The sequence below is a fragment of the Mobula birostris genome, chromosome 32 (assembly GCF_030028105.1).
Source record: "Mobula birostris isolate sMobBir1 chromosome 32, sMobBir1.hap1, whole genome shotgun sequence".
Lineage (NCBI taxonomy): Eukaryota > Metazoa > Chordata > Chondrichthyes > Myliobatiformes > Myliobatidae > Mobula > Mobula birostris.
In genome coordinates this window covers 7,864,321-8,008,499 of record NC_092401.1, presented here as the reverse complement: position 1 = coordinate 8,008,499, position 144,179 = coordinate 7,864,321, and the positions used below count along the sequence as shown (strand labels likewise).

Below are 144,179 nucleotides of genomic sequence, written 5' to 3'. Positions count from 1 at the left end.
TCAAGTGTTAAAGCCGTTCTCTGCCGCTCGGCTGACGGCCCAAGACATGACATCGGACGCTTAGGAGGCATAAATAAATATTTCACGGACAAAATCACTGCACCGTGGGTAAAACCAACAGAAGTTTAAGATCGCGCATCCACACCTTGCCAAAACCAATGCGAGAGTGGCGGGAGAGAGACTGTGAGGCACACACGTGACTCGTATTGGCGGGAAGGCAGCGCTTCTCATCCCAACGGTGAGACTGAGGTGTGCGCACGTGACTTGTATTGGCGGGAAAGCGGCGCTTCTCATCCCAACGGTGAGACTGAGGTGTGCGCACGTGACTTGTATTGGCGGGAAAGCGGCGCTTCTCATCCCAACTGTGAGACTGAGGTGTGCGCACGTGACTTGTATTGGCGGGAAAGCGGCGCTTCTCATCCCAACGGTGAGACTGAGGTGTGCGCACGTGACTTGTATTGGCGGGAAGGCAGTGCTTCTCGCATAACTGTGAGTTTTGGACGCATATAACGAGACCTTGGTAGAAATAGGTTCCTCGCGTAACTGTGAATCCGTATAGTCTGAAGACGCATAGAACGAGGATAGGGTGTACCATTTTTCTTCAAGATTGTGCTTGGTTTCCAACATAACAGCACTTTCCTATGTTTATCCTCATACTTCATTTATTCATGAATCTCTTCATCTATCTCCAATACATTAATGACTGAGCCTCCTCAGAGGGTAGTGAATTCCCCACCCTCTACAATGCAGGTAGGGCCTATGGGACTGAGCTGAGAAGAAATTTGTTCATGAAGAGTCTTCTCCACACTCAAAATCTTTTCTAGAAAAACAAAAAAAAAATCAGAATCAGAAAATTGCAGAACTGTGTTTGGGGTTTTCAGTACACACTAAGTTTAAATGGTGAAGTTACAATGACTTGCATTTCTTGTGAAAACTGCCTCAGGCTCAATTATTGTGGTCAGGCCACAGTCAGCGCAGCAAAGGAAAGACTAACCTTTTTTTGGATTTCTGCCCAGTCAGAATTTGGAGGACTTCATAAATCTATACCAAGAATGAACTTAGTGCCTGGCAATAACAGCCAAGAATTTGAGTTATTTGTGCCAAGTGGTCCAGCCACCCTCCATTCCAGCTATTTCTGCTGGGTGGGGGAGAAATCATCCCACTGTTGTTCTGTGTTTGTCCAGATGAAGGGTCACAACTCAAACATAATAGACACTGCCAGAGCCACTGAGTTCCTCCAGCATTTTGTGTGTTGCCCAGGCAATATCTCTGCAGGAGAGGCGTTGAGGCTGCAGATCCACAAGCTGCCTTTTTGTGATTCATGATGAAGTTACAGTCTGCAGGAGCTGTTGCAGCCAAATTAGGTCAGTCCTGAGTCTGTGGACAAAATGGTAGAGGCATGTTCTGAGGTGTAAAATGAAAGATGAACAGAAACTTTAATAGAATTAGCAGCAATGTCGTGTATAATGAATGGAGAGGAAGTAGCAAGGGCTGATCTGTCCTTCCTCATTTAAAGAATGGGAAACTGATTGGAAGAAGTTCTTCATATTTATCGTAATGCAACCAAAACTGAAAATTCTAGAAATCTGAGAATGCTGGAAACATACAGTGGGTCAGGCAGCATTTGTGCAGAGAGAAAAAATTATAATTTTTATTTTTTTAATTTATTGAGATACAGCAGAAAGTAGGACCTTCCAGCCCTTCAAGTTGCGGCAGCGAGCAAACCCCTGAGCCTAATCACAGGACAATTTACAATGACCAATTAACCTCCCAAATGGAATGTCTTTTGACTGTGGGAGGAAACCAGAGCACCCGAAGGAAACCAACAATTTCCTGCGGAGAAGGTACAAACTCCTGACAGGCAGTGGTGGGAATTGAACCTGGGTTGTCTGTATTATAAAGCGTTGTGCTCACCACTACAACACCATGCCACCCAATTTCAGGTTGATGACCTCTTGTTACAAGCAATGTTAACGTTTCCTTCTCCACAGATGCTGCCTGTCCTTCCAAATATTTCCAACATTTCCTACTTTCATATCTTTAGGTTATGAACAGCTTGTTCTAGCCATTGTGTTATGTACTAGAACCATTCAGAAATGATTTGAGGGAACAATCATTAAAGGTAGTTTGTTACTGCGTCATTTAAGGAGACAAATTGGACAGGTAAAGAAAAGGATATTTAAAAGAACTGTGGGATTTAGAAAGGTTTAAAAGTAAAAAAGAGATTGTTGAAGCTATAAGGGAGGGGGGTCCATAAGCTAGTGTCATAAAATTAGTTGTTTTGTGGCAGCAGTACAAGGCAATACATATAAACATTATTATAAGATACAACAAAAACTAAATTAGTAAATAGTGCAAATTAGGAACCATGAGGAAGTGTTCATGGACCATCCAAAAGTCTGTTGGCGAAAGAAGAAGCTGTTCCTAAAACAATGAGTGTGTGCCTTCAGGCTCCTGCAGCAGAGTGTGTTCTACTGACTTACCCTTCCTGAAGTCCACAATTAGTTCCTTGGTGCAAGATTGTTGTTTTGACACCATTCGACCAGCCAATCAAACACCCCTGTTGCCATCTGAGAAACTGCTAACACTGCTGTTATTGGTGTATTTATAGAATGTCTGTGTGCTGTGCCCACACAGTCATGAGTGTAGAGAGTAGAGCAGTGGGCTAAGCATGCATCTCTGAGGTGTTCCTGTATTTACTGTAAGTGAGGAGCAGATTTTATTACCAAACCACACTGATGGTGGTCTCCATAGGGGAAGTCAAGAATCCAGTTGCAGTGGGAAGTACAGAGGCCCGGGTTTTGAAACTTGTTGTTTAGTACTGAATACTTGATGGTGCTGAATGCCAAGCTGTATTCAGTAATTCCTCCGGCATTTTGTTTGTGTTGCTTTGGATTTGCAGCATCTTTCTCATGTTTGTCAATGAGCCACAGCCTGCTTATTCAAATCTATGATTCATATCCTGAATGTTCAAGTATCTAGATTTAGCCCACACAGAAATAGAGGACTATAGACCTGGAGGAGGTTACTAATACAGGGAGAGTGTGGTAATGGAGGGAATGGTATGAATGAGCATTTTTACATCAGTCATTGCCAGTCTGAAAACTTATCAAGTATGGGCAACTGAGCTGCTGTATTGAGTGAACTCAATGTGGGGCACGTTACAACAAGGAAACCAAATTTCTCGAGAAGGTCAGGTTTATGGAGAGTGAAAGGTATGAGATTGTCCAATGTGATGGAGGAGTTGAGTCTCCAGGTAAGAAGAGCAAGGGAAAGGATCTTGGCAACAAATCAAAGGGTTAAAATGGTTCAATGTAATTTCGGAGTACAGAGTGTACAACCTGAAATTCTTTCTCTTCACAGAGACATCCACAAAACCAGAAGCCCCAAAGGATGAATGATAGTAACCTCAGGACCCCAAAGCATCCCCCATCCCCTCTTCCTCCCACAAACAAGCAGCAGCAGAAACTTCAGCCCTCCCCTCCCCCTCCCTCCACTTGTATCAGCAGGAGCAGCCTGGAGAGGTGATGTTGCAAAGTTGGAAGTACATGTTCCTGGATGAGGACTTGAATCAGATCCTTTGGACTCCTGGGTAGAATGTGAACCACTGGTTCACAGACAATGCCTTATATTGATTCAGTAAGTGGTGGAAGCAAGGATGAGACAGTAGCCAGCCAGTAAAGTTTATGGATAAAAACCAGGATAATGGTTTTAGTCTCCAACATTTATTTGTAGGGAACTTCTGCTTGTTTAGCATTGGATGTTAATCTGACAAGTCCAAGGGAAGGAATGAAAATGAAAATAAATGAGAAATGAATGTAAGTTACTACAGCGGGAATGAAATATCTATAGGCCGTCAGGAATTATTTGGGGGGGGTAGGAAGTAAAGAACGAAGGGAATGTTGAGTGGAGCAGAGTAGGGATTAGATCAAAATGTTCCTCACAATGGAGGTACGGAATATGGAATTTTAGCTACAACGCAAATTGCGTGAAAACAAAATCCAAAATTTGTGCTTTTATTGCTATTTTCACAGACTTAAGGATGAAAATTTAAAATTAGTAAATAATCCTTACTATTATGTGTAATTACTCAGAGTTACATAAGTAACCAAAAGAAGAAATTATGCTGTATGAAAAGATACAGCATACGCTAACAGTATTCATATTGGGAAAGAATCTTGATGACAGAAGTGCAATGGACAAACAACTGTTCCAACAAATTCATCCCTAAATGAAATTGGAGTTATTCCAGATAGTTAAAATAACACTGTTATCATTGCCCTTACTGAGAAAAATAATAAAGTACGTAACTCCAAAGTAATTTTTCATTTCTTATCCTAACCATAAGGGCTTCACATTTATTTTCAAAGGCAGTGTCAAGTAATGAGGAAATTTAATGTATAATTTGTGCTTGACATTCATACATTGGATTCTGATTTTTTTAGATTTATTGTGGAAGAATAGTATTATCCCACGACCCCCCCATGGACAGCCCCGAGCCTGGTTGTGAAAGGAGAAGAGCTGGGCACGGGACTAGCAACCCCAGCAGAACTACAGAAACACCAACAGAAGCTCCAAAGACCTTATCCCTCGGAGAGGAAGGATTTTAACCTAGAAGACATATGTAGTCATATGGTGAAAGTGGAAGCCATAGAGCTGATCAATCTTCTATCAGCCTATAGGAGTCTGGCAAGCTGCTGTCAGTGGCCTATGTTCCATTTGGGGTGCTGGGCTTAAGACGAAGAATCAGCCCCTAGTCCATTTTAAGCATTTAGACCAGTTGCTAATGAACGGTATGTCAGCTTTTCTAATTTGTTCTTGAATGGCTGGGGAGGGGTTAAATGTGTGGGCAGACTGATGCTGCAGTTGGCAATGTTGACTCACGGTTCAGACCGCAGATGCTTTCTGTGTGGGGTTTGCATGTTCTGCCTGTGACTGTTCCCCAAAGTGCTCCGGTTTCCTCCCACATCTCAAAGGCGGTAGATGCGGTAAGTAACTGCAAATGTAGGTGGGTCGCAAGAGAATTGATGGGAGTTGAAAATCATGTTTGAGGAAATAAGCGGTGAAAAGGAAATGCTTCAAGAGTGGTGTATCTTCAATGGGCTGAATGGCCTTCTTCATGTCATAATGAAATATATAAAATAGGAAACATTTCAACTGACCTCCAGCATCCATGGATTCTTTGGGGCAAAGAGTCTGTGATTCTCACTCCCATTTATGTGGAAAACAAACACTTTGCTTCTAATTAAATGAAAAAGGGAGGAGTGATTTGATGCTCTTGGCAAACAGCCAGTCCCATCCTTTTGAGGCACAAATTGCAGATTATGGTGATTTAGAAAGTGGGAACATGCCACAATCTGAGATAATTCAAGATTCATTTTGATTAAGTTGCATTGTAAACAGTGATACACAATGCCCTCTGTAACATTTGCTTTTGAGTACACAGGAACAGAAATCGAATTGATCTTTAAAAATTCAATTACGCACTTCAATAGTAACGAACATCAGAAAAGTTGCAATAAAAGTACAGCAGCTTTGTAATATTTTAATTAAAAATACATTCTATGTTGCTTCAAATATAAATGTATGACTTTTAGTTAGTGTCATTTCTTCTTGTCTGTGTACATTACTATCCATCAAAGAGTGACTGAATATAAGTAAATCTCATTAATTTGACCATTTCCTGGAATGCATCCCTACCAATGTCCATTATAACAGACTGGAAATATCCAGTAAGGAAGAAGTTATCAGCTGTGGTTTATTAGTGTGTAAATTTGGGTTGAACAATTCTGATAAGTAGAATTTATCAAATTGCTTTAGTTACGTGTATTAAATGTAGCACTTTTTAACTTAAAATTTGTGATTTTAATTAACTACCCGATAACAAACCATTGTACATTATAGCAACTCTATAAATACAGGGTATTGGTCAATCAGCAAATCATTATACCATTAATGAAATGCTTCTGCCTTCAACACAGGCAAGTTTCTTTTATTTACAAGCGCACCATCCATTGTGGCTTGACGCAACAGAGAACGTGTCCAGGGTGAGGGAGGACATCTTCCTCTGGGATGGAGGAAGTGGATTCAGAGGAGGCAAACTGAAAGTGTAATTACACCTAGAATTGGGTCTTATTCAATTTTGAAAATGGTAATGATAATAGTAAAAAAATCACACCTTATATTCCATCTGGGTAGCCTCCAACCTGATGGCATGAATATCGATTTCTCCTTCTGATAAACAAATATCCCCCCACCCCATTCCTTACTCTAACCTTTCACCTCTTCTCACTTGCCTATTACTTCTCATGAGTCACTTTCTCCAATGGTCCACTCTCCTCTCCTACCAGATTCCCTCTTCTCCAGCCCTTGACCTTCCCCACCCACCTGGCTTCAACTATCACCTTCAAGTTCGCCTCCTTCCCCACCCCCCAATGTTTTATTCTGGTATGTTCACAGTCCTGAAGAAGGGTCTCAGCCAGAAGTGTCAACCATTTTCTACACAAAAGGGAGTGAGAATCAGAAATCAGTGGATACTGGAAGTCAGCTGAAATGTTTCCTGTTTTATTTATTTCATTATGACATAAATAAGGCCGTGTGACCTGCTGTGTTCCTCCAGCATTTTGTGTGTGTTGCTGAAAACCCCTATATTTGAAATTGTGCTTCTTCCCATTTTTTTTCTACCCAACATGTAATGCTTGGCAATTGTTAACATTAAATTTCTCCAGCTACCTAATACCGTCCATCTAAATGAGTCACCATGACCTCCGCTCACCGCCCCTGGAAATCGGGCATTTGCACTCAAGTCCAACTCATTAATTCATACTGATAAAAAAAAATGATGGTCCTTGTCCTGACCCCAAGAACATGTCTATATACTTACAGAAAAACAATCATTCCCTACTACTGTTTGTTTCCTGTAACAGGAAAGCAGCATCCATTTTCAAAGACCTCTCCATCCAGGCCATGCTCTCTTTTCACTGCTGCCACCAGGAAGGAAATACAGGAGCCTCAGGCCCCACACCACCAGGTTCAGGAACACTTATTACTCTGCAACCATCAGGCTCTTGAACCACAGTAGATAACTTCACTCACCCCAACACTGAACCAATTCCACAACATTGAGACTCACTTACAGGACTCAATATTTATTTATTTTTATTAATTTGAGAAAAAAAAAACTATTTTATCAGGCCTGGTTCGATGTGCATGTCATGCTACATATCCTGATCTACCAAGTCACCTCTGGCCCCTTTCTCACCATGTCTCCTCCCCTCATTATATCAGCTATCTCCACTCTCCACATTTAGTCCTAATGCAGGATTTCACCTTAAAAAGTTGACAATTCCTTTGCTTCACAGATGCTGCTTGATCTATTGAGTTCCTCCAGCAGATCTTTTATTCCTTCATATGCAGTCTCTTGTATGTCATCAGACATGATTTGCTTTTTTCATTTCCGTGCTGGCTGCCATTAATTAATCTATGCTTGTCCAAGGGACTACTTATTCTGTCTTTCATTAGGGGTTCTAAAATATTTTCCACCACTCTGGTTAAACTGACTTTCCAAGACTGTTGCAAGAAACATAAGGTTTTTATCGTAGGTGATTTTAAATTTCCACATATTGATTGGGGCTCCAACACTGTAAAAGGACTAGGTGGGTTACAGTTCGTCATATGTGTTCAGGAAGGTTTCCTTAATCAGTACGTAGAAGTCCCAATGAAAGAGTGTGTAATCCTTGATCTCTTATTAGGGAATGAGGCAGGGCAGGTAACAGAAGTTTGTGTACGGGAACACTTTGCATGTGGTGATAATAATGACAAAGGTATACAAGATTACGAGGGGTATAGATAGGGTAAATGAAAGGATGCTTTTTCCACTGAGGCTGGGTGGGACTACAACTAGAAGTAATGGGTTAAGGGTGAAATGTGAAAAGTTTAAGGGGAATATGAGAGGAAACTTCACTCAGAGGGTCATGAGAATGTGGAGCTAGCTTGCAGCACAAGTGGTATATGCATGTTCGATTTCAATGTTTAAGAGAAGTTTGGATAGGTATATGGATGGTAGGGGTATGGAGGGCTATGGTCCCATTGCAGGCTAATGGATGTAGGCAGCTTAAATGGTTCAGCACAGTCTAAATGGGTCCAACATCTGGTTCTGTACTCTACTTTTCTATGACTGTATAATTACAGTTTTTATCTCCATATCCCTTTTTAGAAGATTTATAATTTATAATTTTCAATCCCCTTGAATCTGGATTGTGTAGATGAGTATGGACAAAGCCCCTGCAACTTCCTCTCTTACTCCCCTCCGCAACCTATAATACACCTTCCTTTGACCAGGTGACTGAGCAACTTGAATTGCAGCTAGGCGTTCAAGTAAATCCTCTTTATTCATTTCTAGCCAATGCAGGACCTAAACAGCACACCTTTTGGTCAAGTCTGCATGAATTTTGTGTGTTCTCCATGTAACAGAGCTGAGTTTCACCCATCTTTCCCCGTTTCCTCCCACATCCCAAAACATGAGGATTCGTAGAGTAATTGGTCATTGCAAATTGCCCCTAGTGAGTAGGTGTTGGGGAGAAAGTATCTGGGGTTAGGAGATGGGTTTGTGGGGAGAAAAATGGAATTCGTATAGATGAACCCTTGATGATCAGTGTTGACTAGCTGGTCTGAAGGACCTGTAAACATACTGTATGACACTATAAACAGCCTAGGATAGGAATGAGGTTGGCTGCTAGGTGAACTATGATGGGAAGTGGCCCATGAGTTGTTATTGTAGAAATGGTAAATTCCACATTGAATCAAATTTCGGGTTCTCCAGGTGTATCAGCACATATACTAACTCTTCAGTAAGGACTAACAGCCATTACCTCATGAGCTTATGCCATTATCCATTATGTCATTATGCAAAACAGTAAAAACTTATTTACGTATTTATACACAATATACAGCTGCAAGGAGTGGAGTTGGTATTAGGGACTGAGATGATGTTTTAACTCTTCCCAGTATTTATTTAGAGAAAATTTCTGTTTATCTAGCACTAGATATAAATTAAACCTGTTGAATTCCTTAGCAGATTTTTTTTTTGTTCCCTCATCTGCAGCCGTTTGCAGTTCCATGCTGGCTTCCATGCTTGTCTAAACAACCATTTATTCTGTTTCTTATTAGAGTTTCTGAAGTATTTCTTGCTACCCTGGTTAAACTCACTTCCTGTAATTACAGTATCCTTTTTTTTGAACATTTTTAATTTATAATTTTCAATCCCCTTGAATCGCTGTACAGATGAGTACAGCTAAAGCCCCTGTAATTTCCTCTCTGTTTGATAATGCAGAAGTCAATTGTGGTGCTTAGAGGTAGAGCTCGATATCAACTATATTCATGTGGAAATGAACGCGATCTTGTTGGTTGCTATCGGACTGAATCATGTGACCACAGCCAATGGTTCCAAACATCAGCTACAAGCTGTTCTGGTGATATTTTACCGTAATTGGACAGATAAAAATGGTACCAAGAGAGCTCAACCACAACTAGCCAAAGATGCACCAGCTATACTGTAAAATATAGGCAGGGTGATATCAAGATGGCGCTACAAAGCGACTCCTTTGCTTGCATCTTTGGAAACAGCTCTATTTCTATCTTTGATATCTTTTTTTCCCCCTTTTCAGGATGTGGGGGGTTCTTTGGAAGGGCCTGACCAGGGGTTGCTCTCTGACTTTGGTTCTTTGCAGGAATGGGACCGGCTCTCAGGGTCTCACGACCAGCCGCTTCTTGACACTCCAAGGGTGCGGCCTGGAAGATAAGTGCGCCTTCAGGGTTCCAGGATTTCATGGCTCTGGGGATGTGTTGGTTCTAGGCCGGCGTCCCTGACGGAAGCGTCGTGGGAGAATGTGGAACATAGGGAGCAGCGGGTGAGCTGCCGGGGGTTGTACGTCCGGAGAGCTACATCTTTTTGCTGCCAACTCAGAGCTCAGAAAATTCAACGCAACAGACTTTTAACATCATAAATCAGCGAGTTGTTTGTTATGTCTCCCTCTCACTGTGAAACGTGGACACCCCTTTTCCCCTTATTAGGGAGAGAGAGAGCCTGTGGTATGTCGGATTACCAGGTGAACAAGTAGTTTTTGGGGTACAGCAAGTCTATGTCTTTATTGATGCTTTGCTGCACGCTTGAGTACTCGGTGGAAGGTGCAGATGCTTTTTTGCTGGTGGGGGTGGGGAGGGGCAGTCATTGCTTTGCTTCTGCTTGTGTGTGGGAGGGGGAGTTGGGGCTGCTCCCGATGCTTTAACTGTCATTCATTCTTTGGGGCACTCCTCTGTTTTTGTGGATGTCTGCGAAAAAAAAAGAACTTCAGGATGTATATTGTATACATTTCTCTGGCAATAAATGTACCTATTGAAATGATGCTGTGGTTAGCTGTGACAACTGTTTCAATTTTTGTCACAATCATTGGCAACTTTGATGAAAGTCTTTGTAATAATGATGGTTAGTTTGGAAAGTTGTAGTAAATACATGAAGAGAGAACTAATAACAAACCTGGTTAAGGTGGAGTTTTTGGTGAGGGGGGGAAGCTGGATGCTTTTCATTGTAATGTGGGGGGGGAGCTGGAAGGAACAGGAGGTGGGTATCAAGGACAACATGGAGACATGGTGGGAGGAAGGGGGGAAAGTGGAGAGAATGGGGCCAGTGCTGAGGTAGGAAAAGGGAGGAGAGTGGAACAGGCAGCCAATCAGAAGGTGTGATTCTTCAAGTTCAACTTACTGACTTACTACACGTTACGCCATTGGTGTTTAGGGCAACAATGAAAGTCTTCCGTATCTGGCGGTGTTCAGGGCTGCCTTCATCATATCGGTGGCTTCCTTTCAGTTCTTGTTACTGTCAGTCATGCAAGTCCTGGGTGGAAATTCAGGACTACTGTCACAGTCAGATGTAGAAGGATTCTTCTTTGCTGTTTCCATAACAATTTTGTTTTACCAGTCAGGGTTGTTAGCGCTGAGCTGAACCCCTAAACCAGGAGGACTGGTGGGCCACTCTTCGTCTGTCCTCTACCCTTTGACCTGTTTGGCATGGGTTACGCTACCAAGAGCCAAAGCATAAAGCCCTGACTCCAGCTGACAGAGCTCTCTAGGTTATTGAGGCACACAAGCCTACCCAACCATGACAAAGTTGCGGTTCCCTTGGAGGTTTCAAGTTCGATTTCAAATTTAATTGTCATTCAACCATACACAAAATGAATACAGCAAAATGAAACATGTTCTTCGAGGGCCAAGGTTAGAGTGAGTTTTTGGGTAGATGATTCATTTACATTTAAATGACTCTGGCCACCAGTCTTCTGTTTGACAAAGTACTGTGGATTGAGTTCACAACAATGCATTTCCTAAAAGCTGTGAATATCGGAATACTAGTCAGACGCTGTGGATGGAAACGTGAAGTTTACAGGTAGTTTCGAAGACAGCCTTATCTATACTTTATAAATATTAATTGTCCTCTATGTTAGCACGTAAAATACCAAATAAATATATCGTGGATTTGACTTGCACTCCTAAAGGCTGTGGGTTCCAACCCAGACATGTTGGCGTCGGGAGGAGAGGATGAAGTCGAAAGGTGTGATGTTTTGTATGTAGCTTCAAAAGGAAGTACTGTCTATGCATTGTCTATAACTTTGTGAACAGTGATCGCCCTTTGTGTTTAGCATTTAAATATCGAGCCCATATTGGGCTAGCAGACCTTTCTACCGAAAGCGTCTGTCTGTATGATGCCTGCTGTACCTTGTGTCGAATAAAGAAGCTGCTTTGTACCTACCAGTAACTCTGTCTCTCCAGTGATTTCATCCATGCCACAACACAAGCACAGTACCAACCGTAACGCACAGCTCAAGATGCATTTAGCGCATATGCTTACAATAGCAGTATAACATACAGTCAAAAATAATAAAATAATTTAAATAATAGCAATAATATAACCCAAGTTTCTGAGGGTCATGGCCTCTAGATCAATGGTGCATGGGATGTTGTCCCAGAGCCACCTTTACCGCGAGGACAATCAGCAGTACCTCATCTCGCACTAGACGAACGCAGTGCAGCTTGTCTTCCACTGAGTGAACACTGGAGAGCAGCGCCGACAGGAGGGGCAATCCCCAGCCCAGCATGGACACCTGCCGCACCATGCCGCCTCCAGCGCCTCATTCTCTGGGCGGCTGCAACAGGTGATCCTGGAGCAAGAGAGCTCAGTCCGCGCAAAAACCAAGGTCATGCAGCTCCCCTGTCGTTGGACCCATTTAATGAACCAGTGAACTGGACTTGCTGTATTCTACATTACCAGTGTCCAACAGAGTCTTATGATCATAGGAAAAATATTTATAAGAAAAAAGACAATCCTTTGCACTATTTATTGGACCGCGCACCACCTCTGACGTCTTCCTCCACGGGTTGCTTAGCCAGTAGGAGCAACATGGTACATAACAAATCCGGTTCCACCACTATCGAACAACTTGCTGATGAAGTAGACTTGCAGTACTTGATGTTCTTAATGTTCTGCAGTGTCTTTCAATCATAAGGAAGACATAAAGGACGAAAAATTACACATTTGCTTGGACACAGAGGGGCCTCTGCAACCAAGTGTGCTGCCATCTTACCGGAAAACTGAGAATGACTGAGAAGTCCATTTGCTCCTAAAACACAGATGTAGCCTAGGAACATGGTTTGCCTTGGAGGAAAAAAAATGACAAGGGGTACTATTATATTCTTGAACAATCCTAGTTTATACCAGATAATGGTGTTTTTGCCTGTTCAAGTCAGAAGTTAAACCAAAGGTTTGCCTTTCCAGTTGCTTTATTTATTAATGTATTTATCTATCTATGTGTTTGTCTGTTTTTATTGCTTATTGTGATGCAGCACGTAGTACACCCTTCAAATCCCACCCTACCACAATCCCCAATTTTTATGCTAGCCTAATCACACGACAATTTACAACGACACACCAACTGGTACATCCTTGGACTATGGGAGCACCCGGAGGAAACCCACGCGGTCACAGGGAGAACGTACAAAGCCCTTACAGGCAGCGGTGGGAATTGAACCCTGGATGCCAGTACCGTAAAGTGTGTGCTAACCACTATGTTACCGTGCCGCCCCTTAGGGAATATGGCGAAGAGATCTGTGCAAATTGCAGTAGCCAGGACAAGAGACAGTAAACTGTTTAAATTGAGGAGAAAAGGGAGGTTTTTTATACTCAATTGTCACAGAAATGTAGTGATGGGAGCTAGTGTGTAGTTGGCATATTGAAAATGCAGGTAAAAGTGAAGAAGGAAAGAAGTTTTCCCAAGGCAGAGGAAATTAGGTGGAATGTGGTGAGGGGAAGTGGTTAAGGCATTGGACTAGCGACCTGAAGGTCGTGAGTTCGAGTCCCAGCCGAGGCAACATGTTGTGTCCTTGAGCAAGGCACTTAATCACACATTGCTCTGCGACGACACTGGTGCCAAGCTGTATGGGTCCTAATGCCCTTCCCTTAGACAACATTGGTGTCGTTGAGAGGAGAGACTTGCAGCATGGGCAACTGCTGGTCTTCCATACAACCTTGTCCAGGCCGGCACCCTGGAGAGCGAAGACTTTCCAGGCGCAGATCCATGGTCTCGCAAGACTAACGGATGCCTTTAATATGAGTGGGATATCAAGGTGAATAGGGTGGCTGAGAATGAAGAGTTAGATCACTTACAGGGGGGAGTGTTTAAGGCTGAATGGGAGGGTGTTGAACTCTGAGAGCAGCGTGACCTGAGATAGAGATTTAAATTACAGAGGAAGTAATTGAGATATTACTTCGGCACAGTATTGTGGGCCAAAAGGCTTGTATTGTGCTGTAGGTTTTCTATGCTTCTATATGGAGGCTGAGAGGGAATAGTGGTGGCTTCATAGTGAAGGTCAGGAAGAACAGAACGTGATCTGAAATGCATTACCATTTTAAGAGGTGATGTAATCACCCTTTGTTCAGATTCCCTGATGTGCTCTGATATTTGTTAATGTCTCTAATGTGCAAACTTACTAGGTGCTTCTGTAAATGAATATAAATAACAGGTGGCAGAGAGATGTGGCTAGTAATGCTGCTGCTTCCGGCTGGAGTGTCCCCATTACAACCCTAGCATCAGTTTAACTGCGCGAGTTCTGCACGTTCTTCAATGGCATTTCCCTCAGTGCCTCAGTTTCCTCTCACATCGTAAAATCCAATGGGTTAGGAGATTAATTGCTCCATGTAAATTTACCCTTATGTGTAGCTAAATCTGGCAAAAGTTGATGGAATTGTGGCAGAATAAAATGGGATCAGTGTTAATGGATGTTTGAGAGTCTGCACGGATTCAGTGTGCTGAAGGATCTGCTTTTATACTGTATGACATCCAGGGACGTAGCCTCATCTATCATGCCTCAAGCCTCCTCAAAATATTTAGTTGTATTTAGCTTCAAAATCACTCATAGATCAGTACACATATTCCAATTACTCAGTCTCTCATCTCCTTAATGACATCCTCCAGTAATTCTTTCACAATAGAAGTTAGTCCAACAGACTACAGGTGCTTGTTATTTCTTCTGCCCTTAAGTAATGAGTTGGCATTACTCACATTCCACCAGGGAAAAATTGTTAGAAGGATTATGACTAAATCAATACAATTTCCTTGCCTTTTATTAATACCGTAGATTGAAATCAATCAGATCTGGGAGATTTATCTCAGAACCAGAATCAGGTTTAATATCACTGGCATATGTCATAAAATTTGTTAACTTTGTGACAGCAGTACAATGCAATACATGATAATAGAAAGAAAAAACCGAATTACATTATATATATATATATAAAAATAGATAAATAAGTAGTACAAAAAAAAGTAGTGATGTGGTGTTCATAGATTCAATGTCCATTCAGAAAATGGATGGCAGAGGGAAAGGAGCTATTCCTGAATTACTGAGTGTGTACTGTGAGGGGATCCAGGAGTGCCCCTATTAACTGTTTGAAGAGAGACAGAGAGAGACATTTATCATTGATGGTTTGTTTGGAAAGAGAGAGAGAGAGAGAGAGAGAGAGAGAGAGAGACAAAGATTAACGGTTGGACTGTCACTTTAAGGCATTGGAAGTAACTTTGGATTTCTGCTGAGTGGGGATTGGAGACAGCACCGAGCAGCTGGAAAGTTGCTATGGTGACCGAAAGCAGGTTGTTGATATTACTTCTTCAAGGACAGGTTGCCTGCTTGCATATCTTCACAGACAAAGGAAAGAGGGATTATTTGAATGACAGTTGATGCTCAGTACCGTGAGATAAATAGGAGGTCAGTTGATACAGACCTCGGACACATGATCTGGACACTGAATGAGCATTGTTGTGCCTGCAGAGAAAGTGGGTTTTGGAGGATCGATCCAAATTGCTCTTCCAGTGAAGGAGAAGAGGTTGACTGGTGAGGAGTTGTCTATGTGTCCACCCTCGCCTGGGTGATAGCTCCACCACAGGAAAACCGGTCCCCCCTGGTTAAAGTCACAGTCGGTGACTTGTGAAGGATTTCGGAGGACAACGAGAAGATCGACAGCAACAGCTCACCTGAAGACTCAACTCACTCTCTCTCTCTCCATCGCTATTCAACTACATACCATGAACTGAACTGAACTTTACTCAACATCGTAAGACTGTATCTTTTTACCCCTAGACTTAAAGAAGCTTGGTTTTTCATATATCTATTTCCACACTTACTGATTTACTTACTTATATATATAATCATTGCTAACCTGTTTGATTTATTTACATTGATATTTACTGTATTGCGTAGTAATTAATAAATATTATTACTTTATGGCAATACTAGACTCCAAAGTGTTTTCCATCTCTGCTGGTTTCTTTATCCCCGTCACGGGGTACGTGACATAAATTAGGGCCTACGTCCGCAATATGAACAAATTGGTTGGGAAGCTGGTTTGAATTGATTGGGGGAAAATCCCTTTTGATTTGGTTGTGTGGAAAAACAGCAGAAATGGATGTTAGAGACTTTCTGAAATCACCAGATGGTGACTTTGAAGTTAGCTAAAAAGTATGAGTTGTGGGACATTGCTAAAGAATTGAGAATTGAGGTAAAGAAGGGTGTGACTAAGGTAGAAATTCAAAGAAAAATAGTTGAATATTATATAGATAAGGGAACGTTTGATGAGGAGGCATTAGAGTTGTTCAGGGAAGGTGAACCTACTAAGGATGAGCTTCAGCTTCTGTTAGGGAGCATGAACTGAAATTAAAACAGCTCGAGAGAGAGGCTAGAGAGGCAGCAAAACAGAGAGAAGAGGCAGAAAGACAGAGACAGCTCAAACGGGAGAAATGGCAATGTGAAGATCACGTGGCAGAAAGGCAAAGACAGTTTAAAAGGGAGAGGTTGCAGCAAAGAGGTTTAGTCGGACCCTGATGATTTTTACATCTCGGAAGGGTTTGTTTTGTGTGATGAATTTAGAAGTTGTGTTCCTGATGAGGTAAGGGCATACCCAGTGGCAGAGGATGCCCCCACCCTGAAGGGGTTTGATATGAAAGCAGACGAAGAAGTTTTAACCCATGAGGTTGAGTTTACTCCAGAAAAGAGTTGGCCAGAGAATAGCTGGGAGGTTCGAGATGACCTTGAATTTGAAACTGGGACAAGTAACGACAGCCCAGAAGAGGCAGTTGTTCCGATTGAATGTGTTCAGGTTGTTGAAGTACCTGTGAGTTCACAGGATTCTGAACCTTATGTTGAGGCTCAGTTGAAGTCTGAGGTGCCTGACTTGGTTGGAAAGGAATGCAGTTTTTGTGTGTCAGATGGACTTGATTCAGTGAGTAAGGAGTTAACCTTGATATCAGTGGAATGTGAGGATTCTCAGTCATTTGTAGTAGACCGTGTTTTAAAAGCTGGTGAGGTCAATGTTGCTGGAAGTAATGGGAAAAGTGCTGTTCCTGGACTTTTGGGTAAAGTGCTGGAAAAGGTTGGCTTGGTTGCGCGACCTTTGACCCTGCTTGCAGAACAAAGACCTGCTGAGACAGGACGCGCTAGTTTGTTGAATTTTATTTGGACATGTGGAAGTGAGTACCTGCAAGGTCATAATGTTATGGAGAAGGAGGAAAATAATAATTATTATGGTTTTGGAGTGGAAGTTGCTACGGAAGCAAGGCGTAGTGAAGGTCGGAGAAACTGATAAAGAGATTGTTTAGCCTCTTTCATAATCTTTGCATAATTCTCATCAGCCTGATGATGGTACTGAATTTAATAAACAATGGAGGCATGTTGACAGCTCTCAAAGATAAGAGTGTTTTAGCAATGCAGCTGATGAGCAAAGATGCTGTTAAGGCCTGCAATAGCAAGACAAGAGGTTTAAATTATTAAGATGTGTCACAGACCTTTCTACCTTCCAAATTTCAGCAGGACTTAGAGGGTAGTACAATTGATAAGAGTAAGGTGTATAAGAAAGGTTTGTCTTATTGAGGAAGGAATTTACAGAGGAACAGAAGCGAGATTCTGGATTGGTGACTTTAAGAGAGATAGCCCTCACAGGAGAGGAAGTTCAGAGAGAGTCAGTGGGATGTTACCTTAAAGGTGGATGTTGATGAGGAGGTGGAAACCAGCCACAGTGCCTGCAAGTCACGTGGTGGTTCTGGAAGGTTACAGGGCTGAAGTTTTAAACATGGCTTACAGTATGCTTTTAGGTGGACATCACGGAGTGAGAGAGACAGGGAATAGGATTGTGAAAGAATTTTACTGCAACACACATCAAAGTTGCTGGTGAACGTAGCAGGCCGGGCAGCATCTCTAGGAAGAGGTACAGTTGACGTTTCGAGCTGAGACCCTTCGTCAGGACTAACTGAAGGAAGAGCTAGTAAGAGATTTGAAATTGGGAGGGGGAGGGGGAGATCCAAAATGACAGGAGAAGACAGGAGGGGGAGGGATGGAGCCAAGAGCTGGACAGGTGATTGGCAAAAGGGATATGAGAGGATCCTGGGACAGGAGGCCCAGGGAGAAGGAAAAGGGGGAGGGATCCTCCCGCCATCTCCCCCATTTCACGCACATCTGCTCTCACTCCATCCTCCCGCCACCCCACTAGGAATAGGGTTCCCCTGGTCCTCACGTACCACCCCACCAGCCTCCGGGTCCAACATATTATTCTCCGTAACTTCTGCCACCTCCAACGGGATCCCACCACTAAGCACATCTTTCCCTCCGCCCTCTCTCTGCTTTCTGCAGGGATCGCTCCCTACGCGACTCCCTTGTCCATTTGTCCCCCGCATCCCTCCCCACTGATCTCCACCCTGGCACTTATCCTTGTAAGCAGAGCAAGTGCTACACATGCCCTTACACTTCCTCCCTTACCACCATTCAGGGCCCCAGACAGTCCTTCCAGGCGAGGTGACACTTCACCTGTGAGTCGGCTGGGGTGATATACTGCATCCGGTGCTCCCGATGTGGCCTTCTGTATATTGGTGAGACCCGATGCAGACTGGGAGATCGTTTTGCTGAACATCTACGCTCTGTCTGCCAGAGAAAGCAAGCTCTCCCAGTGGCCACACATTTTAATTCCACATCCCATTCCCATTCTGATATGTCTATCCACGGCCTCCTCTACTGTAAAGATGAAGCCACACTCAGGTTGGAGGAACAACACCTTATATTCCGTCCGGGTAGCCTCCAGCCTGATGGCATGAACATTGACTTCTCAAATTTCTGCTAATGCCCCACCTCCCCATCGTACCCCATCCGTTATTTATTTATAACACAGATTCTTTCTCTCTCTCTCCTTTTTCTCCCTCTCTCCTTTTTCTCCCTCTGTCTTTCTGACTATACCCCTTGCCCATCCTCTGGGTTTCTCCCCCCCTCCCCCTTTTCCTTCTCCCTGGGCCTCCTGTCCCATGATCCTCTCATATCCCTTTTGCCAATCACCTGTCCAGCTCTTGGCTCCATCCCTCCCCCTCCTGTCTTCTCCTATCATTTTGGATCTCCCCTCCCCCTCCCACTTTCAAATCTCTTACTAGCTCTTCCTTCAGTTAGTCCTGACGAAGGGTCTCGGCCCAAAACGTCGACTGCACCTCTTTCTAGAGATACTGCCTGGCCTGCTGCATTCACCGGCAACTTTGATGTGTGTTGCTTGAATTTCCAGCATCTGCAGAATTCCTCATGTTTGGAATTTTACTGGCCTAGTTTAAGGAATGATGTAGTGAATTGTGTGGGCCCATGGCAAAAGACTGCAGCTGGTTATCAATATGTGTTAACAATTGTGTGTGCTGTGTCTAGGTCCCCTGAAGCAATGTCTTTTGAAAACACTGAGACCAAGACTGTGGTAACAGCGTACAGTAAGTTTTACACACTGGTAGGTCTGCCCAAAGAAATTCAATTTGACTAGGGCAATAACTTTACTTTGAGAACATTCCAGGGGATAGCTAGAGAATTAGAAGCTAAACACATGGTGTCATTTACATATCACACAGAGTCCAAGGGAGCCTTGGAATAGCTCAACTCAACTCTTAAGACCATGATTAAAGCTCATTGTGTGAGAAATGGGAAAAATTCAGATGAGGGCGTTCCCCTCCTTTTATTTATTGTTGGAGATTCGATTCAGAAGGCAGTGAAGGGTAATTTGTTGGAGCCTGTGTTCAGTTACAGGGCAAAAGGACCTTTGACCCTACTCAGAGAACTCTGGAAGGGATTTAGTAAGCTTTGTGTCCTTGCTAAGGAAAGTTTACAAAATGGTCGAGTCAAAGTAAGACACTTGTTTGCCAGAATTGCAGCTGGGAGAATTGTTATAGAACAAATGGAGCCGTGAAATCTGATAATGGAATGGAAAGACATGTTTACCCATTGAATCTAGACTCACCCAGATGTCAGAATTCCATTGTTTTGGAAAATATTACTGATAAGGTCCATCAGTTGGACCACAAAAACAAGTGAAAGGACTAATGCGGCTTTTGAAATGGTTCGCAGGTGCAGTGCATCACGTCATTGTGAATTCAGCCCACCCTATGAAACAGCATTGTCACAGTGTCAGCTTTGAGGAAAGTAAAATGGGTGAAGAAGAACTTAGAAACAAGAAAGAACAAAGAAAGATGATGGATGACTGTATTGATAGAGTGAGGAAGGCTAAATACCTTATTAAGATTGACTTGTTAAAAGGACACCGGTGTGTTCCTTTAACAGAGAGGGCTAAAGAGATATCAGCATTTGTGACACCGTCTAGACTGTATGAATACAATGTTTTGCCCTTCAGGATGAAAAATGCACCAGGGACATTTCAAACAATGATCAATTCGGTGATTAGAGGGTTAGAAAACACAGAGGCCTATATTGATGACCTAGTGGTCTGGAGTGACACATGGGAAAAACATATTGCAGAGGTAGAGAAACGGTTTGATAGACTTTCTAAGGCCAGTCTTACGGTGAACCTTGCTAAAAGTGAGTTTGGCCATGCCACAGTCACATACCTGGGTTGTGTGGTGGGCCAAGGCCAACTGGCTCCTGTGCAGGCCAAGGTTCAAGCGTTTGCTGAAGTGCCTGTTCCAACTAGCAAGAAAGTTTTAAGAAGGTTTTTAGGGATGGATGGGTATTATAGAAAATTCTGTAAGAACTTTGCTGACATTGCTCTCCCCCCAACAAAACTCCTAGGGAAGAGTGAAAGATTTGAATGGAGTGACCTTTGCCAGGAGGCATTTGAACGTCTGGAAACCATCCTGTGTTATCATCCTGTGCTCAAAGCACCTGATTTTTCAAAGCCATTTTCTATAACAACAGGTGTTAGTGACGAAGCTGCTGGGGCAGTACTGTTACAGAAGGGAGTGGATGACATTGAACATTCAGTAGCTTATTTTTCAAAGAACTTTAATAGTCATAGTAGTCATAGTCATGGTCATACTTTATTGATCCCGGGGGAAATTGGTTTTTGTTACAGTTGCACCATAAATAATAAATAGTAATAGAACCATAAATAATTAAATAGTAATATGTAAATTATGCCAGTAAATTATGAAATAAGTCCAGGACCAGCCTATTGGCTCAGGGTGTCTGACCCTCCAAGGGAGGAGTTGTAAAGTTTGATGGCCACAGGCAGGAATGACTTCCTATGACGCTCTGTGATGCATCTCGGTGGAATGAGTCTCTGGCTGAATGTACTCCTGTGCCCACCCAGTACATTATGTAGTGGATGGGAGACATTGACCAAGATGGCATGCAACTTAGACAGCATCCTCTTTTCAGACACCACCGTCAGAGAGTCCAGTTCCATCCCCACAACATCACTGGCCTTATGGATGAGTTTGTTGATTCTGTTGGTGTCTGCTACCCTCAGCCTGCTGCCCCGGCACACAACAGCAAACATGATAGCACTGGCCACCACAGACTCGTAGAACATCCTCAGCATCGTGACCAAAGGAATTATTCAACTGTTGAAAAAGAGTTATTGGCACTTATTCTGGCCTTACAACATTTTGAGGTTTATACTTGTCCTGCCCAAAGACCTTTTGTGATTTACACAGATCACAATCCGCTGGTGTTTTTAAATAAAATGAAGGATAAAAATAGGAGGTTGTTAAATTGGAGTCTGATATTGCAGGAATATGATCTGGTAATCAAACATGTAAAAGGTACTGATAACATCATAGCTGATTGCTTATCCGGATATTAAGTTGGAAATTGTACACATTTTTGCTTTGTCATCTGATGTTTTTTTCCCCTTGTATTGTTTAAAACTCTGTGATGGACTTTTTAAAAAAATCATCTTTGACAATTTTTTTTCCCTGAGGAAGGGGAGTGTGAGGGGATCCAGGAGTGCCCCTATTAACTGTATGAAGAGAGACAGAGAGAGACATTTATCATCGATGGTTTGTTTGGAAAGAGAGCGAGAGAGAGACAAAGATTAATAGTTGGACTGTCACTTTAAGGCATTGGAAGTAACTTTGGATTTCTACTGAGTAGGGTTTGGAGACAGCACCAAGCAGCTAAAAAGTTGCTATGGTGACCGAAGGCAGGTTGTTGATGTTACTTTCGAGGACAGGTTGCCTGCTTGCATTTCTTCACAGACAAAGGAAAGAGGGATTATTTGAATGGCAGTTGATGCTCAGTACCATGAGATAAGTAGGAGGTCAGATGACACAGACCTCGGACACATGATCTGGACACTGAATGAGCACTGTTGTGCCCGCAGAGAAAGTGGGTTTTGGAGGATCGATCCAAATTGCTCTTCCAGTGAAGGAGAAGGGGTTGACTGGTGGGGAGTTGTCTATGTGTCCATCCTTGCCGGGTGATAGCTCCACCACAGGAAAACCGGACCCCTAGTTAAAGTTACAATCAGTGACTTGTGAAGGATTTCGGAGGATGACGAGAAGATCGACGGCAACAGCTCACCTGAAGACTCATCTCTCTCTCTCTCTCTCTCTCTCCATTGCTATTCAATTACATACCACAAACTGAACTGAACTGAACTTTACTCAACATCGTAAGACTGTATCTTTTTACCCCTAGACTTAAAGAAGCTTGGTTTTTCATATATCTATTTCCACACTTACTGATTTACTTACTTATATATATATAATCATTGCTAACCTGTTTGATTTATTTACATTGATATTTACTGTATTGCGTAGTTATTAATAAATATTATTACTTCATAGCAATACTAGACTCCAAAGTGGTTTCTATTTCTGCTGGTTTCTTTATCCCCGTCATGGGGTACATGACAGTACCTTCAGGTTTCTGCATGTCCTTCCTGAGGGTAACAATAAGAGGGCATGTCTTGGGTGGTGGGGGTCATTAATAATGGATGCCGCCTTTTTAAGGCATCGCTCCTTGAAGATGTCATGGATACTATGGAGGCTAGTACCCATGATGGGGCTGTTGATAGACAGAGATGAGGTTGTGACAAATAGATATCGAGGAATGAGTGTGCAATGTATTAGAAACGTAACAGATAGAGGTAGGTCCTTCAGGCTTTTGAGTCTGTTCCACAACGCTATACAACAGAGAAGAAAAATGGAGAGCTATGCAGGAGAGAATGGTTTGGTTGATCTTGGAGTAGGTTCAAATGTTGGCACAACATTGTGGGCCAAAGGGTCTGTACTGTGCCATATTGATCTATGTTCTATGACCATCCACTTCAGAATCCTGTTCCTACCCTTTCTAATATTCATCTATCCCTTTAGCATTAGGAAATGCATCTACTTCCTTCATGAAAGTATTAATGACTTGGCCTCTACTACTTCTGTGGTAGAAACCAACACAGAGTCATCTCCCCCGAGGTGAAGTTTCTCTTGATCTCACTTCTAAATGACATACCCTGAAGCTATGGCACTGATTCTAGACTCACCAGCCAGATCTTCCCTGCCTAGGTCTGTTAACCTAGTAAATCACTCCCGGGAGGGGGGAGAAGATGGCGGTGTGACGGCAGCGCACGTGGCCACTTCGGTGATGATGTCTGTTTTCTGTCAAGTAGGGGACCGTGCACAATTCTGATTTGATGGAGACAGATGTGACAGCACGGAGGAACATCTGGAAAACTTCTGAAATGCCCGCTTCACTGCCGCTGCAACTGTGTGGTAACCGGAATCTCCGGAGCTGAAGGCCCCGAAATCCTCGGCTTTGCGTGTTTCAGCGGCTGGGGAGAGGTCGAGGGTGCTCGGCAGAGGATGGCCCTCGGGAGGCTGTATTGGAGAGGCTGGTCGGAAGCTTGAAGTTTTCTAACGGATGGACTCAGTGTCGGCTGTGGTCGGCTGCTTCCAAGGCGTCGGCAAGTTGACAGTGCCTGGAGGTTTATGGCAGGGAGTTTCTCCCTTTTGCCGCCTGCTATCGGGGACTTGGGAGTCGATCGACTCAGGACTTTGAGACTTTTTTTTTTACCGTGCCCATGGTCTGTTCTTTATCAAATTATGGTATTGCTTTGCACTGCTGTAACTATAATTATGTGGTTCTGTCAGTGTTAGTCTTTGGTTTGTCCTGTTTTCTGTGATATCACTCTGGAGAAACATTGTATCATTTCTTAATGCATGTATGCATTTCTAAACGACAATAAAAAGAGGACTGAGTGTTCTCATAATCTAAATCTAACACGTTATAGTTTTAACTTTATAGGTCTATGAGCTCCCCTCTCTTCTAAACTACAATGAATATCGGCCTAATGGGTCCAATCTTTCATCATACTTCAGCTCTGCCATCATTATACTCAGCTTAGTGAACATTCTTTGCACTTTCTCTGTGGCAAAAACAATCTTCCTCAGATAAGGAGACCAAAACTCCAGACAGAGTGTCACTGCAGCAAGACACTCCTGAATTCAAATTCTCTTGTGATGAAGCCTGGTATGCCATCCATTTCCTTCCTGTTTACTGCATTGTTCAGCAACAAGTTTTAAATGGGTTTCTTGGCTCTTGCTGTACTTCCTCTTTTCCTTAATAACGTAACATTCCATTTTTAGAACAAAAGTTGATAACGTCTTTTAAGACAAACTCAAAACTGGGATTCCCCTCAGTTTTGTGTCGTGGTAACTGCACATTGAAAGAAGAGAATTGCTAGTCCAATGATTAAACAGGTGTGGGAGTTTTATTACTGAAATGTGGAGTGAGTGGGGGTGGGGGGAGGAGAACAAAAAGCCCTCCCTACCATTCAGCGTATTTTACAAGGAGTGCTGCCACAAGAAATCAGATTCTGTCATCAAGGAGCTCCACCACCCAGACCACACACTCTTCTCACTGCAACCATCAAGTAGAAACTATAGGAGCCTTAGGCCCCACAGTACCAGGTTTAGGAACAGTTATTACTCTACAAGCACGTGGCTAAGTTTTGAACCAACATGGATAACTTCACACACTTCGACTCTGAACTGTTTTCACACCCTACATAATCTCACTTTCAAGGACTCTACAACTCATGTTCTTTTGTATATTGGCTGCTTGTTCAGTCTTTATGTATGTTTTTTCATAAATTTAATTGTATTATTTATTTCCCTGTGTTTGTTAAGGTTATTAGCACTGGTGTGGTGGGGTTGGGGGTGGTGGAACTGGGGATAAGCTCCCACTACCTATTAAATGCTCCCAATGGCGCGCATTTCAAATAGCCTCTGACAACCAAGTCCAGCTCCTGACTTTCATGTGTTGCTTAGCTACTAAGCCTGGTGGAACCGTTTCTCCTGGCAGGAGGAGAAGCAAAGATGGGTTTCTGGCACCTTAAAACCAGTCGAAGGGTACCCAGACATCCCTGAGGATGGCCTCATTTTGTCACAAGAGGAGGCCATGGATTAAAGTGTTAAAATGGGAATTAAAATGTTTAGCCACCGGGTCTCACTTGAGGTCAATGAAGCAGTCCCCCAATTTACAACCTGTCTCACCAATGTAGAGGATACTGCTTTGGGAACACCGGACACAATAGACGACCCCAGCAGGTTTCGCAGGTGAAGTGTTGCCTCACCTGGAAGGCCTTGAATGGAGGCGAGGGAGGAGGTGTATGGGCAGGTGTAGCATTTAAGCAGCTTGCATGGATAAGTGCCTGAAGGGAGATTAGTGGGGAGGGAATGAATGGATAAGGGAATCACAGAGGGAGCAATCCCTGTGGAAAGTGGAGGGGGATGTGCAGGAAATAGAAGAAAAGCGGGTGAGGACAGCATCCTTAAAGGAGGAAAGGAAAGGCCGCATCCTGGGAACAGATGCAGTGGAGACGAAGAAACTGAGAAAAGGGAATAGAATTTTTACAGGAGATAGTGTGGGAAGAGGTATAGTTGAGATAACCATCGGAATCAGTAGGTTTATAAAAGTTGTCAGTTTGTTTGTTTCCAGAGATGGAGACAGAGAGATCAAGAATAGGGAGGGAAATGTCAGCGATGGACCAAGTGAATCTAAGGGCAGGGTGGAAGTGGGAGGCAAAATAGATAAAATTGTTGAGCTCAGCATGAGTGCATGAAGCAGCACCAAAGCAGTCATCAATGTAGCAGAGGAAGGGTTGAGGAGTATAGCCAAGGAAGGCTTCGAACATGGAATGTTCTACATAGCCGATGAAGAGGCATGCATTGCTTTGCCTGTGTGAGTGCCCATGGCTACCCCTTGGGTTTAGAGAAAGTGGGAAGAGCTGAAGAAAAAATTGTTCAGGGTGAAGAACAGTTCTGCCAGATGGGGGAGGGTGATTGGTTGGTTCTTTTGTCAAGAAAGAAGTGGAGAGCTTTGTTGTCTTCCTGATGGGGGATATAAGTGTTTACGGTCTCAACATCCATGGTGAATATGAGGCGGTCAGGGCCAGGGGATTAAAAGTCTACTGAGAAGATCGGGAGCATGGGAAGAGTCGCGGATGTAGGTGTGAAGGGGGATGCAATGGAATTGAGATATGAAGACATGAGTTCGGTAGGGCGGGAGCAGGCAGAGACAATAGGCCTACCCAGTCAGTCAGGTTCATGGATCTTGGGTAGGAGGTAGAAACAAGTAGTGTGGAGTAAGGAGTGGTCAGTGGTTGGGAGTTCTCCGGAGTGGATGAGGTCAATGATAGTGTTGGAGACACAGGTTTCTGATGGTGTGGAGTGGGGTCCTCCTCGAGGGGTAGGTATGAGGAGGTGTCTGAGAGTTGTCGCCTGGTCTCAGCTTCGGTCTCTACCGTTCCTTTGAATTTATCAGCTGCGTGGAGGGGAAACCAGCTGCAGAGGCACCAGCTTGCTCTCCATGTCCTACTGCCCTGACCTGAGTAACTTGTCAACAGCTGGGTTGCAATATCCATAGCTGACCCCGACCATTGGAGGGGCTTCTACTTTCCTGTATAGGCCTGCAATAAAATGAATCTCAAAGTAGTATATGGTGACATATTCATACTTTGATACTGTAATACATTTACTTTGAATTTGGTGCTGTGGGTGTAATGGTCAGTTAGGTATGAGGAAGACACTGCAATGGATGCTAATGGTGTAGGTATTGTAATGCTATTATGGTAAGTAACTGGGATTTGAATGTAGTGATAAGTAAGGAATTAAGGGTTACCATAAGGAGAACCAACTGCAAGAGGATGGATTACTGTAACTGGAAATTGGGAGTGAGAAAGTTGTTGTCATGTTTACCTAGGGCTGAAAAGGTGACTCATACGAAATCTGGGTTGATGAGTTAGTTTAATGGATGTACAGAAATTTTAAAGTTCAAAGTAAATTTATTATCAAAATACATGTACTGTACGTCACCATATACTGCCCTGAGATTCATTTTCTTGTGGGCATGCTCAATAAATCATAATGGAGTAATAACCAAAACAGAATCAATATACGTGCAAAAACAACAAACTCTGCAAATACAAAAAGAAAGAAATAATCGTATAAATAAGCAATCAATATGGAGAACGTGCTGTGAATGGTCATTGAAAGTGAGTCCATAGGTTGAGGGCAAGTGGAAGTTGAGTGAAGTTCTCCTCTCTGATTCAAAAACCTGATGGGTGAGAGGTAATAACTGTCCCAGAGCCTGATGGTGTGAGTCCTGAGGCTCCTGCACTTTCTTCCTGATGGCAGCAGTGAGAAAACAACATGACCTGGGTGGTGGGAGTGGGGGTCCCTGATGATGGATGCTGCTTTCCTGCAAAAATGCTCTGTGTAGATGTGCTCAATGGTGGGGAAGGCTTTACCTGTGATGGACTGGGCCATATCCATTACTTTTTGTAAAATTTTCCATTCAAAGGCATAGGTGGTTCCATATTAAGCTGTGATGTAATCAGCCAATATACTCTGCACCACTCGTCTATAGAAGTCTGTCAAAGTTTTAGATGTCATGCCAAATCTTTGCAAACTCCTAAGGAAATAGAGGTGCTGCTGTGCTTTGTTCGTAATTGCACTTACTTGCTGGGTACAGGACGGGTTGTCCAAAATGATAACACAGAGGAATTTAAAGTTTCTTACCCTCTCCACCTCTGATCCTCCGATAAGGACTGGCTCATGGACCTCTGGTTTCCTTCTCCTGAAGTCTATAATCAGTTTCTTGGTCTTGTTGACATTGAGTGAGAGGTTGTTGTTGTGGCACCACTCAGCTAGATTTTCAATCTCGCTCCTATATGCTGATTCGTCACCACCTTTGATTTAGCCTTTGACAGTTGGGTCATTAGCAGACTTGAATATGGCATTGAAGCTGTACTTAGCTGCACAGTCATAAGTATAAAGTGAGTAGAGCAGGGGGCTAAGCACACAGACTTGTGGTCCACCTGTGCTAATGGAGATTGTGGAGGAGATGTTCTTGCCAATCCTATCTGACTGGTGTCCGCTAGTGAGGAAATTGAGGATCCAATTGCACAATGAGGTATCGGGACCAACATCTTGAAGCTTACTGATGATCTTTGAGGGGATGATGGTATTGAATGCTGAGCTGTAGTGGATAAAGAGTATCCTGATGTTTAGATCTTCGCTGGCCAGATGTTGCAGGCTTGAGTGAAGAGCAACGAGATGGCAATTGCTGTAGGCCTGTTGCACCGGTAGGCTAACTGAAGTGGATCCAAGTCGCTTTTAGCCAGCCAGTGGTGTAGTGGCATCAGCACCAAACTTTGAGGCAAATGGTCCCGGGTTTGAATCCAGCTGGCCCCTTACACGCTTTTTATCCATGCTGGATTGAATGTTGAGCTAGCAACTCGGCCTCGCAATGTTAAGGAAATGGAAAAAAATACTGCCCAAAGCACCACAAGGCACGAAAAGGAACAACAATAGCAAGGCACTTCTCAGGCAGAAGTTGATATGTTTCATTACCAACTTCTCAAAACACTTCATCACTGTGGTGCTACTGTATGATAGTCATTGATGCAGTTTACCATTCTTCCTAGGCACTGGTATAACTGAAACCTGTTTGAAGCAGGTGGGTACCTCAGACTACTAAAGTGAAAGGTTAAAGATATTAGTGAACACTCCAGCTAGTTAATCAGCACAGGTGTTCAGTATTTGGCCAGGTACCCTGTTTAGGCCAAATGCTATTCGTGGGTTCATCCTCTTGAAGGCTGATCGCACGTCAACCTCAGAGACTGAAATCAAAGGATCATGAGGGGCTGTGGGAGTTTGTGATGTTTTCTCTATGTTTTAATGGTCACAGCAAGCATAGAAGGCATTGAGCTCATCTAGAAGCGAAGGCCAGTTGTCACCTATGTCCCTTGATTTTACTTTATAAGAGGCGGCAGCATTCTAGCCCTGTCACAACTGTTGAGCATCCTTCGTTGATTCAAGTTTAGTCTAGAATTGAACACTTATTCCATGAGATGCTTTCTGGACATCTGCAATCTTATGAGGGCCAGATCAGAGGCCCTGGACACCTTGTAACTTTCTTGGTCACCAGACTTGAATGCCTCTGATCTGGCCCTCAGCAGATTGAGGAGTTCATGGTTCATCCGAGGCTTCTGGTTGGGGAAAACTCTGAAGGATTTTGTGAGGGCACACTTGCCTATAATTTTTTTATGAAGTCTATGACAACCATTGTGTATTTATTCAGATCCAGAGATGAGTCCTTGAACACAGTCCAGTCTGCTGACTCAAAGCAATCCTTTCCTAATCTCTGGAGCCTTGCTCTTTAGCCTCTGCCTGTACGCAGGTAGAAGGGCAGCCAAGTGATCAGATTTACCAACATGTGGTCTGGGCATGGAACGGTAGGCATTCCTTATTTTAGTATAACAGTGGTTTAGTGTGTTGGGACCTCTGGTGCTACATGTTATATGCTGATGGTAATTGGGCAGGGATTTCTTCAAATATGCCCGATTGAGTATGTTTGACTATGCCCGACTATGATTTGAAATGCGTTAGGAAAGACTGTTCCTTATTTGAAGATGGTATTATGCAGTATCTCAATTGCTTGATTATAGTTGGCCGCTGGTGGTATATAAACTTCAGTGAGGATCATGGATATGAACTCCTTAGGTAAATAGGACAGATGTTATTTGATTGTTAAAGTGTTTAAGTTTGGAGGAATATGAGTTTGACAACACTGCCACATTGGAGCACTACTAAGAGTTTAGCATGAAACCCACATCTCCACCTCTTGTCTTTTCTGAATAGCAGTTTGGTCCATCCTGTGCATTGAGAAGCCTTTAGGTCTGATTGTCATAGCTGGCATACTGGGAGTAGGCCACGTCTCAATAAAACACAGAAAACAACAATTTCTCATTTCAACCAACACACATCAAAGTTGCTGGTGAACGCAGCAGGCCAGGCAGCATCTCTAGGAAGAGGTACAGTCGACGTTTCAGGCCGAGACCCTTCGTCAGGACTAACTGAAGGAAGAGTTAGTAAGAGATTTGAAAGTGGGAGGGGGAGGGGGAGATCCAAAATGATAGGAGAAGACAGGAGGGGGAGGGATGGAGCCAAGAGCTGGACAGGTGATTGGCAAAGGGGATATGAGAGGATCATGGGACAGGAGGCCCAGGGAGAAAGACAAAGGGCGGGGGGAAACCCAGAGGATGGGCAAGGGGTATAGTCAGAGAGACACTTCACCTGTGAGTCGGCTGGGGTGATATACTGCGTTCGGTGCTCTTGATGTGGCCTTCTATAGATTGGTGAGACCCGACGCAGACTGGGAGACCGCTTTGCTGAACACCTACGCTCTGTCCGCCAGAGAAAGCAGGATCTCCCAGTGGCCACACATTTTAATTCCACATCCCATTCCCATTCTGACATGTCTATCCACGGCCTCCTCTACTGTAAAGATGAAGCCACACTCAGGTTGGAGGAACAACACCTTATATTCCGTCTGGGTAGCCTCCAACCTGATGGCATGAACATCAACTTCTCTATCTTCCGCTAATGCCCCACCTCCCCCTCGTATCCCATCCATTATTTATTTTTATACACACATTCTTTCTCTCACTCTCCTTTTTCTCCCTCTGTCCCTCTGACTATACCCCTTGCCCATCCTCTGGGATCCCCCCTCCCTTTGTCTTTCCCCCTAGGCCCCCTGTCCCATGATCCTCTCATATCCCCTTTGCCAATCACCTGTCCAGCTCTTGCCTCCATCCCTCCCCCTCCTGTCTTCTCCTATCATTTTGGATCTCCCCCTCCCCCTCCCACTTTCAAATCTCTTACTAACTCTTCCTTCAGTTAGTCCTGACGAAGGGTCTCGGCCTGAAACGTCGACTGTACCTCTTCATAGAGATGCTGCCTGGCCTGCTGCGTTCACCAGCAACTTTGATGTGTGTTGCTTGAATTTCCTGCATCTGCAGAATTCCTGTTGTTTGAATTTCTCATTTCCCTTTGATACAGCAGTCTTCCCCTTGGCTCCTCAATTTTGTTCTCCAGTGACTGCATTTTTGCTAACAAGATGGTAGGTAGAGTCATAGAAAAGCACAGCACAGAAACGGCCCTTCGACCCATCTCGTTCATGCCAAACCACTTAAACTGCCTAGTCCCATCAACCTGCACCCGGTAGAGAGGGTTTCATTCCTGGCCTGGAGTCCCACCTCCAGCCATGGCAATGGACCTTTGTCCACTGGTTTGCATGAGAGTTGAGTCCACCAAGTTCATTGTGGTATCTGTAGATCATTACATCGATTTAAAAGTACATTGCAGATTGCAGTGAGAGTAATTCAAAAGAGGTATATATAGGAGTATTGTGCATATCCCGCTGAATGTCGCCGTGGCTCACCGGTGCAATCTTCCAGTCATTAGTCAGTGAGTGTATTAGGTGAGTCACTGAGTTTACTATGGGGGGGGTTACTATAATAGGTACTATGATGAAAGGGTTACTATGATGGCAGCAGTTGGGCTGTATTCCCTGGAGTTCAGGAGAATGAGTGGGGGAGTCATAGAAATATTCCAAATGTTAAAAGGCCTGAACAGATTAGACATGGCAGAGTTATTTCTCATCGTAGGGAGTCCTAGGACGAGAGGGCACAACTTCAGGATTGAAGGACGTCCATTTAGAACTGAGATGCGGAGAAATTACTTTAGTCAGAGGGTGGTAAATCTGTGGAATTTGTTGCCACGAGCAGCTGTGGAGGCCAAGTCATTGGGTGTATTTAAAGCAGAGATAGATAGGTTCTTGATTAGCCAGGGCATCAAAGGGTATGGGGTGAAAGCAGGGGAGTGGGGATGACTGGAAGAATTGGATCAGACTATGATTGAATGGTGGAGCAGACTCGATGGGCCGAATGGCCTACTTCTCCTCCTATATCTTATGGTCTAAGTAACTTTAAGTAGGTGAGAGGTTAATGTAATTGGAATCTGGAGGTGCTGGGGTTAATATGATGGGATTATGTGGGCGAGGGGGTTAACCGTGGATGAGAAGTGGTTCATTTGGAGATTGCAGGGGAGGGGTTAATGTAAGGAGCAACAGGGATGGTGAGAATCGGGGGGGGGAGTGGTGGTGAGGAGGGATTAATATGATTGGAATGTGGGGAGAGGAGAGGGTTAATGTAATGGGAATGTAGTGCGGGGCGGGAGAGTTGTTAATGTGGTGCGAATCCAGATGAAATTATTGTACCCTGTGGTTTGAAACTCAGGACAAATCCCAGAGTGAATGCGAACATTTCGCTGACCAACAAAGCGGTTGGCAGCCTGCACATTCCTCTCAGCACTGGTCATCGCCACTTCGGAGCTGGACCCGAGTGGGCGTTTTTAATATATTGAATGTTACTGGAGTTCCCCCGTTTGAGCACCGCTGCCCATTGAAACGTTCTTCGCCGCAACGGGTCAAACCTTGAACCGTACGACGGAATTTTTACTCGGGGCTTTCTCCGCAATTGGTTTCTAAATAATTTCCGGAAGATTATAAAAGGCCACTTCTATTAACAGCGAGCTGCTTGGTTGGGTGAGCGCAGTTTCCAAGTTAGAAGAGCAGTGATCACGTCGACTCGGCGCCAGAGACATGGACTTTACATTCGCTGCATGCGGGAAATTCCTTCTTATTTTGATACTAAGATTAACAAGTTAGTATAAACTTATCGTGTTTTCCCACTCTTGCGTACTTAATCATGTAATTATGGCTTAAGGTTTATAATCGATTGTATACTTTAATTTTCTATTTAATATCAAAAACTACATTATTGCCTTCGAGTTTGATGTTAAGATCGGGTGGAAGAGGTTTCGTTTATCCTGAGGGTTCAGCTGGTCTGCTTTAGTTTAAGTGCTGTGCTATTTTGGGGGCTGATTGTGCCTCTAGACTGGCCTTGAGACGTCGGCTGGACGGGGCTGCGACGGGGGTCGGTGTACGCGGCCGCCCTGTGTCCCTGGGAACACTTGTGTCCCTGCTGCCGCTGAACCTCGCCGGGTCCCCACACCCGGGAGGAAAGTGGGAGTTGAATTAACTTGTAATAACAATCACAATCCAAACGAACTGTTGGCTTGAAATGCGTCCGCCTTGTTCTATGGACAAGTGGTGAGGAGGTTTCAACTCATTTCCAGAGTCCCAGACCGAGCTTGGACTCGCCACACGACGGCGGAACGGGCGGCAGGGAAGCCACTCGGCCCATCCAATTGCCTTCAAGCCTCGGACAAAACGGACAGCAACAGTCGCCTCTGCGATCGCCCGTGAGGTGGTAGAGATTTTGGCGGGAGATCAGCAGCCCACATGTGTTGAAGAACACGGCATAGGAGGGAGTTGTCAGTAGAATGCCAAATTCGGCCAAGATGTGAATTCTAGGTAGAGCCGGTTGTGATGCGATAGGGTCTTTTAAAAGACTCCTGGACAGGTATATGGAGCTCAGAAAAATAGAGGGCTATGGGTAACCCTAGGTAATTTCTCAGTTGAAGACATGTTCGGCACAGCTCTGTGGGCCGAAGGGCCTGTATTGCGTTGTAGGTTTTCTATGTTACAATGAATGGGGAACTACCGAGGGAATTTTTTTTCGTTTTAGAAGAACTTGCACAACACACGGGGAATTTCAATTTACATGTTGATCTAATGAACCAAGTTAGCAAAGTATTACAGATGGAGAATTTGTGGAATTCTGCCAGGGATTTGTTTCTTGGAACAGTATTTTACAGAACTCAAGTACCTATTTTAGATTTGATATGACTAATAAGAAAAGATCAGTAAGATCTCTTGTGATTGGAGATCCAAGGTGATGGGAATATGACAGAATTCCAGGTGCACTTTGAGGGTGTACATCTCCAGACCGAAGTCACTGATTTCAGGGTAAAATATGGGCAATTGAACACACTCAGTGACTGCATTATTATTTAAATTTATTGAGATAAGGAGCCGCCCCATGTACCTGTTGAAATGCCTATTAACCATTAGAATTGTACCCACATCTATTGTCCTACATACTCACCACTCTGCTTACCCCTCGGGTCTCTTTTAATCCTTCCCCCTCTCACTTTTAAATTTGTGTCTCCTAGTGATTGGACTATCTATGCTCCTTGTGATTTGATGAATATCTATAAGTTTACTTCCCAGCCTCCTACACTCCAGGTAAAACAAAAGACATGTGATCCAGCCTCTCCTTGTAACTCAAACTCTGCTAGTCCCGGTAACATTCTCTCTCCCCCCCCCCCTTTATTTTCTCATTTCCGGTGGGTTTCTCACGCCTTCACTTCCCTCACCACCACCCTCTGGTTCCCCTCTTCCCCATGGTCCACTCTCCATCCCACTCCACTCTCTCCTCTTCAGCCCCTTATTTCCTTCCTTCAAATCTGCTCCCAGCTTCTTACTTCAAAACCTCCCCCCCCCCCCAACCATCTGATCCTCACCCAGCACCTGCTAGCCAGTACTCCTCCCCTTCCCCTTCCTCCACTTTCCAACCCTGGCATCTCCCCCACCACCGCTGCACTAATGAAGGACCCCGGCCTGACATGTCGACTGTCCATTCCCATCCACAGAAGCTGCTCAACCTGCTGGCTTCCTCCAGAATTGCCTGTGCTGCTCTAGGACACCAGCATCTACAGAATCTCTTGAGTCAATCTTTTTTGCACGCTTCTTGTAGAGGGGTGACCAGAACTCCACGCAGCATTCCAAATGTAGTTGGTACACCTGCTAATTAATATAAATATCTTATCAGCCAATCATTTAGCAGCTAGTCAATGCATGAAAGCATGCAGGTGTGGTCAAGAGGTTCAGTTGTTCAGACCAAACATCAGAATAGGGAGGAAATGTGATCTAAGTGACTTTGACTGTGGAGTGATTGTTGGTGCCATACAGGGTGGCTTGTGAATCTCAGAAACTGCAGATCTCCTGAGATTTTAACACTTGACGGTCTCCAGAGTTTACAGAGAATGGTGCAAAAAAAAACAGTGAGTGGCAGTTCTGTTGGCAAAAACACCTTGATAGTGAGCGAGGTCAGAAGAGAATTGTTAGACTGGTTCAAGCTGACAGGAAAGTGACAGTAACTCAAATAACAACGCATGACAAAAGTGGTGAGCGTCTCTGAACACACAACATGTTGAACCTTGAAGTGGATGGGCTACAGCAGCACAAGACCATGAACATACACTCAGTGGCCACTTTATTTTGTACAGCAGGTACCTACTAATGTGGCCATTGAGTGTATAGTGAGGTGGACTGGGGGAAAGAAGGGATGAGACAGGTCAGTAGATGGAACAGTGGCAGGCAGTCACACAGCCGGTCTATAACGCTCAACAGAATTGTCTCAATTAGAAAGAGGGGTTCTTTGAGGAACCCACAGCTTGTGGTTTACAGAGGAGGTTGAGAATATTCTTAAATTGACAAGTAGGGCAAAGTTGGTGCCACAGGAATTAGTGTCAGGTTTAATATCACTGGTATATATTGTAAAGTTTGACCCTGAGACAGCAGTGCATAGTAATGGAGAAAAAACCCGATTTTTTTTTTTATTAGTTTAAAAAGCGGTGCATGAATAGAAAGAAAAATATAGTGACGTAGTGTTCATGGGTTCAAATTCCGTTCAGAAATCAGATGGGAAGTAACTGTTCCTGAATCATTGAGTGTGCGTCTTCAGGCTTCTGTACCTTCCTCCTGATGGTAGCAATGAGAACAAGTCATGACCTGGGTGATGGGGGTCCATATTGATGGACGCCACCTTTTTGAGACATCACCGCTTGAAGATGTCCTGGATACTACAGAAGCTAGTGCTTGTGATGGAGCTGACTAAATTTACAACTCTGCACCTCACTTCGATCCCGTGCAGTAGCCCCACCCTCCTCACTGCCCCCAATACCAGACAGTGATACTGCCCAGTTAGAATGCTGTCCATGGTACATCTGTTTTGAGTGTTTTCAGTGACATACAAAATCTTCTCAAAATCCTAGTGAAATATAGCCGCTGTCGTGCCTTCTTTGTAGCTGCATGGATCTGTTGGCTCCAGGTTAGAGCCTCAGCAATATTAACATGCAGGAGCTTGAAATTGCTCACTCTTTCCACTTCTGATCCCTCTGAGGACTGGTGTGTGTTCCCTTTGTCTTACCCTTTCTGAACCCCACAATAATTTCTTTGAGCTTACTGATGGTGGGTGCAAGGTTGTTGCTGTGACACCACTCAACTAGCTGATGTATCTTGCTCCTGTACAACCTCTTGTAACCATCTGAAAGTCTGCCGACAATGGCTGTATTGTCAGCAAGTTTATAGACGGCACTTGAACTGTGCCTAGCCACAGAGTCATAGGTGTGGAGAGAGTAGAGCAGTGGGCTAAGCACACAAAGACTGGGAAAGCCTTTAGGATCGGGCAGCAAAGGCCTCTGGGGAGTGTTGTAAAACGGGGAGTCAGGAGTACAGGTACATGTTTCCCTGAATGTGGTGTCACAGGTAGACAAGGTGATGAGGCTTTTGGCATGCTGTTCTTCATCAGTTAGGGCATGTAGAAGTTAGGGTGTTATGTTGTAGTTGTAGAAGATGTTGCTGAGGCAATATTTGGACTGTTGTGTTCAGTTCTGGTCACCCTGCAATAAGAAAGTGCAGAAAAAAAAAATTGAGGATGTTGCCAGGAAGGATTAGATTATAGAGAGAGATCAAAGACACTGAGACTTGAGTACAGGCCCAAGAACATTGAGTAGACTGGACAGAAGAATGAAGGGAGATCTTGTAGATGTGTAAAGAATTTATATCCATCTATCCATCCCTACCTACCTACTGTGGCATGCAAAAGTTTGGCCACCCCGGTCAAAATTTCTGTTACTGTGAATAGCTAAGCAAGTAAAAGATGAACTGATTTCCAAAAAGCATGAAGTTAAAGATGACACATTTCTTTAACATTTTAAGGCAAGAAAACTTTTTTATTTCCATCTTTTACAGTTTCAAAATAACAAAAAGGGAAAAAGGCCCGAAGCAAAAGTTTGGGCACCCTGCATGGCAGTACTTAGTAGCACCCACTTTGGCAAGTATCTTAGCTTGTAAACACTTTTTGTAGCCAGCTAAGGGTCTTTCAATATTTGTTTGGGGGATTTTTGCTCAGTCTTCCTTGCAAAAGGCTTCTAGTTCTGTGAGATTCTTGGGCGGTCTTGCATGCATTGCTGTTTTGAGGTCTATCCACAGATTCTTGATGATGTTTAGGTCAGAGGACTGTGAGGACCATGGCAAAACCTTCAGCTTGCACCTCTTGAGGTAGTCCATTGTGGATTTTGGAGTGTGTTTAGGTTCATTATCCTGTTGTAGAAGCCATCCTCTTCATCTTCATGAGAAAATCTGCAGATGCTGAAAATTCAAGCAACACACACAAAATGCTGGTGGAACGCAGCGGGCCAGGCAGCATCGGCCCAAAACGCCGATGGTACTTCTTCCTATAGATGCCGCCTAGCCTGCTGCGTTCCACCAGCATTTTGTGTTTGTGTTGCTCTTTTCATCTTCGGCTTTTTTACAAATGGTGTGATGTTTGCTTCTAGAATTTGCTGGTATTTAATTGAATTCATTCTTCCCTCTACCAGTAAATGTTCCCTGTGCCACTGGCTGCAACACAAGCCCAAAGCATGATCGATTCACCCCTGTACTTAACATTTGGAGAGGAGTTCTTTGCATGAAATTCTGTACCCTTTTTTTTTCTCCAAACATACCTTTGCTCATTGTGGCCAAAAAGTTCTACTCAGAAAGTTCAAAGGAACATCTAAACAAGCCTGATGCATTTTGGAAACAAGTCCTGTGGACTGATGAAGTTAAAATAGAACTTTTTGGCAGCAATGAGCAAAGGTATGTTTGGAGAAAAAAGGGTGCAGAATTTCATGAAAAGAACCCCTCTCTAACTGTTAAGCATGGGGTGGATCGATCATGTTTTGGGCTTGTATTGCAGCCAGTGGCACGGGGAACATTTACTGGTAGAGGGAAGAATGAATTCAATTAAATACCAGCAAATTCTGGAAGCAAACATCACATCTGTTTTTTTTTAAAAAAAAGCCAAAGATAAAAAGAGGATGGCTTCTACAACAGGATAATGAACCTAAACACACCTCAAAATCCACAATGGACTACCTCAAGATGCGCAAGCTGAAGGTTTTGCCATGGCCCTCACAGTGCCCTGACCTAAACATCATCAAGAATCTGTGGATAGACCTCAAAAGAGCAGTGCATGCAAGACGGCCCAAGAATCTCACAGAACTAGGATCCTTTTGCAAGGAAGACTGGGTGAAAATCCCCCAAACAAGAGTTGAAAGACTCTTAGCTGGCTACAAAAAGCTAAGATACTTGCCAAAGGGGATGTTACTAAGTTTGGCCATTCAGGGTGCCCAATCTTTTGCTTCGAGCCCTTTTCCTTTTTTGTTATTTTGAAACTGTAAAAGATGGAAATAAAAAAGTTTTTGTGCTTAAAATATTAAAGAAATGTTTCATCTTTAACTTTATGCCTTTTAGAAATCAGTTCACCTTTTACTTGCTTAGCTATTCACTAGCAACAGAAATTTTGACCAGGGGTGCCCAAATTTTTGTATGCCACTGTGTATGTATATAGATATGCACACACGCACGCGCATACACAAAACACCCCCCCCCCCGACTGAACTAGAAACAGAACCGTTATCACAGATGAATAATTTCAGTGGAAAATGCTATGTCTAATGCAGAGAGAGCAAGGTAACTGAAGTTGGAGAACTCAATATTTGGTGCAGCAAACTGCAGATGGTATGAATATCAATTTCTCCTTCCAGTGAACAAAATTCCTCCCCCCTCCCTTCCTCTATTCTTCATTCTGACCTCTTATCTCTTCTCACCTGCCTATTACTTCCCCCTGGGTCCCCTCGTCCTTCCCTTTCTCCTATTGTCCAGTCCCCACTTTTAATTCAGGCATCTCCTATCTTCCTTCTTGGCCCTAAAGAAGGGTCTCAGCCCAAAACGTCAATTGTTTACTCTTTTCTATAGATGCTGCCTGACCTGCATCTGCAGATTTTTTGTGTTTTTGATTAGCTACGAAAGTGCCCAGGTGGAAGATGTATTCAAGTTTGTGTTGGCTCCATTGTAATGGGGCAGGTGTCCTCCCTAGTAATGCATTCTCCTCAGGCATGGAACCATTGGTTCTTGTCCCAGAAATAGTGCAAGTGCCTCTTCTTTTCCACACCAGTCTTTTATCCATGAATTAATTCCCATTTTATATGTTCATTGTATCGGACACTGTGCATTGTCTTTCAGTCTCATTCGCACAAGGATTGTATATATTGGTGGTATTCTTTTGAGTTGGTAGTGAGGAAAGTCTCAATGGAGAGGATGTTTCCTAAGATGGGGGGAGGGGGCTAAGACCCAAGGGTACAGGCTTAGAATAGGGATGTCTATTTAGAACATGGATGAGTAGGAATTTCCTTAGCCGGAGACTGGTGAATCTGTGGAATTTGTTGCCAAAGGCAACTGTGGAGACCAAGTCATTGGGTATATTTAAAGCGGAGGTTGATAGATTCTTGATTGGTCAGGGTGTGAAGGTTTATGAGGAAAAGGCAGGAGATTGTGGCTGAGAGGGAAAATGGGTCAGCTATGGTAAAATGGTGGAGCAGACTCGATGGGCCAAATGGCCAAATTCTGCTCCTAAATCTTATGGTCCTCTGGAGTCCTGAAGAAGAGTCTCGGACTGAAACATCGACTGTTCATTCATTTCCAAAGATGCTGTCTGACCTAAAGATTTTGTGTGTGTCTCTCTCTCGCTCTGTGTCTGTCTGTCTTTGGGTTTCCAGCATCAGCAGACTTTATTGTACTTCAGTATTTGGACTGTTTAGTCTGAACCTTGTGAATGATCTCCTTATTTTTCTCATCTACTTGTGTTGCACCTCTTCTGTCATTTAGTTACTAATTCTGTATGTTTACTAATGTTCTCCTGAATTAGAAACATAGAAAATAGGTGCAGGAGTAGGCCAATCGGCCCTTCGAGCCTGCTCCACCATTCAGTATGATCATGGCTGATCATCCAACTCAGAACCCTGTACCAGCCTTCTCTCCATACCCTCTGATCCCTTTAGCCACAAGGGCCATATCTAACTCCCTCTTAAATATAGCCAATGAACTGGCCTCAACTGTTTCCTATGGCAGAGAATTCCACAGATTCACCACTCTCTGTGTGAAGAAGTTTTTCCTAATCTCGGTCCTAAAAGGCTTCCCCTTTATCCTTAAACTGTGACCCCTCGTTCTGGACTTCCCCAACATCGGGAACAATCTTCCTGCATCTAGCCTGTCCAATCCCTTTAGAATTTTATACGTTTCAATAAGATTTCCCCCTCAATCTTCTAAATCCCAGAGAGTATAAGCCTAGTTGACCCAGTCTTTCATCATATAAAAGTCCTGCCATCCCAGGAGTCAATCTGGTGAACCTTCTTTGTACTCCCTCTATGGCAAGAATGTCTTTCCTCAGATTAGGGGACCAAAACTGCACACAATATTCCAGGTGTAGTCTCACCAGGGCCTTGTACAACTGTAGTAGTACCTCCCTGCTCCTGTACTCAAATCCTCTTGCTAAGAATGCCAGTATAGCATTCACCTTTTTCACTGCCTGCTGTACCTGCATACCCTCTTTCAATGTCTGGTGTACAATGACACCCAGGTTTCGTTGCACCTCCCCTTTTCCTAATCGGCCAACATTCAGATAATCTGTTTTCCTGTTCTTGCCACCAAAGTGGATAACCTCACATTTATCCACATTAAATTGCATCTGCCATGAATTTGCCCACTCGCCTAACCTATCCAAGTCACCCTGCATCCTCTTAGCATCCTCCTCACAGCTAACACTGCCGCCCAGCTTCGTGTCGTCCGCAAACTTAGAAATGCTGCATTAAATTCCCTCATCTAAGTCATTAATATATATTGTAAACAGCTGGGGTGCCAGCACTGAGCCTTGCGGTACCCCACTAGTCACTGCCTGCCATTCTGAAAAAGTCCCATTTATTCCCACTCTTTGCTTCCTGTCTGCCAACAAATTCTCTATCCACATCAATACCATACCCCCAAAACCGTGTGTTTTAAGTTTGCACACTAATCTCCTGTGTGGGACCTGTCAAAAGCATTTTGAAAATCCAAATATACCACATCCACTGGTTCTCCCCTATCCACTCTACCAGTTACATCCTCAAAAAAAATTCTGAGATTCGTCGGCCATGATTTTCCTTTCACAAATCCATGCTGACTTTGTCCGATGATTTCACCGCTTTCCAAATGTGCTTTTATCACATCTTTGATAACTGACTCTAGCATTTTCCCCACCACCGATGTCAGGCTTACCGGTCTATAATTCCCCGATTTTTCTCTCTCCCTCCTTTTTTAAAAAAGTGGGGTTACATTAGCCACCCTCCAATCCTCAGGAACTAATCCAGAATCTAAAGAGTTTTGAAAAATTATCACTAATGCATCCACTATTTCTTGAGCTACTTCCTTAAGCACTCTGGGATGCAGACTATCTGGTCCTGGGGACTTATCTGCCTTTAATCCCTTCAATTTACCTAACACCACTTCCCTACTTACATGTTTTTCCCTCAGTTCCTCCATCTCACTGGACCCTCTGTCCCCTACTATTTCTGGAAGTTAATTTATGTCCTTCTTAGTGAAGACAGAACCAAGGTAGTTATTCAATTGGTCTGCCATGTCCTTGTTCCCCATAATCAATTCACCTGTTTCTGACTGTAAGGGACCTATATTTGTCTTAATCAATCTTTTTCTTTTCACATATCTATAAAAGCTTTTATAGTCAGTTTTTATGTTCCCTACCAGCTTTCTCTCATAATCTTTTTTTTTCCCTTTCCTAATTAAGCCCTTTGTCCTCCTCTGCTGGACTCTGAGTTTCTACCAGTCCTCAGGTGTGCTGCTCTTTCTGGCTAATTTGCATGTCTCTTCTTTGGAATTGATACTATCCCTAACTTCCCTTGTCAGCTACAGGTGCACTACCTTGCCTGGTTTATTCTTTTGCCAAACTGGGATGAACAATCGTTGTAGTTCATCCATGCGATCTTTAAATGCTTGCCATTGCATATCCACCGTCAATCCTTTAAGTATCATTTGCTAGTCTATCTTAGCTAATTCATGTCTCATACCTTCAAAGTTACCCTTCTTTAAGTTCAGAACCTTTGTTTCTGAATTAACTATATCACTCCTCATCTTAATGAAGAATTCCACCATATTATGGTCACTCTTACCCAAGGGGCCTCACACGACAAGATTGCTAACTAACCTTTCCTCATTGCTCAATATGCAGTCCAGAATGGCCTGTTCTCTAGTTGGTTCCTCGACAAGTTGGTTCAGAAAACTATCCCGCATACATTCCAAGAAATCCTCTTCCTCAGCACCCTTACCAATTTGGTTCACCCAATCTATATGTAGATTGAAGTCACCCATTATAACTGCTGTTCTTTTATTGCACACATTTCTAATTTCCTGTTTAATGCCATCCCCAACCTCACTACTACTGTTAGGTGGCCTGTACACAACTCCCACCAGCGTTTTCTGCCCCTTAGTGTTATGCAGCTCTACCCATATCGACTCCACATCCTCCCGGCTAACATCCTTCCTTTCTATTGCGTTAATCTCCTCTCTAACCAGCAATACCACCCCACCTCCTTTTCATATCTGTCCTGTCCTCAAGTTCTTAATTCCATAGAAGCTGTACTGAGTGAAGAGCAATAGTTCCAGGTCTCCAACTACTTCTCTGAAAATCGACTTTTCATTTGCAGACAATGTGTCCTTTCGTGAAGCCATCAAGTAATGTGGTTCACTATTTGCCTTCCAGGTGCACTCGCTCTGACCTTGTTCCATAGTCTGTTATGGGGGAAATCTTATAGCAGATGTTTAGACATTACATGTACTACTTTACACTGTGGACTCTCTTTCGTGAACTTTAGTTCTGAATGTTATTTACTTATATTGTTTGCACAGTTTGTGTTTTTCCTTTTGTGCATGTTGGGTGTTTGATGGCCTTTTTTTTTATGGTTTCTTTGTTTTGTGGCTGCCTATTAGGAGATGAACCTCCAGGTTCTAAATAGTATACACACTTTGGTAACACATGGACTTTGAACACTTGCCTCTGAAGTCTACACTCAGCAAAAATTATTTTAAAATATTGAAATGTATTTATTTATTGAGATACAGTGCAGAATAGGCCCTTCAAACTGCGCCACCAGCAGTCCCCTGATTTAATCCGAGCTTAGTCATGGACAATTTTTAATGATGAATCAACCTACCAACCAGTACGTCTGTGGGAGGAAACTGGAGTATGTGGAGGAGCGAGGAAGCAGAGGAATGTACAGACTCCTTACAGGAAGTGGTGGGAATTGCACCCGTGTCACCGGCACTGTAAATTATTGTGCTAACACTATGCTACTGTGTTGCCCCTGTATTTCACTTAATTTCACGGCGGGAGGAGGAGATAGCAGCGCGTTGATCACGCAGCCCTCCGGTGAAAATTATATTGTATCCGTTAAATAGGGGCCGTGGACAATTCTGATTTGATGGAGACAGACGTGAAAGCACAGAGGAACAGCTGGAGAAATTTCTGAAACGCAGGTTCGCTGCTGTTGTTACTGCGTGATTGAGACTCTTCCGGAGGGAAGGCCTCAAAATCCCCGGCTTTGCCTGCTGTTGGCAACCGAGATTGAGGTGGAATCGTTCGGACAGAGATGGCGCTCGGTACTCGGTGTCGGAGGCTGATTCGGAGGCTCGAAGTTTTCGGATGACTCAGAGTCGGACTGTGGTCGGGCATGGCAGGGAGAGTTTTTTTTCCTTCTCCCATCTATGTGAGATGTGGGACATTTGAGAGACTTTGAACTTACTGTGCCCTGGACTGTTCTTCATCAAGTTATGGTATTGTTGCACTGTTGTAACTATATGTTATAATTATGTGGTTTTGTTAGTTTTTTCAGTCTTGGTTTGTCCTGTGTTTTTGTGATATCACACCGGAGGAAATATTGTATCACTTCTTAATGCATGCATTACTAAATGACAATAAAAGAGGACTGCGTGTCTTCATAATCTAATCTAATTAGATATAAATGTAAGGCAGTAAATTCCTGCTCCTGGTTTAGGCGTATCACTTGCCGCTTATTCTAAAATCCTTCACCCTTGAAACCACTCCTGTTTCCAACCTGTCTTGGGTATTCATGAAATGTATTGGGCCATTGAATTTCATAATTACCTCTCCCACCCCTTGTTCTTGTAGCTATATTCAGGATATTTCTGCTGGTTACCGTAGCTGGCAGAGGGAAGAAGCAACACACATCAAAGTTGCTGGTGAACGCAGCAGGGCAGGCAGCATCTCTAGGAAGAGGTACAGTCGACGTTTCGGGCCGAGACCCTTCGTCAGGACTCACTGAAAGAACAGCTAGTAGGAAGGAAGAAGCTGCAGGCTGCGGAGAGTGGAGTTATAGGCCGAACCCCATGGGTGGACACGTGGCTCTTAGGTTTAAACTATTGCTTAAATAATGCGTTTGGTGAGTTTGTGGTGAAGTACGTGTCCAAAGTTCACAGCCTCCATGTCTTTGAATGCAGAATCTATCACTGAACTGCTGCAATAATGCAGATTCTAGATCGGGGGCCCACAGACCCCTTGGTTAATGGTACAGGGTCCACAGCATCAAAATGCTTGGGAACACCTGTGCTAGATGAACATGGGACTCTCATTAGAGTATGTGTGCTCTGTCTGGTAACAGATGGACATTGATGGCGTCTACCTTTCAAGAACTGATGGCCTTACTGAGGTGATAATTTAAAACTGTGCCATGAGTTTTATCATAACTTTTGTTTAAATGGGTTCAATGTTCCCATACTGATTGTGATTGTTTCTCTGGCAGATGAAGTGTATGGATTTGAGGTTTTGATCGAAACCAGCCGTCCAGTGGTGGAATTCGGGGAGTCCCTGGAGGTGACCTGCAGTACAATGTGTAACAACCCAAGGATCATTCTGGAATATAAACCAGGGCTAAATCCCAACAGAACTCATGCTGATAAGTTGATTACAGACCGATTTTCGAGTATCCAGAAATGGGATCTGACAGTGCCATGTACTGTAATCTGTCAATCTGCAGGAACGGCAGTGCGGGAGAGGAAACTGGTGGTTCCAGTGTACAGTAAGTAACATCTCTTATTCTGAGTATATAGCAAAATGTTATAGGATAAATGGCAGCAAATAAATAATTTATCATTTGAAAAAATTCACACAAAGATGCTACTGTGTGCCTGGCATGCAACTGAGCCTAATACTGCGATAAGTCCAAGCAGAAGTTCCTGAGTGTCAGTATCTCTCAGGATCTATCCTGGACCTAACATATTGATGCAGCTACAAAGGAGCCATACCAGTGGCTATATTTAATTGGAGTTTGAGGAGATTTGGTTTGACTCCAAAAATCCTCAAATTTCTACTGATGTACCGTGGAGGGCATTCTAACTGGCTGCATCACTGTCTGGTATGGCGGGGGGAGTGACTGCACAGAATCGAAATAAGCTGCAGAAAATTGTAAATATATTTCCATCATGGGTACTAGACTCCACAGTATCTGGGACCTCTTCAAGGAGCGATGCCTCAAAAAAGCATTGTCCATCAATAAGGACCCCCATCACCCAGCTCATTGCCTTGTTCTCATTGCTACCATCAGGAGGAGGTACAGAAGCCTGAAGGCACACACTCAGTAATTCAGGAATAGCTTCTTCCCCTCTGCCATCAGATTTCTGAATGGACAGTAAACCCACGGACAGTACCCCATACTTTATTTCTATTTTTGCACTAATTTAATTTGTTTAATTTAACTATTTAGTGTGTTTGTGTACATAGCACGTATAAGATAGAAAGATACAACCACTCAATAAGAGTTCAAACTCAAGCCATCCAATGCCACCAAAATCTGCAGACGACCACAATATAGTTTGCCTTCTGCTGATTGAACACTTGGGTTGGGGGCGGAGGGGGGCAGCACAGATTCCAGCCTGGATGCCACACTGCACTGGCTCTGACAACTATCTCCTGGCAGCTGTAAACAGGCAACACCATGGCTTGAGGCCGAGTTATTGGCATATTCAATACAACAAGCATATAAAGGACGTATTAAGTGTCTGGAGCTGCAGCTGGATGACCTTCCACTCATACAGGAGAATGAGATGATAGACAAGTGCTACAGGGAGGTAGTCGTCCCTAAGTTGCAGGAGATGGGAGAATAAGGTAGATCAACTTCTAGCATGGTTACAGACTGACAGGTATGATGTTGGTAGGCACCACTGAATCATGGCTGAAAGAAGACTGTAGCTGGGAGCTTAATGTCCAAGGATACACATTGTATTGAAAGGACAGGCAGGAAGGCAGAGGGGGTGGTGTTGCTCTGTTGGTAAAAGATGAAATCAAATCATTAGAGGTGACATAGGGTTGGAAGGCGTTGAATTATGTGAGTAGAGCTAAGGAACTGCCAGAGTAAAGAGACCCTGATGGGAGTTGTATACAGATCCCCAAATAGTAGTAAGGATGTGGTCTACAAATGACAATGGGAGATGGAAAATGCATGCCAGAAGGGCAATGTTAGAATAGTCATGGGGGATTTCAATATGCAGGTAGATTGAAAAAATCGGGTTGGTGCTGGATTCCAAGCGGGAGAATTTCTAGAATGCCTATGAGATGGCTTTTTAGAGCAGCTTTTGGTTGAGCGCACTAGGGGATCAGCTATTCTGGATTGATTGTTGTGCAATGAAGCAGAATTGATTAGAGAGCATAAGGAAAAGAACTCTTGGGAGCAAGTGGTCATAAGGTGCCACACTTGAGGCTGCTTAACAAGCTATGAGCGCATGGCATTACAGGAAAGTTTCTAGCATGGATAAAGCAGTGGCTGATTGGCCAAAGGCAAAGAGTGGGAATAAAGGGAACCTTTTCTGGCTGGGTACCATTGACTGGTGGTGTTCCACAGGGATCTGTGCTGGGACTGATTCTTTTTATGTTGTATATCAGTGATCTGGATGATGAAAATGTGGCTTTGCAACAAAGTTTGCAGATGATATGAAGATAGGTGGAGGCACAGGTAGTTTTGAGGGAGTATTGAGGCTATAGAAAGACTCGGACAGATTAGGAGAATGGGTCAAAAAATGGCAGATGGAATATAGTGTAGGGAAGTGTATGGTCATGCACTTTGGTAGAAGAAATGAAAGGGTTGGCTAGTTTCTAAATGGAGAGAAAATACAAAAACTTGAGACACAGAAGGTCTTGGGAGTCCTTGAGCAGGATTCCCTAAAGGTTAATTTGCAGGTTGAGTCTGTGGTGAGGAAGACAAATGCAATGTTACTATTCATTTCAAGAGGACTGGAATATAAAAGCAAGGATGTAGTGTTGAGACTTTATAAAGCACTGATGAGGCCTCACTTGGAGCTTTGTGAGCAGTTTAGGGCCCTTTATCTTAGAAAGGATGTACTGAAACTGGAGAGAGTTCAAAGGATGTTCACAAAAATGATTCCAGGATTGAATGCCTTGTCATATGAAGAATGTTTGATGGTTCTGGTCCTGTATTCACTAGAATTCAGAAGAATGAAGGGTGACCTAATTGAAACTTATAAAATGGTGAAAGCGCTTGATAAAGTGGATGTGGAGAGTATGTTTCCTATGGTGGGTGAGTCTCAGAATAGAGGGGCATCCTTTTAGAATGGCGATAAAGAGCTATTTCTTTAGCCAGAGAGTGGTGAATCCGTGGAATTCTTTGCCACAGGAAGCAGCGGAGGCCAAGTCTTTATGTATATGTAAGGCAGAGGCTGATAAATGCTTGATTGGTCAGGGCATGAAGGGATATGGGGCAGAAGGCAGGAAATGTGCCAAAGGCCTAATTCTGTTTCTATATCTTATGGCAGTGGTCCCCAACCACCGGGCCGCGGACCGGTACCAGGCCGCAAAACATGTGCTACCAGGCCGTGAGGAAACTATATGAGTCAGCTGCACCTTTCCTCATTCCCTGTCACACACTGTTGAACTTTAACATAGGGTTGCCAACTGTCCCGTATTTGTCGGGACATCCCGTATATTGGGCTAATTTGGTTTGTCCCATACGGAACCACCCTTGTCCTGTATTTCCCCCTCTAAGGTAGAGCATTCCTATGAAACCTTTCATGCCGAAATGGCGTAAGGCGAAGAAGCAATTACCATTAATTTATATGGGAAAAATTTTTGAGCGTTCCCAGACCCAAAAAAATAACCTACCCAATCATACCAAATAACACACAAAACCTAAAATAACTCTAACATATAGTAAAAGCAGGAATGATATGATAAATACACAGCCTATATAAAGTAGAAATAATGTATGTTCAGTGTAGTCGGGGAGATTAAGCCAAAACCGATTTGTGAAAAAAAATCGGCACATACGCACACGCGCATGTCACATATGCGCACGGCACGCGTACGCACACAGGTGCCCACGCAAGGCTTCATGGTCATGGTAGTCTTTCTTGGGGTAAACACAAAGTGTCCTGTCAACACACACAAAAAATGCTGGTGAACGCAGCAGGCCAGGTAGCAGCTATAGGAAGAGGTATAGTCAATGTTTGGGGCAGGGACCCTTCGTCAGGATTTGACTGCTACTTTTGTCCCTTATTTGGGAGTGAGAAAGTTGGCAACCCTAACTGTAAAAGACATGTTGAGGTGAGTTTAACCCCACTTGAACACCGCTCTCCCCCTCTCTCCTCCCCCCCCCCCCCCCCGAATCGGCCGGTCTGCGGTGCAAGAAAGGTTGGGGACCCCTATTTATGGTCATAAAGGACATTAGTAAAATACGACTATGCAAAATGTATAAATCAAACCCTGAGTCTATTGAAATCTTCAGTCAACTACAATAGAGCTTGTCTTCTGCCGAACGAGGGGTGGGGGAGGGGTAGCAGCACCAATTCCAGCCCTGATGCTCTGCCACGATGCCCCTGGTAGAGTGCACTGGCTCTGACGTCCCTCTCCTGGTAGCTGTAAACAGGAAACACTGCAGCTTGAGGCCGAGTCCACTGAATGCTGTACAGATGACGACAACAGGGCTTGTCTTCTGCTACTTGAACACTCGGGGTTGGGGTGGGGGGGGGGGGTGGTCAGCACCGATTCCAGCCTGGACACCCACCCTGGTGGAGTGCACTGGCTCTGACGCCTCTCCTCTGGCAGCTGTAAACTGGCGGCACTGTAGTTTGAGGCCTAGTCCGAGCTACGACTGAGGCCATGCAGCTTCCTCGCCACCCGCCCCTGCTCCCCACCAATAAATCAGTGAATCAACCTTGCAGCATTCTCTATTAACACATTAACTATATCCAAAATGGACTTACGATCACAAGAAAAGCAACCAAGACAGTTGCTCGCTATTAGACTGTTCGTTGCCTTCGACTTGGGGAGCAGCACGATGCATAGCTCCTTCATTGTCTCTGCCAGCGAGCAACTCGCTGATGGGGTAGACCTGAAGGGGCTGTTCTTTAAATTTTTAATGTATAGCAGGATCTTTCAAGCATTAAAAATTTGTTTAAATATGACATTAACACCTTTTGTTGACCCCATAGATGCCACTGTGACCACACGCACCAGCTTACTGGAAGGTTCACAGTTATTTTTTTTCCCTCTATCATGTATCGCCTTGTACTGTTGCTGCAAAGTCAACAGATTTTTTGACGTAAGCCAGCGATATTAAATCTGATTCTGAAATATACAGGCGTAACTGTGTAATTGACTTTTTTTTCCTGGTTGGGATCCCATGATCTGTGTGGTGATGTTCTGTTGTATGTAAAGAAAAACCAATAAAAGCAATTTAACAATGCCATTGTGTAGTTTTGTTTTAATGATTAATTAGTTAAAGAGGCCACAGTGACTTTAGCTTGTAATGAAGTCTGCTGCAGGCAGACATTCTGTAATGAAAATATTGTACTGATTTTTGTGTGTTTAAACTTGTGTAAATTGTAGCTAAAATTTTGTATTGTTTAACATTTTTTAAAAAGAGGCTTAAAATCAAAGTAACATCAAATTAAATCTATTGCAGGGGTTGCCAACACTTTTTGTGCCATGGTCCAACACCATTAAGCAAGGGGTCCATTGACCCCAGGTTGGGAACCCCTGATCTATTACGTTGTATAATTTAAGTGTACTTTGGATTAAAGATTTCCCATTACATAGGAAGGCATCAATTAATTTATAAAAGTCACAGATTCAAAGTGCATTTATTATCAAAGAATATATAAATTATACAACCTTGAGATTTGTTTGCTAACAGGCAGTCACAAAGCAAAAGACCTGAAAGAACCCAGGTTAAACAAAATATTAAGACCAGTGCCCATAGAGAAAGAGGACAAACACAAATCATATCAGCAATAGAAGTGAGCAACAACAGCATTCCGAACCAAATTGAGTTCTTAAATCCAAATCCCCAGAGTAGGCCCAAAGCCTCGGTATTCAGTTCATCGTATTAGCAGGGCAAATTTCCACGAAGTTTGCAGACAAAAACCACAACAGCCTATGATAGCTTCCATTGCATTATCGCACCTGACTGAGTTAGAAGAGGTGGGAAATGATCAAAAATAGGGGACATCTGATTGACTCTGGGGCTGCGAACTCTGCTGAAGGGCACGGACAGAGACTTTTGGGAAAACTCAGTGGTGAAGAATCTAACATCTAAGTTCAGAATCCGCTTTGTATTCAGCAGGAGAGCAGCAGAGTGAATCATTTAATGCTATTTTTCAGTTAACACCCTTTTAAAATATTTAAACAATGTAGGATTTAAGTCTTTGCTTACAGTTTACTTGATTCTAGTTCCAAATTCTGAACAAATTGAACTTGTGTAGATTTCACCATGTTTTGCTCACATGGGGATTAGGTTCTTGAGTCTGCCAAATGATTTAGTAATTCAGTTTTGGGAAACATCTTGCCTCAGTAAATATATTCATGTAGTTAATGTTATCAAAGTTCAAAGTAAATTTATTACTAAAGTATATATACATTGTGTCACCGCATACAACCTTGAGCTTCACCTTCTTGTGGGCACAGTTAATCCAAGAAACACAATGGAATCAATGAAAGGCCACATCCAATGTGGCAGAGAAACAACAAATGTGTGAAAGACAACAAACTGTGCAAATACAAAAACAAAAAATATTTTAAAACCTAAGGGATTCCAGGCTTGATTTAAGAAATGAATTACTTATTATAGGGATATAATCCACAGTGCCTCATGTTTGATTACAATGATCACATCATCACCTTGTTTCTTTCTAACCCACCATTCTCTTAGAATTTGCTTGAAGAGAGTTATAGTTGCTGAAAAGCAATGTGATACTTCTCTATTTGGCATATCAGGAGAAATCTGGACTGAAGAAATAGTTATTCCAGGCCTGGCCCACACATTATTGCTGTTCACTATTGTAGTACAGTGTTAGCTAGTACAATTTCTGTAATCTAACCATGCAGTGATGCAGTTCCAGCGTTCGATATGGTAAAGTTCAGAATCTGCCCTTTCAAATGGTCTTGAGTGCATTTCTCCAGTCCACGGCCCAACAGAGATATCACTGCCCTGCTTTATGTACGTTCAGGCAGAGGGTCAGGTTTTGCCTGAGCTAAGATGACGTTATAACTTTCCCATTTATTGATCACTGTATTTGAGGTTGGATTTAAACAATAGGTGATTGACCATAGTTAATCCATATCAAAAATGGCAGATACAGATCAAATGAAAAAGAAGTGTGCACAGCATAATGTGGAGTATGCGAAATGTGGATTTGTACCAGCACCAAGCAACCAATAGCAGCCAATGTGTCTGTAGTGTGAAAAAAGCCTTTGTTTTCAAATGAAGAAATGGAACTGTCCAGGCTCCTTGGACATTTGATAAAGCAAACAAGCACTTGGCTTATTTTCAGTCATTTTGTGAAGACTTTCAGAAATGGAAAACACTTCAAAACATGTTTGCTAGCACTCCTCAACAAAACGGTGATGGTTTCTGATCTTCATACAATATTTCTTAGCTGATTGTTAAATCTGGAAAGCCCAATACAATTGGAGAAGAACTGATTCTGCCAGCAGTAAGGAAGGTTCTGAGTACAGTTTCGTACAAGTCTCCAGACCAAATAATTAAAGTGATTCTTCTCAGTGACAACTCTGTTCAAAGCTGAAGAGATGAAACGTCTGAGAATGTCGAAGACACATTAGTTAGAACAAAATAATTTGCTCTGCATTTGGATGAGTCAGTTCTCCCAGGCAATGGTACAAAAGTTGTTATTTGCAAGGGAACTAAAAATAGATAAAGTAGAAGTCAATACAACTTGATTACCCCTTATCCAAAATACCCAAATCTGAAAACCTCCGAAATCCAAATTTATCTTTTTTTGAATGCTGACATGACACCACAAATGGAAAATTCCACAAGTTGCTGTGAAAGTTCCCAAGCAATACACAGGTCTGTGTTTCACAGGGAGTTCTGAGGGTGACCTCATATGTAATGAACAGAGTTAACGAAGAATGGAAAAACACTGCATAAAGTGAAAAATTAAGCTCTCAATCATCTTGAAAGAGTGGATTCATTAGTGGCAGTGAACATGTGCCGCTTGACGGTATGCTGATCATGAAACAAGCAAAGATCTATCATGACAAACTGAAAATTGAAGGGATTTCTGAATATGCTGGGCAATTACAGAAATTTCTGAAAAGCAAAACATTAAATTTTTAAAGATTTAAAAATTTTAAAGGTAAACATCTGCTGATCATGAAGCAGCAGAGAAATTAGTTGTTAAGTTTGCCAAGATGGTCACTGATAAAAATCGAACATCAGAACAAGTTTGAAATGGTGATTTTCTTTAATATATATATCTTACATAAAACCTGAAACAGGTACAATACAAATACAGTTTACTGTAACTTTTTCATGAAACCACGGCACCATGGGTGGAGACCGAAAGCCTGTCGTTGTTTGATTTTATTCAACAGCTGATTCAGGTATTCTGCTGATGCTGCTGTGTTGCTCTAGTTACCCTGCACACATCATATTGTCATTATGTTAGTAGTATGTAATGATTTTTAGTGTTAAGTACATACAATGGCATGCAAAAGTTTGGCGACCCTTGGTCAAAATTTCTGTTACTGTGAATAGCTAAGTGAGTAAAAGATGAACTAATTTCCAAAAGGCATAATGTTAAAGATGACACATTTCTTTAATATTTTAAGCAAGAAAACTTTTTTATTTCCATCTTTTACAGTTTCAAAATAACAAAAAATGAAAAGGGCCCAAAGCAAAAGTTTGGGCACCCTGCATGGCAGTACTTAGTAACACCCCCCTTGGCAAGTATCACAGCTTGTAAACGCTTTTTGTAGCCAGCTAGGTTGTTTCAATTCTTGTTTGGGGGATTTTCGCCCATTCTTCCTTGCAAAGGGCTTCTAGTTCTGTGAGATTCTTGGGCCATCTTGCATGCACTGCTCTTTTGAGGTCTATCCACAGATTTTTGATGATGTTTAGTTCAGGGGACTGTGAGGGCCATGGCAAAACCTTCAGCTTGCGCCCCTTGAGGTAGTCCATTGTGGATTTTGGAGTGTGTTGAGGTTCATTATCCTGTTGTAGAAGCCATCCTCTTTTCATCTTCGGCTTTTTCACAGACGGTGTGATGTTTGCTTCCAGAATTTGCTGGTATTTAATTGAATTAATTCTTCCCTCTAATAGTGAATGTTCCCCATGCCACTGGCTGCAACACAAGCCCAAAGCATGATTGATCCACCCCCGTGCTTAACAGTTGGAGAGGTATTCTTTTCATGAAATTCTGCACCCTTTTTTCTCCAAACATACCTTTGTTCATTGCGGCCAAAAAGTTCTATTCAAAAGTTTAAACGAACATCTAAACAAGCCTGATGCATTTTGGAAACAAGTCCTGTGCACTGATGAAGTTATAATAGAACTTCCAGAAATAAGTGTGTTATGTGTACTATTGTGCTTATGCCCTGGTTTGAAGAAACATTGTCTCATTTAACTATATATATAGGAATATAGTTAATGACAATAGACTTGACTTGCCCCATGGAGCAGTTGAATTGTTGATTGGTTTGCTAATGTCTTTGGAGGAAAGCAGTTTGTTTGCTAAGCCTTTAAGTGACTAGGCACACCAGTGTCGTCACCGGCTTACCGAATTCAGAGATATGGATATGCCAGAGGTGAATGTTCTGTGACTGAATAAATTGCTGTCTATGTTGGCAGCAACAATTGTAGCTCGTCACGCTGAGCACTGGTTATCCCCCGGGGCTGCGCGCTCAGCCCGCTGCTATTCACGCTGCTGACGCATGACTACACTGCCAGGTTGAGTGCAAACCGAATCATCAAGTTTGCTGATGACACAACAGCGGCTGGCCTCATGAACAACGATGATGAGACGTCATACAGAGAGGATGTAGAGTGGCAGGTAGAATGGTGCGAGCACAACTTGAGTCCCAGTGTGAACGAGACTAGAGAGATGATTGCAGACACTAGGAAACTGAAGGCTGACTATTCCTCACTGCACATAAATGGCTCCTCAGTGGATAGAGTTAGGAGCTCCGAGTTTCTGGGAGTGAACATAATGGTCCCTCGACACCACTTCTTTGGACAAGAAAGTACAGCAGCATCTCCATTTCCTGAGGAGATTGGGGCAAACTAGGCTTTCCATTTCCCACACCCCCACCCTGTCCCACCACTCCATGCCAACAATTTTTACAGGAACACTATTGAGAGTGTCCTGACCAGCTGCATATCTATCTGGTACAGGAATTGCAAGGCACCTGACCATAAGTCTGTACAAAGGATTGTAAGGACTGCTGAAAGGATTATTGGGGTCTCTCTTCCACCCATTAGAGATATTTATCAGGAGTGCTGGGTATGCAGGGCCCTTACCATTGTCAATAATCTCTGCCATCCGTCCAACAGTCTCTTTGACCCCTACTATCAGACACGGGTTACTGTAGTATCAAAACAGGTATTGTTAGGATGGGAGAGAGCTTCTTCCCCCAGGCTGTAAGATTACTGAACTCCCTGGCACCACCCAGGCCTCATCAGGTTTGAAGCACCAGTAGCATTATACTGTTTATGTTTTAACTTGTGTTGTAATGCACCTCGTTATTTGTGGTAATATTACTTTGTGTTGTGTGTGAGTTTACTGTATGTGTACTGTGTTGTGCACCTTGCTCCAGAAGGATGTTGGTTTGTTTGGTGGTGTACATGTGTATGGTAAAATAACTTTATACTTGAGCACCACTTGTTAGTGACATTCATTAAAGTTTGAAGAATTTTTTTAATGAAGGTAGACTTAATATTAAAGAGTATTTCAAAGTTCTGAAGTCACCTGAAATGACAGTGAATGGAATGAAAGGTGGGACAAGTACAACATTGCTGGAGGAGTTCAGCAGGCCAGGCAGCACCTGTGGAAAGAGTAAACAGTCAACATTTTGGGCTGAGACCCTTCTTCAGGACTGAGAAGGAAGGGGAGAAGTTGGGGGAGGGAAGAAGAAAGTACAAGGTGGCAGGTGATGGGTGAAACTGGACAGGCAAGGAGATCAGGTGAGAGAAGGAAACAAATATTCTGTCTGTGTAACTTCCAACCTGATGGCATGAACATTGAATTGTACCCCTCCTCTCCTTCACCGTTCCCCATTCCTGCTCCCCGTCTCACCTCATCTCCCTACCTGCCCATCACCTCCCTGTGGTGCTACTCCCCCTTCCCTTTCTTCTGTGGTCTTTGATCCTCTACTATCAAATTCCATCTTCCCCAGCCCTTTACTGTATCTCTTTCACCAATCAATTTCCTTGCTCTTCACTTCACCCCCTCCCCCTCCCAGTTTCCCCTTTCACTTACCACCTTGTAATTCTTCCTCCCCTCCTCCCACCTTCTTGTTCTGACTTCTCCCCTTCTTTTACCAAACCTGATGAAGGGTCTCCACTCAAAGCATCGACTGTTTACTCTTTTCCTTAGATGCTGTCTGGCCAGCTGAGTTCCTCCAGCATTTTGTGTGTGTTACTGCAAATTTCCAGCCTCTACAGATTTTCTTGTGTTTGACACAAGCATAATCTAGATTTGTAATTTGCATGAATTTTGTTAACATGATTCTCCTTTAACAGATCGAAATTTAAGCATTGTTCCACCTCCTGACGTGCTGCAAGTTAACAAACCGTATCAGCTGGAGTGTACTGGCCCGAAGGTCTATCCAAAGAACAAACTCGTACTCACCTGGCTCAGAGGGAGTGAGGTTGTTCAGCGTAATTCCACAGAGGAACCAGGTTACCCAGATGATGGTCCACTGAAGAACGTCCTTAATTTCAATCCAAGTATTTCAGACGATGGACTGGTGTACACCTGCTTGGCAGAGTTGAACTTAGGCCCTAACACGACCAAATGGATTGCAAACGCATCTGTGACTCTGAAAACTTACTGTGAGTTCCATTTTGAAATTGAACTGCCACCCCCAACTCCCCCCCCCCCCACATTGGTTAAGAATTTGCAAAAATAAGCAATGAGTGGCCCTGCTTTAAAGGCTTTCACATTTCTTGTTTTATCTGTTCAGCAAAACTTCTTTGTCTTGAACTGAGACTCAAAGTTTACAACTTCAGAGAGCCATGGAAGTAGAAGAGATTATTTGGCTGAAGATCACTGAAACAATTCCAAACTCCTGCAAATTCTGCACTCTTACCTGATACTCCGGTGTCCTTCTTGGTGGTCAGTGCAGGTGGTGGTAATAGACAGAGTCATAGAAAAGTACAGCCCACCTAGTTTGTGCTGAACCATTTAATCGACCTACTCCCATCCATCTGCATCAACACCACAGCCCTCCATACCCCTACCAACCAGGTACCTATCCTAACTTGCCTTAAATGTTCAAATCGAGCTCACATGCACCACTTGCACTGGCAGCTCATTCCACATTCTCACAGCCATTTGAATGAAGAAGTTTCCCCTCATGTTCCCCTTAAACTTTTCACCTTTCACCCTTAACTCATGACCTCTAGTTGTATTCCCACCCAACCTCAGTGCGAAAAGCCTACTAGCCTTTACCCTAATACCCTACTAGCCTTATACCCCTCATAATTTTTTATGACTCTATGAAATCTCCTCTCAATCTTCTAGATTCCAAGGAATTAAGTCCAAACCTATTCGATCTTTCTTTATAACTCAGATCCTGCAGTCCAGGGCAAAATCCTTGTAAATTTTATCTGTACTTTTTCAACCTTATTTACATCTTTCCAATAGGTAGGTGACCAGAACTACACACAATACTCCAAATTAGGCCTCACCAATGCCTTATGAAACTTCAACATAACGTCCCATCTCCTCTACGCAATACTTTGATTTATGAAAGCAAATGTGCCAAAAGCTTTATGACCATTCTTTAGGGATCAGCCATTCTCTTGGGCCAGTACAGGCGGAACAAAGTAGATTCAAAGGCTACAACACAGAATAGGCCCTCCCGACCCTTCGTGTCACACTGCCTACCAATCCACCATTTTAACCCGATCCTAATCACACTGCGATTTACAATGACCAGTTCACCCACCAACCAGTACGTCTTTGGACTGTGGGAGGAAACCCACACGGTCACAGGAAAACGTACAAACTCCTTACAGGCAGCATCAGGAATTGAACATGGATCACCTGCACTGTAAAGCGTTGTGCTAACCACTACACTACCGTGCCACCCCAAACTAGCTGCTCATTGAGATCACACTCTTGATAAGTCAGTGAGAGTTTACTCTATTACTGCCCACGGGAGGAGCAAAGAGTTAGATTTTTGGGATGTCTGAAGAGCAGAAAGAGTTCAGAGAAAGAGCATAGTATGGAATCTGTTGACACTGATGTGGGTTTGATGAACTCCTGGTGGTGTATAGAGGCTTATAGAGGTTTGGTCAGTTTTGCATCATTCTATCAGTGTCTGAAACAGGCCAAGGCAAACCAATGTGCAGTGAATTTCTTATGTGTATTGCAGCTTTTGCAGAGCCTCCAAGGATTCTCAACAGAGACCCTGTAGAAGTAAATCAGGAGACCACATTGACGTGTGAGGTCTCAAACATCTACCCTGCCGAGAAGGTGAGATTAAAATGGTTTCAAGATGGTGAGGAATGGAATTCAGTTGCCAGTAGATCAAATCCCACCACAGTCCAGGCAACAGCTACATGGACACCACGAGAGACCGGTGTGACTGAACTCAACTGTATGGCAGATTTTGAGGACTATCCATCAGTTTCATCAAAGAATGATAGCATTACCATTGACGTGTACGGTAAGTATGCTGGATAATTGAGCACTTTGACTAGACAGTAATGTTTTAGAGTTTCCTTCCTGCTCCTAGACAGTCAATCAGACAGTATCACAGAGCAGGTTTTCAGTCAATCGTTATTTGAAACAGAAATCAATAGAATTACAGGGAAAAAGGAATATAGGTTTTAAGGGAGGGAGTCGGGGGAGTTTTGTTCCTTTTTTTTTGTGAGGGAGGGTGTTGGGGGTTTGGGGCTTGTTCTAGCTGCCGTTTTCCATGTGGGTGAACTGTTAGTTTTTGTGGAAGGGAAAGGTTGGGAGGTTTGGGGTTTGATATTTCAGCTGCTGTTTTCTATCTGGGCGATCTGTTCGTTTTTCGTGCAAGGGAGGGTTGGGGGTGTTTGCCAGTTTCCTATTCCTTTTTCATGCGGGGAGGGGATGGGTGGGTGTGAGGTGGTCAATGTCTTTTCAAACAACTCCCACAATTTTTCTGAGTGTTATGGCTATCTGGAGAAGACGAATATCAGAGTTGTGTTCTGAATACATACTTTGATAATAAAATGAATCTTTGAATCAGATGTAGTTATTTAGCCAGTGGGTTTATCAATGGAGCAGGTTCAATGGAGCATGAGACGAAGCTTGGCCATTAATCAGAATCTGGTTCAACACCATTGGCACATGTCATGAAATTTATTGTTTTGCAGCAGCAGTACAGTGCAATGCATGATAACAAGAACAAATTATAAATTACAGTAAGATATAGGTATCTATCTATCTATCTGTATGTGTGTGTGTGTGTGTGTGTGTCTATCAATATCTGATGTACCAGGATAAAATTGTGTTGCAGAAGCAGCGACTGGCAATTTGACAGAGATAGAAACTGAATGTGGAATCAAAGGCTGCCAACAAACGTATCATTAGATAGAAAGGAGACAGAAGTTTGCAGCAAAGTTAAATCAGAATCAGGTTTATCATTATTGACTTGTGTTGTGACATTTGTTGATTTGTGGCAGCAGTACAGCACAATACATAAAATAATCTATAGGTTGCAATTAGATATAGAGTGTATGTGTGTGTGTGTATATATATATATATATTCACAATTTATAGTTTTATGTATTGCACTGTACTGCTGCCACAAATTTCACAACGTACATGCACTGTCAGTAAAATATATTCCGCACAGGCTCTCACCCTCACAATATACCAAAGTACTTCATACCCAAGGTGCAATACATAAATTACAAGTTGCAATTAGATGCACAGTGTATATATAACACGTGTGCGCTCTCTACGCACGCACGCGCACACACACTCACACACTTCATACCCAATGAATTAATTCTGTGGGTTATTCATCATTGCATTGAAGCAAAGTGCTATCTGAAATGACCAAGAAACCACTGGCTGGTTACTAGCTAAACTAACCCTGTTGTGGTGAATGACAGCTTTACCAGGATTGCTCAAACTCAAAGATGCACTGAACCAATGTGTCATTTGCTTTGATGAGATTGGGTCAAGAGTGAATGATGCTGGGAACTGTTGGGGGTGGGGTGGATTTTGATAATTCCCACAGCAATTTCTTTAGCCACTAGACACACAGTGAGGTAGGTGGGTGCTGTATCACAGACAGACTTCAAAAGAGTTCCATTTGCTACCTCAGTCTAGTGGTACAGAAGGGCTGCAGAACTCACTTTGAGAAAGTTCCTAACAATGTTTTCTGTTGTTACAGTTTTCTCCAACCCTGAAATCCAAATCCCGATCACCACTGAGGGAATTCCGGTGAATATTACCTGCAGTGTGTTTAACGTCTCAGGGGAACTTCAACTCAGACTGAAGAAGGGAAGTGAGATATTAGCGAACAGGTCAGCCAGTACTGGGCTGACTATCTACCACACTGTGAATCCACCAGCAGAACTGAATGGACAGCAGTTCACCTGCGAGGCCGAGCTGACACTTCACCATCACGCCAACACCATTGTTAAACGGCAGTCCACCACTCTCGCTGTCCAGTGTAAGTGATCTGATTATCAACACTAAAGGCTGTTGAGTTCTTTATTTCAAATGCAGATGAACAACCAGCTCTCCTCCCACTCCATACAGAACTTCTCAAACTACGGGAGTGTCCTGTAGTCTTCCCCCTTCCTTCCCAGTGCTGAAGAAGGGTCTCGGCCTGAAATGTCATTTCCATAGATGCTGCCTGACCTGCTGAGTCCCTCCAGCGTTGTGTGTGTGTTGCTTTGGGAGTGTTTGACTGGATCAATCATCTCTCGTATTTTGATGCATCAGTACTGTGGGGACGCATGGGGCCATTGTCACATTAGCGTCTGCTTATAGAAACATAGAAAACCTACAGCACAATACAGGCCCTTCAGCCCACAAAGCAGTACCAAACATGTCCTTACCTTAGAACTACCTAAGCTTTCCCATAGCCCTCTATTTTTCTAAGCTCCATGTGTCCATCCAGGAGACTCTTAAAAGACCCTGACGTTTCCGCCTCCACCACCACTGCTAGCTGCCCATTCCACGCACTCACCACTCTGTGTTTTTTTTAAAAAAAAACTTACGCCTGACATCTCCTATGTACCTACTTCCAAGCACCTTAGAACTATGCCCCCTTGTGCTAGCCATTTCAGCCCTCGGGAAAAAGCCTCTAACTATCCACACGATCAATGCCTTTCATTATCTTGTACACCTCTATCAGGTCACCTCTCATCCTCCGTCGCTCCAAGGAGAAGAGGCTGAGTTCACTCAACCTATTCTCATAAGGCATGCTCCCCAATCCAGGCAATATCCTTGTAAATCTCCTCTGCACCCTTTCTGTGGTTTCCATGTCTTTCCTGTAGTGAGGCGACCAGAATTGAGCACCGTATTCCAGGTGGGGTCTGACCAGGGTCCTATATAGCTGCAATGTAACCTCTCAGCTCTTAAACACAATCCCACAATTGATGAAGGCCAATGCACCGTATGCCGCCTTAACCACAGAGTCAACCTGCGTAGCAGCTTTGAGTGTCTTATGGACTTGGACCCCAGGATCTTTCTGATCCTGCACACTGCCAAGAGTCTTACCATTAATGCTATATTCTGCCATCATATTTGGCCTACAAAATGAATCATCTCACACTTATCTGGGTTGAACTCCATCTGCCACTTCTCAGCCCAGTTTTCCATCCTATCAATGTCCTGCTGTAACCTCTGACAGCCCTCCACACTATCCACAACAGCCCCAACCTTTGTGTCATCAGCAAATTTATTAATCTATCCCTCCACTTCCTCATTCAGGTCATTTATAAAAATCACAAAGAGTAGGGGTCCCAGAACAGATCCCTGAGGTACACCACTGGTCACCGGCCTCCATGCAGAATATAACCCGTCTACAACCACTCTTTGCCTTCTGTGGGCAAGCCAGTTCTGGATCCACAAAGCAATGTCCCCTTGGATCCCATGTCTCCTTACTTTCTCAATAAGCCTTGCATGGGGTACCTTATCAAATGCCTTGCTGAAATCCATATACACTGCATCTATGGCTCTACCCTCATCAATGTCACATCCTCAAAAAATTCAATCAGGCTCCTAAGGCACGACCTGCCTTTGACAAAGCCATGCTGACTATCCCTAATCATATTATGCCTCTCCAAATATTCAGAAATCCTACCCCTCAGGATCTTCTCCATCAATTTACCAACCGCTGAAGTAAGACTCACTGGTCTATAATTTCCTGGGCTATCCCTACTCCCTTTCTCGAATAAGGGAACAACATTCGCAACCCTCCAATGCTCCGGAATCTCTCCCATCCTCCTCCCTCGTTTCCCACAGTAGCCTGGAGTACATCCCATCTGGTCCTGGTGACTTATCCAACTTGATGCTTTCCAAAAGTTCCAGCACATCCTCTTCCTTAATATCTACATGCTCAAGCTTTTCGGCCCGCTGCAAGTTATCCCTACAATCGCCAAGATCATTCTTTATAATGAATACTTTGCTTCAGTATTCACTAAATACCTGTGCCATCTCCTCCAGTTCTATTCACACTTTTCCACTGTCACACTTGATTGGTCCTATTCACTCACGTCTTATCCTCTTGCTCTTCACATACAGTTGAAGTCAGAAATTTACATACATCTTAGCCAAATACATTTAAATTCAGTTTTTCACAATTCCTGACACTTAATCCTAGAAAACATTCCCTGTCTTATGTCAGTTAGGATCACTACTTTACTTTAAGAATGTGAAATGTCAGAATAATAGTAGAGAGGATGATTTATTTCAGCTTTTATTTCTTTCATCAATTTCCCAGTGTGTTAGAAGTTAACATACACTTTGTTAGTATTTGGTAGCATTGCCTTTAAATTGTTTAACTTGGGTCAAACGTTTTGGGTAGCTTTCCACAAGCTTCTCACAGTAAGTTGCTGGAATTTTGTTCCATTTCTCCAGACAGAACTGGTGTAACTGAGTCAGGTTTGTAGGCCTCCTTGCTCGCACACGCTTTTTCAGTTCTGCCCACAAATTTTCTATCAGATTGAGGTCAGAAAATGATGTCAAGTCTGGTTTATCCTTGGGAGCAATTTCCAAACACCTGAAGGTACCACATTCATCTGTGCAAACAATAGTACGCAAGTATAAAACACCATGGGACCACGCAGCTATCATACAGTTCTTTGTAAGGACTCAAACCAACTTGCAAATATGCCCTAAACCAACGTACCCTTTCAAAATTAAAGTTGTACTTTTCTGCAATTATTGCTGTGAAAATCTCACGCAGTTGTTTCACGTTCAGTTCCTGGATGACTTCACTTTCAGTCCGTACACTACTGCATTCAGTTTCGTTTGTTATCCTTTCCTCTTCCAATTACTTCAGCTCTTCATCTATCAGTTCTTGGTCATGGGATGCCAAAACCTCTTCAACATCATCTTCGTCAACTTCCATAAGCCAAACTCACTTTGTCCTTGCTTCGTTCACCACGATCGACACGCTTAATTATGCCTAGTTTTACGCTAAGTGTAACACCCTTACAAGCTCTTTTAGACTTCTGTGATACCTTAGAACGCATCTTGCAAACGGATGCTCACAGGCATGTGTTTAAGCAATGCCAGCTAGAATGCCATTCCTAATCTGGGGGAGAGCGGCTGCTTTTTCGCGTGCTGCCTTTTTTTGTAATAGTGAAAACACCTTCTGTTAGCAAAAACAGGTAACTCATGTAGGTCTTTCGTAACAGCAAGGTATCGTAAAGCGAACATTCAAAAAGCGGGGGATTTCTGTATTAAATTAGTTCAGGTTAATTAGAAGGAAATATTAAAGCAATTCATACGATTTGGGTTAATATGACAAATAATAAGGGAACACATCCGACATCAGTGTCGGGATGGGAATCTGGGATTTGGATGGACAAGTTATGCTTTGGGAGAATCAGCATGGCTCTGTATGTGGTAAACCTTGACTGAAAGATTGGTTAGAGTTTTTCGAAGAGGAGACCATGAGGATGGTGGTCAGGAGGGACAGGGCAGAGATGGTTAACTGGATTCACAAGTGGTTTGCCAGTCGGAAGCAGAGGGGAATGGTGGAAATCTGTTTCTTGGGCTGAAGGCCTTTGGTTAATGGTATCCTACAACGACTGCTACTGACATCTTTGTTCGTTATTTATACAGTAAAAACAATTTTGCTGTGAAGGTGTGAGTTTGCAGATGGTACCAATGGTATTGTAGGCAGTAAAGAATTATCAGTAACTTACAGGGACATCCTGGTTATCTAAGAGAGTGGGCCGAGGGCTGGTCAATGGTGTTCAATCCTGATCCATTTGAGGGTGGGGCTCATACAATGAATGGAACCACCCTGGCGAGTGTAGTGGAACAAGTATTGAACAGGCAGGGACTGCCAAAGAGTCACCTTCATAGACATAGATACGTAGTCACATGTGAGTAGTTGGGTGGTGCAGGCTCGTAGACCCCGAATGGCCTGTAACCATACTATATTTCTAAATAAAATAAAATTATATCCTTGAATCATTACAACAGAGGCCATTCTGCCCATCAAGACCTTCCCTGCTCTTTTCAAATTAATCCATTTAGCCCCATTAGCCTTCCAGCCTACTTTCCCTTGAGCCCATCCTTCAGCCTGATTGATTCTGCTCCCTCAGCCTTCAGGAAGAGAGCTCCACCTCACAAACACACTCCACATGAACGGGTTTTGCTCAACTCCCCACGGTTGCCTGGGACTCTGACTCGAGGGACTTCCGACTATCCACTGACAGGGTCACCTGATCACTATTTGCTCTGTCTAAACCCGAACCAAGTCAAATCATCTTCAATTCAGTTCAAGTTTAATTGTCATTCAAACACAGATGAATACAGCCAAACGAGAGAGCGTTACTAATGGGGTCAAGGTGCTAAAACACATAACCAACAGTCACACACAAGAACACATTCACGGAATAAAAGAGTCTAGGTTTGCCTCCCACACATCCTCCCCAGCCGGAATCACCGCCGTTTGATGCCCAGTTCCTACATGTACAAATCAACAAACCCATACAGAATATCAGTAAATTGCAATGACACAGATTATGCACTTGTATAGTCCAGATCCCCAGTCACTGTGATCATCTCTCGACTGGCCCTGATGCCCACGGCCGCTCGGCGATACATGGCGTAGAGGCCCAGTCCTCACAAATAGAGGAATATATCGAAAAATAATAAAGACACAAGAAGACAAATCTATATGCATATAGTCCAGACCCCTCAGTTCAAATGGAATCTTCAGTCAACCACAACAGCGCTGTGCTGCTCGCGGTAGAGCATGACGGCTTGGACGCCTCACCCCCCCAGCAGCGGAAAAGCAAGTGACCCCGCGGCGTGAGGCCCGAGTTCATTCTGTGGCCCCTCTGACTCCCCATGCCTTCTCTGACCCCCTTCTCTTGACCCCTCTCTGAATTCCCTCCCGCAACCCCTCTCTGCCTCCCTGTGCCCTCTCTGCCTCCCAGCTCCCGTGCCCCCTCTATGACCCCCACCTCCAATGACTCCATTTCCTGACCTACCCCCCTCCCCTCTCACCCTTCCCAATCAAAATCTTGTATTTTTTGTTTTGCCGATTCGTTTCTTTGGAGCCAGGCAACACTGACATGGCCAACATCTGTTACCTGTTTCTGATTTCCCTTACGGCGCTGCTAAGTTTCCCTCATGAACTAATGGCGTCGGTCTGGTGAAGATAATTGTGCAAAGCTTTTGGTAACTCAGTAACCGGTGAACAACTGGAATATACAGTATTCCCACGTCAGGGAGCAAACACCAAATGATTGTGTTGGCTTTGTTCTGCTCTTTGTGGATGGAGCATACCTGGTCAGCTTTCCACATTGTGATACTGTAACCTGACTGAAGCATTTTGTCTCGAGGTTTCCTGTCACCTGGCCAGCCTGTTAACAAAGGTCAACATAACTCTGTCCTTTGTACGTTCCCTTCTGAACCCGAAGTTCCCCTATTCTGTGACAACTGGTTTTGTAACTTGTCACAAACTAGAGAAACTCATCTCATTTTCCCACTCATCTCAGACATGTGCCCCCGTGTTGAAAGTTCAGAGTAAATTTATTATCAGTTTATACATATCACCACATACAACACTGAGATTCAATTTCCTCTGGGCATCCTCAGCAAATCCACAGAACAGGATCAATCAGATAATACAGTCCGAGGCTGTCCATCATGTCCCTGTGACTCAGTTCAACAGGACTTTTCAAGGAGCAAATGAAGAGTTCGGGAGGCAGTGACACTTCAGAAACAAAACACACATAATGTTGGCAACACACAAGTCCGGCAAAGTTAACATTTCAGATCGATGACTCTTCGTCAGGCACTTCTGGGGACTTCAGGTTGGTTAATGCCAGGTGTTCCAGAGAGCATGGAGTGGGGAGAGGTTTGGGGGAATAAGAGATCCTGAATCAAGTGCAGGATGGGTTCTGATACCTGCCCAAAACTTCTAGAAGGTGGTATCTGATTTCTAAATGACATTGAACCCGTGAACACTACCTCACTACTTTTTGTTCTACACTACTTATTTTTATTTAACTATTTAATAGACATATATTTATTCTTGGTCTAATTCAGCTTTCTTTCTTTATATTTAACAAATCATCATTGCTGGTGATATTGATTCTGATCTGTAACTTCTCACCTTTCCTTTCTGTTGCTATATCTAAGGTCGGAGTATTGGAATTATACAATTTTCACCAATATTGAAATAACAATGCTCATTTTCTCTCCTTTGAGGATCTCAGGGAATGAATGGGCTCAGTGTAGGGAGGTTTAAAGGAGTTGAGGCTCAATATCAAAATGTATGATGCACTGCCACCTTGTGGGATTACTATGAACTGCAGACTTCCTCAGCTCTCCTCAAAAGCAGGATGTTACCAATGCTCAGCAGGCATTAATGCTGTAATGCACATCTTTCTCTGTTCTAAATGTGAATCAGTGCCAACTACAGGCATGAAGCTTTCTGCTGTTAACCCTTAGCAAATGACTCAGTAGATGACAAAGTAACTCCATTAGGGATAACGCAGCCACTGGTAAACTGTACTGGTATTGATTGTGATGCTTATCCCAGGTTGGGAACCTAGAACTTGCAGGCATTGGTTTAAGCTGAGGGGGTAGATGCAACAGGAACCTGAGGGGTGACTTTTTTATCGAGAGGGTATATGGAATGAGCTACCAGGTGAAAAAGTTTCAAAGGTTCATTTATTGTCACAGTATGTATGCACTATATAACTCTGAGATTGATCTTCTCCAGATAGCCAGGGAACAAAGAAAAATATGGAAGCCATTCATGACCCTACCCCACACAAAAAAACTTACAAATCACCTCAAATTTCACTGGTAATGGCAACAAGAGCATTAAATCCTCCCTTTCCCCATGCAGAAAAACAAATCACTGAACTGCGAGAACATCAACCCCCTCACATAGAAAAACTTAGAAATTGGGCCAAATTTAAATTGCACAGTGGCAACAAGGGTATCAAGCTTCAAAATTAAATCACTTATACAGCAAAAAGAAAGAATGTGCAAAAACACATTATAAAAGACATAAAGCTGAAAAAGAGTTGATATATCACAGAGCTTCGATAACTATGTTAGTAACATTTAAAAAACCATAAGATTTAGGAGCAGAATTAGGCCATTTGGCCCATTGATTTTGCTCTGTCATTTCATCAAGACTGATCCATTCTCCCTGTCCGTCCCAATCTCCTGCTTTCTCCCTGCATCCTTTCATGCCCCGAACAATCGAGAATCTATCAACCTCCACCTTAAGTATACCCAATGACTTGGCCTCCATAGTTTCCTATGGCAACAAGTTACACAGATTCACCACTCTCTGGCTGAAGAAATTCTACATCTGCATTGTAAAAGAACGCCCCTCTATTCCGTGGCACTGTCCTTTGGCCTTATACTCTGCCACTCTCCTCACCAGATCCACTCTATCGAGGCCTTTCAACACTTGATGGGTTTCAGTGAGATTCCCCTCATTCTTTTGAATTCCAGTGAGTACAGGCCCAGGGCCGTCAAACGCTCCTCATGTGACAAGCCTTTCAATGAAGGAATCATTTTCATGAACCTCCTCTGAGCCTTCTCCAGTTTCAATATACGAGGGGTGATTGATAAGTTCGTGGCCGAAGGTAGAAGGAGTCAATTTCAGAAATCCTAGCACATTTATTTTTCTTACATTTACACACTTAATCCAGCGGTCGTGGAGCATACAGATCCCTTCTCTGTAGAGGTCGGCATCTTGGACCTCCAGAAGTGGTCCACAGCAGGGGTGATTGATAAGTTTGTGGCCTAAAGTAGGAAGAGATGAGTTATTAACTTCAAACTTGCTGCATTTTCACTCAGAGTTGACCTGCACGTGCATGTAACGAGAGCTGAGTAACTCATCTCCTTCTACATTGGGCCACGAACTTATCAATCACCCCTGCTGTGGACTGCCTGGAGGTCCAAGTCGCTCTTGTTACATGCACATGCAGTTCAACTCTTTGAGTGATAATGCAGAAAGTTTGAAGTTAATATCTCCTTCTACATTAGGCCACAAACTTATCAATCACCCCTGCTGTGGACCACTTCTACAAAGAAGGGATCCGTATGCTCCACGACTGTTGGACTAAGTGTGTAAATGTAGGAGGGGACTATGTTGAAAAATAAATGTGCTAGGTTTTCTAAAATTGACTCTTTCTACCTTAGGCCACAAACTTATCAATCACCCCTTGTAGGAGGCAAGGCGTTTGATAAGGCACCCCATGCAAGGCTTATTGAGAAAGTAAGGAGGCATGGGATCCAAGGGGACATTGCTTTGTGGATCCAGAACTGTCTTGCCCACAGAAGGCAAAGAGTGGTTGTAGACGGGTTATATTCTGCATGGAGGCCGGTGACCAGTGGTGTACCTCAGGGATCTGTTCTGGGACCCCTACTCTTTGTGATTTTTATAAATGACCTGGATGAGGAAGTGGAGGGATAAGTTAGTAAATTTGCTGATGATGCAAAGGTTGGGGATATTGTAGATAATGCGGAGGGCTGTCAGAGGTTACAGCGGGACACTGATAGGATGCAAGGCTGGGCTGAGAAGTGGCAGATGGAGTTCAACCCAGATAAGTATCAGGTGGTTCATTTTGGTAGGTCAAATATGATGGTAGAATATAGTATTAGTGGTAAGACACTTGGCAGTGTGGGGGATCAGAGGGATCTTGGGGTTCGAGTCCATAGGACACTCAAAACTGCTACACAGGTTGACTCTGTGGTTAGGAAGGCATGTGGTGTATTGGCCTTCATCAATCGTGGGATTGAGTTTAAGAGCCGAGAGGTAATGTTGCAGCTATATCAGACCCTGGTCAGACCACACTTGGAGTGCTGCGCTCAGTTCTGGTCGCCTCACTATATGAAAGACATGGAAACCCTATAAAGGGTGCACAGAAGATTTACAAGAATGTTGCCTGGATTGAGGAACATCTGGTTGAATGAACTTGGCCTTTTCTCCTTGGAGCGACGGAGGATGAGAAGTGACCTGATAGCGGTGTACAATATAATGAGAGGCATTGATCGTGTGGATAGTCAGAGGCTTTTTCCTAGGGCTGAAATGGCCAGCATGAGAGGGCATAGTCTTAAGGTGCTTGGAAGTAGGTACAGAGGAGATGTCAGTGGTAAGTTTTTTTACACAGAGAGTGGTGAGGGCGTGGAATGGGCTGCCGCTGGTGGTGGTGGAGGCGGAAACGATAGGGTCTTTTAAGAGACTCCTGGATGGATACATGGAGCTTAGAAAAATAGAAGGCTATGGGTAAGCCTCGGTAGTTCTAAGGTAGGGACATATTTGGCACAGCTTTGTCAGTCGAAGGGCCTGTATTGTGCTGTACGTTTTCTATATTTCTATTCTATGTTTCAGCACATCCTTTCTCAGATGAGGGGCCTAAAACTGCTCACAATACTCCAAGTGAGGCCTCACCAGTGCTTTATAAACCCTTAACATTACCTCTTTGCTTTTATATGTTAATCCTCTCAAAATGGTCTTAAAAGCACTTGGACAGGTCCATGGATAGGAAAGTTTATTCACATTTCAATCAAACATTAGCATCTAAGTGACTTTGACTGTGGAATGCTTGTTGGTGCCAGACAGGGTGGTTTGAGTATCTCAAGCTGCCAACCTCCTGAGATTTTCATGCACAACAAGAGTTGCAGAGAATGGTGCAAAAAAACAAAAGCTATCCAGTGGGCGGTGATTCTGTGGACAAAAACACCTTGTTAACAGGAGAGTTCAGAGGAGAGTCCCAGACTGGTTCAAACTGACAGGAAAGTGACAGGAACTCAAATGACCATGTGTTACAACAGTGGTGTGCAGAAGAGCATCTCTGAATGCATAGCATGTTGAAATGTGAAGAGGACGGGCTACAGCAGCAGAAGACCAAACTGGGGTCTTCAGGTATACCTAATAAAGTGGCCACTGAGTGCATTTGACTTGCTGTGCTTGGTGGTAGCACAGGCTATTAAAGTAAAAGTCTCTCTACTCTGAGAAGTGGAACTTGGTCAGCACCAAAAATCACCAAGAAACGATCCTGTGCTCTTAACTTTCAGCTTTTAATTTCTATTTCCAACCAACTTTACAGATTCTCCAAGGAAAGCACAGATCTCTGAAAAGCAGGACTGGATTGAAGGGAAATCCCAGAATTTAACCTGTCGCGCAGATGCCAACCCAGTTCCGGAGGTGCGCTGGATCAAAGATGGAAAAACGATCAGTAGTGGTGAGACACTGCACATCCCCTCAGTCCAACTGGGAGACAGTGGTCAGTACATGTGCAGAGTCAGCAATGATATTGGTTCCACCAACTCCTCTCACCATGCAGAGATTTTGTGTAAGTATAGGAGGTTCCTTTGTGGAATAGACCATAAGACATGGGAGCAGAATAAGTTGCTTTATTCCCTGTCTGTACAATATCATCAAAAACAGAAACAAAATATGCCCAGGGCACAAGGGTGAATTCTGTTCCTCTTCAGAATGGCAACTCTACAAAATGGAACTTCAGCTTAATGTCTTAGTTAAAAAGGAAATGAAACAACATTCAACACTTAAAGTTTAAATCATGAATGTGGAATAAAATGTGCATAAATATTGAAATACAGCATGGATTTACAATGTGAACAACATTATCAAAAATGGTTTAAATGTTTACAGTTCAGTGACTTGATGGGATTAATAGATTTTGATTTCCAAATCAATTAAATTAGATATGAACTCTTTGAAGGAAAAGCCTTTATTCATAGTGTTTATAGTAAATACCTTTACTTATTACTAGGAGCTTATTCCTTAGAATGTAGAAGATTGAGAAGAGATAGTACAGAGGTATACAAAATTATGAGGGGTATCGGTAGGGTAAATAAAAGCAGGCTTTTTCAACTGAGGTTGGGTGGTCTACAACCAGAGGCCATGAGGTAGGGGTGAAAGGTATGAAGTTTAAGGAGAACATGAGAGGAGTCTTCTTCACTCAGAGGTGTGACAGTGTGGAATGAGCTGCCAATTGCAAGTGGCAGTTTCAACATTTATGCAAAGTTTGGATCAGTTCATGGATGGTAGGGATATGGAGGGCTATGGTCCCGGTGCAGGTCGATGGGAGAAGGCTGTTTACAAAGTTTTGGCATGGACTAGATGGACCGAAGGGCCTGTTCCTGAGCTGTACTTTTCTATGACTCTATTACAATGTGTAATTGTTACTTACACATAAGTAACAATTTGTGCATTCATTAAGTTACTATTAATAAAAGTATAACAGAGACATTGAAATAAATGAAAAAAATCAGAAGAATCAAGGGGCATTGCTGCATGCCAACAAAGTTTCTGCCTGTGCCATCCTGGGCACACATGCCATAGGTTCACCACCACTCCGGCCTCGATATTGTGCTCCAGTCTCTGGCGTACAACTTCAATCCAGAACGGTTTGAAACAAGACTGGTGGTGCTCCCATGAGCCACAGTGGACACAGTGAGTTAGTGCTGAGATACTTCACCTCGTGGCATGAATGAGGGTTGGTGTTTCCTGGAGAAAACTGTGGCCTGGTGGTGAATCACACCCCCACCCCCTACCAGAGAAGCAGACAGTGGGACTGCTCCCTGCACAAGGCTCTCTTAAAATGCTTCTGGTTAAAAGGAGCTCATGCGGCTCGAAAGAATCTGTTGTTTCTCAGCCTGACGACAACGAGAGTTCTGGGCTCATTGCAGAGAGAGATGGTTTGTTTACTGAGAGTGAACTCTGGATTGAAGCCTCTCGGGACTTTGACCACAGCTGCTCTGAAGTGAGCTCAGCATACAGTCAAATTCGATTTTCCAGCCTTTTGGAGTCACAGTGTAGTGATGTCCAGTCGCCTCATTATAGGAAAGATGAAGAAGCTTTAGAGATGGTGCAGAGGAGATTCACCAGGATGCTGCCTGGATTAGAGAGCCTGTCTTCTGTGGAAAGGTTGAGTGAGCTCTTTGGAGCCAAGGAGGATGATTGTGTAAGATTGTAAGAGGCGTAGGAAGAGTGGACAGCCAGCGCCTAATTCCCCGGCAGGTAATGGCTGTAGCAGAGGACATCCTTTTATGGTGAGCCACGGATTCAGAGGCAAGTTTTTACATAGTCAGTAGGAAGTGTCTGGACTGCACTGTCAGGGGAGGGTGTTGAGCCGGATACATAAGGGACATTTAAGAGACTTAGATAGGCACGTGAATGAAAGAAGAATGGAGGACGATGGGCTGTGTAGGAGGGAGGGGTTGGGTTGTCGATGGAATAGGTTTATAAAGGTCGGTACAACATCATGGGACAAAGAGCCCACCCTGTGCTGTACTGTTCTATGTCCTATGGGAGGGGCTGGTTAATTTCACTCCTTTCACTCTTTTCCAGATAAACCACGAAACACAACTATATCAGTAAATAACAAAACCGTGTCCAGGTTTTCAGTCTTCATCAGAGTAGATGATGAAGTTACAGTCACTTGTCACTCCAGTGGAAACCCCCAAGTAACACTGACGTGGGAAAGACCCGGTCAGGGAGTCGCAGGGGAAACCGACCTTCCTGGGGTTCTCCACATTTCCCAGGCAACATCAGAACATAAAGGAATTTACAAGTGTAGAGCCAGCAATAAATTTGGAACGGATGAGGAGCAAGTGGAAATCAAGATGGAAGGTCAGTAAGTTACCTTGGTCGGTGTGCATGGATAAGAAAATAAATAATAAACCATTTCAGAGCTGAGGTATCATCCCTGAGTGATCACCAGTAAATGCTGAGAGTTATGACATGCCCAGGATAAACAAAGGTGTACAATCTCTCTCTACATCAGACCGTGTGTTGCTCGTCGGATGGTACTCCTGCCTCGAGTCGGGAGATTGGCGGTTCAATCCCTCTCGAGTATCTTGGGCATTAAAACTAGGCTAGTGTCCTGTGCAGTACTGAGAAAGCAGTCTCAGACATACCAGCTGTCAGATGCGGTGTTAAACTGAGCTGTCTGACTCCTGAGATTGACGTCCTGTTATTCATTATTTTTCCCTATTCCTCTGCACACCAACAGCAAAGAAGCAAATGGGCAAACATGAGAAAGTCTGTAGATGTTGGAAATCCAAAGCAACACACACAAAATGCTGGAGGAACTCAGAAGGCCAGGCAACATTTGTGGAAAAGAATAAACAGTCGATGTTTCAGGCTGAGACTCTTCACCAGGTCCCTTCGTGAGTCCTGCTGAAGGGTGTCAGTCCGAAACATCGACTGTTTACTCTTTTCCACAGATTCTGCCTGGCCTGCTGAGTTCCTCCTGCATTTTGTGTGTGTTGAAATGGGCAAACTACCTTTTAAGAGTAATGAAGACAGAAAATGTTGGGATACTCAGCAGGTCCAACAGCATCTTGGAACAGAGAAACAGAGCTTCAAGTTGGATCAAATGAAAGGTCTGGAAGGTTAACCCTGTTTACTTCTAAGTATTCCCATTCTAGTGTACTTATTTCAGATTTTCAGCATCTGCAGTGTTTTGCTTTGAGATCTCTGCCTCAAACAGTGTTGCTTTGTAACTGGCCTCTTCACTGTTCATACCAGTCTACGTTTCGGGCTGACACCCTTCTTCAGGACTGGAGAGGAAGGGGAAGAAACCAGACTAAAAAGGTGGGTGGAGGGGAGGGATAATAGGGATGGTGAAAGGTGATTCTAAGTGGATGGGAAAGATGAAGGACTGGGGAGGAAGGAATCTGATAGAAGACAGTGGACCACAGTAGAAAGGGAACGAGGAGGAGACCCAGGGGGAGCTGATAGGCAAGTGAGAAGAGGTAACTGCTCTCAGGAGGGAATAGCAAAAGAGGAAAGTGGGAGGGAATTTTTTTGAACCGGAAGGAGAAATCAAGATTCATGCCATCAGGTTGGAGGCTACCCAGGAGGAATGGCTACCCAGCTGATGCTCCTTCACTTTGAGGGTGGCCTCATCTTGGAACAATGGAGACCATGGATGGACATGAATGGGAATCAGAATTAAAAGGTCTTGGCAGATGGAGCGGAGGCGCTCGACAAAGCTGTCCCCCAATGAACGATGGAGCTCATCAGTGTAGGAGAGGTCACATTGGGAGCCCTGGACAGAATAGACAACCCAGCAGATTCACAGGGGATGTGTTGCCTCACCTGGAAGGACTGTTTGTGGCCCTGAATGGAGGTGAGCAGGGATGTGAATGGGCAGGTGGAGCACTTTGGCCACTTGCTGGGATATGTGCCAGGAGGAAGTTTAATGGGGAGGGACAAATGGAGAAGGGAATCACTGAGGGAGTGATCTCTGCAGAGTGAGGAGGTAACGATATGTTTAGTGGTAAGATCGTTTTGGAGATGGTGGACGTTGAGGAGAATGATGTGTTGGATGCAGAGGCTCATGGGGTTGTAGATAAGGACAAGAGGATCTCGATCACTGTTAAGGTGGTGGGATGATGGAGTGAGCACGGATGTTCGGGAAATGCAGGAGATGTGGGTGAGGGTGACAACATCTTTCCAGTGAAAGGACAAGTGGAACGGAAAACTATTCCAAATGTGGCCCCACTGACATCCTGTACAGACGCTACCCTCAATACTCTGACTGATGAAGGTCAGTGTGCCAAAAGCCATTGTCACCATACTGTCTGCTTCTGACAGCACTTTAAGGGAACTGAGATCACTCGATCTCTCTGTTCTGCACACACCCCAGGGCTCTGCCGTTCACTGTGCAAAGTCCTACACTAACTTCACTTCCCAAAATGCAACACCTCAAATTTATATATTGATTGAGTTCCAGCATGGGACAGTCCTTTCCGGCTCTTTCTGTTCTATTGCCACCTAGCAACCCCTGATTGAACCCTAGCCTAATCACGGGACAATTTACAATGACCAGTTAACCTACCAGCTGGTAGGTCTTTGGACTGTGGGAGGAACTCAGAGGAAACCCATACAGTCACAGTGGGATCATGCAAACTCCTTACAGACAGTGGCAGGAACTGAACCTGGGTTGCTGGTCCTGTAAAGCGCTGTGCTAACCACAATGTTACCGTGCCTCCGTATCTGAATTAAACTCCATTTGCTATTCCTCTGTCTACTTACATAGCCGATCAAGATTTCCCTGTAATTCCCGATAACCACCTCCACTGTCCATAATGCCACCTATTCTTCTTGTCATCTGTAAACTTCCTAAACATGTCCCTGTATGTTCTTGACCAAACAGCAATGGGCCTAGCTCTGAACCCTGGGCACACAGCTCATCACGGGCTTCCAACCTGAGGGAGCACTCTCCGAGGTGCTGCCTTCCAGCTGAGGCATTAAACAGCCTGCTTTCTCAGGCTTGTAGCTAAAACAAAATGACACAAACTCAAAGAGCAGATGATTTCTAATGGAATCCTGGTCACTACTTGACCCTCAATCAGCATTATTAAAGCAGATGATGGCATTGCCACGTGTTTGTTTCTGGTCTTGCTGGGTGAAATTTGACCTTCAGTCATTACTCCTCAGAAATGATTTTCATTGGTTGTGAAGTGCCATGTCAAAATGTTTCATGTGTAGTATGTGTTTATATAGAAAATGAGAAAGCATGGGAGAGTAAACAGTAAGGTACATGAAATCTACAAAATTCTGGGATTTTCAGAAGGATCAGTGGTTTTACAATTGATGTATTTGCCTGAGATGGTTAATGATTCTGTAATGGCTTTTGTGCATGTTCCCCAGGTGATGATTGGAAGATGGTGCTGGCAATCTTGCTACCCATCCTAATACTGTTAGTCATGCTGGTCGTCGCCTGCATCCTAAGAAACAGAGCTCGGAAAACAGGGCATTACGAGGTCAAGAATGCAGCACCCCACAAAAATCAGGAAATCCCTTCTGGGATTGATCAGGAATCTTTTCCTTTAACAGAAGTGAATTCAGACGGAGTTCTAAACAATAACCACTCACAAACTAATATATATGGTGTTACATCTATCAATTCTGCACAGATAAAACAATAATTTAATGAATATTGTTACTGAGGGAGACTGCCGATTCCAATACTACAGTCTACCGGCAACATATACTGTGCTAAATGCAAGGACACTTCGTTCCCAGGAGTGTTGATTTCCGGGTTGTTTTGAATCAATTCATCAGAAAGTTGATTTGGATTTCTACGAACACGGAGTCACCACCTGAACATGGGCATCAAGACTATTTCAGCAGTAAGGGCATCTGAGCCTGGCAACTTTCCGTCCCACTCATGGAAATTACTGTTGGATAACAGATTTGTTCACATGTTGCAATCATCTTCTTCTGTGGTAACTATTTGCTTAAATGACACAAATATTGTCTTCATATTATGTTACAAGTGGATAAAATGTGAGGCAACTCGTTTCGCAACGTTCTCATCCTCTTGTTTAAATAGTTAATATATGATTGCTTTCTATCCCTGTTCCAGTTACACAACTCCCCGAGGACTTTCTGACTGCCCATTGCTGATTCATCCCTGCACTAGGGGGAGCTGTGCTTGCAGCTGCCTTCAGTATTAAACTCTGCAGTTCCCTTCCCAGACCACATGGTGTCTCTCTCTTGCTTTTTAATCATCCCCTGGTGTCGATTGATGTCCGGTTCTCAGAGCGTTATAAATAGAAGTCAGTGGCGTTCTGTCCGAGCGCACTCTGAAATAAATTCACAACCAGAGAGAAGGAACTCCTCCCTAATTCAGTTCCAAATGACCATTCACTCACCCCGAAACTTTGCCTCCAGCTCCACAGTCTTCCATTTTCAGAAAGAGCAGCCATCCTGGTTCCACTCACATTGAGAAGGGTTCTTCTAACCTCCAGTGTTTAGTGGTACACCACCTGTTTGTCGAGAGGTGCATTTACAGTCTACACAAATTATCTTCCGTTTGTTCAAATCATTCAGAAAAATATGGAAAAGAGCTGGTCTGTTTCTCCATAAAAGCTGGCTGTACACAATTCTCAGGGCTAACATTTCTCATTTCACACTGTCGACAAGCAGGGAGATACCGTAAGCAACACAGAAAAATTGTTGGAGGAACGCAGCAAATCTGGCAGCACCTCTGGAAATGAATAAACAGTCGACTTTTCAGGTCGAGACCCTTCATCAGGACTGGAAAGGAAGGGGAAAGTTAGGTTGAGGGGAAGGAGGATAGTTAGAAAATGAGAGGTGAAGCCAGGTGGGAAAGGTAACGGGCTGGAGAAGGCGGAATCTGATAGGAGAGGAGAGTGGTTCAGAGGAGAGAGGGAAAGAGGAGGAGCACCAGGAGGGAGGTGACAGGCAGGTGAGAAAAGCTGAAGGGTCAGAGTGGGGAACAGAAGAAGAGGGGAGTGTTGAGGAAAAATACTTTTTACCTGAAGGACAAATCATTATCCATTATAAAGAAATACCATAATAAAGAGAGAATCAATTTTATTTGCCATATACAATTAGGAATTTGCTGTGGTGCATTGGTGTGACAAAAAAGCAACACTATTAAAGACTAATATAAAAATAAATTTCAGAGTAGCGATATGGTGTCAAATATGCATAAATATTGGCATATATTTGTCCAGCCTTGTTAAACACTTGACTACCGTTCATGTTCTGCATTTAGAACAAGGTCGGATCTGGGACGGAGAGTAACTCAAATAATCTTGCAGCCAGAATAGTTCTGAGAATCCATTGAAATTGTGGTTACTGCCAGAGGAGCTTGTTCTCTGGGACTGGAATTGGAATGAGTGCATTATCGTCGTATGTACAGAGATACAGTGAAAAGCTTGTCTTGGTTACTGTACATACAGATCAATTCATCACACAGTGCACTGAGGCAGTACGAGGGAAAACAATATCAGAACACAGAGTAAGGTGTAACAGTGACAGAGGGCGTAGTGCAGGCAGAAAATAAGGTACAAGAGCATAATGAGGCAGGTTGTGAGGTCAAGAGTCTATTGTACTGAAACAGTGGGGTAGAAGCAGTCCCTGAGCCTGTGCTATGTGCTTTCAGACTCTTGTATCTCCTGCCCATACGGAGAGGGGTGAAGAGAGAATGTCCGAGGTGGGAGGGATCTTTGACGATGCCAGTTGCTTTACTCAGGCAGTGAGACGTGTAGACAGAGTCTCTGAAAGGGAGGCTGGTTTCCATGATGTGCTGAGCTGTGTCCACACCCTCTGCAATTTCTTGTGTTCATGGGCAGAGCAGTTGTCATACCAAGCCAGGAGAGGCTGTTTCCCATGCTGCACCATATTAAAAATCGGTCAGCGTCAATGGGGTCACATCTACTTTCTTTAGCCTCCTGGGGAGGTAGAGGCATTGGTGACATTTCCTGGCCATGGGATCTGTGAGGATGGGCAAGGACAGACTCATCCACACTGCTGGGAACTTCAAGTCCTTAACAGTCTCAACCACAGGTTATGCAGACAGGAGCGTGTGCACCCCACCACCCTCCACCGGCCAAATCCCACCCAGACCTCCTGAAATCATTGACCAGCTCTTGGTGTTGCCTGAACTGCGAAGGGTTGTTGCCTATCTGTCTCCTTCCTGTACACTGACTCAGTTATTTTTCTATCTGTCTCCTTCCTGTGATACGGCCCGCTACGCAACCTGTAAGTCAGATGTTCCCAACCTTTTTGATGCCATGGACCCCTACCATTAACTGAGGGGTCCGTGAACCCCCAGGTGGGAACCACTGGTAAAAATAGAGTTAGAGCAGAATCTGACAGTGTGTGGAATGCTCTACACCAGTGTTATACAGTGACAAACACATCCCCACCATTACTGTACCCCAGTGTTACACAATTACAGACCTGTCCCCACCAGCACTGCATCCCAGAGTTATAACTACAGACCTGTCTCCACCATTACTGTACCCCAGTGTGATATATTAACTGTCAGATGTCCATTTTATTCCTGTAACTCTTAATTATTTCTGAATTACTTTTTGTGTTAAATTCATCTCATTTCTGCCTCAGTTTTGGACTCACCCAGTTCTGTTTCTGAAATCAAAATAATCAGGCTCACTACTTTTCACTGCCTTGAGCTTACTGTTTTTACATAACTACATTGTGGACTCAATCGAACTGCAAATACTTTATACTGTATTATAAACAGTTTCTGTTACAGCATTACAAGTATATCAGTACGTGTTTCACTGTCATTATCTTTAAGCTTTTGTTGCAGCTGGTGACTGGATATTTATTGTGTGTTTCATTACATAGACATCCATAAACCATGTCTTGTGCAGACAATATTTTCAGCACTGCTGTTCATGTTCCTACCACTCAGCAACATTGTAGATATTGATATAAAAGGGCTATTTCTAGTCAACACATTTGTATAAGTAAATTTTAATGAAGTGAATGTATATTTTGAAGAAAATCTATTTTGTCAATGAAGCACGATTAAACATCAATGTTGGTAAGAAGAATCTTTTCACACCATGGTTGGTGTTGGAAGTAACTGAAGCCATGTCTTACTCCAGTGTGCTTGATCACACATCAGGTACAATGTCCAACACCCACAGGGTTCTGCAGACATTTCTCACCATCTATTTTTTATTGTTTTTATTTATTGAGATACAGTACAGAACAGGCTCTTCTAGCCCTTCGAGCCACACCACCAGTAACCCACTGATTTAATCCTAGACTCATCACGGAACAGTTTACAAAGAACAATTAACCTCATAACCAGTACGTGTTTGGACTGTGGGAGGAAACCAGAGCACCTGGGGAAAACCCACGCACTCCACGGGGAGGACGTACAGATGCTTTACAGAGGACATTAGGACTGAACTCCTGACGCTCTGATCTGTAATAGCGTTGTGCTAACCGCTAGGCCATTGTGGTGCCCTCAAGACTGTGCACCAGAACCAGCCACCCAGTGCTTCATAGAACATAGAAGCGACAGCACAGGAACTGGCCATTTGGCCTGAACCAGATAAAAAACAAATCAAAAACACCCAAACACCAATCCCTCTGATCTACACCATGTCCATATCCCTCCATCTTCCTTACATCCATGTGCCTATCCAAACGTCTCTTAAAAACCTCCAATGTATTGGCATCTACCACCATACCAGGCAGCGTATTCCAGGCATTCACCACACTGAGCAAAAAACTTACTCCTTACATCCACCTGGAACCTGTCCCCTCTCACATTCAATGCCACCCGTCTGGCACTAGATGTTTCAACCCCCCAGAAAACAGATACCCTTTATCCACCTTGTGTCTGCCTCTCTTGTAGTTCTCTGTCAGATCACCCCTCAGCCTTGGGCGATCCAGAGAAAGCAAACGAAGTTTATCCAGCCTGTCTTGATAGCACATGCCCTCTGAACCAGGCAACATCCTGGTAAACCTCTTCAAAGCCTCAACATCCTTCATATCGTGGGGCAACCAGAACAGTATGTAATACTCCAGATGTGGCCTAATCAGTTTTGTAAGGTTGCAACATATTCCCCTGACTTTAGAGCTCAGTGCCTCGACTAATAAAAACAAGCGTTCCATAAACCTTCTTAACCACTTCATCAACCTGTGTAGCCACTTTCAAGGGACGGTGAACTTCGATCCCAAGATCTCTCTACTCAGCATCACTGTTAAGGATCTTGCCCTTAACTGTGTACTGTCTCCTTGCATTTGCCCTACCAAGGTACAACACCTCACATTATCAGGGTTAAACTCCATCTGCCATTTATCTGCTCGTATCTCCAACTGATCTATGTTGTGCTGTATTCTTTGCCAGTCCTCTACACTCACCACAACTCCACCAATCTTGATATCATCTGCAAACTTACAACCCACTCATCCACATTTTCGTCCAGGTCATCACAAACAGTAGAGGTCCCAGCAGAGATCCCTGCAGAACTCCACTAGTTACAGACCTGCAGCTTGAATAAGTCTCTTCAACCACTACCCTCTGTCACCTATTGGCAAGCCAGTTCTGAATGCAAACACCCAATCCAGACCCCATGCATCTTAATCTTCTGGATTAGCCTCCCAGGAAGAACTTGGTCAGATTCCTTACTAAAATCCATGTAGACAACATCCACTGCACTACCACCATCAATCTCTCTAGACACCAGTCTTTGGTCTTCTTCAACTCAGCCACATTAAGTTCTTTGCTGAGTCACGTCCTCCAGTTAAAATCTGTTACTCCTGGATTGCCTTAAAAGTAGTCATGGCCCTTGTCCTGTTCAGTAGTAAATTGGTCACAGAGTGACACAACACAGAGATGTTCCCATTGGCCACTGTGTTCATGCCAACTGAGATTAAATTCCACCAGTCATGCCTCTGCCCACATTACCAGCTCATCAATATCACCCAGCAGCCGATAACACTCCTGTCAACAAAACAGTCAATCTTTGTATCATCTGCACACTAACCAATTGCATTCACCTCCAAGTTCAGACTTATAGCAGAAGGTAGGAATGTCAGCAGCGATTCCTATGGTAAGTTTGGTTGGAATTTCTACATCAGGGGAAATGAGGTAAGGCTCAAACAGCACAGCTCAGAACTCATTCACATAGTTAATTAAAACTGGATGAAATGCCAGATTTATACTGTCCTTTCTGTGTTTAAATGCACTTGCTGGCCTCTCTCTCCCTGCATGTAGTTAATCCTGTTTTCAGGTGCCTTGTAAGCTACCTTCCACCTCTAGATATTGTCTATTCTCTGACTCTCCTTGATTTCAAAGAGTACTCTCTATCCTGAGACCTTCTCATTCTGTTTCTGACTCTGTGCAATGTGCCCCTTAATCACTGTAACCCATAAATGCAAATCTTTCTCTAAGCACTCCCTACTTAAATCCAAAATCAATTCATTGGTAATTTAATAATAGTCTTGATTGAATCATCTGAATAACTAGTATAGAGGAAATAACACACTGAACCACTATTACACTAAGTGCAATCGTGTCCCACACCTGCACTTTGGGAAGTCTAATCATCTGGTTGTACCTCTACTCCCCGAGTATAGGCAGACACTAAAGACTGCAGCACCAGTAATGAGGACCAAGAAGGTATGGACCAGGAAGACACAGGAGCACCTACAGGGCTGCTTTGGACTGTGTACAGGGAGTTATCTTCAAGCCTGGATGAGTATGCCCCACTTGTCACTGACTTCATTAAAACCTGTGTGGACGAGTGTGTGCCTATGAAGGCTTACTGTACATTCTCAAACCAAAAGCTGTGGGTGAACCAGGAGATTTGTAGTCTGCTGAAGGCTAGATCAGTGGCATTTAAGTCTGGTGACTCAGGTCTGTACAAGAAAACCAGGTATGACTTACAAAGAACTATTTCAAGAGCCAAGAAACAATTCAGGGAGAGGTTGGAGGTAATATTAGATACATGTCAACTCTGGTAGGAGTTGCAGGATATTATTTCCTACAAAGCAAAACCCAACATTATGAATGGCAGCGATGCTTCAGTACCAGACGAGATCAACACCTTTTATGCTCGCTTTGAAAATGAAAATAAAACCACAGCTATGAGAAAACCTGCAGCATCCAATGCCACTGTGACGTCTGTCTCAGAGGCTGGCATCAGGCTGTCTTTAAAGACGGTGAACCCTCACAAGGAAGCAGGGCCCAATGGAGTCCCAGGCCAGGCTCTGAAAACCTGAGCCAACAACTGGCAGGAGTGCTCAAAGACATTTTCAATCCTTCATTGTTACGGTCAGAATTTCCCACATGCTGCAAAAGGGCAACAATTATACCAGTGTCCAAGAAGGGCAGTGTGAGATGCCTCAATGACTATCGTCCAGTAGAGCTCACATGTGCATGTACAGTGATGAAATACTTTGAGAGGTTGGTCACGGCTAGAATCAGCACCTGGCTCAGGAAAAACCTGGACCCACTGCAATTCGCCTACAGCCACAACAGGTCTACAACAGATGTGATCTGAATGGCTCTCCAGGCAGCCTTGGATGTCCTGGACAACGCAAATACTGATGTCAGAATGCTGTTCATTGACTGTAGCTCAGCATTCAACACCATCATTCCTACAGTCCTGATCGAAAAGCTACAAGACCTCGGCCTCTGTACCTCCCTCTGCGACTGGATTCTCGACTTCCTACGAAAGGCCACAATCTGTGCTGATTGGAAGTAACATCTCCACCTCACTGACAGTTTACACAGGAATATGTTTCTTGGCCCACTGCTCTACTCTCTCTACACCCATGACAGTGTGGTTAGCATAGCTCAAACAGCATTCTAAATTTACTGATGATACAACCATTGTTGGCAGAATTTCAGATGGAGATGAGGGTGTACAGGAGTGAGGTATACCGGTTAGCAACAACATTGCACTCAACATCACCGAGACCAGAGAGCTGATTGTGAAGGGTGAGGCGAAGGAGCACAAACCAATCCTCATAGAGGGATCAGAAGTGGAGAGAGTGAGCAATTTCAAGTTCATGGGTGTTAATATCTGTGAGGATCTAACCTGGACCCAACATATTGATACAGCTATAAAGAAGGCAAGACAGTGGCTTCATTATACTTCATTAGGAGTTTGAGGAGATTTGGTTTGTCAAATAAATTTCTACAAATGTACCATGGAGAGCATTCTGACTGGCTGCCCACCATCTGGGATGGTGGGGGGTGGGGTGGCTACAGCACAGGATTGAAATAAGTTGCAGGAACTTGTAAAATTAGTCAATTCCATCCTGGGCATCAACCATCGTGGTATCCAAGACATCTTCAAAGAGTGGTGCCTTCGGAAGGCGGAGTCCATCACTGAGGGTCCTCACCACCCAGGGCATGCCCTCTTCTCATTGCTACCATCAGGTAGGAGGTACAGGAGCCTGAAGGCACACACTCAATGATTCAGGAACAGCTTCTTCCCCTCTGTCATCTGATTTCTGAATGGATGTTGCACACATGAACACTACCTCACTACTTTTTTACTTGTTTTTTGCACTACTTGTTTTAACGTAACTATTTAATAGACATATATAAACTTACTGTAACTCAGTTTAATTCTCTCTGTTTATTTGTCATGCATTTCATTGTACTGCTGCTGTAAATTTAACAAATTTCACGACATATGCCGGCAATATTAAACCTGATTCTTATTCTGATCTAACCCTTAGCAGAGCGAAGATGTTTTGAAGCAGGACAAGTTTTGTATTGAGTTTTTCAGCATGTTAAAACTTGTTATCTAGTTTTCCACTAATTTTCACACCATTTGAGCTGCACTAGAGTCATCTTGCTGTTAATGTGCTGACGTGGTAACAGGTGTAACACATAACACTAATACAGACCAGAAGTCTCTTTGTCAAGTAAACAAACTTCTCAAGGCTTCCTTTCCAGCCTGTTGTCAGTTTGAAAGGTTCAGCTCTGACACTAAGAAACCACAGCACCTAAGGAATAAGAATTTCAGTCAAATTTTCATCTATTTTTGTTTCACTATGAGTTATACAGGCATCTAGCTGCAAGTTATGACTTGTACAATGGTGGCATGATGTAGATTTTAACCAAGTGTACAGACCAACAGGACTGCACTTACTGACAGGATCACAGATCAGATCCTGAATGTCCAGCAATGGGGCTTCACATTGTCTTGCTGTGTATTCAGAAAACAGAGGAGTACAGAACAAGTGGTCATGGCATCTTTTGTTCCAAACACACCTGATAACAGAACATTTAAAGGAGAAATAAAAAGTAACCTCAATAGAAAGATATTGCCATGTATGAGGTGGCAATTCAAAGTTCTGAGAAGCAACGGGACTTGGGAGTCCTCGTACAGGATACCCTTGAGGTTAACCTCCAGATTGAGTCAGTGGTAAAGAAGGCAAATGCAATGTTGGCATTCATTTCTAGAGGAATACAGTATAGGAGCAGGGATGTGATGTTGAGGCTCTATAAGGGGCTGGTGAGACCTCACTTGGAGTACTGTGGGCAGTACTGTGAGTACTTTGGTCTCCTTATTTAAGAAAGGATGTGCTGACGTTGGAGAGGGTACAGAGAAAATTCACTCGAATAATTCCGGGAATGAGAAGGTTAACATATGAGGAATGTTCGTCCGCTCTTGGACTGTATTCCTTGGAGTTTAGAAGAATGAGGGGAGACCTCATAGAAACATTTCGAATGTTGAAAGGCATGGACAGAGTGGATGTGGCAAAGTTGTTTCCCATGATGGGGGAGTCTAGTACGAGAGGGCATGACTTAAGGATTGAAAGGCACCCATTCAGAACAGAAATGCGAAGAAATTTTTTTAGCCAGGGGGTGGTGAATCTATGGAATTTGTTGCCATGGGCGGCAGTGGAGGCCAAGTCTTTGGGTGTATTTAAGGCAGAGATTGATAGGTATCTGAGCAGCCAGGGCATTAAAGGTTGTGGTGAGAAGGCGGGGCAGTGGGACTAAATGGGAGAATGGATCAGCTTATGATAAAATGGCAGAGCAGACTCGATGGGCCGAATGGCTGACTTCTGCTCCTTTGTCTTATGGTCTTATCATCTTATGGTGATTGCATGCTGGGAAATGGATTTTCACTTCACACCCAGACAGTGAGTTCACAGTCTGAGACGGGTTCAGTGGAATGACGTTGAACAGAGACAACTCTCCAGAAACAAAGTGAAGGAAAACTCAAACTCAGGTCAGGGATGGGTTGCTGCCATTTCACAGTCCAGGGTGCTGATGCATAAGGACACTGTACCAACAACAACTTCAGACAAACAACAAAGGGAGACGTGCATAAGGTGGAGCAGACTCTGTTTCCTGAGACTCAGCCTGGGCTCTCTGACAGCCCTGGGCTTGGCCAAGTTCCTTTAGGCCAAGCAGTTGTGGGCAGGCCTCCTGCAGTTTTCAGAGAGCGTGCTGAATTTCCTGAGACCTTGCTTGACCCTTACTAGTGTATTTGAATTTTATTGGCTGCTCCCCCTGCCACCTTGTTAGGGTGACATCCTCAAAATAAGGCTTTAAGCCTTTCAGGACAAAAACAAAAAGAAATCTTCACCCAGACAGCAGTAGAGATTAGTGCAGGAAAGTGGTGCTGAAGATGAAGGCCATTAGGTCATACTTGTTTAAATACTGGGGATCTGTTTGCTATCTTCCAGCCTGTAGGAAATGCTTTCAGATCAGTGTCAACCAGCATATCCATACTTGGTCACCTCTTCAAAACTGTCAGATGCAGTTCATCAGGAACTGCAGACTTTTAGTTAGCTCAGTCCCTCCCTCTCAGTGTTTTTCACTGACACCTCTGTCAATTCCTTCTCTCACAGGATTTCCCCCCACCCGCTTCAGCCTGCAAAAGACCGACATCAATTTTCTTTATATATTCATTCAAGGGAAGTGGGTTTTGCGGCTGAGCCAGCATTTGATTGCCCATCCCTCGCTGCCCTGAGATGGTGACGATGAGCTGCCTCCTTGAACCACAACAGGCCTTGAGGTTTGAGCTTTCTCACTGAAGAATCTCTTACTGCCTGCTTTCATATTCTGTGTCAGTTTGTTCCTGTATTCTGCCCCACTTTTCACTATAAAGCCTCGGTCCTCCTTTGCTGATTTCCCAAACCTCTGGTTCTGGCATTGTAATCAGCCTTGTCCTGTGATCTAATACAACCCTTGACTTCTCTCGCCAGCCACGATCAGAACTCTTCTCTTTTTTGTGCCTTAATGAGAGATAAATATATAGTTTACAACTTTACATAAATTCTTTGAAAAGCTATCCATTTCTGGTTTATTGTCAAATATTTTAAGTTAGTTTCCAAATCTATTTTAGTCATCTCACAGCTCATGACTTCTCCAATTTGCTTCCTTTAGATTTAAGATCCTGGTTTCAAATTGAGCTAAATGACCTTTAATAGACAATAGGTGTAGGAGTAGGCCATTCGGCCCCTCGAACCAGCACCGCCATTCACTGTGATCATGGCTGATCATCCGCAATCAGTATCCAGTTCCTGCCTTATCCCCATAACCTTTGATTCCACTATCTTTAAGAGCTCTATCCATCTCTTTTTTGAAAGCATCCAGAGACTTGGCCTCCACAGCCTTCTGGGGCAGAGCATTCCATATATCCACCACTCTCTGGGTGAAAAAGTTTTTCCTCAACTCCGTTCTAAATGGCCTACCCCTAATTCCTAAACTGTGGCCTTGATGTGAAATTCTGAAGGACCTTGTGAGATCTTCAAATTAACTATTTCTCATTAAACGAAAAACTGTTTAAAAATAATCCGTTTTTTCATTGGTTTCTCATCATGGAAGAGATCCCAATGATCTAGAAACATGGGGTGGCACGGTAGCATAGTGGTTAGCACAATGCTTTACAGTACAGGCGTCGCAGGTTCAATTCCTGCCCCTGCCTGTAAGGAGTTTGTATTTTTCCCGTGACCACATGGGTTTCTTCTGGGTGCTCTGGTTTCCTCCCAAAGTCCAAAGATGCATTGGTTCATCAACTTATTAGTTATTGTAAATTGTCCCGTGATTAGGCTGGGATTAAATCAGGGGATTGTTGGGCAGTGTGGCTCAAAGAGACTGATGGGCCTTGTCTGCACTGTATCTCATCAAAAAAAACAGGTTTAGAAATCTTATACACTCTGTAAACTGGTTCTATCATGTCTGAAATCCTGTCTGCCCTCTACCCTGGGCCCCCATTAATTTGCCTATCGCACCAGCAGGTCAACAGAGGATGCCATCTCCACAGCACTTCACTCTGCCCTGACCCATCTGGACAGCCCCAACTCTTACGTCAGAATACAGTTTATTGACTTTAGTTCGGCATTCAATACTGTGATCCCCTCCAAGCTGATCGCCAAACTTCGCCAGCTTGGTATCAGCGTATCCCTCTGCAATTGGACCTTGGACTTTCTGACTAACAGACCCCAATCAGTGAAGTTAGACAACCTCTCCTCCTCCACTCTCACCCTGAACACCGGCGTGGCTCAACGCCGTGTGCTGAGCCCTCTTCTGTACTCCCTTTTCACCTATGACTGCATTCCTGTACATGGTTCTAACTCCATAATCAAGTTCGCAGACGGCACCACAGTGGTTGGTCTGATCAGAGGGGATGACGAGACGACTTACAGGGATGAGGTCCAGCACCTGATCGACAACAACCTGGCCCTTAACACCCAGAAGACCAAGGAGATGATTGTGGACTTCAGGCATGCCAGGAGTCACACTCACGTCCCCATCTACATGAACGGAACTGTAGTGGAACGTGTATCAAGCTTCAAATTCCATGGTGTCCACATTTCTGAGGATCTCACTTGGTCCCTGAACTCCTCCATCCTGATCAAAAAGGTGTAACAGCGTCTTTATTTCCTGCGGAGCATCAAGAAAGCTCACCTCTATCCCAGGATACTGACGAACTTTTACCGCTGTACCATTGAGAGCATACTCACCAACTGCATCTCGGTATGGTATGGCAATTGTCCTGTATTGGACCGCAAAGCACCCTGCATTTGGTGAAAACTGCCCAGCAGGTTATCGGCACCTAATTGCCCACCATTGAGAACATCTACCATAAGCACTGCCTGGGCAGGGTGATAAGCATTATCAAGGATGCATCTCACCCTAACCATGGATTTTTTACTCTCCTCCCATCTGGTAGGCGCTACAGGAGCCTCCGCTCCCGCACCAGCAGGCACAAGAAGAGCTTCTTCCCTGAGGCTGTGACACTGCTGAACCTCTCATCACAGCACTAAGCAGTATAGCACCAATATTGTACTGTCTCAGTACTTTTATATTTGTGTGCTGTGGCACTTTTTTATTCACAGTTATTTTGTAAATAACACTATTCTTTGCATTTCTGGTCAAATGCTAAACGCATTTCCTTGGCTTTGTATCTGTACTCGGCACAATGACAATAAAGTTGAACCTAATCTAATCTAATCTAAATTTGTCCTGCACACTATTGCTGCTGATTGGTTTGCCCAGCCTGTATGCAGCTTCTTGTCTCGTACAGTTATTGTGTTTTTCTAGTTACACACACTTCTAATCTCATGAATTTTATACCCCACCCACATGATGAGAACTATTTAAAGCCCAATATGCTATTTGATTTTCTGAGCAACATTTTTTCCCTTTACTGTCTTTGTCCCATCCTTTGAAACCATTGCTGCCCAATTCCATTTCCATTTGTCTGTCACTTCTAAAAGTAAACACAAATACTTCATTCCCATCCTTGGCCATGTTACAACCCAACTATGAAATGGTTATTTGATTGTGCCCTTTTGCTTTTGGTTATTCTGCTATTTCTTCACGTAAAGAACCTTCAAGTTTATCTTTGCTTCATGAATTCTCACTGGAGTTACACCTCTCTGTCCCTTCCTGATGCATTCAGCTGGTCTTTACCCATTTTGTTCACCTACACTATTGCTTGGTCCTTTAACTTTTAAAGTTTCTCTTCACCCCACTCCTCCCCTGTCCATGCCTCCAATCCCAATCCCTGATGATCAGTTTTAAGCCACAGATATTTAATTTACTTAGTCTCTGGCCCTGGCCAATTTCAAGTGAAAGCACCAATGTGACACTTCCCTCTTTCCTAGTATTGGTGTCCCATGAACTGGAAGATATTTCTCCCACAGCAATCTTTGCACCATGCATTCTCTCCTCCAAAATCATTCTCCTTGTCGTCAAGTTCTGCTTTTCCAATTCATCATTAGCTGCTCATGTTTCTTAGCAGAATTTTCATCTTTGTTTTATCAATGTCTTTGGCTCCCAGATGGAGAAAGTCCAGAGTGTTTCTCAGCATAACCACTGACAAAGGGCTTTATCGCTATAACAGAGTGATATCTGCACCTGCACGCTGGCAGAAAGCTATGGGCCAGGTTCTGCAAGGCTGCCCAGGCGCTCAGTGTTACCTGGATGACATCATTGTTACAGGCAAGGATGACAAGGAACATCTCCAAAGCCTCAAAACAGTGTTAAAAGCTCAGAGCGTGTCGCGACAAGTGTGAGTTCTTTAAACCAAGCATCACTTACTGTGGCCACACAACTGATGCACAAGGATTACACAAGTGCACTGAGAAAATTTAAGCAGTGATGGATGGCCCAAGGCCAAAAGACGTGTCACAGCTGCAGTCCTTTTTAGGATTTGTAAGTGACTATAATAGGTTCCTGCCAAACCTGCTCCACCTCTTGAACTCATTACTATAGATCGAGTAGAAATGGCAGTGGACAAAGCAGTGTGAGGTGGCTTTCAAAAAGGTAAAGGAAATGGTGACATCAGATGCTATAATTACACACTATGATCCCATCCCCGTCACCATCGTTAAGTTTTGTAGCTTCAAAATATTAAACTAATTCAAAAAAGACGCAGGTGTCCAGGAATGCGCGTGTAACTTCACATTTACTTTAAGCAAGGGACTCACATATCACGTGGTAGTATAATGACATGTGTAATTAATATATTTATACTCATAACTTGTAATTAATTATTTAAATGAAGATGAATCCCTAATTAAACAACACATATTTACTCAAATATTATTGAAATATCACATACACACAGAAGTAAGTTCAAAACTTTGTTGATAGGAGCATAGCAGAGGTTTGAGGAAGCACCGAAGTCTCAAACTTGGCTGCAGTCTAGAACCTGCAGACCGGAGAAGAGGAGCAACTCACTGTTGGTGGGGAAGAGCATTGCTGAAACTGTGGAAGTACTGTGTGTAAATTGTGCACAAGGACTGCTGTGTAAATTGTGCAAGATGTTCAGAAGTGGGAGGGTGCATCTTGTGGTCTTTCAGTTTCTGTTTGCTGGTTGTGAGGATTGGGATTTTTAACCAATAACTAACGGTGAGACTGTGCTTTATTCCGAGACATGAGCACTGGGACTGAAATGCTATTCCTGACAAGGAATGTGATGCTCAGTTTGTTTTTATACAGGACACTTTTGCACTGGGGCTGATAGTAAATAGTTTTCTGATAGTAAACTCCAAGCGGTAATATATTTTGGACTTTATTGTGATTGTAGGGATCACCTCTGATCTGAACTGCATATATGCACAACTGGACAATGAATGAACCCATGAATAATATCTCACTTTTTTTTTGCTCTCTTTTTGCATTAAATTCATCTTTTTACGTATACGACTATTTCTTATTGTAATTTATAGTTTTTTATTTATTACCACAAAACACCAAACTTCATGACGCACTATATGGCAGTGATATTGAATTCAGATTCTGATTCTAAAGAGGAAGATCTGAATTCAGTCTGTGATTGAGTTTGGGCTTCTTTCATGGGAGACGCTGTTTAATCTCATCCTTTGCCAGATGCACCACAATACATAACTATGTAGTAAATACAGAAACTGGATCTGACTTTCCAGGAAGTCAATAAAAAAACATTTTGTGCATTAGAGTAAGATGATCTCAATCAAGACATTCATCCTTCGGGAATTCTCCCCATATCTCTTCGCTAAAAACTTGGATGAAAGCAAAAATGGAGGGTTATGTTCTGTGTAGGAGGGAAGGGTTAGATTGATTGGGGAGTAGTTTAAAAGTTGGCACAACATTGTGGTCCAAAGGGCCTGCATTAAATAGATTAGATTAGATTGGATTCAACTTTCTTGTTATTGTGTCGAGTACAGATACAAAGCCAATGAAATGCAGTTAGCATCTGACCAGAAATGCAAAGAATAGTGTTATTCACAACATAACTGCGAATAAAAAGTAAGTGCTACAGCACACAAGTACTGAGACAGTGCAATATGGATGCAATACTGCTTAGCGCTGTGATGCGAGGTTGAGCAATGTCACAGCCTCAAGGAAGAAGCTCTTCTTGTGTCTTCTGGTGCTGGAGCGGAGGCTCCTATAGCACCTACCAGATGGGAGGAGAGTAAAGAGTCCATGGTTAGGGTGAGATGCATCCTTGATAATGCTTATCGCCCTGCCCAGACAGCGTTTATGGTAGATGTTCTCAATGGTGGGCAATTGGGTGCGGATAATCCACTGGGCAGTTTTCACCACATGCTGGAGTGCTTTGCGGTCCGATACGGGACAATTGCCATACCACACTGAGATGCAGTTGGTGAGCATGCTCTCAATGGTACAGCGGTAAAAGTCCGTCAGTATCCTGGGAGAGAGGTGAGCTTTCTTGATGCTCCGCAGGAAATAAAGGCGCTGTTGTGTCTTTTTGATCAGGATGGAGGAGCTCAGGGACAAGGTGAGATCCTCGGAAATGTGGACACCAAGGAATTTGAAGCTTGATACGTGCTCTACTACAGTTCAGTTGATGTAGATGGGGGTCGTGAGTGTGGCTCCTAGCATGCCTGCAGTTCACAATGATCTCTTTGGGCCAGGTTGTTGTCGGTACACCACTCGGCCAGGTGCCGGACCTGTAGGCCGTCTCGTCATTCCTTCTGATCAGGCCAACAACCGTGGTGTCGTCTGCGAACTTGATTATGGAGCTCTGTAACCACTCTCCAGGCTATTTATATTACAGCTCAAGCAGCCTCCCATCTGGTCATTTCTCATCTGCTGAAGAAGCTGCTCACCGCCACTCTGTTTTCCCAGACTGTAGGGACAATAATTCTGGAAGAGGAGAGTGGACTCCATGAATCCACACGCTGCCAGACTGTGGGCAGTTCACTCATCTGTATCACACAACTGGCCTTCCAGTCCAGGGCAAGTTCAGTCCAAAACAAAAACAGAAACTGCTGCAAACACCGAGTAGCTTGACCTTGGAAATGTCGAGAGGAAGGAGAGACCTGACATGCACTGGAGTTGTGAGAAAAGAGATCAACAAGAACTTCCCAAGAATTAGAAGCAAAATACCCAGTGAATCAATAGAGGTGAAGCCTCCGATCATGTGATTTGTTCCTGCTGAAAAGAAAAAGGAGGAAGTAGTTGATGACAAATAGCCGTTGAGCACTACAGCACAAAAACAGGCCCTTTGGCCCTTCTAGTCCATGTTGGCCTCATCCCATCTACCCCCAGCCATATACCCCTCTATACCCCTCCAATACTTATCTAAACTTCTCCTGAATATTACAATTGAACCTGCATCTGCTATTTCCACTGGCAGCTTGTTGCACATTCCCAACACCCTCTGAGTGAAGAAGTTCTCCCTCAGGTGGATCTTTCACTCAGTGACAGGGGTTCCCAACTGTTTTCGTGCCACAGACCAATACCATTAGGCAAGGAGTCTGTAGACCCCAGGTTGCGAACCCCTGATGTATGACCTCCAGTCTTAGAACAAAGTCTGTATGCATTCACCCTATCTGTATCTCTTATTATTTTATTTACTTCTATAAGATCTCCCCTCTTTCTCCCTCATTCCAAAAAATAAAGTCTGAACCTATTCAACTCTCCCTATAAATCAGGTCCTCAAGTCCTGGCAATATCCTTGAAAATTTTCTCTGAACTCTATCAAGCTTATTGCTATCTTTCCATAGCTGGTGACCAGAACCCCATACACTGCTCCAAATTTGGTCTCACCAAAATCCTGATGAAGGCAGAGCAGTGGATATCATATATATGGATTTCAGTAAGGCATTTGATAAACTTCCCCATGTGAGGTTAATTCAGAAAGTAAGCAGGCATGGGATCCAAGGAGACCTTGCTTTGTGGATTGAGAATTGGCTTGCCCACAGAAGGCAAAGTGGTTGTAGATGGTTCGTATTCTGCATGAAGGTCGATGATCAGAGGAGTTTTGCAGGGATCTGTTCTGGGGCCCCTCCTCTTTGTGATTTCTATAAATGGCCTGGATGAGGAAGTAGAAGGGTGGGTTAGTAAGTTTGCTGATGCCACGAAAGCTGGGGGTGTTGTGGATAGTCTGAAGGATTGTCGGAGGTTACAGTGGGACACCAATAGGATGCAGAACTGGGCTGAGAAGTGGCAGGTGGAGTTCAAGCCAGATAAGTGTGAGGTGGTTCATTTTGGTAGGTCAACTTTGAAGACAGAATATAGTATATTAATGGTAAGACTCTTGGCAACGTGGAGGATCGGAGAAATCTTGGGATCGTGTCCATAGGACACTCAAAACTGTGCTGGTTGACAGTGTTGTTAAGAAGGCGTATGGTGTGTTGACCTTCATCAACCATGGGATTGAATTCAAAAGCTGTGAGGTAATGTTGCATTTATCTAAGACCTTAATTAGACCCCACTTGGAGTACTGGTCACCTCACTGCAGGAAGGATGTGGATGCTATGGACAGAGTGCAGAGGAGATTTATGTTACAAGGGGGGTGATGGGAGTGGACCCAAATGCAAGACACAGACACTGAAGGACTAGGAGCTGGACTAAGATTACCAAGAATGCAAGGGAAGTCGGGAAGAAACGACGCCTGCCATGGACACAGGCCCTGGATGAGACAAGGACACAGGGCCTAGGCTAGGACTAAGACTAGGGAAGTGGGATCTGGACGAGGAACTTGGAACTAGGAGCCTGGACTAGGATTCTGAGCCAGAGACTGGACAGGGACCTGGGGCATGGGTCTTGAATCAGGCTCGGAACCCGGATCCAGGTGAGGACTCAGGACTAGGAACAGACTAGACACTAGATAGTACTGGACTGGGACTGGACAAGGTACTAGGCCATGGCTTGGACTAGACGAGAGACTCCTGGGCTGGGCGAGGGAACTCCAGCACAGGACATGGCTCTTGAACTAGATTTGGCTCGGCTCTTGGACTTGGCTGGGTTAAGCTCTAGGGTACTGAGCTGGGACTCCTACTTGGGCTCGGAGCCACTGGGACCCTTCTAGGATGCAGGGCCAGGATGCTTTCCAGGATGCAGGGCCGGGATGACTGCCCAGGATATTTGCCAAGGTAACTGCTGAGGATATTTGATGAGGTCACTGCCAAGGATACTTGACAAAGGTAGCAGGCGAGGTAACCACCGGGGATTTGGAAGGGAGGGGAAGGGAACAGTCCGGGAGGGGATCCTTGGTTTGAGAGACATTTATGTGCCAGCCCAAAATGAGAATCAGGTGCCTCAATTAATGCACCCAATGGAACAAGGGAAAACAGGAAAACCCGGAATAAGGAGTCGACGGACCGGACCGTGAACTGGAATGCAGACCTCAGGGACCAGACCATGACAGTACTCCACCCCCCACTATGGGATCCTCCTGGCGACCTAACAAGCTTTCCCGGACTATGGACGACCTATGCGTGTGTGTGTGGGGGGGTGGGTGGGATTCAACAGGAGGGAACCCAGGATGGTGAGAATTAAATGACATTGTCTGCGTTGCTGGGTCCATGTATGACTGGACTGTTCTTTTACAAGGGGTGGTGATGGGAGTGGACCCAGATGCAAGACACAGACACTGAAGTACTAGGAACGAGACTTAAGATTATCAAGAATGCAAGGGAAGTTGGGAAGAAATGATGCCTGCCATGGCCACCGGCCCTGGACGAGATAAAGACACAGGGCCTGGGCTAGGACTAAAACTAGGAAAGTGGGACCTGGACAAGGAACTTGGAACTAGGAGCTTGGACTAGGACTCTGAGCCAGAGACTGGACAGGGACCCGGCACATGGGTCTTGAATCGCGCTCGGAACCCAGGTCCAGGCTAGGACTTGGGACTAGGAACAGACTAGACTGTCATAAGGGCGGTGGCTGGGAACGGACCCAAGTTCAAGACAAAAGAGCTAGGAGTCCGGGCTTGGACTCCAAGCCAGAGACTGGACAAGGACCCAGTACCTGGGTCTTGCTTCTAGCTCGGACCCCAGAAATAGGCAAGGATGAGGCTTGGCAGGCAGGCAGGATGAGGCAGAAATCTACAGGCTTGAAGCTTGAGGCTAGAGGCTAGAGACTTGGCTTGGCTTGGCAAGAGGCTAGAGGCTAGAGACTTGGCTTGGCTTGGCAGGAGGCTGGAGGCAGGAGACGAGGCAAGGCAAGGCTTGGCAGGAGGCTGGAGGCAGAAGACTTGAGGCGAGGCGAGGCTTGGCAGGAGGCTGGAGGCAGAAGACTTGAGGCGAGGCGAGGCTTGGCAGGAGGCTGGAGGCAGAAGACGTGAGGTGAGGCGAGGCTAGAGGCTGGAGGCAGGAGATGAGGTGAGGCGAGGCTGGAGGCTGGAGGCAGGAGACGAGGCGAGGTGAGGCTTGGCAGGAGGCTGGAGACTTGAGACTTGAGGCGAGGCTTGGCTCTTCCTGGGCAGGGCGCGGTTCTCCTGGGCAGGGCGCAGTACTCTTGGGCAGGGCGCGGTACTCCTGGGCAGGGCGCGGTACTCCTGGGCAGGGCGCGGTTCACCACCTGACAGGGGCAAGCGACAGGAAGGGACAGAACCAACCCCAGGTAACGGCAAGACGGCCTGGTCTACCTGGGCGGAGGCAAGGGACAGAAAGGGAGCTAGGTATAGGGTGGCTCCAGGACCAGACAGCAAGACAAGTCAAGGCTACAGGCAAAGCAAGGCAAGACAAGAACTTCAGGTGAGGCGAGAGTTACCGGCAAGACAAGGCAGGGCTTCAGGCGAGGAAACAGAAGGCAGAGGAAGGGATCCAAGGAGTAAAAACAAGAACAATCCAGCAGCCACGCCCTGGTCTCTGGAGGTATTTATGCAGCCAGTCCCAACGAGCATCAGCTGCCTCAATTAGCTCAACAAGGACAGAAACAGGGTAGATAGGAAAACCTAGAGCAAGGGTCGATGGACCGGACCTTGAACCGGAATACGGACTTCATGGACTGGACCATGACATAGACACTAGATAGTACTGGGAATACAAAGCCTGGACTGGGACCTGACGTGGTACTTGGACGTGGCTTGGACTAGATGAGAGACTCCTGGACTGGACGAGGGATCTCCAGCACAAGGCTGGGCAAGGGAACTCTTGGGCTGGGCCAGGGAACTTCAGCACAGGACGAGGAGACTCCAGCACAGGACGTGGTTCTTGAACTAGATTTGGCTCGGCCCTTGGACTTGGCTGAGTTAGGCTCTAGGGTACAGAGCCCGGACTCCTACTTGGGCTCAGAGACACCAGGACTCTTCTAGGATGCAGGGCTGGGATACTTTCCAGGATGCAGGGCCAGGACCCTTTTTAGGACGCAGGGCTGGGATGACTGCCGAGGATACTTGACAAGGATTCTGACAAAGTGGCAGGTGAGGTAACTGTTGGGGATGGGGAAGGGAACAGTCCAGCAGAAAATCCTTCGTTTGAGAGATATTTATGTGCCAGCCCATGATGAGAATCAGGTGCCTCAATTAAGGCACCCAATGGAACAAGGGAAAATAGGAAAACCCCGAAATAAGGTAACGACGGACCGGACTGTGAACCAGAATGTGGGCTTTATGGACTGGATCATGACAATTCACAAGGATGTTGCCTGGATTGGAGAGCATGCCATATGAGAATAGATTGAGTGAACTTGCCTTTTCTCCTTGGAGCGGTGGAGGATGAGAGGTGACTTGATAGAGGTGAATAAGATGGTGAGAGGCATTGATCATATGGACATCCAGAGGCTTTCTCCAGGGCTGAAATGGCTAACACAACAGGACGTAGTTTTAAGGTGCTTGGAAGTAGCTACAGGGGGGTTGTCAGGGGTAAGTTTTTCCACACAGAGTGATGGGTGTGTGGAATGCACTGCCAGCGGCCGTGGTGGAAGCTGATACAACAGGGTCTTTTAAGAGCCTCTTAGATATGTACACGGAGCTTAGAAAAGTAGAGGGTTATGTGGTAGGAAATTCTAGGCAGTTTCTAGACTAGGTTAAATGGTTGGCATAACATTGTGGGCCAAATGGCCTGTAACGTGCTGTAGATGTCTATGTCTATGTTCTAGGTTCTTCTACAATTTTAATATTACATCTAAACTATTATATTCAGTGCTCTGATTTATGAAGGCCATTGAGCCAAGAGGTCACTTTACGACCTCATGTACTTGTGATGCCACTTTCTAGGAATTATCAATCTGATAATTTGCTGATCCCTTTGTTGTACACTCCTCACTGTGTAAGTCCTATTCTGGTTTGTCCTCCCAACGTGCAACACCTCACACTTGTCTGCATTAAATTCCATCTCCCACTTCTCAGTCCATTTTTCCAACTGGTCCAGATCACACTGCATACTGTGATGTCCAGTATCTTGGTGTCAACCACAAATTTGCTGATCTACTTTACCACATTATCATCTAAATGTTTAATATGTATATATATTTATTGATTGAGATACAGTGTGGAGTAGTCCTTTAAGGCCTTCGAGCCACACCATACAGCAACCCCCAATTTAACTCCAGACTAATCATGGGACAATTTACAATGACCAATTACCCTAGCACCGGTGTGTGTTTGGACAATTTACAATGACTCTACCACCAGTATGCGTTTGGACAATTTACAATGACTGTACCACCGGTGTGTGTTTGGACAATTTACAATGACTGTACCACCAGTATGCGTTTGGACAACTTAGAATGACTCTACCACCAGTATGTGTTTGGACAATTTACAATGACTGTACCACCGGTGTGTGTTTGGACAATTTAGAATGACTCTACCATCGGTATTTGTTTGGACTGTGGAAGGAAACCAAAGCGCCTGGAAAAACAAGACTAGTACAGGAGCGACTAACTGGGCCAGCCAAGATGGAAAAGTTGAGCAAAGTTCAAAGTAAAATTTATTATCAAAGTACATATATGACAACATGTACAACCCAGAGATTCATTTCCTTGTGGGCATACTCAATACATCATTAGAATAATAACCAAAACAGAATCAGTGAAGACTACACCAACTTGGGCGTTCAAATGATGACCAAAAGACAGCAAATTGTGCAAATACAAAAAGAAGAAGAAAAGAAGTAATAATAGTAATAAATAAATAAGCAATAAATATCGAGAACATGAGATGAAGAGTCCTGGAAAGTGAGTCCATTGGTTGTGTTTACATTACAATGATGGGGCAAGTGAAGTTATTCCCTCTGGTTCAAAAGCCTGATGGTTGAGGGGTAATAACAGTTCCTGAACATGGTGGTGTGAGTCCTGAGGCTCCTGTACCTTTTCTTCCTGATGACAACAGTGAGAAGAGAGCATGTCCTGGTTACTAGAGGTCCAGGATGATGGATGCTGCTTTCCTGTGACAACATTTCATGTAGATGTGCTCAGTGGTGGGGACGGCTTTACCTGTGATGTACTGGGAAGTATCGACTACTTTCTGGAGGATTCTCGTCCAAGGGCATTGATGTTCTCATTCAAAGGCATTGATGCAGCCAGTCACCACTCTCCATTACACATCTACAGAAGTTTGTCAAATCTTGCAGATGTTCAGCCCAGTCTACCGGCCTCTTGCTCTTTGCCGCCCGAGGAAATTGTTTGCGTGTGACCGTCTCTCTCTTTCACCCTCGATGCTGTCGGAGAATGGTGCCGGAGTTCCGGTTTATGGACTGGACTCTGTAGTTGAAACATAGAAACATAGAAAACCTAGAGCACAATACAAGCCGTTCGGCCCACAAAGTTGTGCCGAACATGTCCCTACCATAGAAATTACTAGGCTTACGCATAGCCCTCTAGTTTTCTAAGCTAAACAAAAGTCTCTTAAAAGACCTTATCGTATCTGCCTCCATCACCGTTGCCGGCAGCCCATTCCACGCGCTCACCACTCTCTGAGTAAAAAAAAACTTACCCCTGACATCTCCTCTGTACCAACTCCCCAGAGCCATAAACCTGTGTCCTCTTGTGGCAACCATTTCAGCCCTGGGAAAAAGCCTCTGACTATCCACATGATCAATGCCTCTCATCGCCTTATAATGCCTTTCATCATCTTGACGTTGTGGTTTCTGGTAACCACTTTTTTTTTCTTGCTACTTTGGGCGTTTTTGAATTGGGGCAGCCTGCAGAAAGCGAACACAGCTGACCTGAATATGCCTGGACTCTTAATTGTGCGTTTCAGTTTCTGTATTTTTCGCTCTTTTATTTGTTACATTTGCGCAATTTGTTTTTTATTCTGCTCGTGGGGCGGTTGATACTTTTCTCTGAACGGGTTCCACGGTTTTCTTTATTTCGTGGCTGTCTGCGCGGACGATGAATCTCAGAGTTGTACACTGCATAAGTACTTTGATAATAAATGTACTTCGATTCTCTGAATCCACCCACAAAGTGAAGTCGCCCTGAGCTCCCTGGATACTTCGTACTGACCATGACAAATTAACTCTGTCCCACCATCACGGACGCTGATTGATGGCCGGAGCGGATATGTTTGGTCCCACCCACCGACATCGATAGCCGCGGATCACCAGTACAAGAGCCCGAACCTCGCCAGCTCCGGATCACGCCCTCCTTGACATGCACTCATTATGGGTTACACGCAGATTTCAGCGGGCGGTTATGTTTTATTTCTCACAGCACTTTCCGTCATAACAGGTAGGTCAAATACCTTTAAACGTAATAACTGTTCATTCATCTGTTTGAGCTCGCAGAATCAGAAGCTGAATGTTTATAACTGTATGTTTCTGCGAGGCGGTTAGAGTGCGTCTCGTGAACGGATCTTCAACCGGCCACATTTGATGAAAGTGTCCCTTTATTCTGCATAACTTGCCGGGAGCGTTTCACACCGTTTCACGGTTACTCGTTCCTTTTTTCACTGGGCGAAAGCTTAGCCGGTCGCAGACGCCACGCTTCGTTGGGCTCCTTCCTGTTCTCTGTGTTATCCAACTTCTATTAAGCTTCAGGTGACGGACTGCTACCCTGACATTCTCCTGTAAAATGTCCTGGCACAATTTTGAATTCATTGTTCTCTCAACGATTGCAAACTGTCCAGGCACTGAGGCAGCAAAGCAGCCCCAAACCATGACGATCCTTTCACCATGCTTCACATTTCGGATGAGAGTTTAGTGTTGGTGTGCCGTGCCATTTTTCCTCCAAACAGTTTCTGCCAAAAAGTTCAAACTTTTTGTCTCATCTGTCCACAGAACATTGCCCCAGAAGTGCTGTAAAACATGCAGGTGGACTTTTGCAAACTTGAGATGCAGCAATGTTTTTTTTTCTTTGGAGAACAGTAATTTCCTCCGTGGTGTTTTTCTAGGAACACCATTCTTGTTTTTCTTATAGTGGACACATGTACAGAGACTTAGTGAGTTCTAGAAATTTCTGCAGATCTTTTGCTGTTACTCTTGGGTTCTTTTTCATCTCCTTCAGCCCTGCACTTCAAGCTCTTGGTGTGATCTTTGCAGGACGCCCATTCCCAGGGACGGTAGCAACAGTTTCCTCCATTTGTAGACGATTTCTCTTACTGTCGACTGATGAACACGTAGGTCTTTAGAAATGCTTTTGCAGCCTTTTCGAGCTTCATGCATCTCTACAATTCTTCTTCTGAGGTCCTCTGAAAGTTGTTTCGACTGAGGCATGGTGCACATAACAGATCTTTCATGAGAAGAGCAGGCTCTGTCAGTAACCTGACTTTGTGTGTCTGTTTTATAGGGCAGCACATCTCTACAACCCACACCTCCAATCTCATCTCATTGATTGCAGCACCTGACTCTAAATAACTTTTGTGGAAGGCATTACTCCAGAGGTTCACATACTTTTCCCAGCAAATACATGTAATATTGGGTCATTTTTCCCAATAATATTTTTGATGTTACTTATTTAATTGGGTTCTAATTATCTAGTTTTATGATTTGCATGAAGATCTGAGCATATTTTAGGTCATATTCATGCAGAAATACAGAAAATTCTACAGGGTTCACAAACTTTCCAGCACAAGTGTGTGCTATAAGATGCGGCTTCCTATCTCAATTTTTGGCTTCACTTTATAAAAACTGACAGAAATTTATCATTACTTTATATTGTAAAGTTAGTCAGCTCCATCGGGGGCAGTAGGCTCCGTAGTATCCAAGACATCTTCAAGGACTGGTGCCGCAGAAAGGCAGCGTCCAGCATTAAGCACACACATCACACAGGACATGCCCTCTTCTCATTGTTACCATCAGAAAGGAAGTACAGGAGCCTGAAGGCACACACTCAGCGATTCAGGAATAGCTTCTTCCTCTCCGCCATCCAATTCCTAATGGACATTGACCCATGAACACTACCTCAGTATCTCTGATTTAGCACTTATTTTAATTTAACTATTTAATATCCACATATCTTTACTGTAATATAGTTGTTTTCTATAATTATCATGTATTTCATTGTACTGCTGCCGCAAAGTTAACAAATCTCACAACATATGATGTTGATATTAAACCTGAATCGGGTAATTTCTACTGAATAATGCTTGGAAAGATGGAGCTTAATTATTTCCAGGGAAAACTTTTGCAGAATTCAGGGGTCCGTAATACTGTTTGACATCAGATCCACCCTTTTTAGTAGTCTTTAAGGTCTTTGACTGAAAATATTCCATCAGATTGAATTGCAAGGGCTAAAATTATGCTGATGAAATTATCCTGCCTGATGAACTCTAGATCTTGGTCTCTGGGGGCTTTGCTTTTGCTTGCATGGGGGGGGCGGGTGGTAAGAGGGGGGGGCGCAGTTGATGTTTGCTGGATCAAGTGGGGTCAGAGGGATGGGAGACTGAAGTTTTTGTTGCTTGTTCATGGGAGGAGGGGGCGCTTTAGGGTTAAAACATTTTCTGTCATTCATTCTTTGAGTTTTTTTCCCTTCTGTTTCATGGACGTCTGCGAAGAGCAAGAATTTCAGGTTGTATACTATATACATTGTCTGATTTTAAATGGAACCATTGAACCAAACATTTATTTTGTGTGGAACAGACTGCAATGAAGTTCATTCAAACTGTTGCACACAAGAGATGCCTGTGTTCTCTACATAAATGCCACTGGTGTCTCAAAGTCTGTCTTCCTATTTAAATACATTTAGTGATTTGGTCTTCACTACATGTGTGTGAAGATTTTTCTCCACAGCTCGATCTCTCCATCCTGAGACTGCAATCCCTTGTTTACACTCATCAGCTGGGGAAAACGTACATCCTGCATCCAACCTCTTGAAATCTGTCAAAACGTCATAAGTTTGATTCAATTTTCTCTAATTTTCCAAACCTCAATGTACATGGGCATAGTTGACTCAATCTCTCTTCATGTGCCAGTCCTGCCATCCTGGGAATCAGTCTGGTGAACTGTCCCCTCACTGTCTGAACGGTAAGTCTATCCATTCTCAGCTGAGATTGAACTGCACACAACACTTCACTGAACAGATTCCATTTCCCTGTGTGTCTCTGGCAGATAAACTGAATGGATTTGAGGTTTCGGTCAAAACAAACTCCCTAGTGGTGGAATTTGGACACTCCCTGGAGGTGAACTGCAGTACAACGTGTAACAATCCATCGATAACTCTGGAATATAAACCAGGGATAAATCCCAACAGAATTAAGGGTGATAAGTGGATTACAGACCGATTTCTGAGTGTTCAGAAATGGGATTTCACAGTGCCCTGTACTGTAATATGTCAAACTTCAGTGAAGGAGGACAAACGGGTGGTCCCCGTGTACAGTAAGTGAAAACTTTTGTTCTAAATACATCCAATAGCGGAGTATAACAGGATGAAAGGCAGCAACATAAAATTATGTATAACTTGAAAGTGTTACACAGAATCTGGGAATGTCACAGGCTGGGATGATCCACAAGCACATTGGTCAGGGTAATTTTTGATTTGGAATTTTCCAATCTCCATTGTCAATCATGATTCTCCTTTGACAGATCGAAACTTAAGCGTTGTTACACCTCCTGACATGCTGGAAGTTAACAAACCATATCAGCTGGAGTGTACTGGCCCGAAGGTCTATCCAAGGAACAAACTCGTACTCACCTGGCTCAGAGGGAGTGAGACTGTAGCAAGTATTTCCACAGAGAAACCAGGTTACCCAGATGATGGTCCACTGAAGAACATCCTTCATTTCACTCCAAGTATTTCAGACGATGGACTGGTGTACACCTGCTTGTCAGAGTTGAACTTGGACCTGAACAGGACCAAACAAATTGCAAATGCATCTGTGACTCTGCAAACTTACTGTGAGTTCCATTTTGAAATCGAACTGCCCCTTAGCCTCTCCCCACATTGGTTAAAGATTGGCAAGAATAAGCAATGAGCGGTCCTGTTTTGAAAGTTTTCACATTTAGTTCTTGTTTTATTCACTCAGCAAAACTTGTTTATCTTCAACCAAGACTGAAAGTTTACAACTTCAGAGAATCATGGAAGTAGAAGAGATTATTTGGCTGAAGATCACTGAAACAATTCCAAACTCCTGCAAATTCTGCACTCTTACCTGATACTCCCGTGTCCCTCTTGGTGGTCAGTGCAGGTGGTGGGTAATAGACACCCACAGAAAAGTACAGCCCACCTAGTTTGTGCTGAACCATTTAATCTACCTGCTCCCGTCAATCTGCATCAGCACCACAGCCCTCCATACCCCTACCAACCAGGTACCTATCCTAACTTCTCTTAAATGTTCAAATCGAGCTCACATGCACCATTTGCACTGGCAGCTCGTTCCACAACCTCACAGCCATTTGAATGAAGAAGTTTCCTCTCATTTTCCCAATGAACTTTTCACCTTTCACCCTTAACCCATGACCTCCAGTTGCAGTACCACCCAACCTCTGTGGGAAAAGCTTGCCCCTCATAATTTTGTGTAATTCTATGAAATCTCCTCTTAGTCTACGGCTTTCCAAGGAATAAAGTCCTAACCTATTCAATCTTCCCACATAACTCAGGTCCTGCAATCCAGGGCAAAATCCTTGTAACACACATAAAAGTTGCTGGTGAACGCAGCAGGCCAGGCAGCATCTCTAGGAAGAGGTGCAGTCGACGTTTCAGGCCAAGACCCTTCATCAGGTCCTGCCTGGCCTGCTGCGTTCACCAGCAACTTTTGTGTGTGTTGCTTGAATTTCCAGCATCTGCAGAATTCCTGTTGTTTGCAAAATCCTTGTAAATTTTATCTGTACTTTTTCAACCTCATTTACATCTTTCCAATAGGTAGGTGACCAGAACTACACACAATACCTGCCTCTCGGATTTTTTTGCACTACCTTACTTTCCATTTTTCTATTTTCTATTTATGATTTATAATTTAAATGTTTAATATTTACTAATTTTTACTATTTTAAATATCTTAAATAGTTAATATTTGTAATCCAGGGAGCGGGAAGTGCAGAATCAAATATCGCTGTGATGATTGTACATTCTAGTATCAATTGTTTGGCGACAATAAACTATAAAGTATAAAGTACTCCAAATTAGGCTTCACCAATGCCTAATAAAACTTCAACATAATGTTCCATCTCCTGTACTCAGTACTTGGATTTATGAAGGCAAATGTGCCTAAAGTTTTCTTTATGACCATTCTTTAGGGATCAGCCCTTCTTTTGGGCCAGTACGGGCAGAACAAAATAGATTGAAAGACTGCAATGCAGAATACACCCTCGCAGCCCTTCGAGTCACGCTGCCCACCAATCCACCATTTTAACCCGAGCCTAATCGCACTACATTTTACAATGACCAGTTCACCCACCAACCAGTACGTCTTTGGACTGTGGGAGGAAACCCACACGGTCACAGGAAAACGTACAAACTCCTCACAGGCAGCATCGGGAATTGAACATGGATCACCTGCACCGTAAAGCATTGTGCTAACCACTACACTACCGTGCCACCCCAAACTAGCTGCTCACTGAGACCACACTCTTGATAGGTCAGTGAGCGTTTACTCTGTATTACTGCCCACGGGAGGAGCAAAGAGTTAGATTTTTGGGATGCCTGAAGAGCAGAAAGAGTTCAGAGAAAGAGCATAGTATGGAACCTGCTGATACCGACGTGGGTTTGATGAACTCCTGGTTGTGTACAGAGGCTTATAAAGATCTGGTCAGTTTTGCATCATTCCATCAGTATCTGAAACAGGCCAAGGCAAACCAATATGCAGTGAATTTCTTGTGTGTATTGCAGCTTTTCCAGAGCCCCCAAGGATTGTCAACAGAGACCCTGTAGAAGTAAATCAGGAGACCACATTGACGTGTGAGGTCTCAAACATCTACCCTGCCGAGAAGGTGAGATTAAGGTGGTTTCAGGATGGTGAGGAATGGAACTCAGTTGCCAGTAGATCAAATCTCACCACAGTCCAGGCAACAGCTACATGGACACCACGAGAGACCAGTGTGACTGAACTGAAATGCATGGCAGATTTTCAGGACTATCCATCAGTTTCATCAAAGAATGATAGCATTACCATTAATGTGTACGGTAAGCATTCTGGATAATTGAGCACTTTGACTAGACAGTAATCTTTCAGAGTGTCCCACCTGCTCCTAAACAGTCTACTGGCAGCAACACGGAGCAGATTTCCTTTTCATGTGGGGAGGGATGGATGGGAGGTGGTCAACATCCTTTCTTTCAACAACTCCCACAGTTTTTCTGAATGTCATGGCTATCTGGAGAAGACGAATATGAGAGATGTATTCTGCATACAAACATTGACAATAAAATGAACCTTTGAATCTTTGAATCAGATGTAGTTATTTAGCCATGGGTTTATCAATGGAGCAGGTTCCATGGAGCATGAGACTAAGCCTGGACATTAATCAGAATCTGGTTCAACACCATTGGCACATGTCATGACATTTATTGTTTTGCCACAGCAGTGCAGTGTCATGTAGAAGAACGAGAACAAATTATAAATTACAATAAGATATATATATCTGCATGGTATTGCAAAAAGAGAGCAAAAAATCAAATACTGAGGTAGTGTACATCCATTCAGAAATCTGTGCACCAGGATAAGATCGTGTTGCAGAAGCAGCGACCGGCAATTGAATTTGTCAGAGATAGAAACTGAATGTGGGATCAAAGGCTGCCAGCAAACGTATCATTAGATAGAAAGGAGACAGAAGTTTGCAGCAAAGTTAAATCAGAATCAGTTTATCATTATTGATATGCGCTGTGAATTTTGTTGATTTGTGGCAGCAGTACAGCGCAATACATAAAATAATCTATAAGTTGCAATTAGATATTGTGTGTGTGTGTGTGTGTGTGTGTGTGTGTGTGTGTGTGTTTCATACACAAGGAATTAATTCTGTGGATTATTTACCATTGCTTTGAAGGCAAAGTGCCATCTGAAATGACTGAGAAACCACTGGCTGGTTACTGGCCAAGTCAACCCTGTTGTGATGGTGAATGACAGCTTTTCCAGGATTGCTCAGACTCAAAGACATTGTAAATAAATCTGTGTGTATACGTGTGTGTTTACGAGCGTGTATATGTGTGTGTGTTTACGAGCGTGTATATGTGTGTGTGTTTACGTGTGTGTATGTGTATGTGTGCTGCAAAGTTCCACTCTGTCGGATGCACTGAACCAGTGTGTCATTTGCCTTGATGAGATTGGGTCAGGAGTGAATGATGCTGGGAACTGTGGGGGGGGGGGAATTTTGATAATTCCCACCGCACTTTCTTTAGCCACTAGACACACAGTGAGGTAGGTGGGTGCTGTATCACAGACAGACTTCAAAAGAGTTCCATTTGCTACCTCAGTCTAGTGGTACAGAAGGGCTGCAGAACTCACTTTGAGAAAGTTTCTAACAATGTTCTCTGTTGTTACAGTTTTCTCCAACCCAGAAATCCAAATCCCGATCACCACTGAGGGAATTCCGGTGAATATCACCTGCAGTGTGTTTAACGTCTCAGGGGAACTTCAACTCAGACTGAAGAAGGGAAGTGAGATATTAGTGAACAGGTCAGCCAGTACTGGGCTGACTATCTACCACACTGTGAATCCACGAGCAGAGCTGAATGGACAGCAGTTCACCTGCGAGGCCGAGCTGAAACTTCACCATCACTCCAACACCATTGTTAAACGACAGTCAGCCACTCTCGATGTCCAGTGTAAGTGATCTGATTATCAACACCAAAGGCTGTTGAGTTCTTTATTTCAAATGCAGATGAACGAACAACAAGCGCTCCTCCCACTCCATACAGAACTCTTCAAACTACGGGAGTGTCCTGCAGTCTTCCCCCTTCCTTTCCAGTGCTGAAGAAGGGTCTCGGCTTGAAGTGTCGTTTCCATAGATGCTGCCTAACCTGCTGAGTCCCTCCAGCATTGTGTGTGTGTTGTTTTGGGAGTGTTTGACTGGATCAATCATCTCTCCTATTTTGATGCATCAGTACTGTGGAGACACATGGGGCCATTGTACTTTAGTGTCCTGCTGTACAATGGTGAACAGTATTCTCAGTCCACACACAGCAAGGTCCCAATGCGGACCTGACTGTTTGTGGGACGGGGTAGAGGGTGAATGACAGAGTGAAGATTTTAAGATGTGCAAGGTCATTTTTTTGTCACATAAAGAGTGGTAGCTTCCTGGAACGTGCTCGCAGAAGCAGGTATGATTTAACTTTTAATAATATTTAGACAGGCAGGGAATAGAGGGACACAGGCTTTGTGCAGGCAGTTAGAATGGTATCATGGTCAATGTGCACAAGATGGGCTGAAGGGCTGTACTGAGTTATATTTTATTTTTATTTTGTACTGTGTTATATTTATTTTTATTTATTCAGATACAACACAGAATAGGCCATTCTGGCCCTTTGAGCCTCACTGCCCAGTGATCCCCTGATTTAACCCTAGCCTGATCATGGGACACTTTACAATGACCAATTAACATAGAAAATAGAATAGTACAGCACAGTACAGGCCCTTTGGCCCATAATGTTGTGCCGACCCTCAAACCCTGCCTCCCATATAACCCCCCACCTTAAATTCCTCCATATAATTGTCTAGTAGTCTCTTAAATTTCACTAGTGTATCTGCCTCCACCACTGACTCAGGCAGTGCATTCCACGCACCAACCACTCTCTGAGTAAAAATTCTTCCTCTAGTATCCCTCCTGAACTTCCTACCCCTTACCTTAAAGCCATGTCCTCTTGTATTGAGCAGTGGTGCCCTGGGGAAGAGGCACTGGCTATCCACTCTATCTATTCCTCTTATTATCTTGTACACCTCTATCATGTCTCCTCTCATCCTCCTTCTCTCCAAAGAGTAAAGCCCTAGCTCCCTTAATCTCTGATCATAATGCATACTCTCTAAACCAGGCAGCATCCTGGTAAATCTCTGTACCCTTTCCAATGCTTCCACATCCTTCCTATAGTGAGGCAACCAGAACTGGACACAGTACTCCAAGTGTGGCCTAACCAGAGTTTTATAGAGCTGCATCATTACAGTGTGACTCTTAAACTCTATCCCTTGACTTATGAAAGCTGACACCCCATAAGCTTTCTTAACTACCCTATCCACCTGTGAGGCAACTTTCAGGGATCTGTGGACATGTACCCCCAGATCCCTCTGCTCCTCCACACTACCAAGTATCCTGCCATTTACTTTGTACTCTGCCTTGGAGCTTGTCCTTAAAGTGTACCACCTCACACTTCTCCGGGTTGAACTCCATCTGCCACTTCTCAGCCCACTTCTGCATCCTATCAATGTCTCTCTGCAATCTTTGACAATCCTCTACACTATCTACAACACCACCAACCTTTGTGTCATCTGCAAACTTGCCAACCCAGCCTTCTACCCCAACATCCAGCTCGTTAATAAAAATCACGAAAAGTAGAGGTCCCAGAACAGATCCTTGTGGGACACCACTAGTTACAATCCTCCAATCTGAATGTACTCCCTCCACCACCACCCTCTGCCTTCTGCAGGCAAGCCAATTCTGAATCCACCTGGCCAAACTTCCCTGGATCCCATGCCTTCTGACTTTCTGAATAAGCCTACCGTGTGGAACCTTGTCAAATGCCTTACTAAAATCCATATAGATCACATCCACTGCACTACCCTCACCTATATGCCTGGTCACCTCCTCAAAGAACTCTATCAGGCTTGTTAGACACGATCTGCCCTTCACAAAGCCATGCTGACTGTCCCTGATCAGACCATGATTCTCTAAATGCTCATAGATCCTATCCCTAAGAATCTTTTCCAGCAGCTTTCCCACCACAGATGTAAGGCTCACTGGTCTATAATTACCCAGACTATCCCTACTACCTTTTTTGAACAAGGGGACAGCATTCGCCTCCCTCCAAACCTCCAGTACCATTCCCGTGGACAATGAGGACATAAAGATCCTAGCCAGAGGCTCAGCAATCTCCTCCCTTGCCTCATAGAGCAGCCTGGAGAATATCCGTCCAGCCCCGGGGACTTATTCATCCTAATGTATTTTAACAACTCCAACACCTCCTCTCCCTTAATATCAACATGCTCCAGAACATCAACCTCACTCATATTGTCCTCACCATCACCAAGTTCCCTCTCATTGGTGAGTACTGAAGAGAAGTATTCATTGAGGACCTCGCTCGCTTCCACAGCCTCCAGGCACATCTTCCCACCTTTATCTCTAATCGGTCCTACCTTCACTTCTGTCATCCTTTTTTTCTTCACATAATTGAAGAATGCCTTGGGGTTTTCCTTTACCCTACTCGCCAAGGCCTTCTCATGCCCCCTTCTTGCTCTTCTCAGCCCCTTCTTAAGCTCCTTTCTTGCTTCCCTATATTCCTCAATAGACCCATCTGATCCTTGCTTCCTAAACCTCATGTATGCTGCCTTCTTCCTCCTGACTAGATTTTCCACCTCACTTGTCACCCATGACTCCTTCACCCTACCATTCCTTATCTTCCTCACCGGGACAAATTTATCCCTAACATCTTGCAAGAGATCTCTAAACATCGACCACATGTCCATAGTACATTTCCCTGCAAAAACATCATCCCAATTCACACCCGCAAGTTCTAGCCTTATAGCATCATAATTTGCCCTTCCCCAATTAAAAATTTTCCTGTCCTCTCTGATTCTATCCTTTTCCATGATAATGCTAAAGGCCAGGGAGCGGTGGTCACTGTCCCCCAGATGCTCACCCACTGAGAGATCTGTGACCTGACCCGGTTCATTACCTAGTACTAGATCTAGTATGGCATTCCCCCTAGTTGGTCTGTCCACATACTGTGACAGGAATCCATCCTGGACACACTTAACAAACTCTGCCCCATCTAAACCCTTGGAACTAATTAGGTGCCAATCAATATTAGGGAAGTTAAAGTCACCCATGATAACAACCCTGTTATTTTTGCACCTTTCCAAAATCTGCCTCCCAATCTGCTCCTCTGTATCTCTGCTGCTATCAGGGGGCCTATAGAATACCCCCAATAGAGTAACTGCTCCCTTCCTGTTCCTGACTTCCACCCATACTGACTCAAAAGAGGATCCTGCCACATTACCCACCCTTTCTGTAGCTGTAATAGTATCCCTGACCAGTAATGCCACCCCTCCTCCCCTTTTTCCCCCTCTCTATCCCTTTTAAAGCACTGAAATCCAGAAATATTGAGAATCCATTCCTGCCCTGGTGCAAGCCAAGTCTCTGTAATGGCCACTACATCACAATTCCATGTATGTATCCAAGCTCTCAGTTCATCACCTTTGTTCCTGATACTTCTTGCATTGAGGTTGTATTAACCTCCCAACCGGTATGTCTTTGGACTGTGGGAAGAAACCAGGGCACCCGGAGGAAACCCACGTGATGACAGGGAGAATGTCATCCTCACCAGTCCCAAAACAAAGGTCAATGGACAACCTTGTCTCGTGTCCAAACATCAGATAATATGGCAAGTACCCGGTAGTTGCATTTCGTGTACAGTTGTAGCAGTGAAACAGATGTCCAATGTGTTGACTCCACTTGTTCTTCTTGCTGATTTCCAAGGTTCCGAGCATGTCTAGCAAGGTCCAATTAAACCTCTCGGGCAGGGATCACCCTGCGGGTGATACGGAGTAGTCCTTGACTTCTCGACTCTGAGCATGCTCAGTAACTCATGTATGAGCCTACTCTCGGAATCTCATCCCTGATCACTATGTATCCACCTGGGGATACCATACAAATGAAATACCTCTCCCATAAAACTTTGGCCACCATGGATGCCCTCTGATCTTAGTAGGGAAAGCTTGAGCATACCTGGTGTAGTGATCTGTGATGACTGAGACATTCGCCACGTTGCTTGCACCTGGCTCTATTGATAGGGAATCCATACACACCAGGTCAAGGAGTCCCACACTCTGCAAGTGGGACGACGGAGTGGCCCTCATAGGCAGCGTCTCCCTCTGTATGCATCGAATGTACGACCTGCAGTATTCTTCCACCTCCAGTTTCATTTGGGGCCAGTAAAACCAATCTCTGAGCAATCCACAGGTCTTGTCAACCCCCAGATGTCCAGAGTCATCATGAAGTGACTTCAACACATCCTCTGATACTTCTCAGGCAGAACCAGCTGGGAATGTTGAGGGTGGTCCATAGGCGACGTGACCCGGAATAGGATCTGGTTCCTCAATTCCAATCTGAGCCATTCTCTCAGTAATGGAGGTACCACAACGTGTTTCATCTTCTCCGCCTGGGCCATATCTCCTTTTCTGACCGCTGACCACAGACTATGAATTCATCCAGATACACCAATACACCAAGTTTATATCCTCCATCGTTTTCTCCATGACTCGCTGGAAGGTCGCAGAGGGTCCCGATATGCCCTGGGTCATCCTTTCGAATTGGAATATCCCAGTGGACTTATAAATGCCGCCTTATCTTTGTCAGCCTCACTCATGGGGATCTGGTAATATCCACTCCTCAAGTCCAGCACACTAAACCACTTTGCACCACTCAAGCAGGCCAGCGCGTCTTCAATACTCGGGACAGTATACTGGTTAGGGCTGTACTGTTCGGAGTCCTATAGACCACACACATCCGTACCTTCCCATTCTTCTTCCTGGCTATGACTATTGGGGACACATAGGGGATTCTGGGCTAATTGAAGATCCCAGCTTCCTTCAACTTGCACAAGTGCTGCCGAACGTCCTCCACCTGTGCAGGGGCCAGTCACCGTGACCTTTCTCTGAACGGGCTGTCCTCAGTCACACGGATAGTGTGATGAGTGCTCTTGGAACAACCCACATCAAACTCGTCAGTGGAAAAGACACCTTCCAGCTTCAACATCATGTCTTCCAGCCCGCAGGTACCAGGGATTACCCAAATTTGAATAACTCAGTGGTCAACTTTCCCCCTTTTGCAGATAGTTTCCCTCTGGCTTGTCTCATGACCGTCACCGCAAAGAGATGCGTCGGGGGCATCCCCTGCTTGAAGGTGACCTCTCTCTTCATAGTGTTCCTGAGAGCCACTGCCATCCTGTTTGCCTGTAGAACCAAGGGCTTCTGCAGTTTGGGCCTCACTAGAACCCCAGCAGATAATCCCGACTCCTCCTCGTGGTCTTCTGGAGCATTCACTAAGCGGGCCTCGCCGTCGGGCAATCTGGCAAATTTGGGGTTTCCCATCACTCTCGCTACTTACCCAGGCCGCAACACAATTGGTTTTGACTGGGTAAACCACACAGTCCCTTGTCTAAGCTCATTATCCTGCCCAGTGTGGCCACATACTTCCTCGAGAGCAGCTTGAAACACCAGGTGAACAGACAATGTCTTTAGAAAGCTCCCTCCAGTTCTCTCTTTGCAGGCTCCCATTAGCCTCATACCAATAGAAGTATTTGTCCCTAAAAGAAGTGAAATTCTGACCCTCTCAACAGGGTCCAGACAAATCAGCACTAATGTATCGAGGGCCTCAGCCACTTGCACATCCGCACAGAGTCCCCAGATCTCTTGTGCACTGAATGGTGGCAATGGTAATTGTGTCAAATACTGGTTGTAAAACGAGCAGTACAGCAAAGTGACCTGCGACCCTGTGCCCGGTATGGCTCTAGTATAAATACCCTCTATCTGCAGTGATACACTGGAGCTTGGCCCCACTAACTCTTCGGGAATAGGATTTTTTCTGTGGGGTGTTCGTTGATATATTGCTGGGAATGTGTTCCCCCGACACGCCAGGCAATTCCCTCACTAGGTCTCTTCTAAGTTTTCCCAATGTCTCTCTCTGCTTAGGTACCCGGGGACACACTCTCCGAAGGGTTTTCCATCGTTCACACTCCCGCCTGGTGTCTCTCTTCACACAGTTATAGCGGACAATACCGGACCCTGGCCACTTGCAGCCCCCTGCATTGTCCGTCTCCTCAGAGGGCCTCCCTATCAGCACCATTATGGGGGGGGGGGCACACCCTCTGATAACAACCGGGACATCTCAGTTCTCAACTCTGCCACAATCTCATCTACCATTCCCCGGGGCAAGTTACCTGTGGTCACTTCAACAAAAGGCCCACTACCGAGGACTGTACCCTGCTGATGGATGCATTCTCTCCTCTTGTACTTCTCTGATCAGCTCAACAAACGATGGAGGGGGGCACGTCTTACCAGACAGTCAGAGACCCCAGGCGATCAGGTTCTGGGAGTGGGCGCCTTTTGCTATTTGGTCCGTCCTTAACTGATTCACCTCAGCCGTCTGAATGGCCTCTCTACACCGCAAACAATTTAGCTGCCTCTCTAGCCGAAAGATGAAGGCGGAAAGCTTCTCCCCCTCTTCCTGACGCACGATCTGAAACCCCGTCATGAGCTCGATTGGGCTTCCCGTCACACCAAACACCTTTCCTAGCGCTTGCATGTCGGCTGCAGAAGTGGCAAGGGGGTTCTCACTACGTCATCAGCCCGCCCACTCAAACTTTCAACCAATCGCTGTTGTCTAACGTTATCAGAGCACTGTCACTCATCTCACAACTGGGAGGTCTGCTCCACCCAAATCTCATCCTCCTCTTCCCCTTTAGGGGTGGGCTTCCTTCCTGAGAACAGGCAGAGCCTACCATAGCTGGGACTTTGAACCTGGGCATTTTTCCATTTATTCGCCAGAGATGTAAGGACTGCTATCAACTCAGAATTCTCTGTCCTCGCTCGGGGACTCATTGGACATTCCAAATAAGACCACTGCTTCCCCTCGCTCCGCGGAAACGAGAACACCCTGTCTTTGAAGTCTCCATCCCCAGCTACGGGAGACTCAACTTGCGATTCGGCCCACTTCCCTACACTCTCCTCTTCCCGGAAAGTGTGGACAGCTCATGCCCCACCCCCCCGTAGCCCCAGTAGTAGCAGGGAGCACTGCGTTACGTCAGCGCTCGTCTGGACTTAAACAGCCGAAACCTGCCGTTTAATCAAACTTCCACTCCACAATCGTAACTTGTCCTGCAGCTTTAACAGTACTTAAAATTCCAATTAATAATTCATCAGGGATACATGGATTCGCACCACTGCTCAACCCCGACAGCATCCATAACCACGTACAGGATCAATGCTCAGGGCAATTACACAACATCCAACGAAATCGATCCCAGATGATACCCCCACAATTGAAACGCTCTGGTTCCGATGGCTGCGTAAATCTAGGCAATACAATCTCCGGCTCTACCAAACGTGTGAGATTGAGCCGCGAGCCCACCCCGAAGCCCCTGTTGGCGTGGATGCTGCGTGATTTGTTACCCTGTTACAAATAGGTAACACGAAATAACAGATAGTACACCACATGCAATTAAACAATTCAGCTTTATAATCTTCATTTCAACTAAAGGGTTAGTAAAGAAAAAGCAAAAAAAGAAAAGGGACAATTTTAATGAAATAGTCTAATGTGCACAAGTTGGAGCTCACGTTGCCAACCCTCCTTCGGTCACGCCGGGCTTCGTCCATTCATGGGCCCACTCTGGGTCGGGTCTTATGACCTCTTCTCTCCGGCAACTTCTCCCTTCATCCCTGCCTAACAAAAGACCCAACTCACCCCGGTGTCAGGCACACAACACGAAACACACTCCCTTCATTGGACGGATCACATTCCACAGCACCCCGTTATCTCTAACCATAACCCAAACACAGCTTCTACAGAAAGACCATTACGTCAGCAGTGAAACCTTTCCTGGGGTGTTACATGCAGCATGTCACCATATACAACCTGGAGATTCACCTTCTTGTGGGCACAGTTAATCCAAGAAACACAATGGAATCAATGAAAGGCCACATCCAACACGGCAGAGAAACAACAAGTGTGCGAAAGACAACAAACTGTGCAAATACAAAAACAAAAGTAAATATTTTTCTACGTGAGGGATTGCAGGCTTAAGTTAAGAAATGAATTACTTCTGGATGGATTTGATCCACAGTGCCTCATATTGGATTACAATGATCACATCATCACCTCATCTCTTGTTAACCCACTGTTCTCTTAGACTTTGCTCAAACTGACAAAAGTTACTGAAAAGCAATGTGATGCTTCTGTATTTGGACTATCATGAGAACTCTGGACTGAAGAAATTGTGTTATTTCCAGGCCTGGCCCACGTACTATTGCTCTTCGCTAAAAAGAGGATTGCAGACTTGGCTCCTCTGTGGATAGAGTTAGGAGCACCAAGTTTCTGGGGGTGCACGTAATGGACAGTCTCACCTGGTCCCTCAACACCACTTCTTTGGATAAGAAAGTACAACAGCATCTCCATTTCCTGAGGAGATTGGGGGCAAGCAAGGCTTTCCATTTCCCACACCCCCACCCTGTCCCGCCACCCCATGCTAACAATTTTTACAGGAACACCATTGAGAGTGTCCTGACCAGCTGCATATCTATCTGGTACGGGAATTGCAAGGCACCTGACCGTAAGTCCATACAAATAATTGTAAGGACTGCTGAAAGGATCATTGGGTCTCTCTTCCACCCATGGAAGATATTTATCAGGAGTGCTAGGTATGCAGGGCCCTTAGCATCGACAATGATCCCTGCCATCCGTCCAACAGTCTCTTTGACCCCTACTATCAGACACGGGTTACTGTAGTATCAAAACAGGTATTGTTAGGATGGGAGAGAGCTTCTTCCCCTAGGCTGTAAGATTACTGAACTCCCTGCCACCACCCAGGCCTCATCAGGTGTGAAGCACCAGTAGCATTATACTGCTTACATTTTAACTTGTGCTGTAAATGCACCTTGTTACTTGTGGTAATATTACTTTATGTGTAGTCTGTGAGTTTACTGTATGTGTACTGTGTTGTGCACCTTGCTCCAGAGGGATGTTGGTTCATTTGGTGGTGTACATATGTATGGTAAAATAACTTTACACTTGAGCACCACTTGTTAGTGACATTCATTAAAGTTTGAAGAAATTTTTAATGAAGTTAGGCTTAATATTAAGGAGTATTTCAAAGTTCTGAAGTCACCTGAAATGACAGTGAATGGAAAGAAAGGTGGGACAAGTACAAAATGCTGGAGGAACTCAGCAGGCCAGGCAGCAGCTGTGGAAAAGAGCAAACATTCAACTTTTTGGGCCGAAATCCTTCTTCAGGACTGAGAAGTCAGAACGAGAAGTTGGGGGAGGGAAGAAGGAAGTACAAGGTGGCAGGTGATGGGTGAAACTGGGCAGGCAAGGAAATCGGGTGAGAGAAGGAAACAAATATTCTGTCTGGGTAACTACCAACCTGATGGCATGAACATTGAATTGGCCTCCCTTCTCTCCTTCACCATTCCCCTTTCCTGTTCCTTGTCTCACCTTATCTCCCTACCCGTCCATCACCTCCCTGTGGTGCTCCTCCCCCTTCCCTTTCTTCCGTGGTCTTTGATCCTCTCCTATCAGATTCCACCTTCCCCAGCCCTTTACTGTATCCCTTTCACCAATCAATTTCCTGGCTCTTAACTTCACCCCCTCCCCGTTCCTGGTGTCCCCTTTCACTTACATTGTACTTCTTCCTCCCCTCCTCCCACCTTCTTGTTCTGACTTCTCCCCTTCTTTTACCAAACCTGATGAAGGGTCTGAACTCGAAGCATTGACTGTTCACTCTTTTCCATAGATGCTGCCTGGCCTGCTGAGTTCCTCCAGCATTTTGTGTGTGTTGCTGCGGATTTCCAGTGTCTGCAGATTTTCTTGAGTTTGATACAAGTATAATCTAGATTTGTAATTTGAATGAATTTTGTTAACATGATTCTCCTTTAACAGATCAAGAGATAAGCATTGTTCCACCTCCTGACGTGCTGGAAGTTAACAAACCATATCAGCTGGAGTGTACCGGCCCGAAGGTCTATCCAAAGAACAAACTCGTACTCACCTGGTTCAGAAGGAGTGAGGTTGTAGAACGTATTTCCACAGAGGAACCAGGTTTCCCAGATGATGGTCAACTGAAGAACATCTTTAATTTCAGTCCAAGTATTTCAGATGATGGACTGGTGTACACCTGCTTGGCAGAGTTGAACTTAGGCCCTAACACGACCAAACGGATCACAAACGCATCTGTAACTCTGCAAACGTACTGTGAGTTCCATTTTGAAATCAAACTGCCCCTTAACCTCTCCCCACATTGGTTAAAGATTGGCAAGAATAAGCAATGAGCGGTCCTGTTTTGAAAGCTTTCACATTTAGTTCTTGTTTTATCTGTTCTTGTTTATCTTGAACGGAGACAGAAAGTTTACAACTTCAGAGAACCATGGAAGTAGAAGAGATTATTTGGCTGAAGATCACTGAAACAATTCCAAACTTCTGCAAATTCTGCACTCTTACCTGATACTCCCGTGTTCCTCTTGGTGGTCAGTGCAGGTGGTGGTAATAGATAGAGTCATAGAAAAGTACAGCCCACCTAGTTTGTGCTGAACCATTTAATCTACCTGCTCCCGTCAATCTGCATCAGCACCACAGCCCTCCATACCCCTACCAACCAGGTACCTACCCTAACTTCTCTTAAATGTTGAAATCGAGCTCACATGCACCACTTGCACTGGCAGCTCGTTCCACATCCTCACAGCCACCTGAATGAAGTTTCCCCTCATGTTCCCCTTAAACTTTTCACCTTTCACCCTTAACCCATGACCTCTAGTTGTCGTCCCACCCAACCTCTGTGGGAAAAGCCTGCTTGCATTTACCCTATCTATACCCCTCACAATTTTGTATAAATCTATCATATCTCCTCTCAATCTTCTACATTCCAAGGAATTAAGTACTAACCTATTCAATCTTTCCACATAACTCAGGTCCTGCGGTCCCGGGCAAAATCATGATCCTTTTTTAGGGATCAGCCCTTCTCTTGGGCCAGTATGGGCAGAACAAAATAGATTGAAAGACAACAACACAGAATAGGCCCTCCCGGCCCTTCGAGTCACGCTGCCCACCAATCCACCATTTTAACCCTAGCCTAATCACACTACGATTTACAATGACCAGTTCACCCACCAACCAGTACATCTTTGGACTGTGGGAGGAAACCCACACGGTCACAGGAAAACGTACAAACTCCTTACAGGCAGCATCGGGAATTGAACATGGATCACCTGCACTGTAAAGCGTTGTGCTAACCACTACACTACCGTGCCACCCCAAACTAGCTGCTCATTGAGATCACACTCTTGATAAGTCAGTGAACGTTACTCCTGTATCACTGCCCATGGGAGGAGCAGAGTTAGATTTTTGGGATGCCTGAAGAGCAGAAAGAGTTCAGAGAAAGAGCATAGTATGGAACCTGCTGATACTGACGTCGGTTTGATGAACTCCTGGTTGTGTACAGAGGCTTATAGAGGTTTGGTCAGTTTTGCATCATTCCATCAGTGTCTGAAACAGGCCAAGGCAAACCAATATGCAGTGAATTTCTTGTGTGTATTGCAGCTTTTCCAGAGTCTCCAAGGATCCTCAACAGAGACCCTGTAGAAGTAAATCAGGAGACCACATGGACATGTGAGGTCTCAAACATCTACCCTGCTGAGAAGGTGAGATTAAGGTGGTTTCAGGATGGTGAGGAATGGAATTCAGTTGCCAGTAGATCAAATCTCACCACAGTCCAGGAAACAGCTACATGGACACCACGAGAGACCGGTGTGACTGAACTCAACTGTATGGCAGATTTTAAGGACTATCCATCAGTTTCATCAAAGAATGATAGCATTACCATTGACATGTACGGTAAGTATGCTGGATAATTGAGCACTTTGACTAGACAGTAATCTTTCAGAGTTTCCCACCTGCTCCTAGACTGTCAACAGGCAGCAACACGGAGCAGATTCTCAGTTAATCAATATTTGAAATAGAAATCAATAGAATTACAGGGAAAAAGGAAAATAGATTTTAAGGCAGGGAGTTGGGAGGTCAGGGTTTGATATTATTGTTGCTGTTTTGTTCACGAGGTTGGTGGTTTGGTGTTTGTTCAAGCTGCTGTTTTCCATGTTGGCGATCTGATAATTTTTGTGTGAGGGAGGGGTTGGGAGGTTTGGGGTTTGATGTTCCAGCTGCTGTTTTCTATGTGGGCGATCCATTAGTTTTTGTGCAAAGGAGGGGTGGGGTGGGCGGGTTTGCCAGTTTTGTTTCTTTACCTTTTTCATGGGGAGGGGGATGTCAATGACTTTTCTTTCAACAATGCCCACAGTTTTTCTGAATGTCATGGCTATCTGGAGAAGACGAATACCAGAGTTGTATTCTGTATCAAACTTTGACAATAAAATGAACCTTTGAATTGGATGTAGTTATTTAGCCATGGGTTTATCAATGGAGCAGGTTCAATGGAGCATGAGAATAAGCCTGGACATTAATCAGAATCAGGTTCAACACCATTGGCACATGTCATGAAATTTATTGTTTTGCAGCAGCAGTACAATACAATGCATGATAACAAGAACAAATTATAAATTACAGTAAGATATACATATTTATATAGTATTGCAGAAAGAGAATGAAAAATCAAATACTGGCAATTGAATTTGTCAGAGATAGAAACTGAAAGTGAGATTAAAGTCTGCCAGCAAATGGATCAAACTGTGGGAAGGGTTTTTCATAATTCCCACAGCACCTTCTTTAGCCACTAGACACACAGTGAGGTAGGTGGGTGCTGTACCACAGACAGACTTCAAAAGAGTTCCATTTGCTACCTCAGTCTAGTGCAGGGGTCAGGGGTTTTTGCCTCTGTGGGTAGGATCGCGTATTAATGAGCGGACGGTGGGGCAGATAAATGCCATAAAAAACTTGAAACATGGGAAATACCCATTTAAATACATCTAGTTATGCTTTTCCTCAAATTAATGAATAACGCATGCTAGTAAATCATTTGTGCTTAAGGTTGACTACCCCGGTCTAGTGGCACAGAAGGGATGCAGAGCTCACTTTGAGAAAGTTTCTAACAATGTTCTCTGTTGTTACAGTTTTCTCCAACCCTGAAATCCAAATCCCGATCACCACTGAGGGAATTCCAGTGAATATTACCTGCAGTGTGTTTAACGTCTCAGGGGAACTTCAACTCAGACTGAAGAAGGGAAGTGAGATATTAGTGAACAGGTCAGCCAGTATTGGGCTGACTATCTACCACACTGTGAATCCACGAGCAGAGCTGAATGGACAGCAGTTCACCTGCGAGGCCGAGCTGACACTTCACCATCACTCCAACACCATTGTTAAACGGCAGTCAGCCACTCTCGATGTCCAGTGTAAGTGATCTGATTATCAACACTAAAGGCTGTTGAGTTTTACTCAGGCTTTTGACTCTTCGTCAGGCACTTTTGGGGACCTCAGGTTGGCTAATAGAAACCATAGAAACTACAGCACAGAAACAGGCCCTTTGGCCCTTCTTGGCTGTGCCGAACCATTTTCTGCCTAGTCCCACTGACCTGCACACGGACCATATCCCTCCATACACCTCCCATCCATGTATCTGTCCAATTTATTCTTAAATGTTAAAAAAAGAACCGCATTTACCACCTCATCTGGCAGCTCATTCCATACTCCCACCACTCTCTGTGTGAAGAAGCCCCCCCTAATGTTCCCTTTAAACTTTTCCCCCTTCACCCTTAACCCATGTCCTCTGGTTTTTTTCTCCCCTTGCCTCAGTGGAAAAAGCCTGCTTGCATTCACTCTATCTATACCCATCATAATTTTATATACCTCTATCAAATCTCCCCTCATTCTTCTATGCTCCAGGGAATAAAGTCCTAAACTATCAACCTTTCTCTGTAACTGAGTTTCTTAAGTCCCGGCAACATCCTTGTAAACCTTCTCTGCACTCTTTCAACCTTATTTATATCCTTCCTGTAATTTGGTGACCAAAACTGAACACAATACTCTAGATTCGGCCTCACCAATGCCTTATACAATCTCATCATAACATTCCAGCTCTTATACTCAATACTTTGATTAATAAAGGCCAATGTACCAAAAGCTCTCTTTACTACCCTATCTACCTGTGATGACACTTTTAGGGAATTTTGTATCTGTATTCCCAGATCCCTCTGTTCCACTGCACTCCTCAGTTCCTTACCATTAACCCTGTATGTTCTACGCTGGTTTGTCCTTCCAACGTGCAATACCTCACACTTGTCAGTATTAAACTCCATCTGCCATTTTTCAGCCCATTTTTCCAGCTGGTCCAAGTCCCTCTGCAGGCTCTGAAAACCTTCCTCACTGTCTACTACACCTCCAATCTTTGTATCATCAGCAAACTTGCTGATCCAATTTACCACATTATCATCCAGATCATTGATATAGATGACAAATAACAATGGACCCAGCACTGATCCCTGTGGCACACCACTAGTCACAGGCCTCCACTCAGAGAAGCAATTCTCTACCACCACTCTCTGGCTTCTTCCATCGAGCCAATGTCTAATCCAATTTACCACCTCTCCATGTATACCTAGCGAATGAATTTTCCTAACTAACCTCCCATGCGGGACCTTGTCAAAGGCCTTACTGAAGTCCATGTAGACAATATCCACTGCCTTCCCTTCATCCACTTTCCTGGTAACCTCCTCAAAAAACTCCAACAGATTGGTCAAACATGACCTACCACGCACAAAGCCATGTTGACTCTCCCTAATAAGCCCCTGTCTATCCAAATGCTTGTAGATTCTGTCTCTTAGTACTCCCTCCAATAAATTACCTACTGCTGATGTTAAACTCACCAGCCTATAATTTCCCGGATTACTCTTCGATCCTTTTTTAAACACCGGAACAACATGAGCCACTCTCCAATCCTCCGGCACTTCACCCGTGGACAGCGACATTTTAAATATTTCTGCCAGGGCCCCCGCAATTTCAACACTAGTCTCCTTCAAGGTCCGAGGGAACACTCTGTCAGGTCCCGGGGATTTATCCACTTTAATTTTCCTCAAGACAGCAAGCACCTCCTCCTTTTCAATCTGTACAGTTTCCATGGTCTCACTACTTGATTCCCTCAATTCTATAGATTTCATGCCAGCTTCCTTAGTAAATACAGACGCAAAAAACCTATTTAAGATCTCCCCCATTTCCTTTGGTTCCGCACAAAGCCGACCACTCTGATCTTCAAGAGGACCAATTTTATCCCTTACAATCCTTTTGCTCTTAATATACTTGTAAAAGCCCCTTGGATTATCCTTCACTTTGACTGCCAAGGCAACCTCATGTCTTCTTTTAGCCCTCCTGATTTCTTTCTTAAGTATTTTCTTGCACTTCTTATACTCCTCAAGCACCTGATTTACCTCCTGTTTCCTATACATTTCATACAACTCCCTTTTCTTCTTTATCAGAGTTGCAATATCCCTTGAGAACCAAGGTTCCTTATTCCTATTCAATTTGCCTTTAATCCTGACAGGAACATACAAACTCTGCACTCTCAAAATTTCATCCGGGTGTTCCAGAGAGCGTGGAGTAGGGAGAGATTTGGGGAAATAAGAGATCCTGAATCCAGTCCAGGATGGGTTCTGATATCTGCCCAAAACTTCTAGCAGGTGGTATCTGATTTCTAAATGACATTGAACCTGAACACTTTCACTACTTTTTATTCTGCACTACTAAATTTAATTTAACTATTTAATAGACATATTTATATATATATATTTGGTGTAATTCAGCTTTCCTTCTATATATTTATTGGTAATCTGTTTCGTTGTTCTGCTTCCGTAAAGTTAACAAATCATTTTTGAGCTATACCTGTGATATTAAATCTGATTCTGATTCTGATCTGTAACTTGTCACCTTTCCTTTCTGTTGCTATTTCCAAGGTGGGTGTATTGGAATTATACAATTTCCACCAATATTGAAATAACAATGCTCATTTTCTCTCCTTTGAGGATCTCAGGGAATGAATGGGCTCAGTGTAGGGAGGTTTAAAAGAGGTGAAGCTCAATATCAAAATGTATGATGCACTGCCACCTTGTGGGATCACTATGAACTGCAGGCTTCCTCAGCTCTCCTCAAAAGCAGGATGTTACCAATGCTTAGCAGGCATTAATGCTGTAATGCACATCTTTGACTGTTCAAAATGTGAATCAGTGCCAACTACAAGCATGAAACTTACTTGCTGTTAACCCTTAGCAAATGACTCAGTAGATGACAATATTAGGGATAACACAGCCACTGTTAGACTGTACTGGTATTGATTGTGATGCTTCTCCCAGGCATTGGTTTAAGCTGAGAGGGGGAAGATGCAACAGGAACCTGAGAGGCACCTTTTCATCTAGAGGCTAAATGGAATGAGCTACCAGACGAAAAAGATTTTTACTCTCCTTTACTCTCTGTATACCCATGACTGTGTCACCACCCACAGCTCCAATCTGCTAATTAAATTTGCTGATGACACTACACTGCTTGGCTTAATCTCAAATAATGATAATGAGGCAGCCTACAGAGACGTCATCACCCTAACACAGCTTCTTCCACCAGGCCATCAGACTGCTTAACTTATGCTGACGCAACTGTATTTCTATCTTATATTGACTATCCTGTTGTACACACTATTTATTATGAGTTACTATAAACTGCACATTGCACGTTCAGACAGAGACATAACATAAAGATTGTTACTCCTCATTTATATGAAGGATGTAAGGAATGAAGTTAATTCGATTCAATGCAAATCAAGATGCAAAGGTTCATTTATTATGAAACATAGAAACATAGAAAATAGGTGCAGGAGTAGGCCATTCGGCCATTTGAGCCTGCACCGCCATTTATTATGATCATGGCTGATCATCCAACTCAGAACCCCGCCCCAGCCTTCCCTCCATACCCCCTGACCCCCGTATTTCGTCTTCTCCAGATAGCCAGGAAACAATGAAAAATATGGAAGCTCTTCAAACCACGCCCCCAACACAGAAAACTGACAAATCACCCCAGTTTAAATGGCAACGGTAACGAGCATTTAAACCTCCCCACGCCAACCCCAGGCGGTAAAACAAATTGGTGACTTGTGAGAACATCAACTCCCAACCCCCCCCCACTTCCTCATCTCTCCATTCTAGCCCTAAACTCTGCCACTTTCCTCCCCAAATCCACTCTATCGAGGCCTTTCATCATTCAACACACACATAAAAGTTGCTGGTGGATGCAGCAGGCCAAGCAGCATCTCTAGGAAGAGGTGCAGTCGATGTTTCAGGCCGAGACCCTTCGTCAGGACTAAGTTGGAGGGGGAGGGGGAGATCCAAAATGATAGGAGAAGACAGGAGGGGGAGGGATGGAGCCAAGAGCTGGACAGGTGATTGGCAAAAGGGATATGAGAGGATCATGGGACAGGAGGTCTGGGAAGAAAGACAAGGGTGGGGGGACCCAGAGGATGGGCAAGGGGTATATTCAGAGGGACAGAGGGAGAAAAAGGAGAGTGAGAGAAAGAATGTGTGTATAAAAATAAGTAACAGATGGGGTACAAGGGGGAGGTGGGGCATTAGCGGAAGTTAGAGAAGTTGATGTTCATGCCATCAGGTTGGAGGCTACCCAGACGGAATATAAGGTGTTGTTCCTCCAACCTGAGTGTGGCTTCATCTTTACAGTAGAGGAGGCCGTGGATAGACATGTCAGAATGGGAATGGGGAATTAAAATGTGTGGCCACTGGGAGATCCTGCTTTCTCTGGCGGACAGAGCGTAGGTGTTCAGCAAAGCGGTCTCCCAGTCTGCGTCGGGTCTCGCCAATATATAAAAGGCCACATTGGGAGCACCTATGTCATGTCTTTGCCTGGTTCTGGGGTCCGAGCCCAAGGCAAGACCTATGTTCTGGGTCCTTGTCCAGTCTCAGGCTCACAGTCCAAGCCTTGTCACCTAGTCCATGGTTCCTAGTCCTGGTCCCGCTTTCCCCAGCCCAAGTCTGCGTTCTTGTCCCTGCTCCTTGCCTGTATCCTGTCACGTCCCTACTCCAGTCCAGTCCTGTTCCGTGTACTTCAGAGTCTGTGTCTTGCATTTGGGTACGTTCCCAGCACCCCACTGTGACAGTGCCAGTGTGGGACCTCCTCAGAACACCACAGTAAATTCAGCCTAAGCGAGGGGTGCCAAATCCCTTTGGGGGTCGTGTGTCTAATTTGATGATAATCTTCTGAAAAATATCTGTTGGGTGCCATCATAGCTTTGCGCTGAGATTATCGGGGATCAATTTCATTCACCATATACACAATATGGATTAGGAATTTGCTCTGGTGTGTTGGTGAGTGTGTGACTGTGACAAAATACAACAACATTCAACACTTACAGAGAATTATATAAAAATAAATTTTAAAGCATGAATGTGGAATAAAACTTAAATAAATATTGAAATACACGCATGGATTTACAATGTGAACAACATTATCAAAAATGGTTTAAAGTGTTTTCAGTGCAGTGACGTGATGGGGTTAATAGATATCATTGATTGCTAAATCAGGTAAAATAGTTATAGACTCTAGGAAGGAAAAATGCTGTAATAAATACCTTTATTTATTACTAGGAGTTTATTCCTTAAATGTAAAAGATTGAGAAGAATTGTATAGAGGTATACAAAATTATGAGGGGTATCGATAGAGTAAATGTAAGCAGGCTTTTTCCATTGAGGTTGGGTGGGTCACAACCAGAGGTCATGAGGTAGGGGTGAAAGCTGAGAAGTTTAAGGTCAACATGAGGGGAACATTCTTCACTCAGAGGAGTTGTGACAGTGTGGAATGAGCTGCCAGGCACAAGTGAGCTCAGCACACAGTCAAATTTGATTTTCCAGCCTTTTGGAGTCACAGTGTAGTGATGTCCAGTCGCCTCATTATGGGAAAGACGAGGAAGCTTTAGAGATGGTGCAGAGGAGATTCACCAGGATGCTGCCTGGATTAGAGAGCCTGTCTTCTGTGGAAAGGCTGAGTGAGCTCTTTGGAGCCAAGGAGGATGATTGTGTAAGATTGTAAGAGGCGTAGGAAGAGTGGACAGCCAGCGCCTAATTCCCCGGCAGGTAATGGCTGTAGCAGAGGACATCCTTTTATGGTGAGCCACGGAGTCAGAAGCAGGTCTTTACATAGTCAGTAGGAAGTGTCTGGACTGCACTGTCAGGGGAGGGTGTTGAGCCGGATACATAAGGGACATTTAAGAGAATTAGATAGGCACGTGAATGAAAGAAGAATGGAGGACGATGGGCTGTGTAGGAGGGAGGGGTTGGGTTGTTGATGGAATAGGTTTATAAAGGTCGGTACAACATCATGGGAAAAAGGGCCCACCCCGTGCTGTACTGTTGCTGGTTAATTTCACTCTTTTCACTCTTTTCCAGATAAACCACGAAACACAACTATATCAGTAAATAACAAAACCGTGTCCAGGTTTTCAGTCTTCATCAGAGTAAATGATGAAGTTACAATCACCTGTCACTCCAGTGGAAACCCCCAGGTAACACTGAAGTTGGAAAGTTCCGGTCAGGGAGTCACAGGGGAAACTGACCTTCCTGGGGTTCTCCACATTCCCCAGGCAACATCAGAACATCAAGGAATTTACAAGTGTAGAGCCAGCAATAAATTTGGAACAGATGAGAAGCAAGTGGAAATCAAGATGGAAGGTCCGTAAGTTACCTTTGTCGCAGTGCATGGATGAGAAAATAAATAAATAACCCTTTCAGAGCCGAGATATCATCCCTGTGTGATCACGAGTAAATGCTGAGAGTTATGACATGCCCAGGATAAGCAAAGGTGTACAATCTCTCTCTACACCAGATGGTGTGTAGCTCGTCGGATAGTCCTCCTGCCTCGAGTCGGGAGATTGGAGGTTCAATCCCTCTCTTGTATCTTGGGCTTTAAATCCTTTCTTTTTAAATCTTTTTATTAAGTTTCAAAATTAAACATAACAGGAATAGTAATGATATATAGAGATCCGGATTACAATAATAACAATTAACATGTACAAGCGCAGATTCCAAGTAACAAATATAGTTTACCTCCCAATCTCATAGTATCTGACCATGAAAAAGATATTTTATAATTAAAGAAAAAGAAAGCCCCCTAAACTGGAAAAAGACTAAACTAAAAAAAAAACAAACAAAGCTTGGGCTGTCATACTACATCAGCTAAAATTATTATTTGTCGTTAACTCCACTCCTCTATTCATGAACAAAAAACTTACTACAAGGGATCCAGAAAGGGTCAACTTACATCATGTGAAAATATTGAATAAATGGCCTCTAAGTTTCTTCAAATTTAACCAAAGGATCCATAGTACCACTCCTAATTTTTTCCAAGTTTAGGCATGCTATCGTTTGGTAAAACCATTGAAATGTAGTGGGGGGGATTAGAATCTTTCTATTTCAATATAATGGATCTTCTGGCTATTAATGTAACAAATGCAATTAGACGACAAGCTGACAAGTATAAACGACTAGAGTCTATCACTGGTAGTCCAAAAATTGCAGTAATAGGATGAGGTTGTAAATCAATACGCAGAACTACTGAAATAATATCAAAAATATCTTTCCAATATTTTTCTGGAAGAGAACAAGACCAGAACATATATGTCAAGGAAGCTACCTCAGAATTACATCTATCACAAACAGGATTTATATGGCAATAAAAACAAGATAGCTTATCCTTGGACATATGAGCCCTGTGAAATACCTTAAATTGTATCAAGGCATGTCTGGCATACATTGAGGAAGTATTGACTAACTGAAGAATTTTTTTCCCATTTCTCTGTAGGTAAAGATATTTGAAGTTCTCTTTCCCACTCATACTTAATTTAATCAGATTTACCTAGACGTATTTTCATAATCAGATCATAAATAATTGCTATTAAACTCTTCTGATAGGGGTTTAACCTAAAATTTTTTTCTGTAACTTCAATTTGATGTGATATCAGAAAGGTAGATAAAGTAGTGTTCAATAAGTTTCTAATCTGTAAATATCTGAAAAAATGTGATCTAGGCAAATTATATTTATTAGACGACTGTTCAAAAGACATAAGACAATCATCCATGAATAAATCACAAAAACGTTATTTCCTTTGTTTTCCGTAGAAGAAAAGCTTGATCAACTCTAGATGGTTGAAAGAAAAAGTTAGATATAATAGAACTTGACAGGATAAATTTGTTCAATCCAAAGAATTTACAAAATTTAAACCATATTCGTATTGTATGTTTAATTATTGGATTTATCATTTGTTTATTCAATTTAGTAAGTGCAAAGGGAAGCACAGCTCCTAGAATAGAAGCCAGTGAGAAACACTGTACAGACTCTCCAGCTCGAGGTTCATCCATCGTGGACGTTGAGCTTCATCCAATTCTTGTGTCCAAGACGTTAAATATCGAATGTTGATTGCCCAGTAGTAAAATCTAAGATTCGGCAAAGCCAAACCGCCTTCTTTTTTTGATTTCTGTAAATATTTCTTACTTAACCTGGGATTTCTATTCTGCCATATATATGAAGAAATTTTAGAATCGATAATATCAAAAAAAGATTTAGGGATAAAAATTGATACCGCCTGAAGTAGATACAAAAATTTAGGTAAAATAATCATCTTAATAATATTAATTTGACCAATCAAGGATAAGGACAAAGGGGACCATTTAGTAAACAGTTGTTTAACATGGTCAATTAAGGGTAAAAAATTTGTGCTTCTTAGTAATTTTAATGCCCAAGTAAGTAAAATAATCAGTAACTAATCTAAATGGTGATTGTCTATAAATTGGAACTTGCATACTTAATGGGAAAAGCACACTCTTTTTAAGATTCAATTTATAACCAGAAAATCTACTAAACTGAGCAAATAGTGTGATTACTGCAGGGATGGATTTCTCTGGGTTAGAGATATATAGTAACAGGTCATCTGCATATAGTAATGCTTTATGTGTCCCATTCCCATGAATAATACCAAATATATTAGGTGAATGACAAATAGCAATTGCCAAGGGCTCCAGGGCAATATCAAAAAGTAAAAGGCTTAAAGGACAGCCCTGTCTAGTACCTCGAAAATGCCTGAAGAACGGGGATCTCTGATTATTGGTAAATACAGCAGCCAGAGGTGTACAATATATCAGTTGAATCCAGGATATAAATTTTGAGTTGAATTTAAATTCCTGAAGTATATCAAATGAATATTCCAATTCAAGTCTGTCAAATGTCTTCTCGGAGTCAAGCGAAATAGCACATTCTGGAATTCTAACTGAAGTAATGAATACAACGTTCATTAGCCTCCTAACATTAAAATGTGAGTAACGATTTTTAATAAATCCTGTCTGATCTTCAGAGACAATTTGTGGTAGTATTGCTAATATTTTGGAAAAGATTTTAGAATCCACAGTCAACAAAGATATAGGTCCATATGATGCACAGTCAGTGGGATCTTTATCTTTTTTTTGGAATTAATGAGATAGATGCTTCATAAAAGGATTGTGATAATTTACTTACAGATAAGGCATATTTAAAAATTTTACATAACCAGGGAGAAAGTACATCTGAAAAAGATTTATAAAATTCAACTGTATACCCATCCGGGCCAGGTGCTTTACCAGAATTCATCGAAAAAATTGCTTTCCTTATTTCCTCTTCAGTAATGGGTGCATCTAATGTTAAACGTTCATCAGCTGGTAATTTTGGAATGTTTAGTATCCTTAAAAAATCATGCATTATGGTAGGATCATCAGGAAATTCTGATTGATATAAATTGGTATAAGATTCTTGAAAAGATTTATTAATTTCATCATGGTCAACCATCAAATTACCATCCTGTCTACGAACTTTATTAATCTGATGTTTCGCCAAAGCAGCTTTCAATTGATTAGCCAGTAATTTACCTGATTTATCACCATGTATGTAAAATTGACTCTTAGTTTTAAGTAATTGATTTTCAATCGGGGCTGTTAATAACAAACTATGTTGCATCTGAAGTTCAACTCTGTCTTTATAAAGCTCCAAATTAGGAGCAATGGAATATTTTTTATCAATTTCTGTAATCTTATCAGCCAATGTATATATTTCACTATTAATACGTTTTTTCATTCCAGCAGAGTATGAAATTATTTGTCTGTGAATATATACTTTAAAGGTATCCCATAATATCCCACTGGAAATTTCTTTCATTGAGTTAGATGAAAAGAAAACTGCAAACTGTTCTTTAATAAAATCATCAAAATTTAAACCTTGAAGCAAAATAGAATTGAACCACCATTGTCTAGTACTAAAAATTGCATCCCTAAATTTAATTGATAGTTTCAAAGGCGCATGATTGGAAATGGCGACTGTATAATACTCACAGGTAGTGACAAATGAAACTAATCGAGAATCAATAAAAAAGTAATTGATTCTAGAGTAATTATGATATACATGAGAAAAGAAAGAGAACTCTTTATCATTAGGATATAAAAACCTCCAAACATCTAAAATTCCTGAGTGAACTAAAAAGGAATTAATAAAAATAGCAGATTTGTTTGGAAGTGCCTGATTGGGCGCAGACCTATCCATCATAAGATTCAAAGAACAATTAAAATCACCACCCATTATTAACATATATTCATTTAAATTAGGAAGAGATACAAATAAATGTTTAAAGAATTCAGGATAATCAATATTTGGTGCATAAACATTAACCAAAACTACTTTTTGGTTATGAAGTAAACCAGTAATTAATAGAAATCTACCATATGGGTCTGAGATTATACCATAATGAACAAATGAGATCGAAGAATCTATAAAAATGGAAACACCTTCTCTTTGGTCGATGAGTTTGAGGGAAACTGTTATTCTTTCCAAAACCTAAAAAAACGCTGATTATCCTCCTTCCTCACATGAGTCTCCTGAGCAAAAATAATCTGAGCATTCAATCTCTGAAAAGTTTTAAAAATCTTCTTCCATTTAATTGGATGTTTCAAACAATTCGTGTTCCATGAAACAAAGTTAATAATATTGTCCATTTTCCTTAAATAAACCACATGGTAAGTAAAGGATTAACCAAATTGCACAGGAAATTCACGAATCAGGAAGAGGAACAAAAGTTTAAAGAGGAACCAGAAGTTACGACAATACAGACATTTTTGTAGTTGCAAGTCAGCCCAAGTGAAAAAAACTAAAGTAAAAATAACCCCCTACCCCTCTCACAAAGCCCCAAAACCTGGCCAATAGGCAGCCAGGAAACTAACTAAGAACCACCAATCCCCATCTCTCTTGACGGCAAATCTCCAATTATAAAAAATAAAATAAAAACCACCCATAGTCTAAACATTGCAAATGGAATGCCAAACACAGTTAGATGAAAAAAGAACAACCCTTTACAGACCATTTTAAAAAACCTGGTCTTCAGAAATAAAACAGAGTACAATCTTAATAATATTTCAAGAAAAATCAAATGATCACCAAGTCAAAGTCGTAATAGTTTTCTAAAATGGATGTTTAAAAATAAAAGAAAAATAAAATAATCAAGGAAGCGAAAAGGGATATTAACATAGAGCAGAGATAAGTGAAAACAAAGTACCAGAAGACTCAGCCCAAGGCCAAAGCTCTACGAACGTAAAATGTCCGAATCTATATGCTGGTTTTTAACTAATAAACCAAGTGTATACAAACTCAAAAGAATGGTAAATTAGTTAAATATCCAGCTCAAGGAATGTTCTTTGAGAAATTGTTGTGCATCTTCTACAGTTTTAAACCACTTAAACAAGTTATCGGGTAAAACAACTCTTAAGCGGGCGGGGTATAACAATCCCAGTCGAAAATTCCTTTGATATAAATCCGACATCACCGATTTAAAACACAATCTTTCTTGGAATACCTCAGGGCAATAATCTTCAACCAAACGAAACTTAAGATTTTGATGAACAATAATTCCCTTCCGACAAGCAATTCGAATTAAGTGCTCCTTAATACTCACATAGTGAAACTGGAGAATTACAAGATGTGGATGTAACTCTTTCGAGGGTTTTGTTTTTAACGATGGATGCGCGATCGAGTACCAGAGGAGAAGAGAAGACTTCTGAGCCAAAGACTTTCATTTAAAATTGAGAAAAAAAATTTAGTGTGGTCCCCGCTCTCAACGTCTTCTCTGAATCCTATTATTTGTGAATTCTGTCTGCGACTATGACTCTCCAATTCAATAATCTTGGCCTTGTACTGCTCCAATGTATGAGTAGTCGAATTTAATTTCTTTTCCAAAGAGTTCATTCTGGAATCCCTCTGTTTGCCTGCTTCAGTAAGCTCTGAAATTTGCCGTTGCTGTTCCTCTCTCTCTTTTCCAAGTGCTATCAATTTACTCTGATTCTCCTTCAACATTACTTCCAGTGTAACGAATCTCTTGTTGAGTTTTTCATCCAATAGGTTAAAGATAGCTTGCAAAGTAAGTTGAGGCTGTTTAGGTTGTTCGAAGGTACCTTCCTCATCCCGTTTCCATTCTCAGTTTCTTTGCCTTCGGCTAATGCCTTCCTTAGTCTAGACATTTCCATCGATTAAAGTTCAAAATTCAAACATATAAAGGTATTAAAGACACTTTAATATATTAATAGAAGGGTGATAGAAAAATTGAAATTGTCCAGAGCCCAGCCAAAAATGACCTACTCCATCTAGCACTGCCAAGAGAGTCCCCTTGGGCATTAAGACCAGGCTAGTGTCTTGTGCAGCACCGAGAAAGCAGTCTCAGACATACCAGCTGTCATAGGGGGTGTTAAACTGAGCTTCTGTCTGGTTCCTTCAATTGACATCCTGTAATACATTATTTTCCCCTATTCCTCTGCACACTAATAGCAAAGCAGCAAATGGGAAAACACAGGAAATTCTGTAGATGCTAGAAATCCAAAGCAACTCTAACAAGGTGCTGGAGGAACTCAGCAGGCCAGGCAGAATCTGTGGAAAAGAGCAAACAGTTGATATTTCGCGCCACCCTTAATCAGATCCCTTCGTGAGTCCTGCAGGGATACGTGCCAGGAAAAAGTTTAGTGGGGAGGGACAAATGGAGAAGGAAATCACTGAGGGATTGATCCCTGCAGAGAGAGTGAGGAGGTAACGATATGTTTAGCTGTAGGATCGTTTTGGAGATGGCGGACGTTGAGGAGAATGATGTGTTGGATGCAGAGGGTTGTAGATAAGGACAAGAGGATCTGATCACTGTAAAGCTGGTGAGATAATGGAGTGAGCACGGATGTTCGGGAAATGCAGGAGATGCGGGCGAGGGTGGCAACATCTTTCCTATGAAGGGGCAAGCAGGACGGAAAACTATTCCAAATGTGGCCCCATTGACATCCTGTACACCCGCTACCCTCGATACTCTGACTGAAGAAGGTCAGTGTGCCAAAAGCCATTGTCACCATACTGTATGCCTGTGGCACCACTTTAAGGGAACCGAGATCCCTCAATCTTTCTGTTCTGCAACACCCCCTAGGGCTCTGCCGTTCACAGTGAAAAGGCCTACACTGACTTCACTTTCCAAAATGCAACACCTCACATTTATTTATTGATCGATTGATTGAAATCCAGCATGGACAGGTTGCCGCAGAGTCCTCTTTCTAAGTGTAGGTTCCAGGTCGGGCTCTGGGTCAACCCGCACCTCTTGTCCCAGAGGCAGAAGTTAGCTGATCAAGATTTCTCTGTAATTCCCGATAAACATCTTCACTGTCCATAATGCCACCTGTTCTTCTTGTCATCTGCAAACTTCCTAATCATGTCCCTGTATGTTCTCGACCAAACAGCAATGGGCCTAGCTCTGAACCCTGGGCACACAGCTCATCACGGGCTTCCAACCTGAGGGAGCACTCTCCGAGGTGCTGCCTTCCAGCTGAGGCATTAAACAGCCTGCTTTCTCAGGCTTGTAACTAAAACAAAATGAGAAACGCAAAGAACAGCAGATGATTTCTAATGGAATCCTGGTCACTATTTGCCCCTCAATCAGCATTATTAAAGCAGATGATGGCATTGCCACGTGTTTGTTTCTGCTCTTGCTGGGTGAAATTTGGCCTTCACAGTCATTACTCCTCAGAAATGATTTTCATTGGTTGTGAAGTACCATGTCAAAATGTTTCATGTGTAGTATGTGTTTTTTAGAAAATCTGAGAAAGCATGGGAGAGTAAACAGTAAGGTACATGCAATCTACAAGATTCCGGGATTCTCAGAAGGATTAGTGGTTTGACAATTGATGTATTTGCCTGAGATGGTTAATGATTGTGTAATGGCTTTTGTGCAGGTTTCCCAGATGATGTTTGGAAGATGGTGCTGATAATCTCGCCATTCATCCTAATACTGTTAGTCGTGCTGGTCGTCGCCTGCATCCGAAGAAACAGAGCTCAGAAAACAGGGCATTACGAGGTCAAGAATGCAGCACCCCACAAAAATCAGGAAATCCCTTCTGGGATTGATCAGGAATCTTTTCCTTTAACAGAAGTGAATTCAGACGGAGTTCTAAACAATAACCACTAAAGAACTCATATATATGGTATTATTCAATCCTGCACAGATAAAATAATAATTTTATGAATATTGTTATTGAGGGAGACTCTGATTCTAATACTACAGTCTACCGGCAACATATACTGTGCTAAATGCAAGGACACTTCATTCCCAAGAGTGTTGATTTCCGGGCTGTTTTGAGTCAACTCATTCAAAAGTTGATTTGGATTTCTACGAACACGGAGTCAGCACCTGAACATGGGCATTGAGACTATTTCAGCAGTAAGGCCATCTGAGCCTGGCAAGTTTCCGTCCCACTCATGGAAATTACCGTTGGATCACAGACTTGTTCACGTGTTGCAATCATCTACTTCTGTGGTAACTATCTGCTTAAATGACACAAATATTGTCTTCATATTATGTTACAAGTGGATAAAATGTGAGGCAACACCTTTCGCAACATTCTCATCCTCTGGATTAAATAGTCGATATCCGATCGCTTTCTATCCCTGTTATCCAGTTACACAACTCCCCGAGGACTTTCTGACTGCCCATTGCTGATTCATCCCTGCACTAGGGGGAGCTGTGCTTGCAGCTGCCTTCAGTATTAAACTCTGCAGTTCCCTTCCCAGACCACAAGGTGTCTCTCTCTTGCTTTTTAATCATCCCCTGGTGTCGATTGATGTCCGGTTCTGGGAGGAACAGAATTAAACATAGGGTGAGGGGAAGGAAAATATTTAGAAGATGAGAGGTGAAGCCAGGTGGGTGGGAATGGTATCGGGCTGGAGAAGGAAGAATCCGATAGGAGGGGTTAGTTGATCAGAGGAGAAAGGGAAAGAGGAGGAGCACCAGGGGGAGGTGAAAGGCAGGTGAGAAGAGCCAAGGACAAATCAATCTTCATTTTAAACAAATATCTTAATAAAGAGAGAATCAATTTTATTTGCCATCTACAATTAGGAATTTTCTCTGTGTGTTGGTGTGACCTGCAACAAAAACAACAATAGTAAAGACTAATATAAAATTAAAGTTCAAAGTAGAGATATGGTGTCAAATATGCATAAATATTGGCATATATTTGTCCACCCTTGTTCAACACTTGACTACCATTTATGCTCTGCATTTAGAACAAGGTCGGATCTGGGAGGGAGAGTAATTCAAATAATCTTGCAGCCAGAATAGTTCTGAGAGTCCATTGAAATTGTGGTTACTGCCAGAGGAGCTTGTGCTCTGGAACTGGAATTGGAATGAGTGCATTATCGTCGTATGTACAGAGATACAGTGAAAAGCTTGTCTTGGTTTCTGTACATACAGATCAATTCATCACACAATGCACTGAGGCAGTACAAGGGAAAACAATATCAGAACACAGAGTAAGGTGTAACAGTGACAGAGGGTGTAGTGCAGGCAGAAAATAAGGTACAAGAGCATAATGAGGCAGGTTGTGAGGTCAAGAGTCTATTGTACTGAAACAGTGGGGTAGAAGCAGTCCCTGAGCCTGTGCTATGTGCTTTCAGACTCTTGTATCTCCTGCCCATACGGAGAGGGGTGAAGAGAGAATGTCCGGGGTGGGAGGGGTTTTTGACGATGCCAGTTGCTGTACTCAGGCAGATGAAACGTAGACAGAGTCTCTGAAAGGGAGGCTGGTTTCCATGATGTGCTGAGCTGTGTCTACACCCCCTGCAGTTTCTTGTGACCAGTTCTTTGGTGTTTCCTGCACTGGGAAGGATTGTTGTCTATCTCGCTCCTTCCTGCATACTGACTCAGTTATTTATCTATCTGTCTCCTTCCTGTACACTGATGCAGTTATTTGTCTATCTGTCTCCTTCCTGTACACAGACTCAGTCTGATACGGCCCACTACGCAACCTATCAGTTACGTGTTCCCAACCATTTTGATGCCATGGACCCCTACCATTAACTGAGAGCTAATAGTTACACAATTACATACACTTTCTCACCATTACTCTACCCCAGTGTGATTACATTAACTGTCAGATGTCCATTTTTTCCTCTAACTCCTAATTATTTCTAAATTACTTTTCGTGTTAAATTCATCTCATTTTTGCCTCAGTTTTGGACTCACCCAGTTCTGTTTCCGAAATCGAAATAATCAGGCTCACCACTTATCACTGCCTTGAGCTTATTGTATTTACATAACTACATTGTGGACTCAATCGAACTGCAAATACTTTATACTGTATTATAAACTGTTTCTGTTACAGCATTACAAGTTTATCAGTACGTGTTTCACTGTCATATCTTTAAGCTTTTGTTGCAGCCGGTGACTGGATATTTACTGTGTGTTTCATTACATAGACATCCATAAACCATGTCTTGTGCAGACAATATTTTCAGCACTGCTGTTCATGTTCCTACCACTCAGCAACATTGTCGATATTGATATAAAAGGGTGTTTCTAGTCAACATGTTTGTATAATAAATTTTAATGAAGTGAATGTATATTTTGAAGAAAATGTATTTTGTCGGTGAAGCATGATTAAACATCATTGTTGGTGAGAAGAATCTTTTCACACCATGGTTGGTGTTGGAAGTAACTGAAGCCATGTCTCACTCCAGTGTGCTTGATCACACATCAGGCACAATGTCCAACACCCACAAGTTTCTGCAGATGTTTCTCACCATCTATTTTTTATTGTTTTTATTTATTGAGACACAGTACAGAACAGGCTCTTCTAGCCCTTCGAGTCACACCACCAGTAAACCACCCACTTAATCCTAGACTCATCACGGGACAGTTCACAAAGAACAATTAACCTCATAACCAGCAACCCACCGATTTAATCCTAGCCTCATCATGGGACAGTTTACAAAGAACAATTAACCTCATAACCAGCAACCCACCGATTTAATCCTAGACTCATTATGGGACAGTTTACAAAGAACAATTAACCTCATAACCAGCAAACCACCCATTTAATCCTAGACTCATCACGGGACAGTTTGTAAAGGACAATTAACCTCATAACCAATATGTGTTTGGTCTATGGGAGGAAACCAGAGCACCCGGGGAAAACCCACGCACTCCACGGGGAGGACGTACAGACGTGTTACAGGGGACGTTAGGAGTGAACTCCTGATGCCCCGATCTGCAATAGCATTGTGCCAACTGCCATGCCACTGTGGTGCCCTCAAGACTGTGCAACAGAACCAGCCACCCAGTTCTTCATAGAACATAGAAGCGACAGCACAGGAACTGGCCATTTGGCCCGAACCAGATAAAAAGCAAATCAAAAACACCCAAACACCAATCTCTCCGATCTACACCATGTCCATGTCCCTCCATCTTCCTTACATCCATGTGCCTATCCAAACGTCTCTTAAAAACCTCCAATGTATTTGCATCTACCACCGTACCAGGCAGCGTATTCCAGACATTCACCACACTGAGCAAAAAACTGACCCCTCACATCCACCTGGAACCTGTCCGCTCTCACATTCAATGCCACCCGTCTGGCACTAGATGTTTCAACCCCCCAGAAAACAGATACTCTTTATCCACCTTGTGTCTGCCTCTCTTGTAGTTCTCTGTCAGATCACCCCTCAGCCTTGGGCGATCCAGAGAAAGCAATCGAAGCTTATCCAGCCTGTCTTGATAGCACATGCCCTCTGAACCAGGCAACATCCTGGTAAACCTCTTCTGCAGCCTCTTCAAAGCCTCAACATCCTTCATATTGTGGAGCAACCAGAACTGCATGCAATACACCAGATGTGGCCTAATCAGTTTTGTAAATTTGCAACATATTCCCCTGACTTTTGAGCTCAGTGCTTTGACTAATAAAAACAAGCGTTCCATAAACCTTCTTAACCACCTCATCAACCTGTGTAGCCATTTTCAAGGAACGGTGAACTTCGATCCCAAGATCTCTCTACTCAGCATCACTGTTAAGGATCTTGCCCTTAACTGTGTACTGTTTCCTTGCATTTGCCCTACCAGGGTGTAACACCTCACATTATCAGGGTTAAACTCCATCTGCCATTTATCTGCTCATATCTCCAACTGATCTATGTTGTGCTGTATTCTTTGCCAGTCCTCTACACTCACCACAACTCCACCAATCTTGATATCATCTGCAAACTTACAACCCACTCATCCACATTTTCGTCCAAGTCATCACAAACAGTAGAGGTTCCAGCAGAGATCCCTGCAGAACTCCACTAATTACAGACCTGCAGCTCGAATAAGTCTCTTCAACCACTACCCTCTGTCACCTATTGGCAAGCCAGTTCTGAATGCAAACACCCAATCCAGACCCCATGCATCTTAATCTTCTGGATTAGCCTCCCAGGAAGAACTTTGTCAAATGCCTTACTAAAGTCCATGTAGACAACATCTACTGCACTACCCCCATCAATCTCTCTAGACACCAGTCTTTGGTCTTCTTCAACTCAGCCACATTAAGTTCTTTGCTGAGTCACGTCCTCCAGTTAAAATCTGTTACTCCTGGATTGCCTTAAAAGTAGTCATGGCCCTTGTCCTGTTCAGTAGTAAGTTGGTCACAGAGTGACACAACACAGAGATGTTCCCATTGGCCACTGTGTTCACGCCAACTGAGATTAAATTCCATCAGTCATGGCTCTACCCACATTACCAACTCTTCAATATCATCTGGCAGTTGATAACACTCCTGTCAACAAAACAGTCAATGTTCGTCTCATCTATGCACTAACCAACTGCATTCACCTCCAAGTTCATACTTATAGCAGAAGCTAGGAAGGTCAGCAGCGATTACTGTGGTACACCACAGGTCACAAGCTTCCAACCACAAAACCAAACACCTCATCATCCACATGTGCCCATTCAGCATCCAATATGCCAGTTTTCCCTGTGAAACACCCTGGTTTCGTTGGATGCGTAAGTTGAGGGAAGACGCTCTCAAGTCCCACAAACTCTTCAGATTGAGATGGCTCGTCCCTCCCCAAACCCTGGTTTATGTGGAGGCTGGGTAATTTGTGACCCTGTTACAAATTAGTGCCACCAAATAACGGACAGGACCCTGCGTACAATCAAGGGAATTATATTTATGAATCTTAACTAAAGGGTTAGTAAAGAATTACAAATAGCATTAGGGCCCATTTTAATTAAACAGTCAAATGTGCACAAGTTGGAGCTCATCTTGAACTTCTCTGGCACTCACATGCTGGGCCTACGGTCAGCGTGAACGCCCACACCACTTTCTGAATGTCACTTGTAATCCATCGCGAACAAACAGGTCTCCCACTGGATCGTATGCTATGACCGGTTCTCCCCAGCGTCTTCTCTCTTCATCATCTCCCGACAAACAAAAAACCCAAGACCAACCTTATTGTCCCTCAGCAAGAAAACCTCCTGCTGATTGGATGGCACACATTGCACATCATCCCTTATCTTCAGCAATAACCCAAACTGGCTGACAGCAGAGCAGAGCTGCTCAATGAAATCCCTACAGCATCACAGTAAAGATGTGAAGCAGGGCTTTACACCTGGATGTCATGGGCAAGTCCCACTCTCATTCCATCTTTCACCATGCGCGTCTGCATTATCTCTCTGTAATGCAGTTCATTGAATCTTAAATGTGCCCGTCCATTTCTCCACAACTTCCTTCAACTTACATTCTGATTCCTTCAAGTCTGGCTTTGTTGAACATGGACTGATTGAGGTTTGGATTGGTGCAAACTCTCTGCTCTAAAATTTGGAGATTCTCTGAGGGTGATTCTTGGTATGTAGGTGCTTCTCCCACAATGATTCTCTTTCTAAGTTTAGTTGGAATTTCTACATCAGGGGAAATGAGGTAAGGCTCAAACCACACAGCTCAGAACTCATTCACGTAGTTCATTAACACCGGCCAAAATGCCAGATTTATACTGTCTTTCCTGTGTTTAAATGCACTTGCTGGCCTCTCTCTCCCTGCACGTAGTTAATCCTGTTTTCAGGTGCCTTGTAAGCTACCTTCCACCTCTAGATATTGTCTATCCTCTGACTCTCCTTGACTTCAGAGAGTACTCACCATGCTGAGAACTTTACCTTCTGTTTCTGACTCTGTGCGATGTGCCTCTTAAACACTATAACCCATAAATGCAAATCTTTCTCTAAGCAGTTGCCATTCAACTCCCCACTAATAGATCCCAATCTCAAGTCCTTGCTTATCAGATACTAGCACTGGTGGCCCTTTGTGTTCCTGCTTATCTACCTGCTGTAGCTGTCTCCAGACTGAACACTCCCCTCCTCACACTTTGCTCCATCTGCCTCCCTTTTTCTGCCTCTGTCTAATCCACCGTCAGTGTCTCCTAACTCCACTCCAAGCCTTTTTCTCCTCAACCTGGTACAGAGGTCTATCATCTTCCACCTTGTCAGCTCACTAATCACTTTGGTCTGTCTCACCACTCCTCCTGGGGGACCATCTCACTTCTCCCACTCTGTCATGATGAAGGGCTTCAACTCAAAATCAACCTTTCCTTTTCTCCCACTGATGCTGCTTGAACACCCTGCAGATTTCTGCCGGGTGAATGTTTGATGCGGGCTGTTATTACTTTACTTTCCTCTTTGTCTTTTTATTCTTGTTCTAAATACTCCTTCTTTTATCTTTTCTTGGTCAATATCCCTGCTTCCAAAGCTGCTTCCAGTCCTCAGGCTTATAGATTCTTGGGACATCTGTGCTTTTTGATAAGCTTCTCTGAGGACCTTGCAAGAGTTGAAAATATTTAATGCAGAAGTTGGTTACTCTGTATTACATATTGTCTTTACTGTGACAGGAAAAAATTCTGACTTATAAAAATAACGTGAATCTTTTCCTGTTTTCATGAAGTACTGTGTATTTGTTAAGATCCTGTCCAGAGATGAATGTGTTTTATAGGCCAATTTAGTTCAGGGTGCGCATGTCCTTGTGTGGATAAAATGTAAAACATGGGAAGCATTGGTGAACATGAGTGACAAGAGTTATTGAATGTATAGTAAAAAATAAAGGGAGCATAAGTAACGTTTAGATTAGATTAGATTAGATTAGATTATGAGGACACACACCTCCTCTTTTATTGTCATTTAGTAATGCATGCATTAAGAAATGATACAATGATAGGAAACTGAAATCAGACAAAACCCTTGAGAACATGAAGGAGGCAGGGAAGAAATTTGACCCAAAATTTGGAGAATTACAAAGGGTGAAGAAATGTCCTTGCCAAGTAGGATTAAGGAGAATCTCAAGGCATTTTATAGGTACATTGTGAATCAAGAGTGTAGGTCCAATTCTGGACAATAGGTGGCATTTGGCCACAAAGGCAGTGGAAGTGGGTGAGGTCCTTAATGAGAACTTTGCATTGGTGTTCACCAGAGAGAAGATCATAGATCATGGTAAGATTAAGGTGGAGTATGTTGATTTGGTAATGAATAGACTCATTGGTAATAGTCAGCCTGGATTTCTCATGGGGAGGTGAGCTCTTGCAAGCCAAACTGGACTTTTTGAGCAAGCAATGCAGGGAATTTGTTTTGGTTGGGCAGTGAATGTCATCTACATGAACATCACTATAATGTTTGACAAGGTACCTCATGGTCTGGTGGTCTAGAACACAAGGTGATCTGTGGATGCTGGAAATATTGAGCAACATGCTTTAGCTGGACCAACTCAACAAATCAGGCAACACCTACAGTGGAGAGTACACAGTTGACATTTCAGGCCAAGAAACTCATCTGCTGTAGGGTCTCTGTACTAAATACTGGCTGATCCAGAGGATTTAGTCAAAATTGGATCATTGGTGAGTTGATAAATTGGAGCAAATTTGACTTTGTCACAGAAGACAGAGGGTAGTGATGGCAGGTTGTTCATGATGAGAGGACAGTAACCACTGATATTCTGTAACTCTTAGTGCTGGGGGTTCTTTTTTGTAATATATGTTCATGAGTTTTATGAAAATTTTATGTGCTTTGATCGTGAAGTGTATAGATGAGATGGAAATTAGTGGAGTTGTTGGAGCAGAAAACAGATTTGCTTTGAGAGGTTGGTCATGGCTACACTGAACTCCTGCCTCAGCTACAAAATGGACCCATTGGAATTTGTCTGTCACCACAATAGGTCAATGGTAGATGTAATCTCAATGGCTCTTCACATGGCCTTAGACCACCTGGACAATACAAACTCCTATGTAAGGATGCTGTTCATCGACTATTGATTCAACACAATCATTCCCACAATCTTGACTGAGAAGTTACAGAACCTGGGTCTCTTGTTACAGATCCTTGACATCCTAACTGGAAGACCACATCTTGTGTGGATTGCTGATAACGTATCTCCTCCTTGTTGATGATCAACACTGGTGCACCTCGGGGTGTGTGCTTATCCCACTGCTCTACTCTCTCTGTACTCATGACTGTGTGTGACTGTGTGGCTAGTCATAGCTCAAGTTCCATCTATAAAATTGCTGATGATACACCATTTGTTGGTAGAATCTCAGATGGAGATGACAGGGCGTGCAGGAGTGAGAGATGCCAACTAGTAGAGTGGTGTTA

The 144,179-nt window shown here is 43.6% G+C and overlaps 2 protein-coding genes and 1 long non-coding RNA gene across 3 annotated transcripts; 2 read left to right on the top strand and 1 right to left on the bottom strand.

The window, feature by feature from the left end:
- The first annotated feature begins 32,412 nt into the window (after window positions 1-32,412).
- On the top strand, window positions 32,413-76,796 carry LOC140191119 (intercellular adhesion molecule 1-like). The gene is made up of 8 exons (XM_072248225.1): window positions 32,413-32,848; window positions 45,063-45,338; window positions 56,307-56,618; window positions 58,166-58,459; window positions 60,167-60,448; window positions 70,554-70,799; window positions 72,821-73,102; window positions 76,133-76,796. The coding sequence occupies exons 1-8, from the start codon at window positions 32,788-32,790 to the stop codon at window positions 76,408-76,410; spliced, it is 2,031 nt and encodes a 676-aa protein (XP_072104326.1). The 5' UTR covers window positions 32,413-32,787; the 3' UTR covers window positions 76,411-76,796.
- A 22,140-nt stretch (window positions 76,797-98,936) lies between these two features.
- LOC140191190 (uncharacterized) lies at window positions 98,937-114,479 on the bottom strand. The gene is made up of 3 exons (XR_011883780.1): window positions 114,399-114,479; window positions 104,016-104,166; window positions 98,937-99,647 (listed from the first exon to the last, which is right to left on the bottom strand). It is a non-coding gene; the product is annotated as an uncharacterized lncRNA (long non-coding RNA).
- On the top strand, window positions 100,197-138,166 carry LOC140191189 (vascular cell adhesion protein 1-like). The gene is made up of 10 exons (XM_072248348.1): window positions 100,197-100,616; window positions 103,433-103,699; window positions 103,907-104,218; window positions 106,149-106,442; window positions 107,796-108,077; window positions 118,115-118,426; window positions 119,768-120,061; window positions 121,291-121,572; window positions 127,609-127,890; window positions 135,481-138,166. The coding sequence occupies exons 1-10, from the start codon at window positions 100,550-100,552 to the stop codon at window positions 135,711-135,713; spliced, it is 2,625 nt and encodes an 874-aa protein (XP_072104449.1). The 5' UTR covers window positions 100,197-100,549; the 3' UTR covers window positions 135,714-138,166.
- The last annotated feature ends 6,013 nt before the right edge of the window (window positions 138,167-144,179 follow it).

Bases quoted from the DNA above. Each gene is read 5' to 3' on its own strand.
- LOC140191119 (XM_072248225.1), top strand. From the start codon at position 32,788: ATGGACTTTACATTCGCTGCATGCGGGAAATTCCTTCTTATTTTGATA. The intron at 32,849-45,062 runs GTTAGTATAAAC...TTTCTCTGGCAG, and splicing joins TTTGATACTAAGATTAACAA to ATGAAGTGTATGGATTTGAG. The intron at 70,800-72,820 runs GTAAGTATAGGA...ACTCTTTTCCAG, and splicing joins TCACCATGCAGAGATTTTGT to ATAAACCACGAAACACAACT.
- LOC140191189 (XM_072248348.1), top strand. From the start codon at position 100,550: ATGGGTTACACGCAGATTTCAGCGGGCGGTTATGTTTTATTTCTCACA. The intron at 106,443-107,795 runs GTAAGCATTCTG...CTGTTGTTACAG, and splicing joins CATTACCATTAATGTGTACG to TTTTCTCCAACCCAGAAATC. The intron at 120,062-121,290 runs GTAAGTATGCTG...CTGTTGTTACAG, and splicing joins CATTACCATTGACATGTACG to TTTTCTCCAACCCTGAAATC.